The sequence below is a fragment of the Colius striatus genome, chromosome 1 (assembly GCF_028858725.1).
Source record: "Colius striatus isolate bColStr4 chromosome 1, bColStr4.1.hap1, whole genome shotgun sequence".
Taxonomy (NCBI): domain Eukaryota; kingdom Metazoa; phylum Chordata; class Aves; order Coliiformes; family Coliidae; genus Colius; species Colius striatus.
Window position 1 is genome coordinate 127797199 of NC_084759.1, and position 144179 is coordinate 127941377.

Below are 144179 nucleotides of genomic sequence, written 5' to 3' on the forward strand. Positions count from 1 at the left end.
TCATTCAAATGTGGGTTTTTTTCCCTTTTTGTACAATAACTTCATGGACCAACCACTTAAAGCCTAAGCCATTCCTTTCACTGTGAGGTTTTCTGTTTTGTTTGCTTGAAGTACTCCAAACTTTTCCTGTCGTTGCTCTAAGAAGTCACAGGCAAATATGATGGCGATGTCAAAGCCCCAGAAGTTTCTGGCATTTGTTCAGATACTGGGCTTGCAATCTTCTCTTTTGTGTTTTTCCTTCCTCTCCCTCTTTTGCTACTTAGGTGATGAGCTAGCTGCAGTGGTTTCTCATATCTACACATATTAGGACTTACATTTCGGAGATGACCAGTGTACATAAAAACTCTGTAAATCTGAATTGCATTTTTGATTATACAGTCAATTGCTTTCTAGCTATACAGTAAATAAGCAATGAAAGAATCACTTCAAATTCATTAGAGAGATCTGTACCACAGTTGCTGTTACTGACTTCTGTGACAGAAATATTTCAAATTCCTGGCCATAGACCAAGGAAATGGAAGTTTCGAAAATGGCTCATCGCTCCATGCAAAAACCCAAGTGTAATGATTCTTACACTTAGTCCTTGCTAAGTGTAAGAATCATTAGTTGTTTGGGGTCATTTATCCTGGAATTAATGTGGCTCCTTTCCTCCTGAAATTTCTTCCCTGCACTTTCTGCTTGCCTCTGTGCATACTGAGGACAGGCATTGCTTGTGCCATCATTAGTGTATAGTATCATTCTTTCCTTTTTGACATGGCCTACTATTTGCTGAGGAGGTAAAAGCTGTGGAAATCTTCTGCCTTTGAAGAACTACTTCAGATGAAATGGTTCTGAAGTGCATTTAAGGGTGTTTACTTTAGGTACTTTATTTTTTTTTCTTTATTTTTATTCCTATTGGAATTGGCTAATGTTATTCATTAAACTAACAATTTCTCCCCTGCCTGTTCTTAAGTGTGACTTGTGACCTTGCAATCTGTGTATTTTGTCATCACAATGTGTTACCATGGAACTGATTTTGATGTCATGAATAAGGGTATTGTGAGTTTCCACGTTCCCAAGCATATTTGAGACACAAGTTTGGAAACAAAAATGACTTCATCAGTTAAATATTGTTAGATCCTATAGTATATCAAAGGTAAGAACACTTGTGCCCTATATTCCTTTACATAGAATAATCTAAGGTTAGGAATTTCAAAGCAGGTATATACAAGAATGACACTACAAATAGCATTTCACAAGATTAAATATTTTGTGAGAGCATTGAACTCTAACCCCTTTATGTTACTGTAGACAAAAATCTTTCATATTGTTCACGGAGACGTCTCAGACTGTCTAATACAGAGCCTATATAAAGAGGAAGAAACTCAGTGTGCATAATAGCACTGGGATGTTGCTGGGACTTAACTCCTTCAAGACAATAGTGCTTGAAGGGAATTTTCCGCCTGAGATCGCTCACAGGCAGGCAGAGGGCAATGTAACATTGCTGGTTTTGAAGCTGAGAATAATATTTGGGCATTTTTTCAGAAGCCTTACACAATGAACAAAGGAAAAGTATACTTTTGTTGTGCAGCAGAGTGCATGTATTGCGTGCCTTAAATTAAAAAAAAAAAAAAAAGGCAAGTTCCCTCAGTGATTTCCTTACCAATATAAGGTTAAAAGCCTTCAATTGAATTTCTTGTCAAGCTGCTCCCCAGAGTGTTTAATTCATCACAGGTTGATAAGATTCTGTAATAATGAAAAAGTTTGAAAAGCCTCAAGTGAGGCTGAAATCCCAAGTTGCATAAAAACTGCTAGTGTAGCAGTGACCTCAGATCCATTTCTGTTTATTTGCTCTACTATTTCATTTTCCAGATGAGACTTACCCATCCTTTGCATTTTACACACTAGCTCAGTGATGTTTTGCTCCTGGCACCAGGCAAATACGTCCTCATTAAATAAAATTTATGCTAATACCATTCTAATTAGCCAGCAGTCATTGATATTCACTCTCATTAGCTAAACTGGCTCACTGGAAGACATCCCACTGAGGATTTTTTTCTTTTTTCTGTTTTAAGTGGAATATAAAATGTATGGATTTGTAGAGATGAGAGATGATAATTATACCCTGTGTTTACTCAGGTATTTTTTATCCTAAAGGCTCCCAAAGTACTCTGCACCATTTACATGTGCAAGGAGAGAGAAGATTTTTTTTCTTCTTATAAGAAAGAGCCTCTATCAGAAATATTGAGGCCATTCTGGTTTTGCTGTTGTTAGGACAGATTGCACAAAGGAATCTTCCATTCTTAATTCAGGAGCACTTTTTAATGAGATAGAATGCAGGTCACTTCATCAGAAATCTAGCTGGGAAATAAACTCAATTCATGAAATAATGGGACTTACTTTCTACATACAATCTTTTTGGAGTGACCTCGCAACTCTGACTTAACATCTCTGGGAGTTTTTCCTACAATAATATTGTGAAGTTGGCCTCAGTATGAACTTTTCACCAAAATTACAAGGATTCTGTCAGATCACCCTTACACATCTTGTTTCAGAGGGTTGATAATTTCATCTGAGAATTTTATGTTTTTCTTATGTTAAAACATATGATTAATTCAAGCCATGGTTTAATACAGTCTGGTACGATGCTGTGATGAATTATCATCCATTTTCTGTTACCTCTATTAAAGTGCTCTTGTTATGCAGGTATGACCAAGTTATGAAGCTGATACTGTCAAGGTGTGATAATCTTGTAATTAACACTATTAGGACTGAGAATGTGTTTCTTTGGATCACAGCCTCCGTTCCAAGTGCAAGATGGAATGCAGTGGTCTTAATGCCTTACAGTCTTACTTATCATTTTTTTTTAAATCCCAGTAGTTGTCTGTCTCTATATTCAGGAGTATATTTTCTTTAGAAGCTCTGCCTCTATATTCTGGTAAAGCTATTTCCCTTTAAATATTGGTACTGATTATACTCTGTTGTCTTTGAAGAGGAAAAACATTTCTCTGGTGCATTCAATGTTTGACATTTCTAGGAGGATTATAAACAAAGATATGTCTTTGTGCTAATTTTTTACCTTTTGAATCTGTAATCAATACTATTTCAGTCTGCCAAGCAGCAAGCAGATGGCAGTGACCACTGACCATTGGTAACGGCAAGATGGGAAACACTGGCCTACAATGACCTTCGATTGGGCTTGAAATTCCTCAGCTTGTCTTTGAATCCCTGTCTGAATAGTTCACATCACTCCTGTGCAATAATTGCAATGTTTTCACATGTGGTCTTCCGTTTCAAACTGTCTCACTCTAATATTGATCTAATGTTTTCTCAGTAATCAAAACCAATTTCACATCCAAAAGATGCTTTGGAGAGGAGATCTGTATGGAAAGGAGATCTGTAACCATGAACAGTAATGTTAAACCACCCAGATGCTGATAAATTGCCATTCTCCCTCACTGCACAGAGAAATTGTGCCCTAATAGTATGGCAATTACTTTGTTTCCATGGTGATGTGTGTGCATGAGAGAGAGCTATAAATAATGTCTGATGTTTATAAACAACTCAGTTTATACAGAATTCTAGATACTATTTGTATGCTAATACCTGGGATGCACCTCTATTTGTTTGACAGCAATAGAACAGCAGAGAAAGTTTGAGCAACTCTGCAGCGAACTATGCAATTTTAGGGGGTTTTTTTCTTCATTCATGTCCAAAGGTAAAACATGACCTGAGTTGATTTTCTTGTTGTAATGTATACATTTAATAAATGAAAATAAAGTAGTAGAAATAAAACCTCATAAAGATTTTTTTTTGCTACTCATCATCAATATTATGCCAGGATCTTTTCTCAGAAAATAAGCATTTAGTTTGCAATGCAGTAAACTCTCTCTGTGCATTATTATTTTTAAGCCTGAAAACTGATAAAACATTTCATGTTTTAAAATTACTTTTTTCCCTCAGTTATTGTGAGCAAAATATTTTCTATGCTTTTGTTTTGGCACTGAATTTTCACGAATACTGCAAAACTAACAAAGAGATGTCAGCATTTGCTTGAATAAGGTAAAAAAACCACTTCAGTAGAACCTTGTTTGCTAGTCACAGGTAATTGTCAGGGGAAGAAAACTAAAGCTATTACTACCATTTAACATGGTTGCAAGAATAGTTGTGAAGACAAATTTTAGTAACACACAAGTGAATATCCACTGGCAGGTAGAAACACATGGACAGGGGTATAGCTCTAAAATGAAGGATTCCTGTCGACAGCAACATGTTAGAGGCACAAAGGGAATCTCTCATTCTTCCTCCTCCATGGCTGGGGAAACACAGTTCACTTCTGCAGCTCCTTGGCCACCAGCCAGTACGATTAAAACGCTGCACCCTACCTCAGCATGCTTTAATTGCTGCCTACACACTTTGCAAGCAGTGTTTGTACTTGTTTAGCTTGGGACCTTTGATAGGCTTAGCAGCCAGGCTGGAAGAGGGAAGCAAACACAAGTGAACAAATTTATGTTAACAGACTGTAAGTGTTCGTACTGCATAACACCTGTGGGCAGACACGTAGACAGTGGTGGGTATGCCATTTAAACAGCAAGAGAGAGCCATTTACCCATTGTTTAGGAGTAAATGAAATACATTGCATTAAATTTGTTTCTTGGCAGTCATCCCAGTCAAACTGCCATGCTGGTTAGCTGTGGACGTCCCTGTATTTACATTAAAATAGTTTGGAAAATTTTGTCTTTATTCATGCCCTGAGTATGCAAACATGATCTGCTCAGCACAAGCTGCAGGCGACAGGGTGAGATGTGCTGAAAGCTGGGCTTACGCCTCTACAGCTCCCTGATCTGCACCATGGCTGTTTGCTGGCAGCAGGACAGCTTCCCAAGGGAGCAATCCCAGATGGATGGGGTCCCCTGTGCCTTTGATTTCCTAAACACATGCCACTGCCAAAATGACACAATTTGAATGTTTATGGAATATTTGCTGTATCAAATGGGGGGGTGTGTGTGTGTGTGTGTGTGTGTGTGTGTGCACCTCATCCACACTTGGAGTGACTCTGTAACCTGTATTGAATATAACAACACACTCCCCTGACAGCTTGTTTATTTTGCACTGTTTTGTCACTGATGTTGAAAAAAAAAGACACATGCTGCCAACTTTAGGGAAAACACCAAGAAAACAAATATGACCCAAGGCTTTCCAAATAATAACGACTAAATATTGCGGGATTCAGTATGGATCTGTCAACATTAGGGAAGGGCTGCAATGTCACTTGAGATTAATTCTGAGCTTGGGCACCAACTGCATCTCACTCTTCTTGCAAATAATTTCTTTATCACTGGCCACCGAATGCTCTCCTGAGCTGGCACTAGAATAAGCAGAAATGACTGCGCTGATGACAGAGCACTGGTTTTCTAGCAGTTCACCCGTAGCTCCCAAGATCTGGAGAGGGACTTTTTGCAAGGGCATGTAGAGATAGGGCAAAGGGTAATGATTTTAAACTGAAGTAGGTGTAAGTTAGATATTAGGAAGAAGTTCTTTTCTGTGAGGATGATAAGGCACTGGAACAGGCTGCCCAGAGAGGCTGTGGTTACTCCATCCCTGGCAGTGTTCAAGGCCAGACTGGATGAGGCTTTGAGCAAGCTGATCTAGTGGAAGGTGTCACTGCCCATAGCAGAGGTGATGGAAATAAATGCTCTTTAAACTCTCTTCCAACCCAAACTGTTCTATGATTTTATGAAAATCAAGCCTTGGAGACTTGCCTTTCTCTCTCTTCACCGTAAGAGGATACAGAAGCAGTCACCACATGGCAGTGCAGAGAAGTTGAGCACTTTCCATGGCTGAAAATAACTAACCATGAATTGCCTATGGTATTCCTCTTGCTATGAGCATTTTTGTGTTTTGCAAATGACTGTGGTGACATTATAAAAGCCACACTAGTCTGTGCATTGCCATACCTGGCACATGTTCCCTGGCTCCCCAGGTTTCATTAGTTCTCCCTGAAGTGTCCTCTGCTACACTTGACCTCAGGATTAAGTTCTATCAGCATTTTCTGAATGAAGGAAAAGGGGAAAAGTATCTAATAATTGAGTAATATTTCACAAATGAGATCGCAAGTCTGATCATTAAGCGCTTATATGATCACTTATGTTTATTTTAAAACTGTGAGAGTATATGACAGATGGGCTTTGATTTAATATTAGGATTCTACTATTTAAATGTTGTTTTCTGTGCTTCTTCTCTTTCTTAATATTCCCATTATCTTTAAAAAAGTACTCTTAACATCTCTTGGCTTTATATATTTATCTAAGAGGAAGATGACAGTATATTCCAATTTTATGTGCTTCAGCTGTCTGAATTTGGAAGAATGACATTTTCAAATATGTAGTATATAGCTGAGAAGGCTTAGAGAGAAGAAAAAGAAGGAACATGTTTTTAATAAAAATATGAAACTCGACCACTGTCATGTGGTCCAATTTTTACCAAAGTAGGAGATAAGAAATATTATGGGGTCTATTTGAACAGAAATGTACAAAAAATAAAGTATACTTCTTAAGCTAGGAGTAAAATTATTTTCTCAACACACACACATGTACAAAAAGAGTCCTGAATCTTTCCAAACAAGCACAAAAATGTATACTTTCTTGGACCTAAGACAGGGTCTAATTTGGACAAGCTTATTTAAGTCTGATAATTGTGAAATCTTTCTGTACCTTGTTCCTTCTCTTTTTCAAGCTTTTAGCTTAAATATATTAAAATTTATAATTAAATCTGAACCTGCTCTAAAATGTTTCTTACGTACTGGTCTCCAATTTTTATGATCAATTTAAGAGATGTATCTCACACAGAATAGTAGGGGTTGGAAGGGACTTCTAGAGATCATCCAGTCCAACCTCCTGCTAAAGCAGGTCTTCCTAGATCAGGTCACATAGGAACACATCCAGACAGGTTTGAAAACCTCCAGAGAAGGAGACTTCACACCCTCCCTGGGCAGCCTGTGCCAGGGCTCCCTCACCCTCACAGGCAAGAAGTTTCTCCTTTCGTTCAAGTGGAATTTCCTGTATTCCAGCTTGTGCCCATTACCTCTTGTCCAGTCACTGGGTGCTACAGAAAAAAGACTTGCCCCATCCTCTTGACACTCACAGGTTAGATATTTGTAAGTGTTCATTAGATCTCCTCTCAGTCTTCTCTAGGCTAAATCCCAACTCTATTTTTGTCTCTTTTTTCACCAAAGAAAGTTTTATACAAAGTTTTCTCACAGGTTTGCAGATTTTTTTTTTCCGAACCAAGGTAAGTGTGTGAATGTATTATAGGACAGATGAATGTGGGCAACCATGCCAGCCTCATAACAGTTGCAATTATAAACTGTGCGTGATCTGGGCTAACATTACCGTTCTACATAGATCCTATCTTTTCAGTTTTTAATCTTCATGTGACTACTTTTATGATTTTTTTTCTTTCTTTCTGGAGCTTCTGCTGAATGTGTGATACTATCTCCAAAAATACTTTGTTGAGAGGTCTTTTTCAGAGAGCTGAAATACTGAAGGGTAGTAAATCATGGGAATTAGGTTAAAAAAAAGCTTTAAAACAAAAAGTTTTCAAAATGGAGATGGGATATTTAGGATGAGGTGTTCAAAAGTCAGAGTCAGAGGGATTTAATCACATTTAAAAACAGAAAATCCTCTCATTTAGTTCACAACATCCTCTATTATGGCTTTACTAGACATAGACTCAGAGCTGAATTTGATGAAAACCATCACTTTTGACAAGATTCAGGTAGGGAGAGGGACCTGATTTAACTTATTTCTCCTTGAACTGATGCAACTTACCTTGCAGTCATCCATCATTGAAGGGTAAGCTCAATAAGCTCCTCTTTCAGGTGGAGACAACGGGAGCAGGCAAACACTTCACCGTTCTGAAGTGCCAGCAGAAAGGCTTTTGGGACTGTGGCCAACACCCTCTACAAGTACTTTTTGGATTTGTCTCAGCTTCAGTAGAGATATTTGAACTGGCATCAGATTGTGAGGGAGTGTACCTAACTAAAAAGCTGAAGTGGAGAAAGCTCAGGTGAACTCATCTGGAGAAAAAAGATATTTCTTGAATGCAAAAGGCTTTAAACAGGAAACTGAGGGTACTCTTAAAGAAAAGCAAATGGAGGTCCTCGAAAAAACTTCCATTTGACTGTTTTTTAAAAACTTTATTTGTGTTTGTTCTCATTGCAGATAGGTAGGTAGGCATGCAGAGAAAATTTCAGGAATACCTGCCTGAATGCAAAAATTGATAGCACAGGTACTTTCACTAAAGGTATTTTACATTTTCATAAGTTGGTCCTACAAGATCAAAGACTACAAAAACAGTTCAACTATTAGTAGGGGGCATTTGACATTAAATCTTAATCTTCCCTTCAGGAAGCAAAGAGGATGACCTCTTATTATCTGCTCCTTATTATCATAAAAATGCATTTGATGAAAATGAATATTGTCCCTCATTTTAAAAAATAATATGATGTGAAAAATACATACTAATTAAAAATAAACATTTGCCATATACATATAATCATTTTAATATAAAGTTTGTAAATCACACAGTAGCACTACCACAGAGTGCTTATGGATCATTTCTTCTTACTTCAAATCTTTGGGACTGAAAGTTGGGATTTACAGCTACCTCTAAAATGAAGATACCTCTAGATAAGTTGTTGGGAACATTACATGCACTCGTGAGTTTCTCATTTATAAACCTGAAGACTAGAGAACCTGAGTGTGAATAAAGTTGTTGGGAACAAGGAAATTTGATGTTCTGACTAGATGTCTATGTCTTTTCACTATTACTTTTTCCTTTTATAAAATTATTTTTATATTTTTATTGGATATCACAGGGATGACTTCTATTTCATGGAAAATTTTCAGCACAGAATATATTGGCTGTTTGAAGATGAACAATGCTAGGGGTAAAATTAGTGAAAATTAGTATGGGTGAAAAACATCCAGGATATTCAGCTTCTGTAAAAAGACTTTCCACTAGAATAAAAGAATCTTGTTCAGAGGCTTATACCAGGAATAAAATGTATTATTAATGCTTAGGAGTGACTCTGTTTGACTAAGAAAATGCCATTATAACCAAGTATTTATGACTAAACACACTTGAATAGAAAACGTGCAGACAAAACTCTTGTTAGTTCATTTGTCAAAAGCTAACTGAACTGTAGGCTTGTAATAATTATGTACTGGATATCACAGGCAGAGAAGCTGGTGACCGCAAACTGACTTCCTCATTCCTTCTCCTTCCTCCAGGAGTGGTTTGGATTAGGTAGTCAGATGAAACTTCCAAAGCACGTACTTTCTTACTATGCTACTGCAACCCATCTCCAGGTATTTCTTGCTTAGATTCCCATTAACTGCACTTTCCCCCCCCATTTTGTACATGAAATGAAAAGTTTATTAACACATTGAATTGACAAGTCCCCCTGCATGTACACACACACACAAATGCACAGCAAGGGAAGCAATACATGCACTGAAAAAGGAGAGAACTGGGCACTGCTGAATATAATCCAACAACTCTCTGGTTCCTTGTCCTGAACAACAGATATTCTGTATCACCTAATATTAACAAACAAAAGACTTTTTCCCACGCCATTATCTATTTACATTAGCCTACTGTTCAAGCTTGGCATGTTGGCTTCCTAAGACTATTTGATTCCAGAGTCAGCTCTGTGCCAGAATTGCTGGAACAAAATGCAGTGGGTGGACAAACCTGTCCTGCTGCATTACTTCTAGCCTTTTAAAAACAGAAAACATTTATCTGACTCATTACTGTAAATGTACTAACAGAGCATACCCATGATGATTTTCTGACTGAAAGTGCCTGCATCTGCTCAAAAGGTTAACACGGGTGCAAAGTAAGTGCATATCATGACACTTTTGTTGATACTAGCCAAGGGCAAATATTAAGTAGCTTATCTTTTAAGGAGAGAGATAAGGAAGAAGAGTTGTGAGGTGCTTGCCAATAAATGTATATTCATCACAACTGACACTCCCATGAATTGCAGTAACCACAGGCAGGGCTCCTAATTGGAGCCTGGGACTAAAAAACAGGATATCTGAGCTGTAGCCCTAATTCTTGAGTCTTGTTGTGGCCTTTGGCAAGTGATTTAGAGCTAAATTATGGTGCTTTCTCTTCCTGAATTGGTGAAGGGGGCAGGGAGGTGGTCACACATCTCTACTTTCTCCAACTGCAAAATGCTTTTATTTGATACCTACAAACAAAAAGACCTACAAATGAAAGAAAGATTACCTGATTACCATAATAACTTATGATGCTGATGACACGGTATATCTGGAAGGAAATGCTGAAAATTTGTAACCCTGTATTTCAGTAAGGGGCCCCAAAATCCACTTGCCTTGAAAAGGGAAAAACTGGAAAAGGATCTTACAGAAATTACTCTGAATGTTTGCAGTGAATACTTTTCAAATATACACATTTATATTAATTTTTCTATCTTTACATATATTTTAATGTATAATACATACATGAAATATTTGTATGTTGTGTGTGCAGTTTAGACTTTTTATTTGAAATATATGACACTATGAGGAGTGCCTTTTTTCCTCTCTCTGGGTATACTAGTTGTATTAAGTACTGTTATCTATGTATTTCTTTGTTTTTAAAGGATATAATGCCTCAGTAAGGTATTGAGACAGTTAGTCATATTCTGTGTGATGACTAGCACTACTGAAAATATGCAGCTGTTAAGTTTCACTGTCTTTTTAGCAAGCCTAGACTCTAGGCCTCTAGGCTGAACTCAACTTCAGTGGCAGAGTACCATTCCTGGAGGTATTTGGGATGCAGTTGTTGTGACAGCCTGTTGCCATAGCCTGATGTGCTCTGATTAAGTAACCAGGAGAACATTGCAATGCACATCCATTGGGATCCTTCACAATCAGTATCATAACATTATTAAATGATCATTTCCTGGGTTCAAGTTCTTTGCACAGTGAATATATTAAGAAGAAATAAAAATAATAAATAAGCCACTTGGTAGGAAATCGCTTCATCAAATCACTGGATGATAGTTTGACTTTTATACTTGTCTTTGAAATAATTTCTGAGGGAAATAGTTTATGCGTAAAAATCAGAAGTTGGAAGACACAGCAGTAGTAAAAAGGAAAATTAAAGCCAATTTCACTGACATAATAGAGTGTCCATTCCACAACATGTAAAATAATAAACTTTGCAGTTAACAAAAAAAAAAGAAGAAGAGGAAGAAGAAGAAGGAAATATAATTAATGCCCAAGAGCACTCGAGGCAAACAGTAGAGAGGAAATTCATTCACATGACACAATTTTTTGTGCTTAATTTCAGTGGATGAATTATCTGGCATGTCTCCCTAGAGTTTTTCTCTGGTTGAGGAGGAGGAGAGGTTCTGTCAAAGCTTTACTAACACCTCCCTTGGAGCAAGTTTTGTCTCCCTATTGTAGAGGAAGTCCAGAGAGGCTGTCAGCTCACTTAGCCGTCTTTCAATCTTTTAAGTTGAGTAGTGTGAATAACCTTCAAAATGCCTTTGAGTTTCCCTTTACTCAACGATTGAGGGAATGCTCCTTTTCATTCTCAGCCACAGGAATTAAACAATAAGATCAAAATCCTGTAATCTCCTTGGGAATTCCTTTTAGTTGTATGGGATCTAAAGTGCTGGTTTCCCCCTAAATTGCCGGGCAAAGGAAGACAGAGGCTAATCATACAGCTGTCTTTCAATGCAAACATTTCCAATGTCTGTTGCAGTGCCATTTGTTTGGGATTGCCTATGAAACAAATAGCATTTTTAATATGTATGCACAAGTTTAAATGTCATTAAGCAGGTGGTCTGTTTACAGTAAGAATAAGAGGACCTGGAACCAAAGTAAACTTCATTATTCCCATTTTTTCATCCTTTCATAGTAACAACTTAGGAAAAGGACCACCCTATAAAACAGAATTGTACTAGGGTCTCCAAACAGGTGATATTTTGTGTATTGCTTTCAGTAAAAACAGCAAAGCTAAATATTTTTAATTTACAGCAGTATTATTCCCCCTGCCTCAGCGCTCTGTGGAACATATTACAAACAACAACCATTTATTATGTGAAAATTGCCATCTTTATTCTTCACCAAACAAGTCTTTTAAACCACATATATCTGTACTGTAGGAAAGTGCAGGAGGAAAAAAAAACCCTAGATCTCTATTTCAAAAATGAGATGCAGCTTTGAAATTTACAACTATGTGTCCCCTGTAAGAAAATTATCCCCTACAGTTTTCTAATAGCAGCTAAAATACCAAAACAAGAATACTTGCCAGTCTTTGGGCATGCTTGTTCTCCAATGAAACAAACTGAATGTGTAGAAATGCAGTTGAGGACTTTGAATTCGAGGGGGAAAAAATTGTGGGTGATGTTCAGCCTACCATGCGGTTTGTTTTGTGTACAGGAGGTTTCCTACAATATCAGTATCACAAACTGAAGTTGCTTACAACTTCCCCTGCCATTCCAACTTTGATGTTTTTTTCCCTTAGACATAGTTTTAGTTGTGTATATCCCACATCTTCTTGTGGCTGGCACTCAGAGAGAAGAATGTTGGATATTTACTGTACCAGTTACTGCACCGCCTTCACTGCGGGAACTGTCATTGCAACAAAAGGTCTGAAGGACTGGAAGGGAAACATGCAGTCATTCTGTCCAGTTATGAAAATTACTATGAATGTAAATTATCTCTAGCTTTATAGAAAGCCTTTACTGTTGAATGCCAGTTGTGCCTTCAGTAGTGAAAGGCATATTGAATTATTCACATGGAAAATCTGGTATAAGGAAAGTTCTTGATTTCTTATGTTTAGTATCACTTTAGGGTATTAACCTTAAACAAAAAAAAATCGATCCATGAAAGTATGTTTGAAGCTTTAAATGACCTACCCACAATATGCTTGAGATTTGTAAAAATATTTGCAAATGAGTTTCATCTACTTTCCAGATGTCATCATAGAAAAAAATGTAGTATTACCATTTGCTATAAAAACTTCCTGCAGCTCTATTAACAAGTTTCCCATGATGTAATTAGAAAGAAGGTGCAGTGTTTTCTTTGGCATCTATGGGTAAAATACTGTGCATGCTTATGCTGCTATAAACCCAAGGCAACTCAGTTAATTTTAATGAAGTTGTTTTGGACTTAGTTCATGTCAAATTTCGCTATACCTTTATCTACACTTTGATATCTTTCCCAAGGGGCAAATACAATAAAGATTCTACATTTTCTTTAGATTTCTTGTAAGAAAACACTATTCTCGGTATCAAGGATATTGCTACTATTCTGACCAAGGTAAGTCCTGTAAAATCTTTTAAGTTCAGATTCAGATAGGGTTTTCAAATGTGTCCATTACTTGCTTGAATAAACTCGAGCATGTGCAAGTCATGGCCTTCAAGTCTCTCCTTTACACCTCTTATTCCTCTCTGTTTGCGATCTGTTACATAAAGTTCATGGTCAAGAACTGTTTTGGAGTTGAATGCCACTGTTCTATCACAAAAAATTATTTACTACTCATTTGAGCCCACTGAAGTTCCTGAAGCACACAAGCAAGACTGCTGCTTGTTCCCGTTACTCTAGACCACTGATGTAGGTAAATGACTTTAGTATGTGATAACAAACACAGGCACGTTCACTACCGTTTCTCAGAAAACACAAAAAATGCTTTGGACTTGGAATCTGCCTATCATTTCTTATCTAGAGAAGTCTGTACACAAATGACCTTTGCATAAGGTCTTATTGCCCTATTTCTTTTTTTTTAAATGAATAAGAAACAAAAGGAAAGGTAACTAGAAGGGGGAAAAAATTACGTTTTAATGGAAATACAGTTCATCTTTAGTTTTCTGCTTGCCATAAAAACGTTAACATAGTAATCAAATTGATTTTTGCTCTTAAAATCTTTAATAACATACATGGCTACGTTGTGTTGCTGGTCACATTCAAACCTCTATTGTCACAGTTCTTTAACATCAAACTACATTTTTTAAAATAAAAGTTCTGTGTAACCCACTTCTGTTCACAAACACCTTCATTAAAAGGTCATCATTTTGAGGGGATGTTTCAGTACATTAGTGGTAATGGTGTTTTCTGACCAAAACTGCTAACTTCTTGGGATATACTTCAAAGTCCATACATTCCCAAAGTGGTCAGCCCCTACTTTGTGCCATACAGTATCTTTCTGAATGCTGCACCCCTACACGAGCAAAATCTTTTTAGGATTCTCTGAAATGTTATATTCTAGATAGTTAATCCAATCAATAGGACTGTTACCACGGTGTTACAGTAGCTGACAGGGCTATTTAAAATAGGGGTATGTAAAAAAAAGAGAGAAAGTGTCACTTTGGTCCACTTTTCAGTGTGGTTGATGTTATAATATATAACCTTTTTTTTTTTTCTTTTTTTAACTCAGTGTAGTTCACAATAATTTAAAATACTCTATAGACATTTAAACGATGTACAATAATATAACTTAATTGGATTCCTCAGTTGTACTTAACAAATACTATTCTAACATATTTACAGTACCTAGTACCATAAGACTGTGCATTACTGTGCTTGGGAGCTTTATTTGCTTCCTGTCAAGAATGTAGTGAAAATACAGGATATCACTATTATTCAACAACAATACCCAAGAATCAATGGAACTTTATTTGGAATGACCCTAGCATTATTGGGGACCCCTGTGGACTTCTGCAGAGTTGCACTCATTCATACCAAGGCTGGTATTTCAAAACCAACTGCAATAACTTCAAAAAATGAACTCTTCAGTTTTGGACTGCTCCATGGGAGATTTGTTAAAGAGATTTGATTTTCAGAGAGTAAATGCTGGGATCAGAAAGGTAGATACTCATGATTGTTCAGATGAAGGTCCCCAAGTGACTAGCTACTTTTGATAACACAGGTCCATAAATTTCAGAGGTAATGCTGACTCATTCACATGTCCAGCATGGGACCTGATGGAGAGGTAGCTCCACCTGCCCCTTGCCCCAGGAGCACATTGTGTGGTGTGGTAAGAGCTCCCATGCAAGGTGAGAAGGGCTCATGGCTGTGTAGCTCCTGAATAAAAGTAATACAATGAAACAAAAGATAGAAATGCAAAGGCAAATTTTAATCCAGGCTTTCAGAAAATCAGTTAGGGACCTTTGCTACAAGAAAACATTTATGTGATTAAATGTGCTGTTTTATAAGTGGTCATTTCTTCCTCTTGGGATTAAAACCACTAGATTTTACAATAGCAAAATATCTAAGGATTTTTTTCAAAATCTCTCATAGGGCAAAGACATGTGAGTTGAAATTGAGTTCTGTTGTAAAAAGTCAGTTTCTTTCTTAACATTTATATATTTACCAGGGGGTATTTTTTTGCCAACAACGACACAGACTAACCCAAGTTTTAGCTTTCTTGTGTTCACAAAGCCACGTAGCTCACAGGTTGCAGCAACCTACAGCTCAACTATGGTATTTTTATTAATGTCTCAGTTCATAGTGACTGTAAGTTATTTAAAACTATTAGTAATATTGACTTTCAACCATTAAAGGCAAAATGCAATGCTTGGAAGTTCCTGACAGTGCATTTGATGTCAAAGCAAAACCTTTGATATTTGTCGAAGCATGTTTTTGTATCCTAAAACTCTCTTAAGAGAATCTGAGAGTAGATGCTCCATGCCTCAAGCCTGAGTCTAAAAAAAGTCATTCTTATTCAGGAGGCAAGTGGGAAAAGTCTTTATCAAGCATTCGTAACCACAGTTTCGCATGATCTTTTTGCTCAGTTCTGGTAATTGCTTAAAGCCTACAGTAATTGAACTCTCTAATAGTGGAGTGACAACAGATCAGTAGCATTGAAGAGCTTAGGGAGAACCAAATACAAAAATCATAAAGTCAGAATTCCAATAAGTTTACATTTAGTACAGAATTAAGACATAGCTACCCGTTAGTGCTTAGAATTTTTTTGATACTATTAAAAACATAAATAATTATTTTTAATGTTCATTCAAAGAGTTCCAGTGTCACTGGCAGCTGATGTAATTTTATGAATGTTCCTTTTTTTCCAAAATGATAGTGGAGTGTTTCTGCCACAGATTTAATCTCCTTACCAGTTGTATTCTCTCTACTTACTGTCTTAGAAATTTAGGGTTTTGCAGAAAGACTACTGTGTTCTAGTCAGTGAAGATTTAATTTCCTTTAAAAAAAGTCTTTATTTGCACAGGGCTTGGTGGTTTTTTTGTAAAATAGGAGAGTGTCCTTTTAAATGTTATGGGAGCTGCAATGCAATCAGCTTCTCTGATATGTATAACTTAAAACACTAGAAGAATTCTACAAGACCCATATTGTATTTTAAAAAAAAAAAAAAGAGAGAGAAAGTTTCATGTGGTTATCAACATCACCTTAATCCTGTTGCCTTTGTTTCCAAAGCAGTTACAACAGCCAGCCAGACAAAATGCACCATCCTTAGTAGTGGGAAGGGAGTGGTTGTTGTGATGTTGATTGAGTGGGTTATTTTCCCAAAGAAGATTAGATGTGCAAAATGATGCTGTCGTTGTTTGTTGTACTCCACTTTCTTCACTCATGGTGATTTGCTATGTTCGTTTGCACGTGATGCCATTATTTGCAAGTGAACACCTCTGTCCGCTCACTACACGTGTTACACTTCACAAAGCAGCACCAGTGGAATTTGCAATTACATTGCCACACCTTGGTGTACTGGTGTGTGTTGTACCCTCTTCCACAGCACATCATGTCACACCCATCTGCATTGGGAGAGGTACGGTTGCAGAGTCGTCCCTGGGTACCGACACTCCCCGTGGAAGCATCTTCCTCACAGTAGTTGGGTGACTTCTCAATATACACTAAATCCGTTTCCATGGGTTTCTGGTAACTCTTAATCTGCTTGATCTTCAGGAAAGTTGGCTGTCTGAGTCTACTGGCTCGTACCACCTCCACTTGCACCGCAGCATTATATTTCTCTTTCAAAATATATCCAATCTCTCTGAATTTAGGAAGCGTGGTCCAGCAGGTCTTTGTTGTACAGGAACCTGAAACTCCATGACACTTGCACTCCAATTTCATTCTCTCTTCAAGAACCTATGTATACAGACATTTGCATATTGTTACTGCAGGAAAACAGTATTGCAAGATTGTCTAAATCCCATTCTGTTTAGCCCATGTGAATATTCATTACTGATGGCTGAATTTTTTTTCAAATGAATGCTTATAAATCTTCTTACTTCCCAATTGAATGCTTGTGAACACTTTTTGTTTTATATGGCGCCTGAGCAGAAACACTGTTTTGTCATATTATTAGAAAATACTTGCATTCTGTCTCCCAATATTGGAGAATATTTACTTTAATGTCACAAGACACATCTTTAGAGCCAAAGTAATTCATGGGACTCCACTGACTAAAAAAAAAATTCAAACAATTTTCATTTTTAAAAAAGAAAAAAATGAATTTATTATAAAGTATTCTAATATTCAGGATATTTTATCTTAATTACTTTTTTATATACAATGTGACTAAACAGGCATTAAAGCTCTCTGCATAATTAAAAATTTTGCCTACACTGGCAGTGGTAATACCAGAATACTTATTAACTATTCAACTCATAGAGGATACTATGTCCTTTAAAAGCAGAAGTCCTTGCAGTATCTAGACCAACTCTAAAGCAAATGTTCATCCACAAATAGACTTTTCACACCCAGGCTATGATTTCACAATGACAGAGGACATAAAATCCACTGAAGTGTCCTGCTTGGCTGTGGCACAAAGAGAAATGGGAGCATTTATTACTGGTTTTGCTAGAGGAAGTTAATCTAGGGGAGATTAATCCAGTAACAAATGGTCCCTAGAAGGGACCCAAACTGGTGGGCACTAAGGCTCGTGCTCTGCTTGTGACCTCCAGCCTGTGCTGCAGCTGAGCTGTGCCACAACTGACACATCCCTCCTTCCCCATGCATAGATGCATGCTGTGGAGAGAAGGCAAGCAGATGCCCGCCTGCTCCCTGTGCATGGTGGAGGGGAAACCAACCCCACAGAAGTGCCTGTCTGTTTTTATGCCCTCTTGCTACCACTTAAGTCTGACCACAATTACACCCATAGTCATCATTAGCTTATGAAAATCAAGGCCTAAGAACAAAGCAAACTGATCTTTCCCCTTTGCAATGGGATGCTAACAAAGAAATACGAGCTACTGAGCTTGTCTTAAAGCATTACTGATGCTGCAGACCATCTCCTGTAGTGGTTTTGTTCCAGATCCCAGAACATGACTGAAATGGGCAAAGGATAAAAGAGCCGAAATCTGAGTACAATGGCATAATGAAGTAGAAGGGAAGTAAAAAATGCTTACTGCTTAAGAAACTGGCCTTAAAATAAAAGCCGTACACATCTGGTTATCCCTGCAAATAGAGGGCACCCTCCTGAGTTGTTTGAGTTTCACTTAAATTGTATGGTTTGTTTTTTCCTGAATTTTTGGGGTTTCAGTATTAAAGAGAATATTTGGTTTTGATTCTCCCTTGCCAATATACAGTAGCAAGTACAAGATAGCAGAGCATTCTATTCAAAAAATGCCTTAGACCTTCTGGAATCACAGGCTTTCCCCAAGTCAAGGTTAAGTTAGCCTGTGAGAGACAGAAAAGGTGATTTAAGGGAAGGTTTATTGCGTTAGGAAGGAAGTTCCTGTGCCTGTGACTACTCTAGAAGAGAAAATCAGCAAGGCTGTGATGAGTTGTTTTTTGTGTATACTCGAAAGGCCACTGATAAACTATATCACCTTCCTGTCTTCCGTACAGAAAAAAAGAAAACTTCTGCTTCAGCAACATTTCAGTGGCAGTGAGTAGAGGAGTGCCTTATGAAATACTCCAGGGTCTTTCAGGTGTCTCTAGTGTTTCTTCTGCCTCTTCTTTGTGCCTCTGTAGAACAACATGGTTTTTCAAAGACCCTCTCAAACAAGATTCCAGTCTTGTTCCACAAATCTGGGTTAAAATAAGCTACTAGTATTTAGATGTGCATGCAGATATGCATAAAGGTGCTTACAAGTTTTACTTTATATTTTTTAAATATCTTTAATTAAAAAAAAAAAAAAAACAAAACCTAGCCAGTTTCTACAGCCTTCTCATTCACTGGTCAACAAACTGTTACAGCCACTGTGACAAAAGGTGGATGAATGTACTCTTCTCTACACCTTCACTGGAAGAGCACTAAAATCTTCCAGGAAAGCAATACCAGTGGGATGGATCTGCCACCTCTGATTCATGCTTCACTTCTCCCTAAGTAGTAAATCTTGGTGAAGAGTACACATTCTGTCATGTTCTGTTATGGTTTCTGATGTCTGGTTTTTGGTTGAAAAGGCCAAGTAGGCAACTTGCTCAGAGAGTAGAGGGACATGAAGTTTGTGAGGTTTCTTTTTCTTGTGTGTGCTCAACTCTCTGGACACTATTCCAAAGAGCCTCTGTCTCTGTCATTCATGTGCTTCCCTCATACAACATAAAATGTCTTGTTCCTGAAAAACAAAGACATCAACCCTTCTGGTGTTCTAAGCGTTATCTTTGTGTAAATATATATTTGTATATTTATGTGTATGTGTATATATACATTTGCCTGTGTATATGTGTTTGATTGAGATGCTGCCTGGCACCTTCTGTAGCACAATCTCCAGCAATTTATCCTAGATCTTGGTTTCTTTTTTTGTTGTTGTCTTCCTGAAGGTCCAGTTTCTTAAGTCATTTGCTGTACAGAAACCTGATTTCATTGGTTTATTTTTTCAAAGATTCCCACTGTTTATGATGGTGGAACAACTTGCAAATGCAAGCCACATAGGCTCACAAAAAAAAAGCATAAGTTTCAAAAAGTATTAATCCATCATCCTGAAACCAATCTTGCAGGTTTTTTTTTTTTTTTTGGAGGCTTCTCTCATGAATGTGGAATGTTTGGGGTTACAACACTGAGCGTAGGCTCAATCATCAGGTAGTTAAATTCCTGAATGCTATAATTTGTGTGCCCACAGTCAGCTGTGGGTATAAAATTGTGCCCAAAACTTGGAGGTCAGGGAATCTAAGGCCCAAACTAAGCAGATTCTGAGCAACATTTTTTTTCCTCTTTCAACCCAGATGCTGCAGAGTGTTCCTCTTTGCTGATGAGCCAGCATGCTTCAGCTTTCCAAGAGGTATGTCTGTGTGCGTGGTATCTCAAGCAGCTTCCCACTTGCCAGCAAGGTGCCACTAGACCTGGCAAAAGTGGTAGGATTGGATGCTGTTAGCTCAATGTTATGAATGAAGAGGGGCTAACATTTTTCTTCCTAAATGCCCTTCCAGCTCATTTTTCTCCAGCAAAATTCCCATCAAAGCTTTGACCCTGAGCCTTAAAGGTATTTATTTACTCAAATCTAATACATTATGCCATGCTAGGTTCCTGATTAAAGATTGAAAATCATTAGCTCATATGACCCACTCTCTCAGTAGTTTCATTTGTCATATGTCGGAGCCTCGTATCTAATCTTGAACAGTTTAGAGCAAGATCTACCTCCCAGAGCAAATTCCCATCATTGGACTTTGCTGCCTCAGACTAATCATAGGAACATTCCTTAGGTCCCTTTTCCACATACAGGCCCACTCCCACCCCAGTATAATGTTGCCAAGTAAAATTTTCTGACTACTGCTACTTTGTTAAATGAATTGTGAAATATAATGTTAAAGCATTCTTACCCCACATATTTTTATACCTACATAAATCATACACTGAAAATACAATTTGAGGGTTGTCCACTGACAGTGAAGTTGAAAAAGACTTGTGAAGATTGAAAGAAAACAATACGATATGCATGAAAAGAAATTCATTTTTTCAAGTTCCATATCTAGACCCAACTGCATAACATCAGATACAGTTTCTGTACATATTAAAAATCCTATCTGGATAAAATATGTAAAAACAATAGTAACATTTTGTGTGTGTTTGTTTTGGCTCGCCTTTTCTGGTTTGTGTTTTCCTTAGTGGAAATGCACATTTCTGGACCAGATGTTGAATGTAACAAAATCCATATTACTTTTTGACTGCAGTATCAAAAAGAAATAGAAGGCTTCAAGAATCATTCCCCATCAGATATGCAAGTGATGAACTTTTGTTTTGGATAATAACAGTACCAAAAGAGAAAGATTCTGGTTCCAAGATGTCACTACCTTTTTGATACTTGTACAGATGCAGCCACAAGAGCCAATGGCTTGCCCATGATGTGTGGGCACTGGCTAACGTTAATGCAAACTGGAGTCCACCACTGCCGACACAATGTTGATCTCATGGACCCATCTGGGAAACAAAGTTGGGTTTGTTTGGAGCTGTTTTTTAAACTTGGATAGCCAGGGGTGTAACTGACATTAGCAGGGTGTAATGCTACTCCTTGAATACAAATACAATGAAAATAGTCTTCATTAATAGGTCACAGAGCCCAGAACTGAGCAGTTCATGTCATATCTCCTTGAGTTGTGCCTAGCCCTCTGAAGAGAAAACTGGGAGCCAGCATGAAGAGGAATAAGAGTGCTTCAGCTGCATATCTTTCATTCTGCATCTCTGTGAGGCTGTTCCATTGAGCACAAAAACAGTATTTATACTCTGTGGGATGGGAGATGAGAAACTGAATTACTGTGCTTTCTCCTTCTTTTGTAACATCCCTATTTTTCTTATTGTTCACTTTGATGGGAACAGGAAACTTCTGCTTTGCAGCAGGTTGGTATCCAGTCACAGCCTGAGATGTTTTTTCCCTAGCACTCGCCAGAGCTCAGTAGGGCTGTGGATCCTCTAAGGCGCCAAGGGGCACTAGTCCACCTCCTTCTTCCTTTCACTTGCCTTGCTAGGTAAGACACCCTCTCCCGTGGATTTAAAATAAATTAGTTAAAAAAACTGAAGAGGATTCTCTTTAGCTGGGTTCTCTTTAGTCAAATTCTCCTCTGGGATGGTAGGAAAATAAGCATGGGAATTTTGGAATCTACTGCCCATCAGATGAAAGCCCCTATTATTATGAGGATAGGTTATAGAACCTAACCCATCTGTGTCTCTTCCCTCCCTTCTAGAATAGAAAATAGCTGCTAAATTTGAGAAAAAACATGCTGCAATTGTTTAAACTTTCTATATTTTATTTTTACAGTTAAATGTTGCAAAAAGCAAAAATCTTTAGAAGCACACCTCAAATCACCCCCCAACCAAGTGTGCTTGCAGCATTTCACTATCTTTTCTATGGAATTTGCTGTAAAGCTTGAAGGTACATTTTTTAAATATCATCTTAAACGATTAAAAATATTTCACTGCTGTTTTTATTTTGTCAGGAAGTATAGAGGTGGTAGTTTCGAGGAAGTGCAGTAATACTTTACTAGATGGATGATATCTGTCTTGTATACATTGTCTGGTATGCATGGGCATGCTCATTTGTAGAATAAAATCATTTAGTAAGTCCTAAAATGTTTGGCTGTTCTCCCCTTTTAATTTTAAAACAAAGTGTTCAAAAATCAGGATAGTACCAGATGTAGCTTCTGGCAGTCAATGTTAAGGGTGTGTTTCTGGAATAAAAAAGTAGGCTAGTAAATCCAGCTCAACTGGAAGCAGGAGAACTATCCTCATGAGATTTTGAGCCAAAGCTTGCATATTCAGGACATATGGATAAGCATTAGTTATCCATCTAACCCACCCAAGCTGTAACACCAAACTTTTTGAAATTGGATTTATATCTGCCTGCAAATCAGTTAAAGTTGGAAAGAGGAAAGTATGCTATGAAGCACAACTATCAAAAGCTTTTCTTTCACGAGTGTTCTCACAAAGGATGTGCAGTGAAATAGTTTGTCTCTTTTAAAGAAAGAAACTTTCAGCAAATGATGGACTCGGGGCTGTAAAACCTGGAAAGTCACATTCTTTAAATTGCTGAAATGACTTAGGAAACAAAGTCACATTTTAAAGAATATTTTAGGCTTATAAGAGCATAAAATTAGTTGGCTTTCATGTTTGAAACTGAGATTCAGCCACCACTGTAAATTCAGAATATTTAATCCAGAGTCTTTTTCTGGGCATTGCTTCTAATCCTTATGTCCTGTTAGGTGACAGCAGGGGCAGTCTGCAAATATAAGGGCATATTGTGCATCTTGCAGAAGTGAGCTTATTAATTCAAATGTTTTATGTGAGGTGAAGAGGGCTAACACTTTCTTATATATTTTATGCATAGACAACACACATAAATATGTATGAACATCTGTAATTACATACACACACACACACTGTACATATATATGTGTGTGTATATATGTGTATATATAGAATGAATGGTGACCAACAAATCACCTCTTTAGCTGTTCTACAGCCAAAGCACGTCAGCAAAAAAGCCCTTCCCAGTACCAGAGTCCTGTGGCGCCAGGAACTGTGAGAATGAGCAACAGCTTAGATGGAAATGTTGTCCCAAGTAATTAAGTAATCTCTTCTGAAGAGAGTCAAAATTATCTTTTTTTTTTTTTTATCCCCACAGTCTTATTGTTACAAATGTAAAATAAGATGTCATCATCCAAGCATTCTGAAAAAACAATCAGAAAAACCCATTGACATTGCAAAGGAATAAATATTGGGACGGTACCAGGCTGAGTTGCTGGCAGTCAGTGTGATGGGTGTGTTTCTGGAAGAGAAAGAAGTAGGCTAGCTTTTCCTTCACAGAACCACAGTCATTGTCTATCATAATAGCCTAATTGATTGATAAACTGTTAAAAACATTTATTTTCTTCCTTTTGGTAAAAGCTGTGATCTGCTACCAATTTGTCAGCTTGCTCTTTTAGCTTCCCTCTTAAAAACAAATAGACAGAAAACCCCATTTTTATAATTGTGATTCCCCATGAGAGATGGTCATTGTTTTGAAGCTTTCAACAAAAATATTAAGAGTAATAGCAGACATTCCCAGATGTTACTCTTTCTGAGTCCGTTTATCCCAGAATAGAGATACTTGTTTCTAAAAATACATGGTAGAAAGATGTCTCATAAAACAGCATCAAAGCTTTACTTGGTTTTGTTGGTATTTAATTTTTCATTACTCTATCAAAGTTTGCCCACAGATCTCTCTGTAATCATTCAGATTTGCAACAAGACATTCTTTCAGTAACATTTGCATTAGACTTACACTAGTCTTTCGTTGAGGGCTTGTTTTCATTTACCACACTTGTACTTTCCATCTCAAATCATTGTGGCTGTTTAAAAACTGATGGTGAAGTTAGCTACTTCACTGCTTTACACAGCACGGCGCTGTTTTGCCACAAAGCATAAATCTTCCATCACTGCTGTCTCATGTCACCAGGAATCGTTAAGCATTTATTTCTTCCAAATGACACTGATGGCAAGTTTATTATTGTGTCACCAGTGCTATTCATTAAACACTTATTAGAAACTTCACAAACTTGATTAGCTGAAACAATTCTTAGAAATGCAATATGGAGCCATTAAGGGGCAAGTAGGGGATTCGTTATTTCCAGAGCCATCAAAAATTCCCTGAAAAGCCCAACTACCATATCTGTTATAAAGAAGCACTTTGTCAGAGAATTGTGCTGAGCATCTCAGTACCAGACTCAAGTTAAAGAGCCCCCAGAACTACTCTGTCCCTCATTTGATTGCAAAGTTTGTGCAATTATTTATGCAATGTGCTTTTTTTCCTTATAGAGAAATTCCTCAGGACTCTTATTTTTAACAACAGTGAAATACCAGCAACCAGCTTTTGAGAACACTCTATAAGAGCAAAACATTATAGTTACTGCTATAGTTAACAAATGCCTCTGATTCCCAGGCATGTCTGAGACAAGTGCTGGGAGAGATTGAGGATGGACAAGAATCCTGCCCCAGTACATGAAAAAATCCATGTGATGGTATAAGTGAATACCCATTTTTTCTGGGGGCAAAACTGGTGGTCAGAGTTCTAGATAATGATCCTAGCAATGATTGATCTTGGCCATCTGATAGAGCTCTAGTGAGGCCATCAAGGGTCTTTCACTGACTTCAGAGCAAGCTGAAAATAACTAAAAGTGGGGTTGGGAGCTCTTTGCATCATTTTTTATTCTTCATGTTTCTGTTTTAGGAGGCTTTGGGATTTAAAGCAAAAACTAAAATGAAGACAGTAGATTTATCAGCTAAATATAATTGTTCTCATCTACCTCAAAAAGCCAGTTTGGTATGACTGAATAACAACTGTGGACTTTACCATTACAGATGTAAATGTATATGTTTTAAATAGTGAAAGTGTTGTGAAGTCTCTGTAGGAAGCTATAAAAGCATATATATCCTTTCCTGTCTTGGCATTTTCATGCTACAGTTGAAAAGATTATTTGAAACTTTCTGAAGCAGCAAAGTAAAGAATAATCTGAGTTGCCTGTAGTCTCTTACTTACCTTTTATTCTATTCCTATAAAAAGGGAAAAATATCCCTACTTTGGTCCCTAATAATAGCAGTCATGAACCAAAATCTTGGCTCCAATCTGTTTCCAAATTTTAAGATAAGTCACAGCACGTGAGCAAGATGGTACTGATAGTCTTACTCAGAGAGGTACAAGCTTTTCCCAGTTGTTTTGTGAGATTTTTTGAAGGGAAAAGGAGGCAAATGGAGGTCCAGGATTGTACTTCAACAAATATCCAGAAAGCAGTTATTTCTGATTTCTATGTCAATAAAAACTGCATGGAGCATGTTGGAATAGTATCCAAACATAAGAAAAATCTCCTACTTTCAGATTTTGGATCATGCTCATAATCCAATCCAGATTTACCCAGGACCTCCAAAACGGACAAACTTCAGGTGAATGTAGGTCAGATTTAAAGTTTGCCTGGATTCTCAGAAGGAATTTGTGATTTCATGTTGAAACTGCAGAAAGCTGTGTCTGTTTTTGTAAAAGTCCAACTCAGAAACAAAGAAAACATATGCTAGTTTCCAGAGTTTTGTTCTAACCTTAAGTTTCATTCAGTCTTGAATTCAGGATGTCTAATTTATACAAACAGCAGATGATATCAGATGAATAAAAATCACTAAGTAATATGTACTGTAAAACTTCTCGTATTCATTTCACAGGAATGTGTGTCACAACACCAACATCATTTCTAAACATCACCCTAAAACTATCCTTTATATTAGCACATTCCTCAGGATTTGATGGATTGTAGTTAAAAATAAAAACAAAAAGCTAAACCAAATCCTTTCAGTCATCCTTAGCTTTTGAAAGCAACATGATGCAAAAAAACAACAAAAAAAAAGTTATTAAATTCCAGAATATTATTTATTAAAAAAAGTCAAATTGGGGGAAAAAAATCCTATATTGTCAGTATTTGTGAGCCTTTTTATTCCTGTCTCAAAAATATGAAAGTGAGCGTTATCTTTTTTACAAGAACATTTGCAAAAAATTACATTTTTAGAAATGTTAAAAGAAGTGCATTTTCATGAACATTGCTACCAGAAATATCTGTAAAAACACACACTTCTTGGTTTTGCTTATTTCCCCCTACTTATGAAATTCTGATGAAGAGTAAAAATGTAATTTGCTTAATAAGAATCAGCAATGTGGTCTAATGGTTACTGGGTTATATTTAGTACTGGGATGATTTGGGATCAGTGCCTGGCTCAGATATCGAGCCGCCTTCTATTGATGGGCAAGGCACAACTGAAATGCACAGGCTGAGAGAAATGATCAGACCTGGAGCTGGTTTTACAAGCACTCTTACACCCATGACAGAAAGTTTTGGGAACAAAAGATTGTGCCTCTCATAAAGATGCTCTTCTGTCTGTCTCTTCAGTTAGCTGTCTCCTTCACATCTGGAGACTTCAGTGTCAATCGTCATTTGAATATTGATCCTGTCTCTACAGTTGGGATTATGGCCGATGACTGGTCTCTTTCACCATGTTGAATTTATACAGAATTTATACGTTATATTTCACCATATTGAATTTATACTTTTACCTCAATACATAACTGCCCATACACCACTTTTGGTTTCAGTGTACAGCCAGCTGCAATCCCCAGGAGTTTTTGTTGCATATACTGAGTGTTCACATGCAAAATACAAGTAGCCAAATAATTATATGGCTTTTGATACCACCAATTCAGACATCTCTGCCCACCTCAACAGCTAGTGCTTGTGTAGGACCAAAAGCACACATTGTCTTAGAGAAGAAAAATTTTTTCTAACTTTGGGGGCTAGATGTGGAGCAGTGGTATATTGGAGACTCTTACAACACTGTAAGGTAAAAGCAGCACCTCTTTTTTTAACCAGCAGAAAACATTTTGAAGGGTACAGTAAAATCTCTTCTGAGGTAGGTATACATTGCGCAGAAAGATTTGCTATGCTTTTTAAAGAGTGTATGAGAACTGTTTTTTCCTACTTTGAGAGACAATTTACATAAATCGCTGTAGCTCCATGATATTTATTGTTTCCATTGCAAGCAACTCAGTCCTGGTTGTTGACCTGTAACTGTTTCTTCTTTCAAAGTGACACTTCTGCAGCTGTTTGTAGCCTACCAGTGAGAAACAGACAGCTGTATATATTTGCTATGAAGTGTCTATTTCATTAGAGCTGTGGTCAAATAAGTGTTTTGGGTTTGTATGAAATAAAAATATGCAAGTGCTAGGGGAGTTCAGCAATGCAGACACTCAGTCCTGCCCCATTACAAGCCCTGATATCTCTTGTTAGATTTTTAAAAAGGAGATGAAAAGCAAAGATTTCTTGTTATGCCAAATACATCTAGCAAAATCCTTTGTTTCAATGGGACTGGAAAGAAGGTTTAGGAAGCAGAAACATTTAGAGGAACGTCTATGATACATGCCCACCACTGAATAAAAAGAAAAAGCAACGACAAACATTAGATGCCATCAGGTAAGCTGATGTGGGTGTGGGATAACAGCAGATAGAGGGATAAATTCTTGGGGAATGCCTCCTGCCACCAAGCCATCCTCCCCCCGTCCTCCATATACATTTCCCCATGTCTTGTCCTTTCTGGAATACCTTTCTTCCAGCCTCATTGTTGTGCAAGTTCATCAGCCTCCGTGCATTCTTTTTGATTTCTCGGGCATCAACAAACCTCCGGGAGAACTCAATGCCGTATCTGATATCCGCAGAGCAGCCTCCCCACTTCCAGCCCTCCTCCTGGTTGTAGTAGCCCTGTTTCTCTCGGTCACAGCCACAATTGCTGAGGTTACCCTGGCTGCAGGCGGCCGTGACAGCGTGTGCAACCCCGGCAGCAGTAATGGCATAGGTGAACGCAGCTTCCCTGCTCCCTGTGGAGAGAAGCCAAAAGCTGATGGGTTGGCAGAAAGGCAGCACTTCCTAAAGAAAGTACACACATTATCCACAGTAAAGGTGTCAGGCAGTAATGCAAGGAGGGCATTACTACTAAGTGTGTATTTCTCACTCTTAAAGAATCACACATATTAAAATGCTAGGCTCAGTTGGGGTGTATTAACCCAGGTAAGCACCAACCATACACTAGTACCACCTAAACCCCTTTACCATAGTGGAATTTGGCAATGAATCTGAACAGTGTTGAGGTGAGGCAACGGGATTTGTTTTTACACTGTCTTTCCAGGTTTGGAACCTGAACTTTATCTATTTCAGATGTATAATAAGCAAGTCACTAGTGGTGATGCTTACTGGAAAACAATAGTTACCTCCAACTGTTGGCACTGAATGGAAATGGTATTCAGACAATGTAAAAAACACCAGACCCTCTCAGATGTGTGAGGGCCAGGACACAAGTGAGGAAGATAATTAATCCAACTTTATAAGTGCTCCAGTAGCAGCCGTTAGTGATCATGAGTGTAAAGTATTGCAAGAGAAGCCTATAGAGACAAGGACTATCTATGTTTTGTTTTCTTTGAAGGTAAAGTAGAGGCTACACCTTTCTCTTGCTGGCTTCTCTTGTGCACTATTCTTTCTCCACTCCTATTCTGACTCATACCTCTGGATTACCTTGGCTACTGAGCATACAAGTGGTATGGAAATGTTGTGACTATTATTTTCTCTCCAAGAGAGATACTGTCATGGAAGCATAGTTTTAATTATTAAAAAATCTTCTAAATAAAAGTGGGTTTTTTTCTATAATGCCACTACTTACCAAGGTTCCTCATTCACAATTTCCTGTTATAGCTCTTGATTTTGAGTATATGAAGAGAGGTAAATAAGCCCCCTTTCTTCACAAGACACTGTTTGATGGAGTTGCCTATGGAGTGCACATAAGCAAAGAGATACAGGGGCAGAACAATTGAAAGGGATAATACAGCCCATTTCAGCTCTCATTTGAGACTGGACTCTGTCACTGTCTTAGTGAAGGGTTGGATCATGACCCTTGGCATTTTGTTGTTCTTATAATGTTTTCCTTCAAGTTCCCATCCTCTGTGTGTTTATCTGATGATAAACAGACAATCTTGTAATACTGCAGCCAAAGAATAACGGCAAAGAATTTGTAGAAAGTTGCTGAAATGTTTTAATGACCACACACAGAGCATTAATATCATTAATGGATTTGGCAAGAAAAAAAAAAAACACCAAACAAACTGTCCTGAGAAGAAAAAAAACCCAAAAAATTAGAAGTTATTTTTTTTATTTTAGAATTTATAGGTATCATAACTATTTGAACTGACCAGTGCAAGCACAGGGGGGTTATTTGTTGTATTTCTTTTTTCCATAGATATCTTCCTGAACAGTTATACCACTGTCAGATATAGGAAAGCTCCTACAAGAAACAATCATAAATGTTTTTTTGGCATCATTTACTTGTTTCTCCAGAGTAATAAAAAAGAAACCTAGGAGAAAAAGAAAACAGTGCTATGTTCTTCAGGTACCAAGAAGATTGAATTGACTTGTGTATTATTTGAGTACATTGCACAATATAAGGACTGACTTTCAGACACAGAAGTGTTTTGTTGGGGTGTACGATGTGTGTAGTCTGGTTCAGTGGTTCCCAAATCATGGTCCACAGAACACTGGTGGTCCAGGAGACCACAGTAAAGGGTTCACAGCTAATCCACAGAGCTATATTAAACACTGTTTTTAATAGTGTTTTCAATTAAAAGTTTGATGATAATGATGCCTGGTGGTCTGCAAGACATTCTGAGGGTTGATAGCAATCCAAAAAAAGTTTGGGAACCAGTGTTCTACTTCCTAGTGTGTTCTCTAAAAATACATGTTGATATTCCCTCCTCTCTTCTGCACCTCCCAGCTGAAGTCAAATCAGGGACCCATGTTTTAAAATGTCTGCTATTGACTTGCAGAGTTTCTTTCTCAATCTTCTTTTTAAAAATATATATTCTTAACCTACAAATTGATAGATTGGAAATATAAGATGTAATAGAAACTATATCAGCAGGCACATTTTTGTTTTCTTCAGAATGAGAGTAAATGAGAATGCAAAATGAGACCAGGAAGTTTTTTTGTTCAGACACCTTTGACGGAAGTGTACAAATGCTTGCAAAGAAGAAGAAACATATTGCAATCTGGAAACATAGCAGCTGTGAGCTACAGTTTGGGGTGGATTTACTCAGAGGTTAGCAGAGAGAGATTGCTTTATGTTTTATATTTAAACTCAATGTATTCCAAATGTATCCAGAGTAGAAGTTAAGCCATTTTATTAAGGCCACCGTGCCTGTGATTTTTCCGTGAGTTTTCACACATTACTTCCCCTGACCAGTTTTCTAAAACTAAAGAATACTCTTTCTTTATCTTCCTTTCACTTCCCCTCTTTTCCATTGTACCCTTGATTACCTTCAGGAATAGAGGAAAACATCTTTCCTTCACCCACTTGAGAGCTACAGTAGTGATGGAATTATCTCAAGTCATGGGATAATACCAAAAGGACACCATATTTACTCTGAAGAGACCACTCTTCTGTCTCAAAGCCACTCTAAAATAAGGACTCAAGAAAAAGATCTAGCTTGAAAATGGGATTCTTTTAGTGAGTTAAGTTGTCCTACTAAGAATTAAGGGGTATTTTTGGTTTTAGGATTTTTTAACTAGAGGATGTTCCAAAACTTCCCTTGAACTTCAGTGTAAGCATTACCTCAGCAGTTCTCTAAAGTCCTAGGATCAGTAGAGTCTATCAGAAAATGCTGATGGGAGAGGGATGGGAACCTCTGTGCTCAAATAATGTGTCTGTTGTACACAAAGCTTTCCACTAGTATGTCATCACTTATAATCAGTTCTAAACAAGTCTTTGTTTGGCAACTAAAAATATTTAAGTAAGGATTGCTGTGATACATGAATAGTGAACAATAATCTCATTTTCTGGAATTTTCTGAGATTTAAAAAAATATCCTTGTTCTGCAATAGAGACAAATCTTTCCAGATTTTTTCTTGAAATGAAGAAATATTTATAAATAGCAGCAGATTACAGATTTTACCCAAATTTGAAGCTAGATTTTTCTTTTTCCTGTGAATATCCTGGTCACCTGATTATTTAGCATTGTATATCACAAAACCACAGAATCTTGAGGTTTGGAAGGTACTTTGAAAGATCAGTATCTGTATCTCAGAAGAAAAATTATTGTTTGACTTCTTAAAGTCAAACAGAGAACAAGGTAATTCTGCCAAGATTTTATTTTGGTGGAAAATACACTTTTTTTGCAACTTTCAGATTTATCCATTTCTCTCTTAGAAAATGCCCGCTTTGGTGTCAAAGAGGACAGCTTTGATTTAATTCCCAAAACACAGAATGGATATTCTCATGAGTAACATATTACTCTATCTGATTTGATAACTTTTTGATCTAATGACTCCAATAGGAGATGACCACCAATACTAATTGAAATGAAGACTTTTGTCTCTCTTTAAGGTGCTGAAGGTTCACTTCTTGCAATCTGCCAGGCCTTGAGAGAAGTCTCACCTATAGTCTGCCAGTGTGAGTTACTGTCATTTGCTTGAGTTCATTTGCATTCTGTGAGCTGTATTCTAAAAGTGCTGCAATACTCAGCAATGCAGACAGTTGCTACTCAGATAGACACAGATCATCACTTGCTTTCATGAGTGACTTCTGGCAGATAGAGTGACAGGAGTCTATTTATCCATTGTTAGAGTTATGGAGAAGCCTATATTTAACCCCTAATTTCAATGACATCTCTGACTAAAGTTTTAGGCTACTAAGAGAGCACTAAACTTAGTACAGTCTGATGTGGAAATTATTACAAGTTCCATAATTGCTGTAGATTACTACACTTGAACACAAATATATTCAGTAGCATATCTTCAGCATGAAACCACAATCAGTTGAGAATCGTGTATGCTAAATATGTATTTTGGTCATTCACTTGTGAGTGCAGGGTTAAAGATTTAACTAATTCATAGTTATTAGCAAGGCATCTATTTTTCTGAGTAACTAGATGCGAATATTGCTATTCCATGTGCCACTCTGAAATGTCTTATGTCAGCAGCTAGATGAATGACTGCCACTGAATGCCTGTTATTAGAACCGTAATTTAACTTGAAATATTAATCTGTAGAATATACACTGTTTAGTCAGTAATTTGTAGGAAAAAAAATACAGAAAAAAATACTACATCCTGCTGTTAAACAAAATAAATTCCTCATGTACTTACATAGGGCACCAAATTGATTATATGACACAGTACAGTATAGGTCAGTGACAAGAAGAAATGAACCAGATCAGAAGTTTAATTTTTTTGCTAAACCTGTCCTTTTCAATGTTTTCTTTTGTGAGTGAAAGCTGAGGACACATGGAGTAGTTTTTTATGAGCAAAAGATAATAGATACATATAGAGTAGTAAAGTAAATCTCAAACAACACCCTAAGCAGAGTTGGAGGAAGACTTTTACAAACAAGTTTAGTTCATTTGTAATTTTATCCATTCAACACATTCATTAGCAATTGTCAAGGAAAATAATACAGACTCTTCTCTTTGAGTTCAATTTGGGGGCAAAACAAGTCAGTGAGAATTTTCTCACTATCTGAAGCAGATCCTTTATTTTCACTTTCAGTGTAATTAATTTGGGGCTTCTAATCGAAAAGTAGAGATTGGTTTAGTTTCTCTATCCCTTTACTTTACTATACCCGGTACTATGTATCAGAACAATAGACCACTGAAATCAATTTGTAAAAGTAGAAAAAATGCCACAGAAAAGCAAAGGTGGCAGTAACTTCAGGAGGGTCTCTGGTCTGATCCTCAAAACTAACATAGGCTAATAACACTGGTGTCCTTTAATAATAATAACATAGGTCTCCACAGCCTTTCTTTTATTCTGTTCTTAAAGATCTTCATCAGTGGAGGTTCTGCAGTCCAGTGCCTCAGGACCCCAATTGTACATAATTTAATAATATTAACCTGCAACTGAAACTGTCTTTCTGAACACAAACTCACTGCTTCTTTCTCTACAGATGCTTCCTTCTAGCAGTAGCCTTTAAATATGTACTCTTCCTAGATGTATTCTATTCTGTCCTTGCAGAGCACTTACAAGTGTTCTGCTCTCTCTGTGCCTTGCATTGCAATACTACTGGAGATGCAATAGGGTTCTCAAGATGAGATTTTGCCTGCTTGGAGTGAGAGCAGAAGTATCTCACATACTACACTCCTGTTTACTCATGCCAGCATGGTGTTTTCACATCAGCAGGACACTTTTGACTTGTACACAGTTTGCAGTCATTTTCTGTGCAGCTGCTATCACACCAGATGTTTCCCATCTTGCAGATTATTATTCCCACATACAGATCTTTGTATTTGTCTTTCTGATTTGTCCTTTTCTTTTCTTTTCTTTTCTTTTCTTTTCTTTTCTTTTCTTTTCTTTTCTTTTCTTTTCTTTTCTTTTCTTTTCTTTTCTTTTCTTTTCTTTTCTTTTCTTTTCTTTTCTTTTCTTTTCTTTTCTTTTCTTTTCTTTTCTTTTCTTTTCTTTTCTTTTCTTTTCTTTTCTTTTCTTTCCTTTCCTTTCCTTTCCTTTCCTTTCCTTTCCTTGTCTTGTCTTGTCTTTTCTTGTCTTTTCTTGTCTTGTCTTTTCTTGTCTTGTCTTGTCTTGTCTTTTCTTGTCTTGTCTTTTCTTGTCTTGTCTTTTCTTGTCTTGTCTTGTCTTGTCTTTTCTTGTCTTGTCTTTTCTTGTCTTTCTTTTTCTTTTCCCAACCATTTCTCCATGACTATTTTCAATTTTGAACCTAACTTCCTCCAACTACCTTGCAATCCTTCCCATCCTGACGTTTGTAAACTCAATGTGCACAGCTTATTCCCTTGGCCAAATCAAGAGTATAATACTGACCAGTACTGGATCCAGCACAGATCACATGGAAATCTATTTAGCACATCTTTCCATTTTGATAACTACCTTCCAAGTACCAGATGGTACATACCCATTTGGTGTTTCCTTAGTTTTCTTATGAGAATCTTATATAAAGCAGTGTCAAAAGCTTCATTAAAATCCAAGATATATGGTATAAACTATGTCTTCTCTGTCTCTGAGGCGCTGGGTGGCAAAAGAAGGAAATTAGATTGGCTTAATATGAGTAGTTCTTGACAGATCCTTGTTGACTGTTACTCATCTCCTTGTTCTCAGTTGCAAGCTTACAAATGGGATTTTATTCCCATATTTTTTCATTTACTGAAGTTACACTGATTGGCCCCACAATTCCTTTTCCTTTTTTTTTTATTTAGACAAAGGCAAAACATTTGTCTTTTCAATTCTTCTTAATTAGAGTTCTCAGCAAGTTTTCAGCACTAATGGTTCTCAGGACTAACAGCTCTAAAATGACTTCATTAAATGTTCTGAGATGAGGGGCAGCTAACTGGGAAGCATTCAACATGGACAAATAGTTCCTTCTGTCTAACACTGAGATGCTATTCCTTTGTCAATGTTATTAGTTCTATAAACATCTGCTCACCATTGACTTTTTAAGTGAAGGCTAATGCAAGAAGTCCTTGGCCTTCCTGATATTATCCTTGGTTTACACTCTTCTTAGAGGTCCACTCCACTGAGTAGTAGACCAAGTTTTTTCTTGATCTTATGCTCATTGATAAAGCACTGACTGAATGATTAATATGTAGCCTGTTGTTAAAAAAACCCACATATAGCCATCTATGGTCATGAGGTTCCTCTTTTTAGTAGTTCATAGAATCATAGAATGGTAGGGGTTGAAAGGGACCTTTAGAGTGCATCTCATCCAACCTGCCAAAGCAGGTCCACCTAGATCAGGTCTCACGGGAACACATCCAGGCAGGTCTAGAAGACCTCCAAGGAAGGAGACTGTGCCAGGGCTTCCTCACCCTCACAGTAAAATAGTCTTTCCTTATATTTGAATGGAACTGCTCCAGCTTCATGCCACTACCCCTTGTCCTGTTGCTAGATACCATAGAAAAAAGGGATGCCCCAGCCTCCTGACATTCACCATTTATATACTTATAAATATTATTGAGATCTCCCTGCAGTTTCCTCTGTAGTTGTGCTCAGATGTGTTCTTGAATGATGAATCTGATGCAGATTGAATATCTGTTACTCTGGCAGGACTTTCTGGTCAGATCTGATGGAGTCTTTTGATGCTCTCTTTACAACATTTATCTGGTTCTCATTTCCTCTCTAAAACCTTTATTTTCTGATGCATTCTAATTAAAACAGTCTAGTTTAATTTTATTTCATCCAGATAGGTCTGTTTAGTTTGACTAGAGCCTGAACAGGAGTTGCACATGATTTCAGAGCTTCTCTCTGGACTGCTCTCATGATATCTATTTCCAATTACAAGTGGTTGGGATAGAAAACATTGGAGATATCAAAGCTGCAAATACACAGTGATGTTATATAATGCTTTATTTACAGATTCTTCTCTTATTCAGCATTTTTCATCTCTAGATTCCCACTAAGATTTAAGGCTGGAGATGCCAGAATTTCAACCTTCAGTCTAGAATCACTCGGTGAACTGAATTGTTTTCTGTTTCTCATGAGGGTTTGTCAAATTTTCTTTAGAATGAGCTGTACACGAGCCAGATTTATTTCACACTTGCCTTTTTGCAGCTCCTTACTGTCACTGTTGATATACTTTTGGAAGTATATCTACTAAAAAGAACTATTTGCCATGCCTCTCCTTTTCACATTTTTTTCAAGCATTTTTACAATTTCATGGTTATTTCCTAAAGACTTGGTGGTACTTTCCACAGTGATTTCTACAATAAGGCTTCCAATACTTTACAAGGGTTTTTACTTAATTTACTCCTTAAACATATTCAGTTTATTCCTGGCAACCATAAACAACAGTCAGCATTTCTCTTATGAAGTGAGCATAGAATCATAGCATAGTTCTGTTGTGTTTTTTACTGTCTTTTGGCAACACGTCTGTTGGTAAAGTTTTCTGGGACAGCTGCTGTGAGGTTAGTAAGTTAGCCATGATTTTTCAAAGGATGTTTTGCAGTGCCCAGAGAAATATGGAATTTTGGGGCTCTCCTCTGTTAAACTATATTTCTTGTAGCAAATATTTCTTGCTAACTCAGCCCTAACAAACAGTCTGTGTCTTATTTTTACAGAAAATGGGGAAAATTAGTTTTGATCCAAAAGCACTACTGATTGTTTTTGTCAAGGTTTAACCAGAAAATACTGCTAAGCACTCATTTAAGCAATGCACAAGAGCATGGCTTGAGGAATACACAGTGCACAAAGCATGAGGGGGCAGCTCCCAGTTACACTGTGCCATTGAGAAAAGCCTGTGCAGTGTCACAGCCGGCTGTGTTTTCACAATGCTACTGCTAATACTGTCAAAGTAGTATGTGGGAAGCAATAGCTGGAGCAGAGAGATTGTCTCCTGCCTGTGTTCTTTTCTGGACCCATTGACACCCCATTGTGGGACTTAATTAGTCCTTGCTGAATGTTTGGTGCCTTTTCTTTTCACTGATGACTACTGGTTTGATATATCATAATATGGGAAAGCTCAGCTGGAGACGACTTGCAGCACACTGGAATTTAAAAAAATTCTTTGCACTCCTTGTCAGAAAGCATAGGCTCCTGAGGGCATCTCAGAGAAACTGGGTCCTAAAGCCTGCTAACATCCTTAAATTAAATGGAACTACAGGGAACCATATGTTGTTACATATTCTACTCTGTTTTATTCTATCCTAATAGTTCAACCATCAGTTCCCATGTGTAGGATTTGCCAATGCATTATCATCTCCTTTTTTCAAACACATTTTACAGGGAGAAATATAAGCAACATTTAAGAGAAAGGAAAGGGAATCTATAGTTATGTGGGCATATATTTTTCTGGTTTTTTAAGGTTTGCTCTCAATAATGCTCTTTTACTACAACATGGCCTGATAAAAGTTTCTGAGATACCTATATGGTGCTCAGCAAGGGAAATGTCCACTCTGATTTGAGAAACAGAACATATGCTTGCCACATCACCCACAAAAACAAACAAAAAACCAAACCAAAACAACAACAACAGCAAAACCCACTACAAATAAACAGACCAAAAAAAAAAAAAAACCAATCAAAACCGAGCAGAAAAGAAATCTCCAGTCTGAATCTGTCAGGGAAATAGAAGGCAGTACTAACATATTTTTAAAGTAAATTTGTTTGCAAGTCAACTTCATGCTCAATTTGATAGGATACAACAATAAGGTAAATTGCTACCAAATCGTTTGAGTCACTGAGGTTCTAATGTGCATGGATTTTATAAGCTTGAACCTTTACTGAGTGACTCAGTTAAGAATGGACATGGTCCTTGGTTTTCAATAGGGGTTCCTTCCAATATAAATCATTCTGTGAGTATATTTTACTTTACTATGGATCCAATTTCACAAATACTCTGTCATCCCTGCTACCATGCTCACGAATGTTACGATTTCATCATCTTGCAGAATCAGACCTTCTCAGTGGACATTCTGATGGCTCAGTATTTCAATTAAATCCTTTCAATAATTTCAGTGGTCTGACAGAAATATACTGTATTGAAGATCTCTTTAAAAATAAAACTGCAATGCCATTTGCATGAAGTCATCTTCTCCTGTATTATCTTATGTCACTTCTAACCTAGATAACAAATCCCTGAGGGCAGTGGTCTTGTCTGTATTTTTTTGTAAATTACTGTGCACACCTGTGTTTTGCTGTAGGAACATGTTAAATAATGACACCTTTTAAAGGGTTCACTGAATTACGAGTTGTTGTAAGCACTAAGCTCCTATACCTGGGCATGCCAGAGTGTCTGTGGGTGGGTGTCTGTGTGTGTGAATGTCTGTGTACATTGCAGATGACATTTCAGCTTTTGCTTCAGAATTTCTTGAGGTCATTTAGTTAAATCATAAGTGCCACCTCAACATTTTGTGTGCAATCTGTTAGTGGGCCAGTACCTCTTTGCCATAAATATTGAATTGCAGATACACATATATCCAACTGAAATTAGTGTTAGACATAAATTTGTTTATGTAAGAGGTAGCCCTTGTCGTAATAATCTGTGTCTTTCAGATGGAGAGAGCAGCAGAAGAGGCATGCTATTACCTCTGTTTTACAGAGACACAAGGAGGTTAAAGGAGAAGGACCTGTAAAAGAATAGTTTGTCCTGTTGCTGCATTCTCTTTGTGGGGAGACCACAGAAGAATTCAGCTATAAACTGCTCAAGCAACCACTGGAACACAAGCATGACCCTGTTTCTAGGGAGGATGTCTATGCAGCTGCATGGTGGGACAGGAGATCTCCAAGAAAACAGCAGCAACTCCTGCAATTGGGACTTGTCTGCTCTGCTGTTTCAGACACTGTTGTGCTGTTCTAACACAGAATTGAACTGCTCACCTACTGCCAGAGCCTTAAAGGGATTTGGACACAGAATCACCGTGCTTTCCAGAGAACCACACAAAGAGTCCAGTACTAACATTCTATACTCACACCTCCTCAAGTGCCATGACTACATAGCATTAGATTCATAACCTTTCTTCTCTTTTAATTTGAAAAAAACCCAAAAAAAACACCCAAACCTAATGGAAGTACCTTGCCAGAAGATTTGCTGAGGTTGTATTTGCCTTTGTTCCAGAGAGGTGTTAAATGTTTTCACGTTACCATGTACCACTTGTACATGTCCAGCATTAAGTAAGATCTTAAAAGCTGGCATCTTCTATTTGTCAGCATAGACTGTTTTTCTTGTACTCACTTCTTATGTTAGCCAACACAATTGTTTGAGACAGATGTATATGTATTAATTTAGAAACCCCCTTCTGGAAATGCATACAAAGCAAAAGCAATAGTAAGCAAGCCCAAGATATTTAGCAGGTATGAGGTCCTGTTTTCAGAATAGATGTCAATGTTTACAGGATACAAAATTAATTAGGTCTATAGGCACATGGAGCTAAATCTGCAAAAGGATGTTGGCTTTTAAAGACTGTCGTTTAGATGTCCTTCCACCTAGTATTTTCCATGTGGCCAGAATCAGAATCCAGCCTGACCAAACACTGAGAGAGTGAGACACCAAAATAAACAAGAATTCAAGAAGTTATCAAGTTGCATAGAGAAAGCCCAAAATGGGAGCAGAAAATGCAAAGAAAGGGTAAGAGTCTAAACTTATCCCATCAGAGAGTTAAGCCATATTTCCCCGCACAGCAAGCCTTTCCAACTATGCTGGCAGTAGTCATCCAAGTGTAATTTCTGAGGGTATATGGTGGTTTTAGAAAAGGAGATCCTATCCTTAAAATATTCCCCTGTCAGTCCATTACCCTGTTTTATATTCTGACTGGGGAAAAAATATTTCATTATACTAAAATCTCAGAAGATTACTTATTGGTTTCACTGATTGTGATAGATAATATATGACATAGTATAACTTCTTCCAGTGCATCTTTCTAGGTTTTTTTCTTTGTATTACTTAAATTAATTCTATCAAGTACAGAGTTAGGATGATTTTATTTAAAATAAAATTCTACACAGTCATGACATTCTTAAAATAAAATTTACGAAAAACAGTAGTATCTTTTATTAAACTGAATTCTATACACTAGACAATGACTTGTTCTAGACCAAGTAAATAAATAAATATTTAATTAAATTATTTGTTAGACTTCCAATCTAAATCTATAGGGATATCATAAAATGGCACAACAATCCATCATGCTGTATCTTTCACTGCAATAACAAAGACTATGAAATAATGACACCTAGAAATACCCTGATCTACATACCCATTTGTGGTAATAGAAATTAATCTGGAGGAAGTACTACCCAAGCTCAGAAGCAATGACAACTGGGCTGGGGGACATGAAAAGCATTTCAGACTGCTGGAGAAGCATCTCCTATGTGCCTGGGATTGCACTTTTCAGGCACAATAATTGTTATGCTTTAATCTTGTCTAATGACTCTGCTGTTCAAGGTGTTCCTCAAAACTGTATAGTCCTAGATAAAAGACTATTTTCTATGCTTGACAAAAAAGGAAAAATAAATTTATCAAACAATGTACCAGAATGTTACCTTTTTCTGCACAGGAACGTAGCAGAGAGGTTATTGTTGCATTTGCTAGGAATTGCTGTTGGATTGTCTCCTGAAGGATAATTCTGCATATTGTTTATGCAGATTTTCCTACAAATATGTTGCTCACAGAAATTCCTGCCATGGCTTCTAATGTCTGTCAGGACACTTTAGAGGACCAACTCAATATTTTCAATTTCATAAGCAAATCTATAACGTGAGCACTGTCATTGGTGACTCAGCACTCATTCTTTAAGTGTGGAGGCTTTAAGTGTTTCTCTGCTGCATTTTTGAAAAGTTAGGGTTTACACAGGTGAGACACAATGAGTCTTGATGTGGCTGTTTAGAACATTACTACTGCCTTAATATCTTCAGTGGTACCAGAAGGATGGTGGCTAATTGGCATTACCTTGCATTAGCTCAGAGTCAAAACCAAACCAGTCCTTCCTTGGTGGCTGCAGCAGGCAGATTGGATTTGGAGATCATCAGTATGAGCCTGCTCTCTGCTCTGATAATTCCACTGCAGACATCACATCTTCCAGGTGTAGGGCAAATAGCTGGGTAGTAACCCCATTAGTCACTGGCATCTCCTGTCAGAGCTCAGATTTTGTGGAAATCAGATAGGATTCTGGTGAAAAGGCTGGGTTGAAAGTTGCTTTTTAGTTTGCTTAAGTTTGTTCAAAATGCTCTTACACTCGTTCTGTGGCTGCATTCACATTTCTGACACATTTTACTTACCTGACAGTCTTTCTGGGAGGAGAGCTAGCTTCAAGTAATGATCTCTATGCTTCTTGGTGTTTAAAGAGTCTTTGCCCGGTAGTCAAGTTTGTAACCCCAGTGAACAAGACACGGCACAAATCACACATATGAAAGAGATTTAAAAGAGTAAAGAGCTCAGAGGGTTTTGGATAAATACACAAAGCTTAGATTCTGGTCCAAACCTCTCTGGTTTGCAAAATGAGTCTGGAAGCATCAAAAGAGCAAAGTCAATTCACATAAACAAGGAAGAATTACATAAACCTTCTCAGGACTCATAAGAGATATTGAATCAGTGTTTAATTTGAATCTGTCTGGCTAACCCTACTAATCAAGTTATCTTATCGAGCAGACTAGTGGTTACTGTTTATTATTTGTCTTGTGTTAAGCTTGTGTTTAGCTAGGTATTGAGTAAGCTTACCCTAAAATGCTGATCCACACCTACAAGAGTTTGGCAAATGGGCAGATGCCAGCCCTGTGAGTTAGCTGTTCTTTCAGGTGAAAAAAAAAAAAAAAGAATATTATTAGGATAAAATCATCAAATTTCTAGCCCACAAAGAGCTTCCATTGTTTTTAAGTGTGATACGATAGAACTGAAGGATGAGTTTTAAACAAAGATCTGTAGGTTTTTTAGATACTCCAGCTTCAAACCAGGAACCAGATTTTGTGACCAGGAAAGGAGGGACAAACTCCTTTCTGCAGTATAAATGAAAGAGTATTTAAATAGATAGTTTGGTATTAACACCAGTCTTCAATATGTCACTTGTGTAATAGTACTTTTTAAAAATGCTGGCAAGTGTCTCTACTGCAAATCTACCATTAAAATGAGATATGGGTCTCATTAAATAATCTTTACAGGACCCCACTTTGTAGCAGCCCATTTCCAGATCTGAACTTTGAAGCTGACCCTTGTCTTTGTGATGGGCCAAACCAAAAGCCAGATCTGAACACCACTGAACTCTGGGAAAGTTCAAATCTATCGTTTGTGGTTGAGCTCTAATTAAAACAGACCAGTTAGAAAGGCAAATGTCTTAAAACCAAAACAAAACAAATGTTTCACGTGAAAAGTCTTGGATTAAGGATATATGGTACAAAGTAGTGTTTTTGTCTATCACATGATGTCATGTTCTTCTGGCTAATACAAACTGACAGCACACACATGTTGCTATGTGAGATGTTCCTTGCAGACACTATGCATTTAACTTTGAGCAGGACATGGTATTCATGGAAATACTTCATAATGTGCAAAAACCCATCAGCAATCTTACTGACACTCATTTTTAAGGCTAATCTACCACCTTTCAAATTTTCCATACCCATGTCTAGTAGCACTGTAGGCCAGGATGTTTAAAAATCAGTTTCTTGCCTTCTTTGAATGAAGTCTACAGCTCATTATGTCAGTAGTATGTGGAATATTGTTGCTAATCCCTGAAAATAAACAAGAAAGTGATGTTGCAGAAACTTTGATTGTGTAAGAGGACAGGGAAATTCCAGCCACCTCTCTTCCTAAAAGCCTCTGTTTATACTGTAGTTAATACTACAGTGTCTCTGATAAAGCAACACAATTGATCAATGGACAAGGAAAAAGCAAACAAGAATGAAGGAACTTGCTTTCAGTATTAATGACCTGCTGAAGTGAAAAAAAATGGGAGACATAGAGAAGAAAAAAGAATGGGAAGGGGGGAAAAGTGTTCAAGCCCTATCGCTGGTGTTAGGAAGTCACTGTGCACCCTTACCTAGAAAAAGAAGGTCTCAAACAGAAAGATTTACTGGAAGAATCAGAGCACATATATGGCAAGCACAGAGTAAGTAGATAGCAGTTACTGACACTATAGGCTTTATTCCGAACATTTATTTTCTCTTTCTGAAATTTTAGGTTAGACTCTCTGTGGACAATGGCCTAAAGTTTCCAAGCTGCCTTCTTATGCAAACTAACCTAGTAATCTTGAGATTTTTTGGTATGGTCATTTTTCAGGCCTGGACTCGCTTTCTAGAAGACCAAGTCCATCCATGACATTTCTGTCCTTTGTTTCCTGTTTGGATAAGACTTTAACAGCAATTATTTTTGTTTGAGTGTACTTCACAAATGTTTGAGTGGAGGTCAGTCCACATTAACTAAGCCTTTCAGTTCTCCACTGAAATTAGTCATCTTTAGTCTCCAGACAACGAGGTATGAAGTGACTTACCCAAGATCACAAGAAAAGTATATGGCACATCTGGGAATAGAGTTCAACTCCATTATCTCCTGGTCCATGCTTTAACCATAAAATGATAGTTCTGACATTGAACTAGGAGCCACAGGGTATGTGAAAAATGATAGGAAGGGAATTGTATTGAGCTTCTTGAGGTGACGCGTTCCTCTCAGCTTGGACACAGAGTATGAAAAAGTTATTTTATCCATTCTTTAACTTGAGTTAAAGTATATATGTTCACTTTTTGCTTAAAGGAAATTTTGAGTTTAGATATTTCTTTACTGGTCAAAAACAACCTTTCTAGTTAATAATTTTCTAGTAATATATTAAATTATGTATGTCATCCTTTAAAACATACTGAAGCAACAAAAAGCAGGAAAAGGCATGTTTCTTTGAAGGAATGACAGACTCAACAGTATCTTCTGCATCAAATTTGTATTGTTCATGGAAGAGGATTACCAGGAACCTAGATACTACTCTAGAATTTCCTTTGACAAAATTTTGTCTTCTCTGACATTGTGAGAAATATGACAGAAAATATATCCTTATTGTTTTATTCTCTGAGTATGAGGTACTACAAGTGCTTAGAAATGAGAAGTGGATAGAGATGAAAAATCACTTTGCTGTTTAGAAAAGTTCACCACATTCGCTATGCAGTTAATAAAATACTCCATCTGGTTTTGCCTGGGATATTGGCGCTGGCAGTTTTCCAAAATACTGACTTAGACATCAAGATTATCCCTCAGAAATGCAGTGACCTGAACCTTCTCCCAGCTACCTATCATTAATAGCCAGAACCAGCCCAACTTAATCAAACAGCAATATTCAGATGCTCTGTGCTGACCACTTCTGATTTTGGAGCCTGCTCATTGCCTTTATCAATATTTCATGTTCCTGACCCATCTCCTTTTCTTTCCTTCTCTCTTTACATGCATTTGTAAGATCTGCTACGCATTTTTCCTCATCTCCAAGTTGAAAGGTTTCCATGACAGAGATTGAAAACATACTCTACATTAAATGTAACAGAATAGTACGACTGGCAGGTCCATGCTTCAAACACATTTAATTTATATCACAGCTGAGAATAAACAGCAGAGGAAGCCACTTGATGGTTTGCTGGAGGCTGTGGCTACTCTTTCTTGTGGAACATGTCTCTGTCACTTGCTAAATAGGTGCACCATCTGGTGGTAATTTTGGACTCCCACTTGTTCTTAAATTTCTAAATAGCAGTGGTGGAGTTACGCCTGTGGTTACAGCTTTTCTTTTTTTTCTCTTTTCTGTGCCAGTATCTGTCTGAAAGTCATCAGCTAAGACAACTTCTGCAGGTACTACTGGTGAATTAGTACCAAGAATAGCAAAGATTTTAAATAAAGATCAGGTTTCCATGTCTGCTACATGAGACAAGCAGGTATGATTTTATGAGAGAACCACATACTCCCTTGAGAAACATACACGGAAAGGTAGAAAAATTTCACAGACAAACAAAAATTAGGTACTAGCAAGCTTGATACCTAATTAGGGAGTGTAAGCTTCAAGGATAGTCAACAGGGACAGTCATGCAGTCAAATTAAGATCCAAATAACCCTCTGGAAGTGCTTCTCTCTCTTCTTTGACCATACAAGGAATACAGGCTGACTAGATTCCTATCTTGGACATCTTGTCTAAATGCCTAGAGCTATATGTTACGGAACTAAGCCAAAGGAAAGAAGTGAGGAAGGGGCTCCCTGTTGTTCTGTCTTTATTCTCTGAAGGTCTTTAATTCAGCAACATAGAGAGAAATCACTGCTACTTCTTGACCCATTCCCCTCAGAAACTTTAAGGTTGCACTGACGATGTCAGATGAGACTTTCCGTGGAGACCTCTTCTGAACAGGATGAGTGGAAGCTGAATCAGACAGAAAATAATTTTCCATGTTGTCATGAGGAAATAAGTTGACAGGTAAAAATAAACCATGATCTATTAGTAACTTTTTTCATTTCATCAACTTGTATAGAGCTTTCCAGCAATTCAGTCTATGTCTGCTGAGCTCCTGTCTAGAAATAGAAATGTCTTCTCCCAGTGCACGAGTGAGCTTTCTCTAGGGACAGCACACTAAAAGTCTCCTTAGCAACCCAAGCCCACTTTTTACACTGAAACTGGTTAAGTTTAGGAATCATCTTATTTTCACAATCCCAGAAACTGAAGATTGATCCTCTCTGTTGGAGAAAGCATTATAGATAGTGACAGATTACACCTGTGGCTAAAAAATGTCTCCGAAGGCTGAATCTGATCAAAACTGGACAGGTGTGCCAGTTTTTACATCAGCTCAGTCTCACACGTTGGCTTTCACTATGACTTATGTATTCTGCAAACCACTTGGACATGCATTGAACATGAAACACTTTTAAACACTCTTCGATAGGATTTAAAATGAAGAGTTTAAAGTTACAAACATATTGGGTAAACAGAGAACCACTAAAGTTGTTGGCCAATTTGAAGCCTGAAAGAACAGCTACCTTAGCAGTACCATGCTAGATTAATATTTTCAAGCCTGCAAATGCTAGAAGATATAATCCTCTTTCTTGCTTGCTTTATTTAATTCAGTTTAATTTGACTATATATCAGTTATAATAATATTATACTTCACAGTTATGGACAAACATCAGTAGGAAATAAACTACAGTCATGGGCAATTTAATCCGAAGTCATGCATGACACTGAAGAAGGAAATTTTGTCAATTAGAAAATAAGGTACTTGTCAGATTAAATATTTTGGAATGCACCAAACATTAGAAAAATAAATTGTTCATGACAGGAGTCAAGACAGCAAACTACAAGGATTGGTAATCTAAGTCTGAATATGAAAATATTTGTTTGCAAAACAACACCTATAGATCAACAAGTGCTGTGGTTTTTTGTCATGTCTGTAAATGCCTCTCTGTGCATTGCAAGCTTTTTCAATTTAGGAACACATGGTTTACCAAACAGGACATATCCCAAAAACAGAGGAGGAAAGGGAGGGATGCTGCTACACATGTAACTCTGAAGTCTAACGTTATGTTTAGCCTGTCCTGCTTGATGTAGAGGTTGAACTAGATGACCAAACCTATCATCTGTAATTCTAGGGAAGAGATTTTGACAACATAGTTGACCACAGTCGTAAAGCTCAAGGAATCTCAAAGTCATTAGAATCTCAAGTTGTTACAGGATTGCACAGCGGCAGGTTAGCTGCCATCCTGTGTTACCCATCATCTTATGTAAAGGACCCTCCTTACAGTGGCAATATTTGGCAGCATCTGCCTGTTTGCAAAATCACTCTGTACTTAAAAAATCAGATATTACATAGCAATTTCCATTTCACTAATTAGGTTTTATCTGAGTCCCTGCTATGAAATTCAGTTCCACCTTGAACTTCTGTTCATGCTCAAAACCCACGAGCCTTTCCAGTGTCTGTAAAATTCCAGTCGTAGTGAATGCAGTGGTAAAACCTCTACTGACAGCACTAAGACCAGAGTTTGGGCCCTGTCACTTTGGATTAAGCCCAGCACTATGGTATTGAACTTTGAATGTCATTCACCTCTCTGTTTTAAGCATGCATTACATTGTAAGTCATTGATGAATAGGAATGGGATACTGGGAGTAACTAATTGAGTCAGCATGCTATGGATCATTTGTAGCCAGCAATTTTATTACAAAGTGATATGAAAAAAAAATGACATTAAATAAACATTAACATTCCAAGTGAGGTACTTGGAAGTAAGGAAATGCCAAACTTAATGTTGCTACACAAGGTTAGTCCCGTTGTGTCCAAATTTTGGTACAGTATTCAATTAAATGATAGGCTAGAATTTTCATACTATCTTTTCCACAGGATCCCCAACTCACTTACCCCAAGGCAGATCAGAAAAGTACCTTGAGCAGCTAAAGACAAAGTTAAAAGGAGGACTTCTGTTCTGGCCAATGCCAAGCAGGAGATGATCAGAGTTACAAGTCACTACAGACCCTGCTTGTATACATAACAGGAACCCTTTCCACTACAGCTAATTGCATATTTATTAGCATGATCAGAGAATACCAAAACCCATAAGTATCCATCCCTCTCCAAAAAGATATTTCTTTTTCATACCGACACTTAAATCAAGGTATTCTATTTAATAGCAAGTGCATCCATTTAGTTTTGAACTAATGAAACAAAGTATTAAACTGTATCTCCATGCCAGTCTGTTGTTTTCTGAGAGATCTGAGGTTTAAGGTCACAGGAAGACAATGTGTCATTCTATGTGATGTCTCAGCAAGCTGTGCAGTGTGTCATGGAACCATATAGCTTAGAATACAGATGGAAGCACATAAGAGCAGAGCTCATGATACAGAGACTCTATTCTCCCCAGTAACAGTTCCTTGAACTAATTTACGTCAATTAACTTAACTAATTTTAAATTAAGTGCACTAACAAACCCAAATGGAGTTGTTCAGAATCAGGTATATCAGAGGATTTTAGTTTGAAAATGTCTACAGAAAAACATTCATTCCAGGAAAATCTTCATTTTTATATGTAAAAGTGAAATGAAGCAGAAGTTTTAAAAGTTAGCACTTCCCTCAGGATGGAAATTCCAGATTTCATTAAAGTGAACATCTACCATTTCTCATCCAGTTGTAAGCCACACAGAGGTTATAAAGTAATTGTATTAACATATTAATGCTATGCATAGAATAAGAATGTCTACTTTTTAAAAGAAGCCTGCTGTCAAAGAGGTAAATATTAAATGGCAACAATTGTATTTAATTTAAGAGAACTTTCACTTTTCTTCAAACTCATGACCTTTGAAGAAAAAGAAATCACAACTTAGTTACATCAGAAATAGATAATACTACCTTATAAAAAGACTAGTGAGTAGAGAAAAACATTGCCTATTCATGGTAGGAAATTAGTGAGTAGAGAAAAACATTGCCTATTCATGGTAGGAAATTAGTATATACTACAAATTATGTTCTCTACACATTTATAGGGAGACAAAGAAATAGAGATTATAGAATTAATGTAGCAAAATGGCTTTTTCTTCTATTAAAATAAAACAAAATTTATTACTGTTAACTAATTTACAAATGTTATTGTCCATTCACATTTTCATCTATGATTAACAATGTGTTTTCAACACACAGATCATCATGAGGCTCTGCACAGAGAAACTATCACCTGCAAATTTTCAAATTGATTCACTAAACTGGGAATCCACCATCCTCTTAAAGTAAGATGTTTCTTTAATATAACAGTACTTCCCTGGAATAGAAAGATATTTCCATTTTCCTAAAGACTTCCAAGTGTAAAGAGTCTGAACCTATTATTCACAATAGACTGGCTCCTCAGTTAAAATAATATAAATTCTTAGCACAGTAGTTGTTTCATAACTTTTTTACCAATCCTTCCCAACCTCAGCTACCACCTACTGGGAGATTTATTTTCTTATTCTGGTTTGGGTTACTGTCTTGCCTTGCTACTTCTCATAGTTAAAAGCTTATGCACGCTTTTACAGTCAGAAAGTATGAACTCTTTGAATCAGCTCCTTAATTTCCTCCTAAGATGATAATGCAGACTAAAATAGCGCTCTCACTTTGCCTTGTAACTACTAGATTATCACAGCTTTTTCTACACTGCTTAGCTTTCCATCAAGATGAATTGCACTGAAAAGAATTCTCCCCATAAGGTAGCTTGTAAAGTGTATGGGTCTTTAGGTGGAATAGCTCAGCTTCATTCCTGCATAGACTTTCTAACTTTGTGAGACAACTCGTGGGATAATCACTGACATAACTAGAATCCTTCTGCAATAATATATATCTAATAAGCTAGGACAAATATACTGTATATCCTTAAGGTTAAGGATATTTTTGTTTCTCCTTCCAGAAACAACATGTCAATTGTGAAATGCACTGTTTGAGAACTTTTAAGAGAAGGCTTTGTAATGAGCATGTGCAGTGTGATAAATCTTCCCTGCAAAATGAGCACACTGAGGACATTCTCAGCTTTGGGGGATTTTTTTCCCTCTTTACCAGCTGCCTCCACCTGCCTGCCAGTTACCCAGCTGGTATGAGTGGTGTTCCACTATTAGTGTATTTTTTTTAATTCAGCCTAATAATGAGAAAGCTCTTGTCAGAAACCACTCTGTTTCTATTAAAAACTGTCCTTGAATAAGCCACAGCTCATTAAATTTGCCATGATATTTATAGGATCCACTAGTTTAACTAAACCACACTTGCAAATGTAACAGCTCCATGTGACATTTTGTGAAATGGACATTGACAGTCACTCAAAAGTAGCCATGTGAATAGTAAAGGCTCAGTTTATATTGGTCCTACATCGCCTTTTGGAAGTTGCACTTAGTCCTCGTACAGATTTCAGCTGATTGGATGCATCCTGCGCACCTTCCTGATGTCCCAGGCAGCCTGCTGCACTAGTTGAAAGCTGATGCCATCTCCTGAGAAGCCACCTCTCACACTGAAATTTTTTTTACTGTCCCAGCACCAACCCAGACATCCAGTTCAAATTACTGAAAACAAGTTTCTTTCTAAACAGTAGCTTTAGCACTCAAAGGATATTGTTGTTTGGGATCATGCTATATGACAATAACAAAAACCAGGATTTTTTCCACATTAGGTCCAAAAGCCACTGTGCAATTGAGGTTCATAATAACTGACAAATGCCTAAAACAATCATAGCACCTACTACTATGACAAAGATAATTACTGCCTTTCCTCCAGTGAAGTGTGTACCCTGCTCTGTATCATATTTAAAATAATCTAATTCCAACTCATTTTCCCCCTCAAAATTGTTTCCATCTGCATGATTCCTTTCTTCCCCCCATATTGTTTTTATTGGATATAACGCAAGTCCGTAAAGATAGATTTTCCCATAATAAACACACAGATGTTGGAATAATAAACATACAGTCAACCTGATATATGAATTTTACTAAGCATTAATAAATATATAACTAACGACATAAATCTATTAAAAATTTGGAAAATGAGAACATAAAGTAACAAAGGAAAGAAAGGCAAAAAGTGAGGTAGAAATGTACTTACTTTAAGCAAACTGTCTGGATTCATTTATGATTCCCTTTATTGATCTGCTGATAGCATTAAAGCACAAGTATGGTTGTAAAGCATTCCTAAGAATGCTGCCTGTCTTCATGTACTGCAAGTTTTCTGCTCATACTGAAAGTCAGGCTTTCCAAGTTGGCCAACTCATACCATACTAGACACTACTGTGCTAGATTAATGTATCTTCTTGGATGTAAATTTCCATTTTTGGAGAACAATGAGCCTCTGTACTCCTCCCATTTTTGGTAGGAAGTTTTTATGAACATTTGGCATCTCGGTTAAACCACCATCGTTGCCCAGAATAAAAATTACTGGATTCATATGTGAGTCTAAATCTAAATTTAATTAAGCCTATATATGGCCTGAACCAAGAAAAATTTATTGACTGACACCCCCTCAGCATGTAAGATAAGATGCCAACCATTTCTCCATGACACCATCACTTACATATCACTTACATGCCTAATTCCCATGTACTGTCGGGCATGCAGCTAAAACACTGACATCCAATGTGGACTTAGTTACCTATTTCCAGTATAAATATAGAAAGAATTACCTTGGGATTTTTTAGTAGTATCTTTCTTTTAGAAGATGTTTCCTTCCCTTTCTCAGTCTTCTGTTTGAAATTACGCTTTCTTCTTAGCAGTTTATGTGTGCATGTATACAAATTCATGTGTGTGTCATTCAATTTTATTTTCTGCTTATGTTTCTCAAAATAACTTGTAAAGTCTTCTTCACCTGTGATTTAATAAAATCCATGCACAGATTTTTTTAGTCTTTAAAACTGTAACTTTCTCTCATGCCTCCTCCTCCCTGCCTGGAGAGTGGATAAAAGTTGAGCACACGTGTGGCAACAGGAAGCTTCTTAACCTATTATTCTTCTCTTAAACCTTCCATGGCAGACAGGGCTTCAACCTCACCTCAGACGCATCGTCTTAACATGTCAGAAAACTACAGATCAATGCAAAAGGCCAGAGATTGTTTTTTAAAACTTGAGAACTCCCTTGTTTTTGGCCTATTTCTTGATTCTTCCCTGTCAGGTGTCCATTTCAATGATTTACCAAATCATTGTATCAATGATACAGGCAAACAAGTATGAATAAATCATTATAGTTTTCCACATCATGAGTCTGATCAAGGAGATATCTACAGATTACTTTTGATATCTTTACAGCTATATTTTTTAAAAACACCTCAGTTTTGCTAACACTGATAAGAGCAGTATATTTATAAGTACTTCAATCTAGAGAATTTCAGCAGAAATATTCAATACACAAATAATTGGCCAGAATAATCCACTTTCAAAGAACAGTAGTAGGTTTCACTTCTATTATTGATTCTGGATCCATAATTCAGAGGCTGTATTGCTTACTTTTTACTTGGAGTTATTTGCCTTTAACTGTTACTAAAAATCTGTAACTTTTAGAGTTAACTACATGGTAGGTTGCTCCAACCATCATTTAGGGTAATAGAGACCAGTCCCTAGTGCTGGAGCTCTTTTACATCAAGAGTGTGACAGGATCAGAGGCCTTACTCTTCCAGATCAGAGTCCATGCCTTCAAAAAGTTAGTAGGGCAATTATCTTTCAGCAATGGTTACCAATAATAACAATTGATGTATCATTAACCAATTATTTTTTTTTAATTAATGTGTTAAAGAGGTAATCTTTCAAGATATTCTTTGTTAAAGAGGCTTACAAAGAGAAACAAGTGGAGAGGATGACATTACACAAGAAGCTGAAATGAAAACTAGAGATAAGTGTAGGAAGGTGATAAATACATGTGCAGTAACAGGATAGGTAAGGTGAGTGTAGTAGTGACTTTTCTCTGGGAAAGGCATGAGTACAGAAAAGTTCTCAGCTATAAATACACGAAAAAAAAAAAAAAGCTATATACAATGCTGGGCTAATTCATCCCGTGACGCATCCTTTGTTCATGCTACTAATTTGGATCTCTCCGTCACTTTTTATTTCTAGCTACTATAAATCTTTCACACCAACATGAATGGCCCATGCCTAACATAATTTCTGAAGTTGTTATTCTGCCCTCTGAACTATTTCAATTGGTTTTGATACAAACTCCTGTGTATTACAAAGGTGGTACAGCCCTCAATCACTGAGGTATCTCTTTGCAAAAATATCTCAGCTCTGATCCAGCTTAGACAACTTACTGGGGATTTCCCTGGCACACTAGGATCCCTAGAAGTCACAAGGGTGGACATTTGATCTTGTGTCATTCCTTCTGGCTGTTGCTTGCTTGTGGCTAGAAGACACGCATAGCTGGAGCATAGTGACACCCAAAACGTGGCATTGGCAACAGATGCACAGCTGTTGGAGAAATCTCATGTAGGGTAAGCTTGGGGATTTGCTTTGACTTTTGAGAGGGAAGTGTTGCATCAGGATATGAATTAGAATAACCATAAACCTGTCTTCTCAGTGCTACTGGTAGAGCCTTGGCCCAGTGGTTAAAGACTAACATTAGCTCTTTCCTGTACACATAAAGAACAATTAGTATCACACTATCATAGCTTACTCGCCCTTCCCTCCCTATGACCTGAAAATTTTGCCTTGATTGTTTATCTCCCTATGTGATTCTGGGAAAAAGCTAGATGATCTTCTTTTGAGTTAAAGCACTTCAGTACTTTTTTTAAATCTTTATCCATTCTTTAGTCTGTTCAGTGGAATAAAATGCCTGTTTTTTTGTTTCTGTGTGTCAGACAAAGATGTGTTATGTTACATATGTGAATATTTATGCTTACAAGTATTTTGTACCTTTAAACTTGTGGAGGTTTTTTAGCTTTGTCCTTTTTCACTTTTTTTTTCCCCTCAGTAGTGTAGTAGTCCTCTCACCACTTCCTAAACCCTATCCTTTTCCTAAATACTGACCACATTGTCTCTGGGTGCTACTCCACTAATAAAACAAATAAAAACATGTGGATTATGGGATCCTTTATAGACCTGCATGGAAATCATCTGGCTTAGCTGGCAGGGGTCACGTAAACCTTCTCCATCCGTTACAGTTTGTGTGGTTTCACACCCAACGAATGTCAAAGCAGAACTCAGCTGCAACTGCCAAGTTTGATCTGTGTTTGGGTTAAGCTATAAAAGAACCCACCAAATTCCACAACACTCATTTCAGAGTTGCAAGAAACCACCCAGGTTCAGTGAAGAGGTCAAAAATTTGGTGAACATTTTGGCAAATATGGCCTGAACAGTGACCCAGGAAAATCCTAGTTTTTTCAGACTGTGTAGTCTGACCAACCTGAAAGCCAGTCCAGATGCCATACCATTTTTGGTCCCTGTAGCTCTTTTTTTGTATAGAATTGTTAAGAATGAAAGCACAGACACAACTTGTAGACTTCTTTAGGCATTTGAATTGCATCTACTTGCAAGGTTTCTGAGGATGAAAGGAGTCTTTTGGTAGCTAAGAGGGTTAATACTTAGCAGCTCAAAGAGAGATGCTGAGGTGTCACAAAATTCCTAACGTGAAGACTAAAGCAGAAGTGGTGAAACCTTTTTCACCAGGAAGCTTAGCTATAACTCTGGTACAATCCCCTAGAATGTGCCTCTTCAAGTGGTTTCAAAGAAGTTCAGAGGACTTACAAGTAATTAGAAAGTCATTAGAAATATCTTAGGACAAATGTGGGAAGACACAGTGATAAGCAAATTCCTCACTACCAATTTTCAGTGTCAAAACCAAATTCTAACAAACTTTTTTTTAAGTTCACAGAGTTCAAACTTTTCTTTCGCCATTAATTTGGTTTAGCAGGTCTTTTTATTATTAGATTTAGCCCTCTCTACTTCTGTGATTTGATGTGGAGTAATGTTTAAAGAGCATGACCCCTGACGCCAATGGATTTATTCCATTACAGCGTTACACCTGAGCCCAGTGCCCTTAAAAAGCCCAGATCTCAGCCAGACTCTCAGACTCGTGTATTCTTTGAAAAAATATTCAGTTCCATCATTGACTTCAGCACACCTCAACTTTTCAAATCCATTTCACAAAGGCTGTGGAAAAAGAAAAAACCCAGAGTCTTGATCTCCAGTAATAACTAAAGCACCATGTAATTAATTTCCTCTTTGCACGGGTGAGACAAAATGTTTTTTCACAGTTTTGACAAAGCCTCGTGTCTGATCACATTCAGTTGTGTTGAGGGCACAAGAGTCACTCAAACCACTGAATTCAAGAAAGAGATGTCACCCAAAGAAGAATCAGACACAAGAAAAGCTACAGTCTCACTGAGAAGCTGAATGGTATCACCCTGAACAGCCTTGTGAGAGACCCACATTGCAACATGTCATCCCAACACTGAGTAGCATACAGTATTGGGGCTGGTAAGTGGACAGTCCTTGAGGGAGAAAGGAAAGACCAGGAATACTCTATGGTTACTCAGCTGGGTGGCAAGGAAAATAATGATCTCAGTGCTGGAAAAAAAATGCGTAATGTCCCCTAAGAAATAATTTCAGACATAGGATAAATGGAAAGTAATCAATTTAACTTCTGTCAGCTAACAGCTTGTCAGGCCAAGGTCCTGTATTTTTTTTTTTTTAATAGGCTTCCTGGCTCAAATCACTTTCAGTATTTTCTTTACAGTATGATAGCAACACTAACATGGATGTGTATCACTGCCATGTATTGGAAGGCCGGTGTTTGTATGCACTATATTTCCACGAGCTAATTGGGACTTTCCCATTACTTTAGCTTTTGAGAAAGCTGCAGAAGGATCTTTTGGAAATGATTTTAGTTCCCTTTTATTTAGAACTGTTTTAGTTCCCTATAATATGTACCACAGTTATCATGGCAACCTTTAATGGGAAGACACTAGGAAATATATTTTCCTGGAGTGTGATGTCTGTGTCCTTGGATGCCTATTCAGGCATTTGGGTCATTGCTGGGTACAACGTTGCATAGATATGAATGACTTCATCTAGACATCATTAGAGATTTCATGTCTCTTGCCAGATACTTTTCAATGAGTGAAAACTGACAGACCACAGTTGTTCTGGCAGCATCACTGTTGAACTCCAATAAGCAAATATCAGAAGGTTATAAATCTTTGCAAGACCACAGTGAGAAAGCTAAAAGAAAACCATCCCCAATAGATCACTTCAGGACCATATTAGAGACACCCTTACCTACTCGAAGCTCTTGTCCAAAGACTGTTTTCTCTCCCAACGCAGAGCAGTTCCATCTCCCATACCGAAACTGGTACTGGCACTCATTGATTCCCATTTGTGCCCCTTCCCCAATCACAATGATGGCATCAGGGCGGCTCTGGCAGATTGCTCGTTGCCGAGGGGCCAGGCCTGGGATTTTGTTGCAGATTATATTAGCTCCTAAAGCCACTACAGATGACAAAGCTCTGAAGGAAGAAAAAAAAAAAAAAAGGCAGAAAGACACATTATAATCAAATTGAGGCCATTAGTTTATTTTGCCACATGGCAGGCAAGGCATTGGTCAAAAGGAGAAAGGCTGGAAGTTGGATTACTGTAATTATGCCAACTTATCCCAAACTCTCTGGTCTAGTGAAAGCAATTTGAAATCTTGCAGTAATTCCTTATTTGACTTGTGCCAGAAACAACAAAGAAATGTATTTTTGGCACTTTTGCTTCAGGACCTACACAGTGCCATCAGCTCATGAAATGTGGAAAGCAAGACACATTTAAAAGCAAAAAATGGTGGTAATTTTCTGTGAATCTCATGTCTGCTTTGAATGGCCTACACAGATTCAGTCTTAGTGTTTTAGTTACTGCAGCCAGTTCATTCATCCCTCATTTGAAACTATTCAGCACAATTTAGAGAATGACTTGATACTACCAACCCTCTTGCCCATTATTACACTCAGAGTATTGAGTGATTAATGAAAGTTCACCAACATAACTGTGCTTTTAGATCTGGCCAATATCATGAAGGACATAGGAGTAACCCTTAATATGTGCCATTCAGACTAGAAACATTTGTAGTTCTCATTCTTCAAGTGTATTTCCAGAATTTGTTATAAAGGTTGCATACAACTCACATCTGCCATATGTTTTCACTTTAGGGCATTTATTTTTCATTTTTTAGATCATTTTTCAACATCTTTACTGGCTTGTTTTTCAACATCTTTAAAGGCATCATTTTAAGTGGCCATATTTTGAAAAAATAAGACAACGTAGGTATAGGTTCAGACATGCTTCAGGTCATATCTACTGAGTACTAGCAAGGACCATGTCAGAATGCTTCAACTGGCTCAGGACAACTTAGCAAGAGCAAAGGGAGAAGTACAGCTGCATTAGCAAAATGGGCCTTAGTTTGATGTGATGAATCCTGAGACAGATACACAATCAAAGCTTGGAAAAGCCTCTACCACGCTGACCAGATGACTGTCCTGCTCCTTGACTGGCAAACTAGGGTGCTGAGAGCATTATTGCTTCTCATCACCTGCAAGCAGGTATCTCCACAAATCTCTCTCCACTTTCTAACATGTCCCAGTCTGGTATTGGATCATAATGGTGATTTCACTTTCCTATCAACTGCAGTTGCTGGCTGTCTCTGTGATATAAAGATGCTTGCCCAGATCATGTGGCAGGACCTTGGGTTTTAGTGGAGTTTCACAGTTAACAGAAGTCACCACATATAAATAGGTTAGTAACAGGATACAGACTAACTTCCCCAGTACCTTCTTCTTCATCTTGAACACCAACTTAAGCCATTCTTCTTAGTGATAAATTTTCCAACTGGAAATGCTCCTTTTGGAAAATATTGACTAAACAAAATTGAAGAATTTTATAGGAATTTATCAACTTCATCACAAAAGTAACTGTGAAATTATGTAAAAGTTGCATTTCAACAAAACCAGTGTTTCATTTTGCCATTTCAATAAACTACAGTAAAGCCAGAGCAAAAAAGGTGAAGCAAAGAACTCTTCCCTGAACAAAATGAAATACCATTTTTAATGTGGAATGGAAATTTCATGATAATTTAATCTGCCTTTAATAGATATTTGTGCATATTTTCTAAAGTTAACAGTCCGTGAAAAATTTGCCAGTTGGGGTATCTTGTTTATGGCTTGGGTGGGTTTTATAGGCGTAGAGACAAGGTATTGCAAACAGAGAGCATACATGCCATGCGACACTACCTATTAAAAGACAGTATGAACAAAATGTAGTTGTAGCTATGACCACTCATAGTGTTTGGAGCAGGAGTACTCAGGCCTATGTTCCTCCAAGTACTGAGCAACAAAGCTGAACCATCAATTAGAACCAGCGAGTCCCCAAGATTCTTGAGTTAGTATTTTGCTTCTGGGCCACCTCTGCTTAAACAAATGAATCAAATATTTAAATTATGATGTCTTTAAATCAGGACTTTCTGAGAGATATGATAAGCTTAAAAAAAACATTGTGAGTTTTATGTAGAGATAATAAGATTCACCGACCTTTACAATGGCACTTTATATATTATCTTATGACTTCAGAAATCACAGGAGAGAGTATCAATGTTTATTTTTTTAAAAAGGAAATATTTCTCAATACTGAAAAGTAAAAGCATTGTTTTCTTTCATAGCTCAGGAAACTTTTATCTCTCTGACTTCAGCAATTTTCCACTTCAAGTAGGATTTATATTCTGAAAGTGTTGCAGTAAAACAGAAAGAAAAGTATTTTTCCTTTATAGTAGATGTGTTCTATTCTGAAATGTATACTCTTTGATGACTTCTGAATTCCAGAAACCTCTCTCAAATTCTATGAGGATCTGGGTCTGTCCCTTTCATGGTTTTGAAGTTATGACAAGGGACAGAGATCTGCTACAGAGTAAAAAACCTGAATATGCCAGAAATACAGAGAACTCTGCCATTACAGCTTACTCTGTGGTTCTTCTCCTGAAGGGAACCTATGTCAAATATTTGCTTTCTGCCAGGACACATAGGCAGTAGGTCAGCTGAGTAAAGGGTGAATTTCTACAGCCATTCTTCAGAGCAGATCAACAGCCAGGGCTCCTTGCAGCACCACCTTCCTGACTTGGCATATGCAGCAGCTCTCCAAGTGCCTTCCAAACTGTACTCCATCTGTGCCCCATCCCTACCCCACCCTTTCCACCTGGCTTTGCCCCATTCTCCAGGACAACATAGGTGCCCAAGCATCCTGCTAGACCTCCCCAGCTAGTAACCCATTTCCCTTGCAGCAGGAGCTGCTTCAGACACTGACCCTCCTAGGAAAATCTAATCCTGAAGGAATCCAGTGTTGGGTTCCAAGAAAGAGACATGCATAAGCATTCAAAATTCAAGTTGATGTTCGATACATGTGTACAAGACAGGTTGTTCTAATCCCCTGGCTGCTTAATGGTCGTCAACTTACTGTCAACACAAGAACAACTTACTGGTAAATATATATATATAAGAATTATTTGTATATTACATTATTTTTTTTTAAATAAAAAATAAGAATACTATTCAAAGCCACAAGGCAACTTTCTTTTTTTTATTCTGAGCCCAAGCAATTTCCACTTTTATCTTGATAACTTAGAGGACTTCCAAAACAATGGAAAGCAAGAAAGAGTTGGCTACAGTATCTACCACATGTATCATTTTCACTTTAGTTACTTCCTCCATACACATTGCTACTGTCTCATAATTAGGTTGAAGAGTGGATTCTTTAGTCTCCCATTACTTTTGGAATAGGCCTTGGCCAAAGTACTTTAACGCAGTGGGTCAGTTCATTCAGAAAATTAGAATGGTTATATCTACCTCAGAAGGTATTGTGAGGATATTATAATTATTACAGGTTTGTAAATTGCTCTAAGACATTCCTTATTAAAAGAATTAAATTTCAATTATCGAGGGCGGAGGAGGTCTTCTTAGTTTTTGTATTATTACTTCCAGGAACTTCCCCCTCTCTGGCCTGAACTTACCAGTATATTCCCTCAGACTTGTTTAGCCTAGTTTTAAACTGTTACTATAATTTTGGTGCCAAAAGAAATGCTGAATCATGAAATGGAGGTTTTGAAAACTTTTTTTTTGTATTAAAGAAATGTACCCAACAGCATTTCAAGCTTCTTTTCCACTATTTCTTCTGGCATCCCTCAGTTTGTGCTTCTGCCACACATTCAGGAGATTTGTGACTTGCTCCTTGCAGGTTGAAGGCTACATAGGGTTTTTTTTACAAGATGAAGAATGTTTCACAATATAAGTGTTAAATGTAGATCCCGTGACACATTTTGACATCTTCTCCCATCTAATCTTTCTCTGCAGTGCAAACTTCTTTGATTCTTATCACAGGGAAATCCCGATTGCAGCACTTTGTTAAGAATTCTGGAACAGTTTATGGTAATTGTAACCATCCTGCACCACAATAGCTTGCTCATGCTTTGGAGCTTTGTGTTGGGTTATCCAATTAAACCTGATCCACACAGGTTAGTCAACTAAACAGCATTAGTGGAATAATGCCACTTTTCTTAAGCAATTAACAACAGTGGCTGGCATATGGAGAACATTCACCTTTCTTCATCACTTAGTCATTAATCCAACGGAAACACCAGCATTGAAACTGGGGCTGTTTAGTCTAGGAAATAGGAGACTGAGGGGAGATCTTATTAACAAATATCTAAATGATGGGTGTCAGGAGGTTGGGACATCTCTTTTTTCTATAGTAGCTAGCAACAGGACAAGAGGTAATGGGATGAAGCTGGAATACAAAAAGTTCCACTTAAATATAAGAAAAAACTATTTCACTGTGAGGGTGAGGGAGCAGTGGCACAGGCTGCCCAGAGGGGTTGTGGAGTCTCCTTCATGGAGGTCTTCAAGACCTGCCTGGACATGTTCCTATGTAACCTGATCTAGGTGGACCTGCTTCTGCAGGGTGGTTGGACTAGATGATCTCTAAAGGTGTGTTCCCCGCCACCATTCTAAAAAAACCAAATTTTTAAAAATATGAGTAGCAGTTATAAACAGAGTTACATCCAAATTAAAAAAAAAAAAAAAAAAAAAAAAACACACACCAAAAAAACCCAAGAAACACTGATCTGGATTTGGGTAGAAACTTGCAGTTGAAGGTTCCAACAAGATAAACGTGGGAAGCAATGTTTTGGAAGGCCTGGTTTCTTCATCGGAATCCTGAAATACCAAATCTTCCATTCTTTGAAAAAATAACTGTGATTGCAGTCATAGCAAGCAAAAGTTTGTAGCAGTGGGAGACAAGTTTCATTTTTTTTTCTGAAATAGTTCTTGTTTAATTATGCAAAAACAAACGACTACTGTTGAAAAAAAATCCCTCTAAATGTGTCTCCTATTATGGTTGTCATCTCTCTGGGACCCAAACAACTTTGGCTTTCCCTTTCATAAAGTCATGTGGAAAAACTGAAACAACAAAACCATGACAATTACTATATATTCCAAGCAATTAATAAAGTAAAGGGTTTAATAAACACTTCAGAAATTAAACAGTAAAGCCTGAAATCACGTGAGTTTTAAGAACATAAAATGTAACACAATACTGCTCGTCAGAAGAGAAATGTACTCCTCATTTATAATTCCTTATAAGAATTGTACAACTACATGTGCTACATGAGGAAAATTATTATTTTTATTGTTAAAAATATCCAAATTTTTACAAAATTATTAAATAGAACTGCCTACATAAACAGGTAGTAATAACCACTCTTCAGATTTGTCTCTAAGCTCTTATACAGGTAAGTATGTGTACTGAGATTTCTCCAAGAAGCTTAAAATTCAGTTCTGGCAAATACATGTAAAATAGAAAGATTAAACCAATAAAAAATTTCATACAGTTTAAGCACTTAACTAAGTTGATATTAATCTGTTTAATGGGAAAAAAACGAAACAAAACAAAACAAAATACTGATCTAAAAATTCTCCTCTAGTCATCATTGGCCTGGTCAAATAGCATCTTATTGCAGACCAAGGGTGGCTTCAGAAACTACACCTTCTCCTCCAACATCCTTGCTCATTTGTATTCCTGACTTCATAGCAGCACAGTGCACATTTTCCCCGCAAGCTGCTGAGCTAGTCTGACTGTAAGCACTTTTGAACAGACACTGATAGGGTCACCGTGATCTCACCCCCAAACCTGCAACTCAATATTTACCTAAAGCTGCTGTTGGGCAGGGGGGTTATTTTCAGCAAGGAATGAAGGGATTTAGCCACACAAATCCCATTAACAGCAGAGGAGCTGTACAACTTAAACCTCGGCACATTGTAGTGAAAACTTACCCCAATCGCCTCTGATAAAAATCCCCATAATGGATTCTTTGTTAGAAAGAACCACCGAGATATTTTGTGGTGACACTGCAACTCATCTGAAACACTACACCACTACCAAATGGTTTACTTAATTAAGAATTCCTAAGTAAATATTTTGAGCATACATCAGTTGCAGAAATTGGCAGGAGCATCCTGGGCTCTGAATGCCATCTGCATATGTTTAGGCTTTCGATTTTCAGCATACATGTTATTGAAGTGGAGATCAAACAGGGCTGTGTGGTACTGTCCTGAGGTGCATTTGTCTGTGCTGGAGTTCCAAGTTGAGCCTTCAGACCTGGGGGCTATGGACAGCAATGTGGTTGCTCCCATTAAATGAAAGGCAAAGATTTCTCTGAGGAGGTCAATCAGAAAAAGAGACCCCTAGATTATACAGTGTGATTGCAGGCATGATGGAGACTGAAAGTGGTGGGACAGGTAAGCTTGAGGGGTGACTCACACAAGTGTGGGGTGTGCCTTGGGCTAAATGTCTGCTTTAGAGAGGAGTGGGAACAAGGACCCCATACTTGTATACAGTAGCAATGAGAGGAATACTTGGATTCATGCCCTCCCTTACGTGTCAACTGGGAGGCACAGGATGGCTGCCAATAAGCTGGCAGCAAACTTCAGGATGAAGGAGAGGAAGGATAGTGCCTAGCAGAGAGATGTCTGCAGGTCACAGCACCAGTATGACAGTCGCCCTCATGCTGCCTCTAGGACCCAAGCTCACAGGCTACACCACAGCAGCAAGCACCCCAACAAGAGGTGTCCTCAAGGCACACATGTTTTCAGCTCTTTGGAGGTTATACCTTTATGTTGTCATAGAATCATAGAATCATAGAATGGTAGTCCCTGATGAAGTGCCATTTACCCCACTAGTTTATGCCAAAAAAAAAGCTTACACCAAGTATCAGAAGCAGCAGCACAGGTGTGAACATATGTTTCCTGAGAATTACCCTCAAAATAGCAATCCAATTTGATTGTAAGGTGATCCATTGTTTGCTGCTTGACTGATCCACTGTAATAATTTTTATTCATCAGACAGTAGGACAACACTTGATATGCAATAAGATATCTTGAAGACCTGTTATGTCTCTAGCTTACTTATATTTAATTTTTTTACAGTAAGGAAAGTCTCATATTTGCTGTTTTCACAGTGGAAATTTAGACATTTAAATTTACATTGGACATTTACTGTCTGAGAGTAGGCATTCTGGAGTCACATGGCAAACTAATTATATAACAAGCTTTTTATTTCTTGTCTCAAATCACATTAATCTAAGGGCATCTTTTTATATGGTGGAAAACATTCACATCTTGTATATACAAAAATCAATAAAATAGGATCTCAAAAATATCTGAAGTATGGGAAACATTGGCTCCAAAGCAATTTGGAGTTCAAGAAGTGTTTGTTATGCTAAACTGATAGGTCTGTATTGGGAGCTTCAGGAAGACAACAGCTCTCCTGGCACGCATGATGAAATCCATTAAAAGGCTGGAATATTCCTGCTTTGGTCGTGCCAGTAATGAAGGTGGTGACACACATAGCATAATTGAGCTTATCTGAGTAAGTTTAATGAAAAAGGATGTTGTTACAAAATGATTTGTTTTCTTAAAAAAAAAAAACAGGATCTTATCAGATTTAGAAATCAAACTGGAAGACTTCTGTTTCATGTTTTTTTCTTTTTAATGGCTGTGTAAACACAGTTAATAGGATCTATCATTTCAGTTCTTCAAGTATCCATACACCCGTATTATGCCCTGCAAAGTACCAAGCAGTTTCCACCGTCACTAACAAAACCAACCATTCCTGAATGCCAAGATCCCTGTTGCACATTTGTAGTTGGTGTTGATGTCTAACGATATGATTTGCTTTCACAGAATCACTTTTCTGTTTTCCTTTAGCACCAGAAAGAGTCATGCTGATATCTAACAGAAAGTTAGAGTTGTTTACTTTGTAATGATTTACCACAGTGGAAAGCAAAATTACCTTGCAGAGTAAGTGTGGTGAAATATTGCAGTTCCTCTGTGGGGGAATACAACTTTGAAATACCAACATGGTTGGAAGACATAAGCTGCAGGTTTTCTGTGTCTACAGAAAAATATTATTATGGAGAAATAAAAATGTCACGCTTCCAGATGTAAAATCCATGCTTTCGATATGCTTTTCATATAGCAAAACAGAATAAATAAACTCTTTCCATCACATGGGGCACATGCATAGATGGATTGCATATTTTGGTTTTGTCCAAGATTTACCAGTCTGCTCTCTCTTGTGAAAAGGTTAAAAGGGGAAGAGAAAGATTAAGTCCTTCAGGTAAAGACCAAGACTTAACCAAGTCCCAACCAAGACCCTGCTTAACTTGTGAGACCTGATGAAAGTGTGTCACAGACACATGGCTCTGCAACCATGGTAGAACAATTCTCATGCACAGAAGCATACATTCATTGGTTATCTCACTCTAAAATATCAGTCAGTTAATAACAGGTAAGCATTGTGGGTTTAAAATCTTAAAGATACACTGTTGCTGGAATATATTTTAAAATATGTGCTTTGTTTTATTTTCCATTTAACCATGACCTACGTTAATTTTTTGGCTTTGCATGCGCAGGGCTTCCATGGCTAGGATACAAAAATTTGAAAGAGGAAAGCATGTAATAGTGAGTCTACAGGAAATCACCTGGCTTTACTACTATGGTGGTTCAGGTTGGAACTCATTTTTGTTAGATAAGATCTGAGAAGTAAATGAGAATAAATTCTGAAAATCTTTTAATGAGTCATTATGTTGGAAAATTTAATATTTTGTGTTAATTTTAAGACTACACTGCAGTGGCTGTTAATCATGAGGATGAAAATATATATGTGGCTTTAAGCTACACATGAAGAGCCATACAAAGTAGCCTCAGAGGCCTTTATAAGTAAAGGTGACAGAGATGCCATATTGACCCCATACACAATGTGCAATTTGGACTAAATGACCACTGGAGGTTGCTATTTGTGCACAGATATAAGACCACAAATCAAGCTGTCTGACTGGTCTCACATTAGTAGCAAAAGACAACTTTATCAGTGACATTGAATTTTTATACACCAAATACAGTGATTTGTGTATATCCAAGTCATGATTTACTACTTCTTTTCTCACTGCTATTTTCATAGTGGTAAATTTTTGTTAAGGCCATGAGATATCAGGATATGAAATTAAATAACATCCACAAACAAAACTAAAATTGAAAACCGACAGGCCTGATGCTGTCAGATTTATTCACTGGCCAGTTTCTACGTTTAGAATGAGTGTATTGTTTAAACTAGTGACAGTGCTTCTTGTTTCTATCTGTTCTCATTGTCCCATTGAAGACAAGACCATTGTCTGCCAACACAGAAGATGAAGACCGTAAAGTCTTCTCTTGATTATGAAGCTTTAGGATGCCACATTATCAGGGGTAGGACTGTGTCTCCTGCACAGGTGTGTAGGAGATAAGAAAGTCACTATCAGGACTGGGAGCATCCTTGGCAGCACCCAAGTGTACCAGACAGATTGTTGCCTCCTTGACATATTCCTAGTTCAGTTGCAGAGCCTAGAGCCCTAGACTTTTTTCTCCTCAATGGTCCACTTTTACCTTTATCTCAAATTACACTAGTTTTCAGAGCAACTAATTACATCACAATTTCTCTCAGGTTATCTGCCTTTGTAATGAAGATATTTTGACTCTTCTAATATTTTTTCTATTGATTTAGAGGCCCCACACCCTTTCTATGGGTAGTACTGTCATGTTGCTACCAGTAAGCAAAATTCCATGTCACATTACTCGGTGACATTAGACAGATACAAGCTAATGGAAGCATCAGAGTGACATTTGTTCAATTTCAGGTTACATAGCAGATAGAACTTCCCTACTGTCACTGGTATTGGAAATGCAAACTAGCTGAACAGTTAGTTCACCTCTCAGACCAGGGTACTTCTGCACCATTGCCTTGCTATGAGCTCAGCCTCCTGCAGAAATATTCAGACTAGCTTTAGGTGAACTGTCAGAAGTTGCAGTGTAAGAACAAAAGACCTGAGATTGCCTGGATATTTGTCCTGCTGCTGGGACAAGTTTGGCAACCAGGAGGTTACTCATTAGGGTGACTGCAACATTAACATGCTCCTCAAACAGAAATGTCCTGAAAGTCCCCTTCAGCTCAGAGTAGATCTTGCAAAGCCTTGATTTAAAGAAGGAAAATGCTGTTAAGACCAGCATATTAAATACAAGTGACCTACCACTTGTTTCAGTATACTAGATGCACAGTTGATAGCCTTGATTCTGTCCTGATCATAGAATCATAGAATGGTAGAGTTGGAAGGGACCTTTAGAGATCATCTAGTCCAACCCCCCTGCAGAAGCAGGTTCACCTAGATCAGGTTGCATAGGAACATGTCCAGTTGGGTCTTGAAGACATCCAAGGAAGGAGACTCCACAGCCTCTCTGGGCAGTCTGTTCTACTGTCATGTTGCTTCCATGGGAAATTTTCTATTAAGCTCCAAGTCAGCCTAAGTATTACAGTATGTGCCTGCATGAAGAATTCGTAGTAAATACCAAATCCCAAAATGAATCAAAGAGGTAGAAGCTTTGCACTAAGGCAGGTACCTAAGAAATACAGAGTAGATAAATGCTGCATTTGGGTTTTTTTATATACTTTTAAAAAATACTTGTCTAAAAGTGAAAGGAGAAAAAAAAAGCAGCATATTTTTGAGCAAATACGAAACTGAACTGCTCTTGTAAAAACATTTTCTTAATAGCTTATTAGTTTATTAACTAACCATACTTTTTCACTTCAGAGTCCATTTGGTGACCTTTATTTCCCAATTAGAAAATTATTTCCACCCTTTCTGCATCATCGTATCCAACTGTAAGCAAAACTGCTTGCCACTTTTATGGAGCAGGCCCGCATTCCTTGCACTCAGTGAAACACACTCCGTCTCCTGATAATCATGCAAGGAGAAATCCTGATCCATTGGATAGATAATTTATACTTAACTTCCTTACATGAATTATCCTATTGAAGTTTGCTGACATGAGGTTATTTACATTAGTAAGAGAAAGAAACAGGGTTTGGTTGTTACTGCATTACAAGATTCATCAGACTTTCCGATCTGTTACCAGAAGCTGGACATTACTATAAAATGGCTACAGTCTGAGAAAGACTTGAAGGTAAAAAAAAGCTGATATACTCTAGAAACTGTAGAATATTAAAATATATATATTTTCTTTTCCTATGCAGACCGTCAAGCATCTGAAACACTATTGTACTCAGTATGTGGGCCTTCTGTGAACAAGAACACTGTGTTTTATAATCTGAACTGTCAACACTGGTGCAAAACAATGTAACACCCAACAGAGCTATCCATGAATCTCTAAACTTTCTTTCAGTTCCTTATTTAAATATTTAAATTTTGAGTGATGTAAGAGCCATTGTAAACCACTTCTAGTTGCCTGGTTTGTTGAGCTTATTCCAGGTGTTCAGAAGGATTAGCAAAAGCCATTTTAAGTTGTTTTTCCAGAGGGAGTTTCTAAATTTGGTAGGCTGCCATAAAAGTTGTGCATCTGTGTTATTATCCCAGTGGCCCGTGTTGGGTGTGTCTCTGGCTTTTTGCAAATCGCTACAAGCTTGTGAAAGTAATTGGAATACTTCTCCTTCTAAAATCTTTTATCAAAAGATCACACATACACACTGACAGTCATGCACAGGCAAGCATTCCCCTGCATTTTCGTTAAGTTGTATATTGACCCCAATTTAGCTTCTTGCCTTCAAACTGAAGATGCTGTTGGCTATGAGCATCTTGCATGCCTTTTTCCTCCAGTTCTCTTTCTAAATCTAATAATTTGAAGAAGTCTCTTTATGGCCATATAATCCAAAGAAGGAACATATTTAAAGATGTGAGTGATAATAAACGTTTGGGATTCACAGCTGAGCCAGCAGAGGTGATACTAAAACAGCTACTTAAAAATGAGGTGTATGAAATCTGTTGTATATATAGACAGATGGTGTGGTCTATGCAGTGTCAGTCAGTGAGCACTCAGGGCAGGTTAATTATGGTTTAACAGCTATATCTGAGTCACACTCTAGTCTTCATCTTCTGCCAGACTCACGCACACAGATAAATCTTCCTTCACTGCTAGCAAATACTTGCTCTGTTCTTTTCCCAATGCAGTCATTTTTTGCCACTGATTTTTTAACCATAAGTGCAATAGAAATTGATAGAGAAGCGTAACCTTTCTATCTGAATTGCACTTAAACATTCTAGACGAGAAAAACTTAAGTAACAACAGCATCATCGACTATAACTGAATATGAAACTATCAAAAACCTACAACTTAAATATCATTGAGCTCTATGATGCTTACCCACTACTTTGAAGGTGAGGGTTGAAAACAGTTGCAACTGTAGCCAAATGTAGCTGTGGACATGCTCCAAGATGTGAAACCTGCAACCTGCATCCTTAGCTTCTCCCAGTGGTTACCCAGATGATGTGACATGCCCTCGTATATGATGTTAAGCCAAACCTGGCAGAACAAGGTATGTGGCTGTCTTTACGCCTACCAGTGGAACGCATGCATGAAAGGATCTGTAAGTACATGCCAAAACATTTTGTTGACTGGTGTCTGCATGCACAGCAATCTGCAGAGTTGGCCACTGTATGATTACGTTGAAAGGCTCCCATTAGGATATTACAAGACCACAAACACTGGAGACTGAAAGAGCTGCATTCCCCCGGGAGAGTTTTGTGAGAAAGCAATGTGGTAATCACTTCTGTCTGAATGGTGATAGGACAGTGTTAACAACAGTAGGGAGTAACGAGGACAGAAAGTGACCTTGAGGAGATGGTAGTCCATCCACCTTCACTGAGGCAGGATCAACTACACCTTTCTCACTCCTAACAGATACTTAGTACTATTTGTAAAAACACCCTAACCTTATTTCCCCTGAATTTCTACACTTAAAGTACAGTGCTTCTTCTTTAATACTCAATGGAAATAACATTTTGTCCCCAGAGATCTTGTACTGTCTTTTACGTTTTTAGAAATCTCCTGCACATCAAAAAAGTCCTCATTCACTTTTCTTCTCAGGCATGAGACCTCTTGATCATATCTATCACTCTTTTCAGTGTTCCCTCCCACTGATCCATGTTTTTCCGCACAAGATAAACTGAATATAATGACTGGTTCTGAAGGAAATAGACTCCCACAGGGAGTGTGCCCTTCAGGGATATAACAATAAGGTTTTGCTACCGCACACATTTAGTGCCAATCTGGATGCTGCCTGTTGCCTACTGATACTGGGCTGACCTTAACTCTAATTTGGATCATACTTCAATACAGCTGTGATCAGTGGGCACCTTCTATATCATGCCCTTACCCCTTCTTGCTTAGCAATACTATGTCCCAATACTATGTCTCCAAAGTGTCCCTCTTTCCTTCACATCACAGTCTGAAAAGGCACATAGGAAAAAAGGCAAGAGTGCTGCTCCTCTCAGGTTTTGTCTAGCGTAGAGATGTCCTGTGTGAGAGGGACAACTGACTCCGCTGACTTAACTATGAACCAGAAACCTCAAGCCATCTGCAACACCAAGGATCCCTGTCTAATGTATGTTGAATTAACCACAACACACTCTGGGATAGCTGTAGGTAAGGGAGAATTAGCTGATTTGAGAAATTATTGGGATCATATTGAGAATGAAAATTAATTATAGTAAGTTTATAAAAACAAAACACTGCCAAACCTGAAAATGAGTACATGTGGAGGGAGAAGAGAAACAGAGTTGAAACCTGAAGTGACTATATAGTCCTCATTTTACAATGAATTTCCATTGCCCATAATTTCTTCAGTTACTGCATGGGTCCAGTGTTAAAGTTACCTTGCAGCTGTGTCAAATAGGCCCTGCAAGGATATTTTGACTTCTTGAACTTATGTCTCACTCCCTCATTAGTGGAGCAGTAGCAGTTGTGCAATTAGTGTGCAGTTAACATTAGTCCTTTGATTTGCAAATAAGGGGAGTTGCAGCATCTGACTTTGAAAACATGGGGCAGATGGAGGGGAAGTACAATAAAAAGTGTAAAAACACAATTTGCATAGATTATGCTTGATATCTGCATTAAGTTTTGGTGTCTGAGACAGCAAAAACTGTCAAACTCTGACAAGTAACAGTATCCTCACTAAATACTTAAAATACAAAAAGATTGTGTTTTAAAAACACCTATTTTAAGAGTCTTTAAAATATTGTATGTGTTGGCTCCCATCAATTCATAGTCTGAATAAGTCTAAACCAAGTTTTGGTGCAGTATTGAGTGGAGTTATGGCAGAGGAAATTAGTTTCACAGCAAACTACAGCCAAAGTAGGCTTGACCTGTTGTGGTTTCATTGCACTTCTGAGAATCGGAATTGCACATGAGAATTGCTCTAACCGGAGATCTGTGAACTGACTAGGAGAAATGAGGTGGAATTGCTTCCAGCCTTACTGGGACATTCTCTCATGTCTCCAAACAAAGCAAAAGAAATTTTTGTTGTAAGGAATGACATGTGTGGGTGAAAAAGTGTCTTTCTGTTGCAGACTGAAATTCAGTCTCTCTTTGTTTAATTTCTAGGCCTAAGGGGCCCTAGGAGTTAAGATTAAGAGTCCAAATAGTTAGATATTTCTGAATTTGCATAACTCATTGATTTTTCTATAGAATATGGTACAGATTTCAATCTTTTTTAATAAACAGCTTTAGAATTAAGCCAATATTTTAATGTTTTGTTTCAACTTCTGGACATTTCATCCCTAGTAAAAATTAAAGTGCTTGATTTTATTTTATTACTGTTGCATTATGCCATCAAAGTGAATCCTTCAACTTGTTTACCTAGCTCACACATACAGAATTTACGTCATATCCTCAAGTTTTCCTAGCTTAGCCTATACTAGATCCAGGATGAAAATTTACTGTCACAGCAAAACAAATGTTAGCCCAGGAAAAACACCACTGTAATACAAAATTTTGTGGAAGCTGAAAGCCCAAAGTAACTTTGAGAGATGGAGTTTGGTTTCTTTGGATCTCTAATCCCCAGAATGACTTGATTTTTTTGTCCAAATTGTTCACCCAGGTCTAATGACCATTGAACAGTCTAGCAGGCATTACACATGAGATAGGATTAGGAGGTCATAGGTTCAGGCTGTAAGTAGGACCGCTCACCCCTGTCACAAATCTACTCAGTTGACAGACAATTCTTTGTGATGAGCTGGCCACCCATTTGGAGGGTCAACAGAAATCTTGCTTATTTTGAAAATTTGACCATGAGACACAAACTGCCTTTCTGTGTGGGGAAGTCCAGCCTACAGACTTCCAGGGAAAAAAAAAAAGAAACCAAGGTTCATGTTGTTCAAAATCCATCTTCTCTAGGCTCTTCCTGTGGTGGCTGGTGTTGTCCAAGCTGAGCACTTTTGTTCTGACTTCTGATGTGTGCTAAAATATATTTACAGAATGTGGTCAAAATCTCTACATTAAAGGAAAAACTATTTGCAGTGAGTCAACACCATACTTATTTGTTCAGTTACTTTAATAAAGACAACATTTTGAAGGCTTTCACCAAAAAAGGTATTATAAAAGCATAACTTAATGTTATGTCTTAAAGTATACATTACACCTCTCATAAGCATCTTGTTTGCTATGCTCAAAACTTGCTGTCATCAGAAAGAAAAAAAAAAAAATCCACAGCATTCTTTCTGTCTTTCAGAAGTACAAGAGTAAGAAAATCACCCCTTTGGGGTTTTTTTGTTTAGCGTTTGGAAAACTAGAGCTTCATGAAGGATCTGATAACTAACCCATATGGGGCATGATCCCGATAATACAATCCAAACATCACAAACCAACTCCCAAAAGCTAACAAGAATCAGCGTATTTGTTGTAGAACAAAACAATGTGATCTTATGCTAACTCAAAATCCAGTTCCTCTGGAGATACCAAATGCTTAATTCACAAAGAAAATAGATGGTGATACATGATGACGCATATCCTACAGTTTGATGTTGCCTCTCAGAGATTAAATAAAGGGCTTGATCTCTTGTGGTGTGAAAAACTCTCTGGCATTTTTTGGAATCAGAGAACTGATGGAAAATCAGATAATTATACTTTCCTATGTAAAATTCCTGTAAGTATTAATGAAAAATTGTATTCTCCTCTTTCTGTTTAAACAGTTTTTCTGCATTTGGTCTGTACAACTACCACCTTCGCTTTTTTCTGTTAAAGCTGGGAGTAAGAAATCTGTTGATTACGTAAGTGTGATACCATTTCCTGCTGAAAGGCTGATATTTTTCAGTTCTGAATTAAATTATTCTACCTAGGAATTTAGACATAGTTTTGTATTTAACTCTGTGGCCCAGTGGGACAACCCAGTGAATATCCCTTCAGTAGTGACAGAAATACCATACATTCGTGACTTAGTTATAGACAACACATACAAAGCATGGGTGCACGTGTCTCTGACTCATAAAAGTTGTATGATTTTGTGTGTTTGTTAGGATGCTTTCTGAACACAGAAATGAAGTGATGTCAGGATGGATTTTGGCTATGTGCTACCACAGAGGAATCATGGGTGGCTTACAGTATGGCCAGACTTACTAAACAGGCTTGCTACATTTCAACTTAAATCGAGAATTTCGAAGATATCAAGACTTTCTAGAAATGGCAATGAATGGATCCACACTGCACAGAAGAGAGTGATCATCCTTCTTGTTTTGTTGCTAGAAGAAAGTATGATTCACAGAACTGCAGCTTTCAAACAAGATCTTTGACATTGTAGTAATTTTTATACCATAAACAGTTTTTGAACCATAATTACCATGATCAATTCTAGTCAGTTTTGTTATTTAGTTCAAAACTACCCTTGTGGTATTTCATTGAAAGACATAACACGGACGGTTTCTTTGTGAAGGGATTATTCTCAGCTCCACCAAATGTTCAGCACAGTGTATCTTCCCTCTCTACACAGTATCATTGCATAAGACAGAATCACAGAATCCCAGAGAATCGCAGATTTGTAGGGGTTGGAAGGGACCTTTAGAGATCACCTAGTCCAACTCCCCTGCTCAAGCAGGTCCACCTAGATCAGGTCACACAGGAACACATCCAGGCAGGTTTTGAAAACCTCCAGAGAAGGAGACTCCACACCCTCCCTGGGCAACCTGTGCCAGTACTCCCTCACCCTCACAGTGAAATAGTTTTTCCTTATGTTTAAATAGAACTCTTAACACAGAGAAAACTCCATCAAGAATAAAATTGTTTTCCATGACAAAAAAAAAACTAGTCACTCAGAAGACAAAATAAACACAAAAGAGAAACATAACAGTTTGTGGTAGAGGGACCTAATAAATTGCAGCCTACTAAGGTCACTTTACCTGACTAAACTCTACAGCAAGACCTGGCTGAAACGCTAAGGATTTCCGGGAATGTGATTGGAAAAACCAGAGAAAATCAGAAATCTTGGGAAGAGGTTGGAATGGATGATCTCTATAGGTCCCTTCCAACTCCTATCATTCTGTGATTCTGTGTGAAAGAGATCTCATAGACCAAACCTGTTGCCATCCATTGTTGCAGTGCCATTTATGTCCATAATGTGGTCACGCGAAAAAAATCTTGACACATTTCTTCTGATAAGTTTCTAGAAGCAGATGTACTTCCTCATTTCCTTCTATACACCTGATAATTGCAGTAATTAATACTGAACCGGAAAAAAAGGTGAAAAGGTAATTCCTTTTCTATAACCTTTCACTCTTTAAATTTTGGGGAGAAACTGTCAATAAGGCAATTGCGGAAAATGGTAGCTGTGGTGTTCTGGCCTGCTGAAAATTATCCCTAGGTTGGTCAAACTCATGTCATTCAAAACTACTAGTTTCATCATGATCTGAATCAACAGTGTGAAAATTAAAAGTTGTATTATATTTCCCTGCAGCAACTTGTCTGCTTGGTTGCTTTGTACTGCCCTTATATCTTCATGGGTTTAAATTCTGCACTGAACACTGAGGATTCCATCACTATCACCTGCACTTCACTTAATACTGTAAACTCACACAGAAGTTAGCTAATAATTTTTAACTGTTGTTACTTCAAGACAGAGGGGATGGAATTAAATATCCCTTACTCTGAAGCATGGTAAACTTTCGGGTGGCTTTTATTTTCTTCTTATTGACAGACTGTCTTCCTAGTGTCTGAGATCCTTGATATTGATTGCAAGCTGCTGACTTGCAAGCTTACAGCTGTCCTGGCCTGTATTAAGTCATAAGGAAAGTCGTGTAGAAAGCAGCCAAATTGTAACCTGACACTGGTATAGATTAGTAAAAAGAAAATATGAAGAAGCAGGTCCCTGTAAAGATCTTACGAGTTACTGCAGCTGGGAATCAAAGCTGGACTTCTGTGAATTCTGTACAGCAAAGTTATCAAGGAATTAAATGTTGCTACAACAACTCTACACTTGCTACAGTGAGTTAGTTTCCATTATATTTTCTTAGTTGGCATCAGCTGTCAATGGGATCTAACACGTTCTGAACCTTCTTCTGAGCACGGTGAGACAATATACAGGCAAACCATATCATTTTTAAACCTCTGCTGTGTGAAATAAAGAAAAGCCTAGGATTTTAAAAAATCAGGGATTGAAAAGTCCTAGCAATAGGTACTGTTAGAAATTTTAATACTCAGGAACAGATCTAAGCAAAATCCTGTTTGGTTTGAATTTGAATGTAGCAATTAATCTGCTTCACAAAGTACCAAATGAATTTTATTGGAAAAGCTGGAGAAGATTATCTTAAAAGGCTCCATACAATCTTAACTTAGTGAAACATTTCACTTGAACTATCTTTGACAAGCAAACTCTTACTCAGTTCTTCATAGCTTATTGAAACTTGCAGAACTGCCTGTTCCCTTTTGGGGTTGAGTGATTCCAACAGTTACAATACAATGTAAAGGGAAAGGATAAAAACCCCACACAGGAGTTCTTAGAAAATTGTTAGTAATAGTTTCCAACAGATGTACACCTCTATAGAGGATCAAAACCAAGCAGTTATTGGACACTAGCTTAAGTTTTGTTGGTTTTAGTTGTCTGCCTCAACATCCTCCACATTCTGAACGTTTACGGCTTCTAAATGTCATGGGAAGCCTCCCTGACATATACTTAGTGCAGTATTTCCCCACATTTATTTATCTTTCTATTGTCTTTCTGAATGAGAGACCTTAGCACTATGTCAGATCAGCTTCAATGTCCTTTCCTTTCTCTCTTGCTGCACGTCTCCCTTGGTCTAGAGGAGCTGAGCTCCTATCAACAAACTGAAGCCACCAGACTGTGTCTTGACTAGTGTAACTGCAGGACACCCATACCTGAGCTGCCTCTCACTCCTCCAACCTTGGAGGAATGAAGTAGCTGCATGCTGCTGTCTAAAACTATAACATCACCCAAGCCCTCTTTTGACCCCTAAAGAGGTCACAAATTACTCATCTGAGAAACCTAGAACTACAGCACCTGCCCAAAAGGATCCAGACTCCACGTGAATGCTTTTCAAAGCCCATCACTCCTCTTGTGGCTTGTTGTGACCCGTAGGAGAGCTGCTGTCAAGACACAACATTAATTTTCTCAACCACACAGCAGCTATGTTGTGTTGATATCTTCCAACTAATGCTGCTCTAGACAGAATTTGGGCTGATCACTGTGAAGCTGGAAGATCTTTGTTCCATGAGCTTTGTTCAGCTTCAGATCACCACTCTTCTGTTCAGATATTTTCTGTGACATCTTGCTTCAACTACCATCCTTCTTCATTTACCCTGGCCTAACACAGACTGACTTGCAGGTTGCACATTTTCCATGTTGTTGTGGGTTTTTTTCTTTAAAAAACAAAGCAAAACTAGAAATTGACAGGGTTGTGTTTTCTTTCAACTGATAGTAAACTCCTCCTTTGGTACAGATACCTGCACACATGCACACATACCTATGCTCACACCCAGCCATTCACCTTACTTTCCTTCTCTTGTGAAGTGTAATCAGCCATACAAATTACAGTGTGTTCTAATATCTTTATCTAAAAATACACCTTATTTTAATAAGAGATGGAGTATAAGGATGGATTTAACCAAGAGGTTATAAGTAATGTGTAGTCTTTAGCAAACTGATGCGTGAAATTATCACTTACCAGTTTTTCATCGGCTGTGTGGCAAAGTTTTAATTTGCCCTGTGAATGCTTCTGTTTCTTTGACAAGGCACAAAGTAGTTCTAGAGTTTTTTCCCTGCAAAGGCATACAAATACGTCTCTCCATTTACTGAGTTGTTGACACAAAGGAGTCCAGTGTAATAGGTCAAACTGATGTATCTCTTCATTGTGAGTAAGGCTAGCAGGATTAACCTTCCAAAATGATAATGGTGCAATAAGTGAAATACCAAAATCATTAGACTAATATGAGGGATGAATTTGAGCAATGCCTTTAAAATCTCAAACTGTTAAATTCTAGGATATAACAGGCTTCAATTAAATTGTTAATTTAAAAATGAGTGAACCAATATATTATGATATCATATAGGAAGCCTCAGAAAATCGAATATGGAAAGACTTATTCATGTCCTAGCTAATTCTTTCAGTTCCCATTTAAACCACTTCAAGTATATATACTATTAACTGATAGAAAGCAACTCTAGACTAACATTTTAAGGTTGTGAGGTCAAGTATTTGTAAGTTAGAAAAAGTCAGAATGAGGACTGACAATGAAATGTTAATTCATCCATCTTCTGTGTATGCACAGTGATACAGCCTACAGTTCAATGTTTCTTCCACAAGACCCTCTTCTCCGCATAGTGCACAGGGTAGATCCATTCTCTTGATAAGGAATCACTCTGACTTGCTTTCTCCCTGTTCATCAAGCACACCTCAGGCTTTATTAGCACTTCAGACTTTATTTTATTGATGAATTCTAGCTTGACCTTGTCTTTTGTGTACTGATGATCAATGTGATGTGTGAGAATTGCATAAAAATAATTTCATGATACTCCTTTGAGGAGAAGACACATGATTACTTCCATCTTAAAAATGTAGCAAGATTTAGCTATGAAATATTCACCAACTCAAGGAACTGAGCTTGACAGCTCTCTTTTTTTCTTTTCTTTTTTTGACTGAAATACTGCTCCTTCTGACTACTGCTGCAGCTGGGATTGCTCCGTATTTCAGCAAGTCACATCCAGGGAACCCAAATCCAGCAATCAAATACAGGGAGCAACTACCAATAACTTTAAAGAAAAGAAAAAGAAATGAAGAGAAAGAAGTGTAAATGACTCAGCTAGTAATACACAAGCCATTGGAGTAGAGGAAGGGACAGGACATGGTTCCTAATGGCAACACTCAAATCCTTGACCCACAGCACCCTCCTATTCCCCTCCAGGAAGCCGGTGCTCAATCACAGCTCCTGGAGGAAAGCCTGTGACCACAAGCTACTCTAAATAAATACCCTAGACAGTGTGCTCCTGCAGTAGGGATCCTGTAGAAAAATGAGACTGTGAATTAAAGACCACATACTAATGCACATTTAGGTGTGAGCCATACTCAGGATCCATTGGCAGTTCTCAGAAAATAAAGAATTAACTACTTAAACTGAAATTTTAACTCAAACTTGGAGATTTCAAATGTCAAGTTCAGACACAACTCCAATAGTAATTGCAAACTCCTGTTCAAGAAGACTCTGGAGGTTATGAGAGAAACACTCATGAAGGTCAGGGCAGTATCTTTTTCTTGTAGCCTCTAAGAGTCTTCTGAACTGTCTTTTCAGAAATTACTGAGGTAGCCACATAACAGAAAAAGCCTCAACATAAAATTAAATGCATAAAAATCCCTCCTATAATTTCAGGTTAAAATTCTCCCTGTCTGCCTTGGTTTGTATATGTAGGTCTAACTTAGATCAGCTGTGTACTGGTTTCACACCCTTATATCCATCCTCAATACTGCTCAAATTAACCCGTAGATGCAACCACCTGAGAAGGTTTAGAGTCTAACATTAACTATTATATTTGAAATTCACTGCAACCTCTCCTCTAGAAAAGGAAAAAAAAACCCAAAAGTTACTTCTGCTGTTGTGAAAGTCCAAAATTTAGGCTTTATTTTAATAACACGCTAAAAGACTCAAAGAAAACTGTGTATTTCCCTAGGCTTTTTACTGCTGTCTTGCCTTCAAAGAGGTATTTCTATTTTTCCCCATCTTTTTTGTTATTAAAATCAAAAAAACTATGTAAGATTTTTGCAGTCTTTATCATTTTCTTCACCCCTCAGCACACGATCCAAAGAAAGAAGTGAATCATTGACCCCATAGGGCAGACCTTTGTGAGAGATAATGTCAAGTAAAAGTAGTAAATGGTGACCTCTGCATTGACAGATTTCCCTAGAAGCAACCTAGGAAGTTATTGAAAAAAACCCACCAGAATAAGATGGGGGTTTGTTGTATTTTTCATGCATTCTAGCACCCTTTTAATAAGAAATAATTGGGAAAAACAACACACCACCTTTCTGGAAAATACAATGATCTGATCTTGTTGTCCATGCCACATAATTGCTGCTAATCCATATTCCATTGTTGTACTCCACAATACCCCTTTCCTTGCTTTCACAGTCCTGTTATCACTTTTTCTTCCACTTACATCTTCTTCTCTGGTCCTTCTAATCCCAGGAAATAGTTTTCATTTACTACTTTCTGAGAGTTCATGGTTGATAAAGTCTCTGGTATTTATGATAAATATTAGTATCTATAGGATTCAATTGACTCACACAGCAGCCCTCTGATCTATAATGGTATTTGCTTTCCACCCACATTCTCTGCCTTCCCAGATTTGAGCTCACTTCTCTTTCTCTCTCTCTCTCTCTCCCTCCCTGTGACTCACTCCTGCTGCCTGGAAGTCCCAAGCATACTTGGCAGCTCTAGAGACTGTCTTATCTCTCCCCAAAATGCTGCTGAACTCCTTACTTGAATTAGAAAACAGGTTTTCTCTGGCTCCTCTTCAACTGTACATTAACCATGGCACTGATAACCTGTAACAAAGGCTGAGAAACTGTTTTTCTTCAGGAACCATAGTATGTTGCTGTGAGTCTTCACCATCCCACCATCAAAGAAATGTTGCTTTCTATCATTGCCATCACTCTACTGGATCCAATGGCCTAAACAAGGATGTCACTGCTGTAGCACCTTAGGACTATTTTAATTTATAACCAGCTTTTACAGGTCTCATTCATAAATCTGAAAATCCATGCAGCACAAAGACTGCCAATGCTCCATTTTTCCTTAACACACTGCTGTGACCCATGCATATCATGGAATCATGGACACAGAACAAAGTTTGGTCCTCTGACTCTTTAGCATCCATCCCATTTGCTCACTCTAACTTGCACTTCTCACTTCTTGCATCTCAGCATTCACAAAGCCAGGATAGGTCTAATTCATTTTAATAGGAATTAATCAAAGATATTTGATAGACTTCTCTGGGCCCCATTTTCTGTGCTTCTCACACTACCGTCAGAGGTTCCTGAATTAGGCAACCAGATGCCCCAGGTTCTCATTACCATCGAGGAGTCAGCCACCTCCCAGGATGATTCAGAGCAGAGGTGGATTGAATTACCCCATGGACCTGCCTGTTTTGCCCATAACTATAGGAGGCACCTAAGGAGATCTGACCTGAGAGCCTCTCCTCATTGCCTAAATCTGGTTCTATGAATCCACCTCTACGTGTTGCTGCAGATAAACATTCAAATGGATTGCAACATGCTGCTGCCTTTCACAGCTCCTTTTCTTCTTTTCTTTGTCTGCCTCTTATCATGGAGAAATTGTGGTTTCTGCATATTGAATTTTTCAAAGGAAAAATCCTACACACAAATATGTATTCAAGTTGACTTTGAAAACAACTCCAGATATTTTCTGCCACTCTGCAGCGAGTCATCCCTGATGAGCCTCTCTCATGAGCCTCGGCTTTAACAGAGGCTGTTGAATATGAGCAGAAACTGTGATATCTGCCATCCTTTTGAGCCCCATGTTAGTGTTGAATGTTCATCATCAGCCACTCCTGTGCTTGATCTAATGCCTATTGAAAACAGCAGGACATCTTTCCACTAGATTAATTGGATGAGGAAGTGAGTTCTCATGTCAAAAAGAGTATTTTGCATATTCATTGGCATATTATAGACAGATGAGTGTCAGACATTTCATGAGAACGCAATCTGAGCTGTGACCGGACTGTAGTGTCTGTTCACCAAAGACCAGGGGCCATTTGAGTCCACTGTTACAGTTTCTAGTAGCTATAATTTTAATGCTGCTGGTGGTGCACTACATTTCTTAGGCTGGGAATGACTTGTCATAACACATAGCAGTATAACAAGTGAAGATAAAAGCCTTTCTAACACTAAGTTCTTCTATATCTGCTTCATGTAGTATTCTGTGTTTGAATAACAGGGCTGCCAATGATATCATGTATATCATGTATAATCTTAGATTTGCACTACCATTTATAGCTCAGCTTTTGACTTTCATACAATTAGCAGAAGTGGTAGAATTTCTTTGCTTTCAAACACTATTCCCTCTTTCTCCCTCACACTGCAGCCTCCCCACCCTCTTCTTCAATCAGCTGTGTCTCAAACTAGGAGGGAACTGGAGTAATTTTACTCACTCCATTAAAGCAAATGATTGTATCAAACAAAGGTGGCCTGAGCCAAAGTCCATTTAAGTCTAGAGGTGTCTCTGGGGGCTCCAGATAAATCATTGTTCTCAATGGCAATATGTATATAAGAAATCATGGCCAATTTCAGCACTCGGTATTGTTGCTTAGTGCTGTTGTCCTGCACATGACCTTGTCTGTGCATATATTTTTCCCTTTCCTTCCCTGCTAGACCAGGTGATGGGGGGGTAGATGACAAAGTCCACTTGTGCTGATAATGAGCCCTCTAGAAGCTGCTTTATATGGGCACCTGAAAAGCAAAGGCTCAGCTTAAAATAATTAAATAAATAACAACTGTTAGAATTGCAATGAATGGGAAAGGACAATGCTGGAGTGGGAGCGACCATTCCTAGAGCTGATATTGAGAAGATTCAATATAAAAGGTGATGCCATATCTCTTTGTGTGGGGTGGTGAAGCAGTTAGGGATGCAGCTCTGTGAGAAGAGGCACAGGGAAGACAGACAGTGCTACGTGCATAGGCAGGGAATGCTTACATCTTCAGCTGGATGTAGGGGCAATCACACACACACGAGTGAATGACTGTTCTCCAGGCTTTCAGGGAAGGTGTTTACTTCCAGGAAGCTTTTAACAGTGCTAGAGATGACAGCGTAGATAGATAATTAAAAGGAAATCTGTCCAGTACCCAGATTTTCCAATTAGTTGAAAGCCAGAGTTCCAGCACAGGAGCAGTCTGATTTCCTAAAGAGCTCATATCTTCTTTAGGCATCTACATGATGTTACACATTCATCATGTTCCATATGCAGATTTGGCCCATTTGATTTTGATGATTGCAGGCAGATTTCACAAAGAGGTCTCAGCTCATGCTAATATTAAAGGCAGCTTTGTAAAAACCGATGCAAACTGTCCAAGCAAAGGTCTGAGAGCAAAGGGACAAACTAAACAACCCTGGTCAGGACAAAAATGTAACTGAAAACAGTCTGGTGAAGCAACCACCCACCCAAGGGAGCGTGCTGTGACCGAAGCACACACGTCACCAGTGGCTGCTGATGACACTCAGCCTTTCAATGTTCGTCCCATGGAGCACACTGGCTGTGGGCTTTAGATGTGCTCTTAAGAACATGTGGAAAGTTTTATATAAGCATATGTTCCCACTGAGTTCAAACCAGAGCCAGTGGGATACTCCCAGGCTTAAGTACTTTGGTGAAATTAGGCCACAAAATGTCAGCCTCTTGCTGAACTGAGCTAGGCGGGAGCCCAATACAACAGATTGCTTTGTTCAGCACATACCTTGATATCACTTACATTGTGGTGATATCGGCTGGTAAGCTGTGGAAATGCCTCCTAAGTTACTTATTCTGCACCTCTTGTACTCCTAGTCCATTAACCCAGGCTTGCTGGAGCCTTCTCTGAAGCTGCAAACCTAAGCAGCAGTTATAAAACCACTAGCACATAAACAAATATATTTACCCCTAAAATTGGTATTTCCTACATCAGAGATGCAACAGTCAGCCTTGGATGATTGACGAACTTCACCGGAAAGGAGTGAGCTGTACCACCAAAGAGATAGGAGTTATCTTCTGTCCATTTCTAGGCCTTGCAGGATCACACTTACTGACTCTGGGGTAATCCACAACTGTAGGTAGACAGTGGCCTCAGGTTGCCTAAAAAAGCGTTTTGATTAAGACATGTTCTCATTCACCCTGTGGTCTGTAAAGTAGGAAGCATTTTACACTTGCAAAGCTACAATTGCATTTTCTCTTGGCTGCAAATACCTAAACTAAACAATAAAATATCCCATCCAGCATTGGGACCAAAGGGAGAGGATATGATGCTGAACTTTAGTTTCCAGACCTACAGCAACTGCCAAGTCATTAGGGCAGTGTCAGCTGAAGAGATTTTGCACAACTGGACACTTTCACAATTCTACAATGCTAGTGCTGCATTACAGACAAGTCCCTGAATTCAGTATTAAAAACACCTGGCTTTGGGGGGATATAGGCATTACCAGTAGTAAAAATAATGTTTTCACAGAATCACACAGAATGGTCGAGATTGGAAAGGAACTCTAAAGATCATTCAGTCCAACCGCCTGCTAAAGCAGGTCCATCTAGATCAAGGTCATCCAGAAACACATCCAGGCAGATTTTTAAAACCTCCACAACCTTTCCTGGACAGCCTGTGCCAGGGCTCCCTCACCCTCACAGGCAAGAAGCTTCTCCTCATGTTCAAGTGGAACTTCCTATGTTCCAGCTTGTGCCAGAACCTCTTGTTCTGTCACTAGGCACTACAGAAAAAAAGACTCACCCCATCATCTTGACACCCGCTCTTTAGGTATTTATAAGTGTTGATAAAGTCTTTCCTTAGTCTTCTCCAGTTTTATAACTCTCTTTGGTATTTCTAGGATAAATCACTTTTCTGTTCAGGTCATCACATAGGAACATCAAAGACAGGTATTGCCAGGCATCATACAGGAGCACCCACAGGGTCCACTTGTGCCACATGTGGGGCTCAAGGAAAGCTATCCCTGGACTACATGATGACAGAGGCAATGAGGCTTTGCTGGAAGAAGTTTACCCATACCCAGCAACACTTTGCACATACACCAGCAGGATCTCAAACAGACAATGTGGGGCTAACTATATTAACACAGCCTCACTCACTGTTTGGAAGCTGCAACACAATTACGATCCTGTTTTCTTAAGTGCCTTTGTCCTTCAACAAGAAACCTTGCTGTTGCCCTCAGTTTGCAAGGAAGCTGAAACAATACCTCTGAGAGAAACACAAGCTGCACAGTTCATGCTACAAATCCTTCCTTTTCCTTCCTGAAAACTGGCAAAAATGGCAAATAGTGTGTTTAACCATTTCATTCCTAATAATGTAACCAAAAGCTTTTAGGGATGTGCTCAGGGATTATGTTTGGCTGAAGTAGCAGCTAAAAAGGTTGCAGCACAGAGAAGTTTCTTCAGAGCCATTGTTGGTTGTAGGGCTTAAGGAAGGAATGCAAAGGTGCAGAAAATCTCTGAACCTTTGCATAACAGCCCCTCTCCACCTCCTGTCTAGGAGACACTTTGAGGGTTCAAGACACCAAAAATCCTTCCAGAGGAAGCTTCCAAAGCTCCAGAAGTGTCAGCTCCCAGATTCTTGTGTCTAAATCTCTACTTCTCCTCTGATAACCTCTTGCATTAAGGAGGCATAGTGTAAGGATTAATATTAAATAACTACAATCTGGAGCAACAAAAACACCATGTATTTTATGTTAGAATATATTACTGCACAAATCGAGTCTTTTAACAGCACGAGAGGTCATGCCCAACCATATGTCTCACGTGACTTCAGAGGTATAATTTAACTGCAATGTTACTGTGACACATTTTGTTGGTGCAGGTATAAGCTAGATGAGTGTAGCGCCACTTATTTCTCTCCTATAAAATTCAAACTTGTTTCCAAAGTCCCAGATCTAGTACACTGTAGATTTTGATGAAGAACTGTGTTCAGGTTAGTCCTTGAATGTAGTCCAGCTCCAGAGGTGCTACAGTACAAAGGAGAGTAAGCAGACATAAAAATACTAATGAGAATGCATGTAGGATCTTAAAGAAGAGACGTAGGTAGGTATCAGTCTGACACTAGCTTTCCACTTATGCTCTGCAGGACAGTTAGTAGGAAAGTCCAGCATTTTTTTAATCAGGTCTGAAAAGTGCCAGCACAGTGCTATACAATTTTTGTGAAATCTCTGCTCTTCAGTAGTTAAATTTCATCCTTTGCAATTTTCAGATTTCTGACAGAACTGCTGGTGACAGTTGTAATAATATTCTGTAAAATGTTGTGGTGGTGATTCTTTGAATGCCTTTGTGGTTTGCTGTCCAGAGTTATAATAACCTATGTTTGCTCAGATATGTGTTCTCAACTTGGAAGTGCTGGAGCTAGCATTTACTATTCTGCCCGGGTGCCTGCACGTATGTGCCAGCATGTGTTACTGAACATGTGAGTGAGTCTCCCTTGACATGTCTGTCAAGTGTTTCCTGGTTCCTGGGAAGCTTATTTTGGGGTTCACAGCCCAGATAAAGAGGGTGACTTGAGGTTTATTCCGAAGAGCAGAATTTAACAATGGAGATAATACATGGTTTCTGAGTCTCCTTTCAGTTTCACGTGTTTCTTTATCAGTTATCTCCTCTCTTAATCATTTTATTTTCAAAATAATAATAATGGAGGGAATGGGGGAGAGGGAGAAAAAGAAAAATACAGCTCTCTGATTGTATGACAAGACTGAAACCAGCATAGCTACACTGAGATTAGTTTTAATAAGATAGTTTACTTCAGATGACAATCTTGCTCTGTTTGTCTCAAGGAGTTTAATTTGAGCTCCTCAGAAGGGAGAGATACAGTAGCCAGCTTACATGCATATTTGCCTGGTTTTAGATCTGTGCATATATGTCCTGAGTGAAAACTGCTGAGTGAAACTTTGAGAATCAGGCTGTGGGACAGATTGAAATTATATATGTGTGTATGAGGCACCAATTTCAACTAAAACGGTGTGTAACTTTGGAATGAGTTACTCTGAACAAAGCTAGAAAGAAGGTCTCAAAACTACTCACAGTCAGTCACAAAGAATCTTCTCCAAAGTCTTTCTATATCTTATAAACCCTTCATATATGTATTTTTGTCCATGAAGAAAATAACAGAAGATAGACATGTGAAATATGCATGGCACTGGACTTAGTTTTATCTAAACAAAAATACATCACAAAAGGACTTTACAAAGTAATAAATTAGACCCTTGTAGTGCATCGATGTTATAAAAGTCAAGGTCTCTGTTACGTACCAAGAAATAGCTGATATATATACTTTAATAATTGGATCTCAGTCAGTCAAATTATTTAAGAGTTAGCTCTAGGGACAAGAAGAAAAGAGCTCAGAAGAAAATCCTTCATGGTTTGGCTTCACACAAACAATGCTATACTCCCTGAAAGCTTGGCTTTTTAAATTAATTCATGCTCTAGAAGAAAGAAAACCTGAGCATACCCTTGGTAGGGACTTGCTCAGTTCAGCCTTGCACACTGGCATTACACAGCTTTCGCTGTGACTGAAGAATTGTCATGCTATGTATTTCCATTATGCACACCAGTTGTGGACTCTCAACCCAAAGAGTACACTTATTCCAATACTCACAAATTAAATCCTGTAAAGAGAGCCTTTAATCTATGTCCTTTTTAACCATCAGCATTACAGCATTTCTGAATCTCTAAACTTAAATGTATACTTAAATGTGCACCTGCATAAGGCTTTAGGTTTCATGAATAGTAGCATACTGGGATGCTGAATACTAAAATTATCCTTAAGAGTTCAAGAGACTCATCAGAGACCCCAAAATCCTGCAAATGCAGACCTAAGCACAATTTATGTGGAGCAGCCATGCAGAAAATCTTCTCCCAAAGCCAAATTCTCTTACTGCTGTAAAATGCGCTTTGTCTCTCACCTCTTTTACATTCAGTCTCCCACACTCTCTCCCCAGCACCTCCTCAAAAGGAGGATCATCCTCTGCTAGCTGAAATTAGCCATCTATGAGTGGTGCTCTGTCCTTTGTTGTCTCTCTTTCTGACCAGTGATGGTCAGTCACATCCTTTCTGGGGACAAATAAGCCTCAGCAGCACTGTGGGTGTCTCTAGGCTGAGATCGGTTTCCTGAGCTGCTCTGTTTACGCTTTCTGATCATACTTCCTGATTCCACACTTGCCTCCTGGTTCCAGGATATGCTTCTCTCCAGACTGTGGATCTCATCCTGAGTTGCAAAAAAGTTGCTTTCAGGTGGTTAAATTTCTGATCAACTGATGGGACCATGACTTAGACAGGTTGAATGGTGAGTAAGGGAAATATTGAACCTCCAAAGAACTGCCTCTTCTGGCAATCATCCTAAAGCCTGTTTCATTCTCCAGGTCCATCTTTTCTGTTTCCCATGCTTCCCTGACTTCTCACTTTCCTCTTAACAGCTGCTGAGCTCTCTCCCCTTTTCCTGGTTCACCCACTCTCTCCATTGGGCTTTTCACCCTGCATTTCTCTCCACTCCCTTCTCCCTGGGGAAGACATAGGCCCTGCCCTGATTGTCCTTCCCTTTCTATGTGTCACTTCCCACCACCTTTCATCTCAGAACCTTCTGAGACAGTGAGTTTGGTCCTCATATACAGCCAACAAACTGAAAGGAAAAATCTGATTTATGTAATCTCATATATCCCAAACTGAGATTTCACTAACATGCTGACATTCAATGTTTTCAGATCACTTTTCACAGGTTTGCTAGTGAAAAAGTAAAATTGAGACCTTTGACCTGAATTTAGAACTCGTATTAGGAAAGAGTTAAGTGTATCTTGGAATCCCTTTGTACTCAGAGAACATACAAGGCACTGTATATGTCTTGAGTTTTCTACATTTGGGATGTGGCCTGCTGAAATATATGCATGTAACTACAAGCTCCCTTAAGCCAGCAAGCTTACATTTCTCCATGCGTTTCCTTGAATTTAAGCCTCAGCTGCTATTGAAAGAGAAGCTTCCATTCTGAAAAGAGAAACTATACAAAAAAGGGCTCCAAATAAGCAGAGAAACTTTTAGAAAGAGAGCTTTGTAGTGATGTATTTATTTTTTTAAGAATTAAAGAATTACAATGTCTATACATATCTATAGTAGTGCATATAATCTTTCAAACACAGGGGGGTTTTCCCTACTTTTTCCATCTTCTTCTGTTTCTCTTAACAGAACAAATTTTTCACAGTGGAAGGATATAATGAATAAAGTAAATTTTTGTTTATTATTTTAAACAAAATAAAAAGAAAACCAAAATATAAGATGCTCCTGCCATCTTTTATGTGTGATAAAAAGTAGATTCTACCACAACCTCATAATACCATCAACTTAATGCCATTAGTTTTTCCTCTGTTGTTTCTGAACATCCAGAGCTGTAACGGATCTGCTCGGAACCTTCTATCATCTTAACAGTCACTCCTTTGAGATCACAGCTTGCTTCACTTCCATGTGCATCAGAGCAGGTAGATGACTCACTGTTCCAGTGAACTAATGTAAGCAAAGTAGTGTTTTCATGCTACTGTAAATATAAATTACCTCCAAGAAAGGAAAACTCATTCCCTTCTTAAGATTGGCTTTGACTCAATGGAGAGCTGATAGCAATATTAGACATCTTTGATTATCCAAGGATGGCGAGAAAGACATTCTTTCTGCATGCTGACAATGTGCTTCTCATCCTAGGCATTCTCTGAGACTGGTTCTCTTCTGGGGAAGAGATACAGCCACAGGAAGCAATATTATTCATTGCCAACCAAAGTAAGAATTTCATCTGGCCCTAGCTCCACTCTCAGATGTGCTGAATAGAAGGACTACTAATGATTTGGGGGCTAAGCTGAGGTCAGGAAAACTCCATGCCAGTTCCCTGTCCTGCTGAGCTGTGTGATTTGAGTCAAATGATTTAGTCTCTTCCTCTTGCAGTTCTGCAGCTTCTAAGTGTCATGTCCCAACATCATGGAGTGCTAGTAGGCCTACATGAAATGTTTGTGGTGGTTTTAGCAAGGACCACCGACAATATAATTAGCTGCTGGAAGAGCTACCAGCAAAGATAGTTGTTGCCACAGATATGACGCAGATATCTAGGTATCTCTAAACAAGAGTAAAGGAAGCGACAGGAACTTTTTCAGTTTAATGGCAGTTTCCCTGCTGAGTGACTAAGTGATAAGTTTAAAGGTGTAAGATCAGTTTGAGGTAAAAATATAATGCCAACTGAGGTACCAGAGCATGTAAACACTATTTCTGAGAGCTCATTTTGAGTCACACTCCGTGAATCTGCCACCTTCCAAAATCTTTCCCAGCATCTGAATCCTCCACAATCAAGTAATGAAAACATTGCACTTTAAGTGGCCAATATGTACACTAAATAACAGTAGATCAAAATAGAATCTAGGACAATAAATAATATTTTCCTTCTTTAAAAAATTATTCTGGGAAACTGTATGGCTCAGGGGATTGGTATGGGGATATGGAGCCTTTCATCACTGATCCAAACATGACCCAAGTCAGTAGTGACCAAAAAAATGGTTACCGTTTGGCAGATGCTTTGTGGCCTAGAGTATTTGAAATGAGTTGATGGTCTTAATCCAGTTCCCAGTGGACAACTATCCACATCACATAAACCACCACCACAATTGGCACCCTTATTGGCAGCTTCAGCAGGTTGGCTGAGGATTAAATAAGTACAGAGACTGAGCCACCCGCTTACGCCTAGCTAGAAGTTGCCCCTCTAGGTCATGGATGAGATACAAGGATGGGGTGGAGTGGGGAAGCTCACACACCCTCTGCCTGTGCTGTGCTGGTTTTGTGGTTAAGGACAGGAATTCATTTTCCAGGGCTGTGATTCAGACACCCTTCATAAACAGTATGTTCATGTACATGCATATAAACATGAATTCTAAAAGGAGTGAGAAACAGACAGAATGTTGGGATTTACTTTAAAAAAAAAAAAGTCATGATATTGATTTTTGGGGAATTTGTCAAATCAGGATAATTATAGCAAGGCTGCATTTAATAAAAGGCATACAAGCAACCTGCAAAGCAGCTCTACTTTGAGAAACATTCCTTTTGCTCTGCTATGTTGTCAATCATCACTTTAATTATCTCACAAGATGTCTTAGGGTGAACATAATCCATGCCAGCTATTGTCAGAAAGCTAAAGCTGATTTCTAGTTAGGTATACAATGGCAACTATCACATAAGCAAAGATCTGATACACCTCAAAAAACATATCTGTGCAATCTGAAGAAAAGCAGGACTTTTGTTAGCACTGAAAGTGTTTTTCATTTTTGGAGAGGTAAAATACACTGCTCCCTCTTTCCAATAAACAGCACTATCCTAACAAAATACCATGAGCTGAATCCTGCAGTTATTCAGGTAACATTTGGATGGAGGTAAAATTTTAAACTTAAACTTTAAACTAGACAGCATTTAGGCTGCCTGGGAGAATGGCAAATAGCACAACTTTTGCCCATGCTTTTGTGTTTGAAGGCTTGGAGAGATTGTCCATCACTTGCAACCCAAGCAAACAACACTGGAAGAGGAACCACAGCACACAGGCAGGAAAGGTTTCCCTAAAGTCACACCAAGATCTTGTCAGCATTTGAAGCCAATTCTGTGCTGTTTCATTTTGTACCTCTTACAGTATCGCAGCAGACATGGCATGCAATGACAGCTCTGCCCAAGTAAAGACATGGGAAGCAAATTCTGCAAGTAGCTGGAGGCCCAGCTTTCCTGTTCACTTCTGTGACAGTCAGAGCCTCATTGTCCATTGGCCCTTATTACACCAAGTCTTTAATAAGAAGGTAGGAACTTGTGCAGGTATGATTGGTATTTTTCACTAACAGAATGAATTGACACCTAGCTTCCATATCTATAGTTAAGACTGAAATGCAAGCCAGCAGGGCATTTTCTACCTACAGCAGGGAACTGTCATTTGACCTTTGCTGTGCTATGTCCCTCATATGTTTTAGTTTCTCCAGTACTTATTGCAAAATGGAAATCCCAGGAAGCAAAAGTGGCAAAGATTCCTTGTCTGTGACACATGGGAAACACAGTGTCTTGTTCCAGGGGGGTGCTTCCATTTGCCTTGTTGACTCCTGTATTAATGCTCAGATTAGTGAGTCTTTACGACTGGAAGGTTCAGGTTTGAAGATAAGCAGCAAACAAAGTGGAGAGGAATAGGATCTCTTCGCTATTAGTTGCAGGAACACCACTCGGCATGTTGCCTGACCCTGGACATCCATATGCTCCCACCATGACAAAACACGTTAGATGTGAAAAGTGCCCTAATAGAAGTATTTGACCTAAACTTAACAAATTTCCTAATTGCAGTAAAACAACACTTGAGGGTGTGCTTACCACAGAAAATCACATCCATGGACAGATTAGGAGCACCTGGCTGCACCTCATGCCTGCTAATGTCCCAGGGGCATGATTATCTCATGAGGTGCCACCTGCCAAGTCTTGTTGTTGAGGAGCTGGCTTTGGCACACTGCACAGCTGAGGTGGGGAGAGGAGCACACAGGGACAGGTACACGTGCCTGTCTCGAGTGCATTCCTTAAAAGTGAGTATTTACACCTAGACAGTGCCTCGGTTCTGCATGGAAGCCTGTCTGCATTTGGGGGTTGCAAAGGAGTGAGCTGTTGTTTCTAAATCCTGTCTGGCACCCCCACATCCTCAGCATAACTTGCGTTGTGTGTTACAAGTTAATGGACATTCATGAACTTGCCACTCTCCAGTCACAGCTTTTCGAGACACTCAGTGCAGCCTACAAGAGACCCAAACAGATGGATGAGCCTGGAAAATTGCTTGGCTGGCAGTTTCATAACGTTTTGCCCTTTTTCTCCCAAAAGAGGACAAAGCCAAAGTGAGACCCGGGTTTTATGACTTCCAAAGTGCTCTGACCATGAAAACAGTATGCTAACTTCAAAGTAGATAGCATGTGTCCAGGTGAGGTTATGCTGTGTACATTGCCTCTACATGCAAGTCCTTCTCATCTCTCCTCTTTCATCCCCAGTTCAAGATGTGAAGACTAACCCCCACACAGCAATTAGTGGATCATGGCCCAGCAACAGAAGACAGACCAAACCTCTTGGATCTGCCAGAGCTGTTGATCTCCTCTGGAACAACAAAGATCATAAACCACAAGACAAAGCTCTGAGCCCAGAGGTAAGTTACTCTCGGTCGAAAGGATCTGTCTGGGGAACAAACTTTTAGAGATTAGACTAATCCAGAGTCTGATGACCTTTAGGTCATAGTGCAAGAACTTCCTCTTTGATACATCTTTTACAACATAACCAGAGTGACATTAACAACAATTACCTGACCCCATCTCTCCCCTCAGAAGCACCTACCCTGGGCAGAGCTCCTCAGAGACAGAGAAGGGAAGAACAAAAGACTCCGGGAAGCTGGCTAGGGATGTGCCAATCTAATTACTGTGGGCAGTTCTCTGATACTGTGATGAGAGGTGCCAATAAAAGAAAACAACCAAAAACTGCAAAGCTAGATGATGTACTCTTTAGGCCATGGGAGTGGAGAAAAAGGAATTTACTGTGAAGCCATATTTATTTGCACTCCCACCTTTAGCCCTTCTGATAGCATCAAAGTGCACTGGATTTGAAGCTACCCTCACAGATTTAGCAGTAGTTCACAGCAGTAGGGAATGGATTTAAGTCGCATCTTTTACTCCTTGCTCACTCTGCTGTACAGCAGTGCTGTTCTCTATCTAGCAAAATCTTTCCCTCCTTTAAGGCTCAGCACAACAGGTCTGATTCAGAAATGTTCCCCTTCCTCTTCTTTCCCTTTGAATTTCTCACCCTGAGTCATCGGACTACAATATAACTTTAATGTGGAAAGTTTTGTGGGTACGTTTTGTTTTCTTTTAACTTCAGAAAAGAAAAGGTACAACCAGAGGGGGAAAAAAAGTGTCTCATGGTTGAGAGGGCTCTTTTAACCAAGGAGTCACATGGCTGCCTGGCAAGCAGCCAAAGGAGTCATGAGAGATGCTGCCATTTCCCTCAGCACACCCTTAACTGTGTCCTGCCTGCTACCCAGTCTGCCATCCGCCACCTCACACCCCAAGGACAGCATCTCTCTTCAGCCAAGCTTTGCTCCACTGTGCCCACAGTGGATATCTGGTTCTCATGGGAGGGGGAGGCACTGTCAGAATTGATGCTTGTGGCTTTGTTAAGCGGTGCTTTGCCCCTGCCCTCTCCCCAAGGCCACACTGGACAGGATGGTGAAACAGGCAATAGTGATGCCATGCCTCAGATGAGACACAGTCATGCTGTCTCTGTTTGTGGTCTGAAAAGAGTCACTGAAAGTGACGACAAGCACTTACACCATGTTTTCCGTTTTCAGAGTGCTGTGGCAGCTTTTGCTCTCATGCCCCTCCCTTACCTTCAAGCCATGCCAGCATTCTTATTGCCCTATTAAAGCTGTGGGAAACTGAGGCAGGCAGAAGTTGGGATACTGCTATTCAGCATCCCAGGCATTGGTCCAGTCTTGTACTATGCCTGACTTCACTGCAGAGCAAATCCCCACATGGAAGAGCATAATCTTTAGAGGGGCTATTCCACTGGCCTGGCCAGAGTCCAGATCAATTAGACAGACACTTGGGCTTTTTCAGAGGCTTTCTTGCCTTGCTGCCAGGGATGTTAGTACCGTTGCTGGTCCTGCGTGTCCATACAGCTCTTCTGGGTGCTACATAGCAGCTGCTGCATTCCACCCCAGAGGTAAGTGAAATGATCCTTGCCCAGTTCACCTGACTACTGTGAGGATTCATTCACTTATGATCCTTGAATGAAAGAAACTATTTTTAAATAGTAGTCATATTTCACAACTATATCTCACTTCAGCCAGATGAGGAGGGTGGATATGATATCCAGCCCCAGTACTGCAGCACTTAAACAATTTTAAATTTAATACACCTAAAACTGGATTTCAGGCCCTAATTGTAGGCAGAGAGTGGTTTACATCTTTACATCTTATGCTCACTTCCAGCTTTGTAAGCTAGGCTGTCCCTCAATGCCTTGCACATAACAAGTAAATGCCACAGTACTTTTGAAGTGTTTCTCCCCTCGAAAAATAAATAACGTTTTGTTTTTATGTCAGCTCTTCCTGGCACCAGAGGCCATAATGATTCTTTCAATAGCTCATAGAACTGATTTTGGGTTTTTTCTGACATTGCCTCCTATTAATATTGCCTTCACTGTATGTTCCTGGGAAATATGGCCACATTCCCTTTAAGTTGTGTAATATGGCAGGCTGTGCCAAAGCTGTACTCAAATGGATACTGGAAGAACAAGGCCTGTGCTAACTTTCTGTTTGATTCTCTTCTTACTTGCACCAGAGTCACACCGTTGACTGCAGCAGGGTCACTCCTGCTTTATTAACTTACTCAGCTGCGAATGTAAGCCCAGGGAAGAAAAGACAAGATATCAGAGCTTCCCAAAATGTTGCACAGATCTATACCTATGGCCGTCCAGAAGAAAATATCTTTGAATGACTTCATTGTGCATTCCAGATACGTGATAGTGGAATAAGCAAGTCATCAGCATTATCTTCGTACCACAAATCTGCCAGTAAAGTCCGTGGAGTTCAAGTAGATTTTAAAGTGGTGCCACTGATCAGCAACAGAGTGGCTCTACTTCAAATAAAAAACTGGGACACATACTACAGTGATCAGTTTACTGGGTGTCACCTCATGGGGAAAAATTCTTCTGTCGCATGTGAAATATCTAAGGCTAGCTTCTGGCTTCATTTGCACACTTGCTATGCCACTGGATGTCTTTTTTTTCATATTACTCAGGAACTCAGGGTGAAATCTGATCTTGGACAAAGGGCTGAAACAAAGACTATGTCACCATGATGATTAAGTGGGATTTTTGCATAAAAGTGAATTTTATCCTTTGTGAGTTCCTGCCATGAGGGATATCTGACCCACAAGCATAGGCTGAAAAGAAAATAAATTTTCAAAACCGTAACTACAACATGGATACAAATTGTATGCACTATTAAAATTATTTCCAGGAAAACATACAGTAACTCTCTAATTTAGCCTGTCTTCACATTTTCTAAAGAAGGCATGATTTGCTGTAAAGTAACTAACAGGTGATAATCCTCTTGCTTACATATCCTAGTGGAAGAGATTCTTTTAACGGCAAGAGCAACTATTTGGCCTTAAGTATCCCAACTTTAGGCTGGCTGCCTGTTCTCCCTTAGAACTGAATGAAACAGATAACTTTCATCTCCATTGCACTTTCAAAAAAATTGTGTTTGAGAAAGAAAGCCCAAGAGGAAAATTTGGGAAAGACAACTCAATGCTTTATCTAAAAGTTTGTCTTAACTATGTTTAGGCAGTAACAGAAGAGAGAAGTCCTAGAAAAATATTGCACACACTGGGAAAATAAGTCTCGGTAGCTAGAATTTCTTCACATTTACTGTAGTTGGGTATTTGCAATGCTGCTTATGCATGTGTTGTAGCAAAAGCAAATACATAGGAGTTGTCCTGAGAAGCAGTAGAAAACAAGTCCTATGTAGCTCTCCACAATGGAGGGAAAAACGTATCCTTTTACCTCTAGGGGGAGGATAGAAGGGACATTAAAGGAGAAGAAGAAGATGCTAATAACCATTAAAGAACTGAAGGATGTTCTCCAAAAATCTGCCTTCCTTGCCTTTTCTTCCAGATCACTCCTATGCCTGAGCTCCTGGTCTTCCTTAGCCTCTCAAGTAATTCTAGGCTTGTAAACCTGCAGCTTTCAGTGACAAGCTTGTTCAGCTCATTTGCCAGCATATTCACATGTGCAAGGCACAATCTCATGACCCAAAAGTCACAGAGATTTTGCTTTTGTGTACAGACATTTTGATCACTATTCTCATGACTTGAGGCCTAGCTGGTTCCCATATGATTCTTCCACGTAGCATACTACTGTATACTATATGTTATACAGGAGTATAACATATATATAACATGGTACAGGAGAGCAGTGAAGCATCAAGGAAAGAGCAGAAATAATGAGAAGATTCAATCAGATGTACCTGGAGTTGCAAAAAAAGCCATCTGTCAGGTGGTTAGAAGGTGGAGGTGGTCTGACAGTATGCATGAAAGACACTGGTGAGAGTCCCGAGAGGGTGAAATGACATGTGAAGCTTACGGGCTGAAGAAATTGGGCTTGCAACATTAACCAGTTCTGTAATGCATGGTGTCAGCATGCCTGCCAGACTCCTTTGATCTATAACTGGTTCCAGCTTTCTATTTCTTGTGGTAACTTCTGAGGACTACTGTGTTAAAATGTATTTGGGGGGTTAGGAGTCTCTCTCTGACAGTATTTCAGTCCAGATTACACGGTTCTGTGCACTCAGAAACACTTGGCATCATTTTACCTTTAGCATGCCATATCAACAGGTATACATGGTACATTTTTTCCATTGCATAAAATGTGTATGTCAGTCTATGTGTATAATTGCAGCTCATTTTGTTTAGCTCCTCAATACCTCCTTTGAAAGATTGTCTCTAAGGGATTAGCCTTGTTCTTTGTTTAATATGCAAGCATATCTGCGTTTAATCTTACCTACTCATCTGAATATGTCATGTAGCTTTATACCCCCTTGTTATGTTAGCAATGCAACATATGTAATAATTCCACGTTGTCATCCTAGGTGTACTAGATGTCTAATTCCCAGGATCTGCTTGCCACAAAGGATTGAGAGAGGTGCCTACATCCAAATGCATTTGGATTCAAGGATATTCAGAACTTGGGTGCTTGGCCTAAGGCCAAGGCAGAGAGAGGGGTAGCCAGTCACAGATTTGCCAAAGCTGGGTGGTTTTAGACAGGAATTTTAGTCTGGGTCTCTCAGAGAAATGGTGGACTTCATCTTCTAGAGTTACCAGGAAGTCACATCACAATCACTGTCTCATCTTTATGTGACAGCTTCAGTACATGGAAATAACCTGTATCAAGCAGGTAAGCCAAGCTCATGGTGATTATGGCAGCCCAGCACGCAAATATTCTCATGTCTGCTTTAACTGATCCTGAAAGCACTTGACACCCTTCAGAGGTTCACCTGTTCTGTCTCTAAGCCAATACATCTCTGGGTGACAGTAAAGTTGAAATATTATTCCAAAATCCTCTTATCGATGACTATTATTACAGTACCATGTAGAAGGAGTATCTAAGAATCTCGGTAGAGCTCTCTTCGAGCACCGGACACTGCACAAATAGAGATCAAGAGAGCAAGCTTGCCCTGAGGAGTTGCATGATCCCAGTTATAACATGAGTAAGGCACAAAACCAGGGAAATGACAGATTTACACATCAGTCGGGTGACTGAGCCTGGGACAATCCTCTTCCCACAGCAGCCAGTTTTATCACAGAAGTCAATACAGGCCTGACCTAATCAGGATGCAAAGAGTGGCCCAAACTTCATAGCCCTGGTCTGTATTAGTCAATGTGAGAGCATCAGTCATGTCAATTGAGATTAAGGGTGAAGCCATGCCTGCCATACCCTTGAAGGCTCTGCACCAGAGAGCAGGTTGGCTGTTCTCTGCTTGCACATCTCTCTCCCTCATTGCATAGATTAAGATCCAAGCTACAGCAATTGTCTCCAGCAGTCCTAATCTTTAGGAATTAGGCATAAGTATGCATGTGAAAAATACGTGTTCCTTCTAACCTGCTTCCCACAATTGTGGAGAAACCCTGTAGTAAAGGATGTGGAATTGTAAGGATGTGGGAGCATGAGTAGAACAGATGCAAACCATGTAGAGGATTTTTCTCCCTCAACATTTTGTAACCTGACAGTAATATCTACTCACTAATATAAATTATTTACTGGATTATGATATTATAATATGTAACTGCTTTGAAGATTTAAACTGTTGTTACCACATACACACACTCTCCCTTATGAGTTATTCCCCGTCACTTTATAGCAAATAACTGAATTAACTCTGTCTATGTACTAGCAGATAATCCCTGAAATAAGCTTCTTAAGGACCAGTTCTTATGTTGATGGTGAATGCATCCAACTCTAAAGAAGATGAACAGGGAAAGGAGTACACAAATAAAAAGTTAGACTAGCATGGTCCTCTTTAAAAGAAGCTAAATGCATATATGTGTACAGAGACATGCACACTCAAAGCACTTCAAGAAACAGTGCCAGACAGTATTATATATAATCCTGTTTTTTAGACATTTATACTAATTACATTGATATTATTAAATGTCGGCTTTATATTTTAAATATGTAATTGGATTACCAAAATATGTCCAGAGCATTAAAATGCATCAATCATCCTACTACCAGCTATTCTAGATTCAGTCAGTTTTCTTTTTTGGAAAGTCAGACACTAATTGCTTCTGGTTGTAAAAATGTTTACAGCATCTCGGAGGACCAAAGGTTAGTAGGCAAGCACATCGGAGAAGATTGCTTTATCTGATGGCATACTTACAACATAGAAATCAATTTTACGAAGGACTAGGTCCTTTAAACTAATTTTTAATGTAGTCTACCATAACTATACTTTCTTTTCGATTAGTGCACACAATAGAGGCCTCAGTGCTTTTTTTTTTTTCATTCTGAAAATGAAATTTCATTTCAGCATTGTCTTTTTTCCATTCTGAAAACCCCCCTTCATAACGATGTGACTTTTGCTTTACAGCTTCTCTAGCAGAATAACCGAGCTACATCGCGCCGCCTCTGTGGCCCCCGTGCCTTACCCGGACTCACATGCAGCAGCACGGACACCCTGCCCTCGGTTTACTCATCTGCTACAAATTGCCACTGGTAGTTTCATCTTTATCTCTGAAGGACCAGTAACTCCGAAGCAGAGGAGTTGTTCACACAGCCAAAAGATGATAGAGATCTCGGGGAAAATTAACGTAACCATGGACAGTCCGTGAGAGTGCACTAAATAGCAGCTAGGGAAGCATCCTCCCCTACAGAGAGCGAGGGTAGCAAAAACAGACACCAGAAGATAATGCTCGAACAGGCTCTACTATGCTTTAATCTTCAAAAGCTACCATTAGTAAGCCAGAGAAGTATATTTACCCACAAGATAAACACCACAAGTTCACTAGGCTACTATCCATTAAGCACTGAAATAACTCCTCTTGCTTTTGACTTTTCAAATGGGAGCGAGGCGAAGCATCGCAGTGTGCCCGAGTCTCCCCGCCGCTGCTCCTGGCTGCCCAGGGGCGAAGCGAGGGGCACGACCGAGGGGTAGCAAGCCGGGCCGGGGGCTGGAGCCGTGGGTGGCACGGAGGGAGAGTGAGGAGAGGAGGGGGGTGGAGGGCGCGGGGTCGGCAGCCTCTCCCCGCCGGTCCTGGGCGCTTTGCTGTCACCCCGGGGAGGCAGCCGGCTCCGTTCCTCTGGAGTGATAGATGGAGGAAAGTGCGCGTTGGTTTGGGGCTCCGCTTTGTTGGGTTTCACCTCCTGATCCCTTTCCCTTCTGCTCTGCTGGACTGCAATAGCCCCCTCAGCTCAGGCTCCGCGGGCCCAGCTCCTGGTGACCTGCCACTGGGGGGGTGAACTGGGGATGGCCCAGGGAAAGGCGAGGGAGCATTATTTACCCGCAACAACTTTTTATTGTCGCGGGGGAGTGCTCAAAAGATCTCCGAGCAGTTCGCTCTAAATAAAGCAGGCACCGCTTCCCTTGTATTTCCCCTCAGCAGTCGCCTTAGTATTATTATTATACTTCTATAGCTTTTGCTTTCGGACCTTATAATTATGTCACACAGCAAGGGAAACCGCTAGCATCCCAGCATCTGGTGTGCGGTTTAAAACTTTTGTTTCAAGATTTGAACTATTTATAGAAGGAAAACTTTGTAGGATAGTAATTTCCTACGGTTTTGAGAGAAATATGGCTACGCTTATATTAAAAGGGTGTGTTTATTTATTTATTTATTACGATTCCTTTCCCCTGTTTTAAAAGAAAAAACAAAGATAGCAATGCAATTTTTTTTACAAGCTCTTGGTCACCTACCAGCATACATTCCCTGCCTGTAAACAGAAATAGCCAGCTCTTGCTATTTGGTTTAATCAATAGCATCCAACTGAATGAAACCCAACATGCTTCCGTAAATCAAGAGCCCTTAAAAATCGGTAGCCAAAGCACATGCAGTTCATTAAGAACTAGTAATGCAAAAATAGACCTTTAGTTTCTTTTTATGGATGTGTTTATTCCTACTTTCCTTCCATAGCGCTAGGTTATATTTTCCCATAGCCCACAGAAAACACAAACACACACAGGCAAACACGCGCACACGTGCTTGTGTTGTGTGCATCTGCTCCCATGCATGCATACAGGGGGAAACAAATATATTACATACAGATATATAAATCCACATACAGTTCAGAGGCAGAAGCTCAGGTTTTACACCCGTAGGGGCGCAAAAATATCTGAGCTCGGCACGGGGGTGAGAGAGAAGGAAATCCTGACAGCCGAGCTGAATGCGATGCCGGGAATACCCAGGCGGGTCTTCCCCATCATAGAGCAGAGCGAACCCGAGTCGAGGCGAGCCCCATTGCCGCTGCCCCCGAGGCCGCCTGGGAGGGATTCGAACCAGCCTTTAGGCTTCCTGGAGCTCCTCTGGGCCCAATTCCCGAGCCTCGGCACGGAGAGACACGCCATGTCCCGGAGGCTAGGGAGATGCCCACGAGAAGGAGAAGTGTCCCGATTTTGAACCTGTTCCGCCGGCCGGGGGACCTGCCGCCCCCAGGGCCCTCCTCTCTCCTACTTCTGTCACCAAAGTGTGGTCAACTCTCTCCCGGAGTGCGGGAAAGCAGAAACCCTTGACAGTTCCTCCGGCAATACCTCTGGGCTCTGGCGTCCAGACCCGGCCGGGTCCGGCTCCTCTCGGCACCGCGGCTGGCCGGCGCCGAGACCCTGGATCGGCACCCCGGGAACCCCTAACCCGACGTCCGTCGGGGACAGAGACCTGCCAGGGGACCCGCAGAAGCACGACGGCCGACGCTCTCCGCAGTCCACATGGACTAGCCCAGCCGCTACTTATCCACCGCAACGTTAGATACAGATATAGATATTAAAAAAAAGAGACCGAAACTCCTTGCAGTCCCACCCACCGACTCTCATTTCCCCCACCCCTACCTCCACCCCCTTCCTCACAAGGAAAAGGTCCTGGAGCCAGCTCTAACTGCGCGGGACTGGAGATCTCTCCGGAGCAAAAGCAGCCGGCTAGCAAGCGCCTCGGCTCTGGGGACTCTCCCCGAGCTGCTGGGCTGGGCGCTCGCCGCCGGCTGCCGCAGCCCCGAGCTCCTCGGGATCGCCCCGCGGCGACACCCTTTCCCCACCGAGCGCGAAGCGATGCCCGTCTCCGGTTTGGCAGGAGGAGGAGGAGCCGGAGTCCTCAGGGGAGCCGCCGGCCGCTCCGTGCCCCGTTGCCCCGCCGCCCTCCAAGGTGCGCCGCCCCCGCTGCGGACACGCCGGGCACCGGCCCCGCCGGCGGGGCAGCCCCAGGAGTGAGTTACCTGGCGGTGTGTACCTTCCCCCGGCAGCATCCGAGCAGCAGCGCCAGCACCGCCACCAGCACAGCACCTCCGCCACCGCCGCCGCCACCACCGCCACCACCATCCTCGCCACCACGCGCTGCACGGCGCTGCCGCCCGTGCCGGCTTCTCCCGGCTCCCCTCTGCTCGCTCTGCGCATTGCCCCTAGGTAGCTGCTTAGCGGGGTCATTTCAAACAGTATTTGGAAAAAAAAAAAATCTGGATCACTTACAGGTAACTCCCACTGGTAAGGATGAGGAAAATCTGAGGGTAATACACTGAGAGTAACACACTGCGAGATGAAAAAAGGATCATGGCTGAATCCCGTTTACACTCTTGGAGTTCGCTTCCTTGGTTATTCCTTTCTGGCCCCCCCTGGTCGCAATTCCCCACCCTTTTTGGTGTCAGCTGTGGCTTGAATCTGAGTTGGAATCCAGTCCCTTGGGCTTGGGGGGGCTTTGTCTGTTTGTTTGTTTGTTTGTTTGTATTGTTGTGCCTAGTATTCCCCTGGTGCTAATGCTGCTCCCTGTGCAGAGTATGTGCTGCTGCTGCTGTTCTCGCTGCTGCTGCTGCTGCCTCTGGGCTCCTGCCTGTCATGTCTCAGTGGTTGGAAGTTGTAACAGTGGGTTCTCGTGTTGGAATGAGGATGGTTTAAGGGATTTGGATGGCAGAAAGTGCCTCTCTCTCTCTCTCTCCCTCTCTAACTCTCCTGAGACTCGAGGCTGCCATTGGGCAGTCAGTCACTGCAATCCGCCTACTTTTTTCTCCCTCTCCCTTTTTTTTTTTTTTTTAAAAGGGGAGGATGACAATGGAGAGACACTGATCTAGCCCGGGCTGCAATGAATCCGCGTTCCCTGGCTGAGCCCTCTCAGCAAGCCGCGCTCCACAAACGCCCCTCACCCTTTTCTCAGGGAGTTTTCGAAACTCTCCCTGGGCGCTGGGTGGGCGGCTGGCTCCCTGCGGCTGCCGTGGCACCCTTTCAGCTCGCCCTAGGGGAGATCCTGAAGGAGCTGGCAGCTCCCAGCTCGGCTCTCAGTTAATTGCTTTATTATGGGCGGCTGCCCCAGTTCCCCCGAAGGGCTCCGTCGCGTCCCTCCATCCTTGGCAGGGGTTTGGCTTTTCTCGTCCCCGGTGTTGGAAATGAAGCTCCGGTTTCAGTGGGATCTTTCAAAAAAACCAAACCACCACAAAAAACACCAAAAAAGGTATATGTTATCGTAGCCCGCCTGAATGAGAAATAAAGACGTGCACATCCCTAACTTCCCGGCAAGACTGGATTTCACCTGAGAGCAGGAGTGGGAAAGGGCTGATGTGAAGCAGCCATTGTAGGGGTGCGAACGTCTACAGGCTGCTCCCGGGTCCCCGCACCCCTTGCCGCTCCCACAGGAAGAACTGTCGTCTCCTCTCTTCCCTCTCCCTCTCTCCTTCCTGAGAAGATGCCGCTCCAAAGAGAAGTTTCCCGGCAGGTTAGTTGCTTCTCCTCCGCGCCGGGCGCCTCCTGCCCCCTCGGCACCGCCGAGCACCGGGGCGAGGGGATGCTCGACCCTTCCCCGCTGAGGCAGACAGGAGCCCTTCGCCCCTTGTAGCCCCCACTGTGCAGGAGAGTCGCTCTGCCTCGTTGGGCGTCTGTCCTTTATTTTCGGATGATTTTTTTTTAATAAAATAAAATAATTTTTAAGAGATGTTTTAGTAGTAGGAGAGATGGTAGAAAGACATAAGCCGCAGATGCCAGCGTTAGGGTTTGAAAATGAGCTCTGAAACAGAAACGTCCATCGCAGATCATTTAACAAAAATCCAGCAGAAATAAGCAAGAACCAGGCTTCGAAGCCTCCTCCATCCGTCGGATTTGTCAATGTTCGTCTCGGTTTAGTTGCCTAATGACTGAAGGAGTTTTCTTGGCCAAGAGCTCATCCAAACACGCCGGGAACACCTCCTCCAGCTCACCAGCCACAGCACATGGGTGCAGCTCCCTCAGTGACACAACGAAATTTTCCTTCAGAGGGAACAGGAATTGCAGAATTGGTGGCAAAACGTTGTCTGCTGCCTAACATGAGATAAAAATCTTCTCGGGGTTAGGTTTCATTTAACCATTTTCACCTATAAGTTCAGTGCAGCCACTGGGTCAGCCAGGGTCCCTTTGAGAAACGCTAATCTCGATTAACAAGGGATGGAACCTTAAGCCTTTCAACGATTTTTTACACCCCAGAATAGTCTTATTTATAATTCTCTAATATTCTAAAGTCATCGTGTTTATACTTCTGCACGTGTTGTGTGGGCGTATGTGTATACATATCTATAGACACACAGATGTGTATCTCCTGTAATGTTCTCCCTCTCAGATGTGCAGGCTGTCTGAGGCAGCTGTGCTGAACGGGAACTGGGAGAACGGGTAGTCACTTGTGATGATTAGCATTTGATCGACTTCGGATATATTTTCATATGGCATCTGCATTTTAAAGATGTGCCGGGGGAAAGAAGTATTCCTAAAAAAAAGATTAAAACCTTCGAAGTGATGTTGGCAGAGTTTGACCCAGTCCAGCCGAAACGAACAGGTTTTACCAATCTCTGCAGTTTGCGGACCGAAGCTAGTTTTAACCACAGTTTAGCTGAGTTGTGGGAGGAAATTTGAATAAAATAAACCAAAACGCACTGTTTCTTTTCGGGAAATTCTACTCTGAAAACATCGACTGGTTATTACGTCGGGTAAAAATGATGATTATGATGATAAGAACAACCTGATAAATTCTATCCAAATGACTTCTGTATGTATGACAGCCAAGGGTAACGAGAATTGCACTTGTTTTGTTGATTGAAGACGAATACGTTCCCATCAATAAAACAATATGGCACTGGAGGAGAGAATACCATCGCTAACACATAATATGGGGCAATTCCGCATCTGTCGCTCTTTTTTCCTCAAACACGTGTATTTTAGCGGTATAATAGCGGTAGAATGGCACCGAACTAGTTGCTTCGGACAGATGAAGCAGAGCAGGCATGAATAAAGTGGTTTGGAGATCTTTTTAAACGGTTTTTATCTGTCTATCCCTAACTGCGGTTTTCTTCTTTACCCCAGACCTGAAGGGTGTCCAGCACAAGGGCACATTGGAAGCCAGTGAGAGCTGTGAAGGTATGCCCAGTAGGCAACACTCTGGACCCGTTTGTGGTTGGAACCGCGCACTTCTTATGCCACATCGAGCTGCAAGTCAGGAGAAAGACGGGGACGGGGAAGGGGAATGATAAGCCCCTTAAAATGAGCGGATGCCTGGTTGACAGGGAAGGCGAGGAGCTACGGCGGCAGCAGCAAAACAGAGGATGCTCGGGGACGGGCTGAAGAGCGTGTGGTCCCGGGCCGCAGCCGCACCGTCCGGGGCTCGGAGAGTAAATCACGCGGGTCCCCTCCTGGAGGTTCTCCGTGTCGCCCACCGTCGAGGCTGCTCCCCGGACAGCCCCAAGCATGGGCGAGAGGGACTGGGATTTCGTTGGTGTTTGCTGCAAACGCCGTAAAAACAGGGCGGGCGAGGTCGGATATTCCGTTCCCAGTCGCAGAATCTCTGCGAGGGAGCGGCTTGTTTAGGCCTCCCCGGGAGCGGAGCCCCCACCTCACAGCCCTTCGCTTCCCCAATTCCTCTTGGCTTTACCACAGAGACACGAGGGAAGCATCCTCGCAGCATCCCGAAAGGCAGTGTCGCGCTTGTCCTTGCTCCTCCCGCCTGTATCCCTCGAACCGTGCCTTGACCTCCTCCCCGCGGGAGGGAGGTTGTACTCCCCGCTCCCCTTGGTGTTGCCTCGGCTACCCTTCTTCCCTACAGGAAAAGATAAGGAAGGAAAGGGTGGGAGTTGCTTCTAGAGCCCTGATTGTGGCACCGCCCGTGGTTCCATATTCCCGAAGTTCCCATCACTCTTCCCCAGAGCATCCACTGCGATTTGCATCTGCGGTTTAGCTGTGATTTTTAACTTCCGACATATTTATTAAATACATTTGAGTCGAGTGTTCTCCGATCTTCGCAGGAAATATTTCTGTTTCAATCCTGCTGCTAGCCGAGGTCAGTATTTGATGTGACCTATTTCCGCCAGAGGATTCACGGAGGCAGTGGGACTGCAGGTGCTTTATGCTTCGGTGCCTGGACGGAAACGTCATCGACAGAAATATCAGCGGATGCTTCACCTCACGCCTTTCTCTCCAGCAAACTCAGGGATAAGAAACGAAGATGGGAACAACAGGAATTCCCTTTGGAAGAGGCAGGCAGGGCTACCTGAGTGGGATCATGCTCTGTCCCTCTAACTGGATATAGAGATGTCTTTATGGCCCTCTGCCACGTCAAGCCATGGGACACCCTCCGCCTCTTCCAACAGTTGTGTAAATATTGATGTGTTGCATTGTTTTCTCTCACTACAGTCTCATGTTTACCACTGAAAGTGAAGTTTTTCTTACATTTTATTAAGACGTGGCACTTGTTACTCAGCAAAACAAAACAAAACAAAACAGCGTGACTTCATATCGCTGACTCAAGGGCTGTCTCTCTCACACTGCAAAATAAACTTCATGCACTGGAAAACAAACTATGTTTTATCAGACTTCATCTTTCACCCTTTTTCTATGCAAAAATCTCACTAGAAAAGGCATCATTACACTCAAAGGATACGGTTTCAACAAAATGGTAGTTCCAGTGGCTGATGAAAGAGGGAATAATTGCATCCCACATGCCTAGCCTAGAAGTAGCCTTGAATCTCACAGCAAATTTATCTCCTATTGTTCAGAGAAAGTGAAGTATCCTCATCGCCTTACAGGCATGGTGATGGATCTGATGAGGTTTCTGTAAGGGCTTTTACTGCTTCTGCTGTCCACTCAGTTTTGCTCGCAGGCTCAGACTAACAGCATTCTTGTGATTTTTCCTCCGAATCCCCTTCAAAATCAGCCACAATCAATTTCGCAAAGAAATCTGCCTTCCAGACTGCAACATGTGCCCAATATTCTGTTCCCTTTAAAAATAAAACCGCAGTGAAAGCGAATAGTGAAATCATTACCCTTGTTTTGCAAAGCGTTTACTTTGAGATTGCCTGACTCTCTGTAAGGGAGGTGTTGTACCAAGTCCTCCTACTATTGAAGTAGCTGGAGTGCCCTCGTCATCACTTCATTCATGGATACACAATCTCACGAAATTCCCTTCTCATCGAAATCCCTGACAATCTAAGCCTGCAGGACGACAGAACTCAGCACTGCCCACCGCAGCAACGACGAAAGGCAGTGCAGGTATTTCGCCCTGCAAAGGTTAGAGCACTGAAAACGCCCTCCTGTCTCCAGTGAGCAGGATTTGGGGCTATGTGAGCCCGTCAGGGTAGGGCTGGACGGGGGCTTCTCACGGGGACAGGGCAGGGGGCAGCGCCGGGGGAGACTCACTCCCTCTCCTCGTCCGCGCATCCTCCGCGGGTCGCCTGCGGGGCAGCGCCGCGCTCCACCGGCCCCCGCAGCGGCACCTGTGGCTTGTGGGGGCGGGCCGAGAGACGTGCCAAAAATAAATAAAGAAGCAAACACACAGAAGGATGCAACCCGGCTTGGTGCCCGCCCGGCAACCTGCTGGGGACCCTCCGCAAGGCAGCCCGCTGTATTCGCTCTGCAAACGAGGCAGCTCTGCCCTCGCTGCGGGCAGCGAGGGTGGGAGCGGGTAGGAGTGCTACCGGAGGAGTGGGCACCAATCCCGCTTTGGGAAGCGATGCTTCCTTTCTCATCCCCGAGGAGCCTGATTTAATTCCTCCCCCCGTCGGGTGTGTAACCTTAATCCGCGGTTCTGGCATGCTCCCTCTTGCCTTCCCCCTCCAGCCCCCTCCTCCTTGCTGCTGCCCGGGCTGCTAACAAGGAGGGACGGGGCTGTCCCCCATCGTGCAGGGTCGGCGGGGCAGGCGGGAGGGGCTGAGAGGTGGACAGGGTGCGCCGCCCCTGCTGGTCCCGGCGGCGGGCCGGGCCGGACTGGGCCGGGTAGCTCCGCGCTTGTCACTGAGCGGCTGCCCTCCCGGGACGAGACGGGACGGCACGAGACGGGACGGGGTGCTGCTGCATGCAGCCGACCAGCTGCCCATCCCACCGGGGAATTGCCCCCGCTCTCCCACCTTCGGGGCTGCCCTTTGGCTTCCCCCCTCTTTCACTGTATTGATTTCAAGGCGGGAAGCAAGCGTTTTTGGATTGTAACTCACCTTATGCATTCTTGATCATTTAGGAAAAAAAATCCCGCAGCTATGCAAAGGCAGAATCTTTAAAGAGTTTGTAGCTCGACAGGTAAGGACTCGGCTAGGGCTCAGGAATGTGGAAATTCAACTCAAGGCAGCCTACTGCGACGAGTAATATTAATAAGGGCATACAGGTACGGGGGGGGGGAGAGGAGGAGGGAAGCTGGAGAAACTTGGCAACTGAAATAACTAAGTGATCTCGATCAAATACTGAGGAGCAAACCGCAGGCTTCCCGGAGCCCCCGCTGTCAACCGGCCTGCGGGCCCCAAGCCGGTCCCGTCGCTGGAGCCCGTTCGGCTTCCCGGACGCTGCAGCGCGGAGGTGGCCGGACTAGTTGTCAAGTTAATTTCAACACGTCCGTGTGATGGATAGAAACGCAAATTGTGTCTAGGCCTGCATAAAACAAATCCCTGAGTGCAGGTTCAGAGCAGGGATTCCCCTCCTCCCGCCCCTTTCTCCTTTTTAATACCTAATCTCTGCTCTATTGTCCCAGCAGCAGTGGCTGAGTTAACTCTGCCAGGCTTTTTTTTTTTTTTCTCCCAAGGGTAGTGTACGCCAGAGATAATATTTAAGTTCGCTTAAGCAGTACAAAATAAAAGGATCCGTCATCATCCGCCACCGGTTCCCTCCAGGCTCGGCGGGGCTGGAGCGCCCGCAGCCAGTATCGCCTCACACCCGGGCATGGCCCCGCCGCGCTGCCCCGGGGCCGGGGAGAAACGCGGGCGTGTTCTGGGGGCTGCCACCGCTTGGGCACCCGGGGGAGCGGGGCGGGGAGAGAGAGAAATTAATCATCTTTTTTTTTTTCTTGTTCTTTTCTTTTTTTTTTTTTTTTTCCATTTGCAACAGTTTGTTCACAATTCTGTAATAACGTGACCCAAAAGCCAAGGAGATTTGTCGTGCACAAGGACTTACCCTAGTTTGACATAGATGACTCCAAAGCATAGAAACACGTAGAAAATCCACTTCCGAAAGTTTCTGTGCATGATCTAGAAAATGGACTGAGCCATAAAAAATTGCACAAAAAGTCGAACTGATCTTGTCGATTAAATCCCAGTCAAGAGCATTGCTGAAGCTACCCAGGAACAAAACTGGCCGAACTGTAAAAAATCAACACCGTGCAGATAAGAAGCTCTTCTCAGAGCCATGGTGACCGAAATCGGTTCCAGTAATAAAGCTAAAGAGGGGGAAAAAATAGAAAGAGCTGCTCAAAACGCTTAAACAAAAACCCAAGACAGATAGGCTGAGGGAGAAAATGAGCAAGCACTGATCTTGATCAACTGCCTCATAGAGCCCTGAAGTTCAATGTGTTTTTACTTGTTCTGACTTCCCCAGGTAACACTACGTATCTTGCAATCTATGGCTCCAGGTAGGAGGATCTCTCCCTCTCTCTCTCTCTCTCTCTCTCTCCCCCTCTCTCTCCCCTCTGCTCTTCCCCCCACCCCTCATGTGTCACGATCTAATACATATCTTATCTGTCTGTGTGCGTGTGCGAGTCCTGCGTGTGTTTGTGCTTCAGAAGGCATGTCCTTAAAGTCGGAGTGTTGGGGAAAACACATGAAATGTATCCAATAAGGGAAATAAAGGACTCGTCTCCTCAAACCGAAGCATTTTTTCATTTCCTCTTGTATGGTAACGCGGCTGGATTTGCAATAAATGGATCGCGCAAAAGAGATTGTTAAATCTTTTCTTTTCTTTTCTTTTCTTTTCTTTTCTTTTCTTTTCTTTTCTTTTCTTTTCTTTTCTTTTCTTTTCTTTTCTTTTCTTTTCTTTTCTTTTCTTTTCTTTTCTTTTCTTTTCTTTTCTTTTCTTTTTTCTTCCTCCTTCTGATAAAAAGAGGCAGGAGTTAATCCCCGTTTGCTTACAGCCCCATATCCTTAAAGAAGGGGTGTGTGTTTGTCTGTGTGTGTGCAGACTATTTCTTTCGGGCCATATGAGCCTGCTGTACACAAATTCCTGTCACTAAATTTAACTTAATTTTCCACAGTAGAAAAATATTCTTCCTCCTTTAAGAAACAGATATACTTGGCTTTTAACACAAGTTTAGAGTATTCAGTTTGCTGCTCCTAGGGAGATTAATCGTCGAGACAAAACCTCACTTTGTGTTCAGACACTAACAGTCACGCAAGGCTTCCTTTTCTTTCTGTCTTTTCTCTCTCGCTGTCTTTTATTTCTTGATCTGTATTTCTCACTGATTTCTAAGCTGCTCGGTTTATTCCTGCATTCTGTAGAATTATCTATTGCAGTCTACTACCCAACGTGTGTGTGTCTGTCTGGAGGCATATATCTGCATGCATATGCACGCTTAAATAGCACACAAATACAAGTCTGTGGGCTGTGGTAAGTTGTATAGATATGGCTAAACCCGTGTACCTATGCCCACTTATACATATACATATATATACATGTAGGAACAATAAACACAGATAGCTCTAGGCATCCCTCAAAGAGAATCGGCTAAACACCAGTAAAGGCTGAAAGGAGAGCAGGCAGTGACAAGCAAGCAAAAGAGGCTGAACATAGAACCTCATCGTAACTATCCTGACGGAGAAAACAAAGGCTTTTTTAAAGCCCAGCCAGGCTGCCTTGGTTGAAGAGACACAGTGTGAAATTGCAGGTCATTTTCAGATGACTCCCACCGTCAACGCGGTCCGCTCCGTGTCATCACCCACCCAGCTCCTGAAAACAGGGTCCCCTTGGGGTACGGCTTAGAGATCCCAAGCCGCTCCCCGCGAAGGGGCAGCAGAAGCGAAGCGGAAAGCAAAGGGCCGTGCTGCGGCTGACTCACGCCGAGCAGCCCAGGACGGACAGAGGCGGCTGACTGCCGCACCGCCGCCCCTCCTTCGCCGCCCCCCGGTAGTTCTCTCTGACGATCAGTTTCTTTCTCCCTTTCCTCACGTTTTATTTTTAATAATCAATGCTCCAGCTCTTGCAGGCAGATGGCCCTCCTCCAGACCGCTTCTGATACATTTTTCCTAATACTTAACTATGACCAATTCGTCCTTGTAAAACGCCGAGTCTTCACACTCTTTCCCCGTATTTAAATGTCCTTTATTTTTTTTTTCCCTGACCCAATACCACTTTTTTTTTCTAATCCTTACTGGGTTTCTTAAAGGATTTTTTAGGTAAGACGAGGCCATTTTTACCTTTTGCAAAACCATTTCTTTACGAGCCTCATAACTCTATCCAGAGCTGCCATCTGATACCCCACAGGGCATTCAAGATTCGGCCTTCCCCCCCCTTCACTCTTCCCTCTTTACGCTTCGTAAAGCCTTTGAAGGAACGCTCCTCAGAGCCCCGGACGGAGGGGCCGAGCCCCTGGCGCTACCCGCGGCCGAGGCTGCGGTGGGATGTGCGGGGGACGCAAAGGCCTTTCCCTCCGGTGCTGGCGGGAGGAGGCGCAGCGGCCGAGCCGTGACCGCAGGCGGCGGCAGCGGGCGGTGCTGGGGTGCCTCAGTCCCGGGCCCCAGGCCCCGACGCCCTGCCCTGCCGTGTCGCAGAGAGCAGGCCCGGGGCGGCTGCCTCCCGCGGGGTAACATCGCCACCAAGGGGCAGCGGGCGGCGGCGCCGACGAGGGCCAAGCCGAGCCGAAGCGCGCCTGGGCGTCTCGGATCGGGGCGGCTTTGGGGACTAGTTGGGGTGGAGGGTGGGAGGAGGGAGGTGACGGACTCTCTGTTTTCGCTGGGTTGTGATGGCCGAGCAGCTGGATCTCCGCCGCGGCCGTCGTCTTTTCGGTGCGCAAAATCTTTGTGTTGCCTGTGGGCCGTCCCCTCTTTCCTCTGCACCCTGACACCCCCGCACACATCCAGGCATGGGTCTGAAACCAGTGTGAAGCGGAATGCGTCCTCCCGCTATGAAGGTGTGCCGGTTTGTATACAGAGAGATCAAGAAAGAGTGCGGGGCTCAACAACACAGCTAGCTGTTAATTCCCACGTTGCTTCTCTAAAGATACAGGCTGGTTTGGGTTTTTCCTCACAAAACACATGGAAGTAGGACTCCAGTTCAGACTGCCTCCTTCTCCACAGTGACTGTATGCTAGCCATCTTGCTTGCTTCTCTGTACTCATGAGTAATATTCCATGCAAACCCAGTAAGTTTCAACAAAAGAAGTTAAAGTGGATTGTGTCTAAATTAGCTTGGAGACAGTACCGTTTAGAGGGCAAAATCTGTTTGCATTTTTGACCCTTAGTCCACTGCTATCTTCAGCTAATTGATTTGAAGATGCTGGATGGGGGGGGAAATGACAGATTTTCTTTCCTTCAAATATTGGTTTAACTGTAGCTGAAAGCTTAGTCGGAGGATAAGAAGATTTCATGAAGCTTAATAATTCTGTGATTTAAGAAAAGAACCCTGTAGAATACTAAAATAGGTAATTCTTACATTAGCATACAGAAATTCACATAGGTTACTTTATATGCAAACTATGTAAAGCTCATTGAACTACTTTAAATGACTACCACCTCAGTAATGCCAAAAGACTTTCTGAAAATCAGGTAGTATTCATAAATATAAAAATACTGATAGATGTGGGTAGAAAACATTTACTGAATGTTCTTTTGGAACATAGTCATTATTTCTTACTCATCCAAATTAATTGGTGTGGCAGGTTATATAGTTGATTGAAAATCCAGTAGTTCATTTTTCCACCCATCAACCTTCTGCTGACAAAGCTTAACATGCACTCCTCTAAACCTGCAGAGGGAAAGGTCATCTATACCACACTGCTCTCTGGTCCCCATACCTTCCCATGGTCTTTTGGTAAAATGGCCTGTTGGACTTTATCTTTCACAATCTATCACAAATGTATTTATCTCTGCTTCTTCAACTGGAGTGGCTTTTCTGGTACCTAGGGAGGAGATCCCATGTAACCTTCAGAATGCACCAGCCAGGCTGTGACAACTTAGTCAACAGAAGGTAACTGTTCAAGGGTAACTTGGGTGTCAGTCTCTTAAATAAGGATGGGAACAGGATTCACTGGATAAAGCACATCTCATTTTATTCCAGTGCACATCACCCATACTCCCTGCTGCAAGGACCACAGTGCTGTTTTAGTTTGACCTGGGCTACTATGGCTTGTAGCGCTTTGGAAACAGAGGACTATGTCCTAACCACAGAAACAATCCTCACAGTATGAAGAGGGAAAAGTCTTCTGTGAAACTTTGTAAATGGAACAATGAGCAGTGGTGAAGGAGAAAGGAAACTTTAAACTGTTGTTCACAGCTCACATCATCTTCCCTAGTGCTTATTTCCAAACACAGAGTTCAAAATCGGAAAAAAATCCCATGACATTTCTGTGGAATGCAAACAACGGGAATAATTCCTCTGTTACAGGCTGCTTTACGTGCCTTTTTCTTCTTTCTGTACTGCTCAGATCAGTCACAGGTAAACAGTCTGCTTGTTACAGGTTCCAAAGGCTTAACTACAAGGAAAATCCAGTTGCATTTATCTCAGTCAGCCACTGCCTGGCACTGTTGCTCCACGCAATTGTAGATGAAGGCCTTTACCCCATCTACCACCAAGAAAATAAAAGCTGAAGATCTTCCTCGGGGAAAATATACAGAGTATATGTGATTGAAAAAAGAGAGGAAAAAAAATCGAAAGGAAAATTGAAAATAAGAAGCATACAAAGAGAGGTATCTTATAGCTGACCAGGATCTTACACACAATTTTCATGTGTTCTTAACAAACACGTGTGTGTGAAATACATGCACTTACTACTAGTCTTTAATATTTTGTAGGGGTGTTACCTGGCCTTTGCACATTAAATCTTTTCTTAAATTATTCTCTCTTATTTACCTAACTGCTCCCTAGGTCTAATATGTCCATTTTTTTCTACCAAGTCCACTGTCTGCTTATAGAGCTTTTTTTTAAGATCTGGGATGTCCTTCAGTGAGCTTCTGATGCAAAGTCCTATCATCTGATCTTTGAGCTTTGATTCAGCAAAAGGGTATGAAACTCAACACCTTTCATTACCACTGGTTTTCATTTCAATTCCTTCCCGGTTTTCCATTCCCTGTTCCTCTCTCTTGTCCCTTTTACATCTCATTACCTGGAACATGTTTTCCTTCTCAGAGCATGTGTCTTCCTGTAATTCCCAAGCCTGCTAACATTTCAACAGCTTCACAGACATCAAATTAGATTAGTAAGTAATATAGGTGTCTGCACTCAGTTGCTTCATGCGTTTCACATTTTCAGTTTAATCCTGGTTTGAAAAGTTTTGTTTACTTTTTAGTTTGACAATGCCAAGAGACATTGTCCAAGCCACAGAAATGTAGAATTAGATATACGTCTCTGGAGTACAAGCATGAAATGGAACTAACAGACTTTCTCACTCCTCCCTTAACTAAACGGATCTTTATTGGCTTTGTCGCACTGGAATGAATATAATTTTAGTTTCTTTCTTCTGTTCTTCATTAACTGGTTTCTTACTCCATTGACTATGTTAGTCTGAAAGATTCTCTGCATCTGAAGAAGGTTCAGCAGTTAAAAGGGAATGTGAGTCAGGAATATCATACAGTTGAAAAAAAGCTAAAAATGTAAATAAACTGGCATGTTTTAAGTGAACTAATCCTTTTACTCTGCAGCAGTAGGAAGCAGAGACTGATGGATGAACTGTGTCTTCTGGGCAGCATACCTCAAGAATGATATAGATCAACTGGAGGTGAGCCAGAGGTGAACAATAGGAAGATGCATAGAAGACATGATCCATGAAGAAAAGCTGAGTCAGATGTGCTTGTTTATTATACAGAAAAATGGACTGAGCAGAGAAAATAATAGTCTTCAAATGTGCAAAAACATGTTGCAAAGATGCCAAGTAGAGGGATTGTACACAGACACAGGTGACAAATGGATTTGAGCATCATTTAGACAAAATTAGTTTAAGAATTAGGGAAAATCTTCCCAAGATTTAATATCAGGTTAAGTAAACATCTACAGAAATTTAGTATTGCAGGATCCTACTGTAGGCTATGAACATCTCTTTTAGACATGTCATGGTTTGGCCCAGTTAGCAGAGCAGCACCATGACAGTCTCTCGCTTGGTGCCCCCATTCACCTCCACCCTCTTTAGGATGGCAGAGGCCTCAGCAAAATGGGAGTAAAAAGATAAGCAAGGTTGTTGTGGAGTCTAAGATCAATGCAATGATACAAATACTTGCCCTGCATACTCATCCAGCCTCCAACTGACTCCATTCAGAAATCAAAGATATTTTCTAACCTCTGTATTTTCTATTGAGTAATTTCAACTCTATTTGGTATCCTGTAGTTCTCATACTGGAAAAAAACAGTGAACTAACAACCCCTCTTTATCTTCTTTATTCCACTGTCATGGTTTGGCCCAGCTAGTACAGCAGCACCACGACAGTCTCTCACTCGGTGCCCCCATTCACCCCCCACCCTCATTAGAATGGCAGAGGCCCTAGCAAAATGGGAGGAAAAAGATGAGCAAGGTTGTTGTGGATTAAGACAAGGGCAGGGAGGGCACACTGCCAATTACGGTTCTGGGCAAAACAGACTCCAGTACTCGACTTAGAGAGGAAAGTAGGAAAGTTTATTCTACAAGAAACAGAATGGAATAAAAGCAAAAAGGGAGTAGGATGATGAGAAAATTACAACCAGCACTTTAAGATCTCCCTCCCCCATCCCTCCTTTCTTCCCCGGTCCAGCTCACTGCTCCTGATATCTCTACCTCCTCCCTCCTCAACGGCTCAGGGAGGAAGGGAATGGGGGATGTGGTCAGTCTCTCACAGATGGGCTCTGCTGATTCTCTCTGCTCAGATGAGGACGACTCCTGGCATTCTTCCCCTGCTCCAACACAGGGTTACTCCCCAGGACACGGCCCTTAATGAACTCCTCTGGTGTGGGTTGCTCCCAGCAGCTGTGGCTTCTGCCCATACAAGGTCCATCACACAGGACACAGTCCTTGGTGAATATCTCTGGCCTGGATTCCTCACCATGGTTGCAGTTTCTGCAGTTATAGGGTCCCTCCCTCAGGACACAACCTCTTCTGGCCATAGTTTTAAAGAAGATAATCACTGCCCCTGGCTCAGGGTCTGTAGTGAAGTGATTGGATCCCTCCCACAGGACACGGCCTCCTCCAGCCATAGTCACTGTCCCTGGCTCGGGGCCTTTAATGAAGTGAATCGCTGCCCCTGGTCTGGGGTTCTTAGCAGAATGAGTCGCTGCTGCCCCTGGTCTGGGGTCATTATCAACATGAGTCTCTACCACTGATGCAGAGTCTTTAAAATAATGAACATAAATCTCATCTTCACCAGTCCTCTCTGTAGAATGCAGGGGAGTCTCTGCTCCAGCACACCTCCTCCTCTCTTTCATCACTGATCTTGGTGTCCGCATCTTTGTTTCTCTCACTGTTCCTACTCCTTGCACCACCACCAGCCAGAAGAAGAAGGGACAGAAGAAGGAAGAAACAGGAAAAAGGAGGAAGAAGCCTCCTCTTCCAGCTGCTCCAGTGGTGTGTCTGGCTCAGAGCTGGGGAGAGTTGTGAGCAAATTCTTACAGGAGCCATCTTTACAGCTCCTTCACCCTTTCCAGAAAAGGCTGTCATGTCAAACCATGACAAGACACAGTGCCTATGATTCTGTGACTCTGCTTTCAAACACTGTCCTGTGAAAAATCTGTTATCCTCCACAGAGCACAGTGTGATACAAAATAAACCTTCCCAACTTTCTCTGAAATAGTTCCAGAAAGCATCTAGCTTGACCAGACTTTCAGAAAGCATCTAGCTTTCCACCACTGCATCTGTTCCTTTATACAATGTTAGCTTCATCCCTGCTATGTGTAGCTAGATTGTGAGCCTAGAATTGCAGTGCCTCTTAATTTCATCTTCAAAAAGTCAGGGGGTATAGCTCAGTGGTAGAGCATTTGACTGCAGATCAAGAGGTCCCTGGTTCAACTCCAGGTGCCCCCTCTTTAGCTCCTTTTGCAGGGTTGGACTACTTGAGCTCTAAGGGTCCCTGAAAACCCTTACCAGGCTATGAAACCTTTTGCAGAGGTGCTTTTCATTCTAAGAAACTGAGGCACTTGATAAGAATCATCAGAAGTCTACATTAGGAATACTCAAGCAAGAAATAGAAAAACAAAAAAGCATTCTTGGCAAAGCAGCGGTACAATGCTTCTGTCCTCCAACAGTCAGACATCAACTTTTCAAGCTCTAAGGTCTAGTGAGGTTTCCATTTCCAATTCGACTAATGTGGACATTACCGATTTACCATTGGCTTGGCCACAACATGGATGAGCTTACCTCATTTTTTTCTTTTATCAGTATATCACTGGTAAAACAGCTTAATCATGTGAATCTTCTTTAGCACTTGGTCTTCTTGTTACTCGTAATCTCTCAGACAAACCATTACATGCACTTCTGTCATCAGAAGAAACACACGCCTCTGTGGGATTATCATCAGACCAGTAAATCATCACTACATTTAAGCATTCAAAACTATTGTAATTCCCCAAATCGCAAATAAACACCTAAAAAACCCTGCTGCTTTTTTTTTTTATGATTTCTAAAATATATTTCCCAGAAATCTCAAGTGCACGTCTCTTACTATAACAGCCCTAGCTATCAGGTGCAGTCTCCTGGAAGAGAAACATCCAGAAAAGCATTCAGTTAGTGCAGAAAAACATATAATAGCATCTTTATTTTTTTTCCTCTCATATCAAGAAAATATTCAACAGATTTCAGCGACCAGTAAGAAACTTTATAATAGCAGCCATAGATTTGGGTCATGTTCTGTATCTTGTAATGGAGCTTTTAAACATTCCTTTTTTTCCTAAGAACAACTCATTAAAGGCCATGATAACCATCTCTGCATTAAAATACACTTTATAGGCTTTATTCATATTGAAATTATCAATTTGTTTTATTACATGCTGCTTACTATTTTGAGATAAATCTGTATGATGTGTGCCCTCATGCTTGGAATAAAAGTATCATTTCTCAATTTTTTTGTCTGCTGTTTTTAAAAATGACTCAATCCATATTTATATACACTTGACAGAGCATCATTGCCAGATTTCAAAAGCTAATTGCATGCCTCTAATACTTGATGGTTTTAAGTGAAGAGGTGAGAACCTCTGCATTTTTTTCCATACATATGAGATGCCAAGAAAAACTCCTACATGCGACTTTTTCCCCCTCTTCCTAGAAACTATGGCCTTCTAAGAAAAGAAAACACATCTAGAATTGCTATTTTTTTTAGAAAAAGCCCTTATTTTTTAAGTAAATCTAATAATGTGAGTGAGGAGAAGGAAAGTCCAGGCATTAATTTTGAAAGCACGGGATTAATTATACTAATGTTGCCAACCTAAACATGAAAACAGTGGTTTGTTAGCTTCCTGTCTCTTCCACATAGACATCATCAAGGACAATCTACTGCTCTTACCTAGGAGGGACTGCATTTCATTTAAAGCTACAGTAATTACAGTGCTGAGATAGATGTCCATTCATTAGCCTACTTCTTAAGAGTTCCATCTATTTTAGCATCTTAAATCTAAAAAAAAAGTGCCATTAAAGACATTTTTAGGTGAAGATGATGCCTAGTGAGTAGTTTTATGAGTCTGTGTCCAACTAAGTCTACCCTTCATTCACTCCTCATCTATTTTTCAAAACATTTGTCTTTTTTACACTGACATTTTAATCATTGCCACAACATATCAGGTTTTCACTAACCTAGCTTTGTTGTTGCACTGCAGTTTTATGTTATGATTATATTGGATATGTTAACTTAGTTATACAGAAATAGATGGATTTTTTAAATAATCTAGAAAGGTTTGCCACTCTTCCTGATACAGTTTTCAACGATTCATCAAATAATGTTGTTTGTGTCATGTCCTCCCCCAGGTCACTGAGTTATAATGATCACTTATCTACAAATCTTTCCTACATTTTCTTTATATTACAATCAGCCTCTCTTTCATCAGGGTTATCAGCAAAAGCTGCAGGATATTTTATCTGGCTGCAATTCAGCTTCATGTAGGGGTGCTCACATGCACCCTGTGGTATTTTGTACAGTTATAAGCAATTTATGAGATGTTTAAAAGTGCATACTTTACTTTTCAGGTTTAACTCTTTGCTTGAATCCAATGTCTGATTCATCTCAGTACACAATTTCTGTGGAGACCAGGGTCTAAATCTTCAGCAGTGTTGACTGCCTTTATTCTTCATCACCTTCATTGGAGCTGAAGGTTCTCAGCATTTTTTTGGATGCAATCCTAGCATATTTTACATGCATTATAAAAGATGTTAAATTTCTTTCCAAACCAAGCACAGGCTTACTGAGAAAGGGCCCAAAAGGGCAGTAGGTTCCCCATTGTGCCTTCCTGGTACACCACCTGCATTCCTGAACTGGGGGTAGCCCAATGTAAAGCATGGAGCAGAAATCAGTTATTTAATGATTTCAGCAAACAAAGTCTCCCTGCCTTAGTATAAAGTCTTTGTTCCTCTGTGGCCTCTAGAATCAGTTTAGATTTCTGCTCTTTTCTTCTTTAAAGAAGTAAGGAAATAAGTATAGGTGCCACAGTACTTGTACCTGTCCACCCATACCTGTGCCTCCAGAAAACTGAAGAATCAGAGGGGTTGTTAGAGAAAGTATAAACAGTTCCTGTAGAATGGACAGGTTTCACACCAGGGTATAAATCAAGTTCTTCCAGTTCTCTTTGTCTGCGGAAAATTACTTTTTTCCTACATGTTCCTAGAAGGGTTAATAAACGGAAGACTAACTTTGTGACCTTTACATGACACTGTTACAAAAACACTGAAAATGAATGCTGCTTGTGCTAGTAGGAAGTAAAGGGACAATATCATCTGTCCATGGAGATTTTTTATATTAAAAAGAGTAGCTGCAAAGTAGCTGTGTTTACTCACAGAGTACTAAACAAAGAAAATACATACTTCTCACCAGGAAATGTTTTTAAATGATCTTTGTATATATGACAATGCATGTATGCCAATGACAATTCTTTCTTGATGGTTGTGTATTGTCTGATCTAGCTAGCAAACAAAACCAGTCAAGAATCTAGGAATCCTGACTGCTAGATCTCCTCTTGTTTCTTCCATTAACCTATTAAGATAACCTCTTCCTCCTCCTCAAACTAGCACCACAACACAGAATTGCTGATTACCAAGCAAAATGATTATTGGTGTCCTGGTGACAGAGGATGCAGAGAAGGCAGAGCTACTGAATGACCTCTTTGTCTCAGTCTTCACTGCCAAGGCCAGCCTTTGAGAAGCCCAGTCCTTTGAGAATAGTAGAATAGTCTGGAGAAAGGAAGACCTTGTCTTGGTGGACGAGGATGAGGTTAGAGACCTGTTAGGTGAGCTTAACACCCATAAATCTATGAGATCTGACAGGATGCACCCACGAGTGTTGAGGGAGCTGGCTGATGTTATTGCTAAGCTGCTCTCCATCATTTTTGAACAATCATGGAGGACGGGCAAGCTGCCTGAGGACTGGAGGAAGGCCAATGTCATGCCAGTCTTCAAAAAGGGCAAAAAGAATGATCTAGGAAACTACAGGCCACTCAGCCTTACCTTCATCCCTGGAAAGGAGATGGAACAACTTACCCTGGATGCCATCTCAAAACACATGAAGGAAAATATGATTATCACGAGGACTTAATGCGAATTCACCAAGGGGAAATCCTGCTTCACCAACCTGATAGCCTTCTATGATGGCATGACTGGCTGGCTAATGAGGGGATAGCAATGGATGTCATCTACCTTGACTTCAGCAAGGCTTTTGACACTGTCTCCCATGATGTCCTCATAGGAAAGCTCAGATAGCATGAGCTGGATTAGTGGATGGTGAGATGGATTGAGAATTGGCTGAATGACAGAGCCCAGAGAGTGGTCATCAACAGAGTCAAGTCAAGTTAGAGATCTGTGGCCCGTGGCGTTCCACAGGGGTCAATTCTGGGGTCAGTGTGATTCAACATCTTCATCAATGACCTTGATGAGGGGACAGAGTATACCCTCAGCAAGTTCCTTGGTGACACTGAACTGGGGGGACTGGCTGAATCATGAGAAGGCTGTGCTGCCATTCAGCGGGTTCTCGACCGTCTTGACAGTTGGGCAGAGAGGAACCTTAAGAGATGCAGCAATGACAAGTGCAGAGTCCTGTACTTGGGGAGGAACAACCCCAAGCACCAGTACAGGCTGGGAGAGACCTGCTGAAGAGCAGCTCTGTGGAGAGGGACCTGGGAGTCCTGGTTGATAACAAACTAACCATGAGCCAGCAATGTGCCCTCGTGATCAAGAAGGCCAATGGCATCCTGGGATGCATCAGGAAGAGTGTGGCCAGCAGGTTAAGGGAGGTTCTTCTTGCCCTCTACTCTGCTCTGGTGAGGCCTCATCTGGAATCCTGTGTCCAGTTCTGGGCTTCCCAGCTCAAGAGGTACAGGGAACTTCTAGAGAGTCCAGTGCAGGGATCACCAAGATGATCAGGGGTTGGAGTGTCTTCCTTCTGAGGAAAGGCTGTGGGATCTGGGGCTGTTCAGTCTGGAGGAGATTGAGGGGCGACCTTATTACTACTTAGAAGTATTTGAAAGGTGCATGTCAAGAGGATGGGGCAACACTTTTTTTTTGTAGTGCAGTAGTGTAGGGGTAATGGAGAAAAGCTGGAACACAAAAAGTTCCACTTAAGGAAAAACTCCTTTACTGTGAGGGTGAAGGAGCCCTGGAACAGGCTGCTCAAGGAGGTTGTGGAGTCTCCTTCTCTGGAGGTTTTCATAACCTCCCTGGACACATTCCTTTGCCACCTGATCTAGGCAGACGTGCTTGAGCAGGGGGGTTGAAGTAGATGATCTCTAGAGGTCCCTTCCAACCCTACCATTCTGTGATTCTGTCATTAGTCCCCAACATCCTTCCAAACCTAGAGTCTCAAAATCTAATACCAGTCTGTGGGATGTTCCTCACCACTGAATATTTTGTCTCCAGGATCTCTGGATGAAAGGAAGTTAAATGCTGAGTAACTTGTTCCGTCTAAAGTAGTAGAAACCTTTATTCACTTAATAATTTTGGGCTAGTTCAGCTGCATGCCAGAGCTCATACAGTCTTTTGACTTGCTCTTTGATTGGTATAACAGGGATCTTTCAAACTATAGTTGATTGTTACATTGTTGTCTACTGAGTCTCCATGAGCAGTAAACTGAGAATGTATTTATTGCTTTTACCGGCCCAAGACTCTTGTATAAATGTCTCCTTATTATATTTTTATATTCCTTTTTATTCTTCTTTTACAAAGTCATAACTTGATTTGATTCTAAAGGCAGCATCCAACTTTGCCCACAGACGATGTCTTTCACAATCAATGGGGCATAAAGGTAAGGGGAAAAACGTTATTTTGGCAGCTGTAAGTGTCCATTTACTTTTGGAAATTAAGGAAAAAAGTTAAAAAGAAAGAAAATAAAAGACATAAGTCTCTTTTCAACTTAGTGCAATTAGTGGAATTACAATAATTTTGAATGCTTAAATGTAGTGATGATTTACTGGTCTAGTGATAATCCCACAGAGGCGTGTGTTTCTTCTGATGACAGAAGTGCATGTAATGGTTTGTCTGAGAGATTACGAGTAACAAGAAGACCAAGTGCTAAAGAAGATTCACATGATTAAGCTGTTTTAAAAGTGATATATTGATAAAAGAAAAAAATGAGGTAAGCTCATCCATGTTGTGGCCAAGCCAATGGTAAATCGGTAATGTCCACATTAGTCAAACTGGAAATGGAAACCTCACTAGACCTTAGAGCTAGACCAGAAGCATCGTACCGCTTTCTTTGCCAAGAATGCTTTTTTGTTTTTCTATTTCTTGCTTGAGTATTCCTAATGTAGACTTCTGATGATTCTTATCAAGTGCCTCAGTTTCTTAGAATGAAAAGCACCTCTGCAAAAGGTTTCATAGCCTGGTAAGGGTTTTCAGGGACCCTTAGAGCTCATGTAGTCCAACCCTGCAAAAGGAGCTAAAGAGGGGGCACCTGGAGTTGAACCAGGGACCTCTTGATCTGCAGTCAAATGCTCTACCACTGAGCTATACCCCCTGCCTTCTTGAAGATGAAATTAAGAGGCCCTGCAATTCTAGACTCATAGTCTTTGTGTGCTTTGCCTTCCTAATGTCAAAATTAAATCTTAATTGTTTGTCATTCCTTAGAACTGCATTGCATTAGCTCTTTTAAGATTGACCTATTAAATAAAGCTTCTTGGTGTCTGTAGTGGTTTTGCCTGGGCGAGGTTTTGGTAGTGATGGGGCTACAGGTGTGGCTTCTTTAAACAAAGAGCTTCCAGAATCTTCCCCTGTAGCTGATAGGGCCAGTCATTGCCAGTCAATTTTAAGATGGACCCACAGCTGACTCAGGCCTGGCCAATTACTGATTGAGGCAACACCTCTGTAAATAACATATTTGAGAAGGGGAAGAAGTTGCTGCACAATTGCTAAATTACAGCAGCAACAGGGAGTGAGAATGTGAAAACACCTCCACAGACATCAAGGTCAGTGGAGGAGGGGGAGGAAGGTATTTAGGCCCTGAAAGAAATATTCCCCTGTGAACTGTGATGAAGACCATTGTGAGGCAACTGTGTCCCTGCAGTTCATGGAGCAGAGATCTACCTGCAGCCTGTGGAGGATAATGGGGGAGCAGAGATCCACCTGCAGCCTGTGGAAGACCCAACATCAGAGCAAGTGGATGGCTGAAGGAGGTTGTGACCCTGTGGAAGTAAGTTCATGGCAGGACCTGGGAGCCCATGGGGAGAGAGGAGCCCACACCAGAGCAGGTTTGCTGTCAGGACATGTGATCCTGTGAGGGACCCAGGCTGGAGCACTCTGTCCTTGAAGGACTGTTCTCCCCATGAATGACCCACGTTGGTGTGGGGAGCTGCCCCTGTGGGAGGCCCCACACTGGAGCAGTTCCTGAAGAAATGTAGCCCAGGGGCAGGACCCATGTTGGAGAAGTTCATGAGGTACTGTATCCCGTGGGAGGGACCCAACACTTTAGCAGTGGGAAGTGTGATGAGGCCTCGCCCTGAGAAGAAGCATCGGCAAAGTCCATCTGTAATGAACTGACCACAACCCCCATCCCCTGTGCCGCTTGAGGGGGGGAAGGAGAGGGAGTCCTGGAAAGAGGGAAGGGTGGGGGGAAGTGTTTTATGATTTGGTTTTATTTCTCATCTCCCTGTTCTGTTTTGATTGTTCATTAATAAATCAAAACTTTTCTCCCCATGTTGTCTGTTTTGCCTGTGATGCTAATTTCCGAGTGTCCTTATCTTGACTTATGGACCTCGTTATATTTCTCTCTCCCCTGTCCAGTTTAGACGGGAGTGTGACAGAATGACTTGGTGGGTGTATGGCACCCAACCAGAGCTAAACCACTCCAGCGTCATAATACAGAACAACCTGTTTTCTATATGTAGCCCAAGTGTATGCTTTGGAATAAACTGATATAGGACAACAAGCATTCAAAGGGCTTTAAGAGGGGCTATTATACCTACTTACACATTAAAAAAAAAAAGATAGTAAGAAAATGTAAAGTAGTAATTTCCATAAAAATTGGAAAAGAATGGTGACATAAGAAAAAAGTGTTATGCAGAAGAGAATCATCACGTAGTGAAAAAAGGAGAGACATGTTAATTGGAGTAGGAAGGAAGGAAGAAAAATTTTGGGATCAAACTGAAGAGAAGCACTTCAGTAAAATGAACCATTGTATTAAAAATATACAGAAAATATAACATTTCTTTGGTGTTTCTAATAATTTTGTTTGTCAGACGACAACTATATTTTGAAAATTAAAATTCAAGCTAGGCTCAAGATGGCAAATGGAGTATTTCTGTAATCCACAAGATTGTAAGCTGCAATCTGTTCCCTCTCCTTCAGACTGGTGTGGCTTTTCTGATGGTCTTCTTTATAGATGCTGACAACTCAACTGAGTTCCAGTTGTTTTAAGTGTATTACAATGTTTGTTTGCTAAGGCATCCTGCTGATAATGTAGTAAAACACAACTCTTATCCGTGGAAATGAAACTACTGGCAAATGGGCACTTTCTGCTTTTTTATCCTTTGTCACAGGTTACTTCAGCTATTCATTGTTTATGTAGTTTGTTGTGACACTAAGGAAATTTGAGTATACCGAATTTGATATGCCTAGTGTCATTTCTATCACTGGCCTAATGAATGACTTTGTGAGTCATTTCCTCCTGCCTCAGTGAGGAGATGGGGACACTCATGCTAGTTCCTTCTCTACTTTGCTATCTACTCATAAATAGTGCTATGAAAGACAACAGTGGTATTATTAGTGAGGCAAAACGTAAAATAGATAGCAGAGTGATACAAAAGAACCAGTAACAAACCCAAAGGTTATAAATATACTACCATCTTTGGATGTTTGAGCCAGTTTGCTGAATGGCAAATGCCAAACCTGTGGTCTAGACCTTTGTATTAATGGCTCGCAAAAAGCAACAGGAATGTTTTGGTATAATTACTGACTAGACTGTTTTACACTTTCCCATATAAAGGGCAAGGTATTGGCTACTCTTGCAAGATTTGTACCAAAGACACTTCTTCAAAAGTCATCTGTAGATGCTAGTAACCACATCCGTTGCTGCTGGTATTCTTACCTAAGAGGCCTTCCTTTCTTTATCTGCCTGATTACTGATATAGATGAAAAAGGGAAGAACTACCATTTTCTCACTGGGACAGAAACAAGTAAGGAGATCAGGCTGTCTTGTTGAAGACACCACATAAAACTTGTGAGAAATACTGATACTCCCTGAATCACTTGTAGCTTATTTGGGGAATTTTGTGGAAGTACAAGACCTCTTCTTTCAGTGGCCATTTCTATTCCCTTCATAAACACTGGATGCTAAAATAATGATTTATCTATCTCTCTTAGGAGCACTGAAGCTTCCAGAGATGCAATCTTATTACTTCTCAGTATGCAAACAGTCCACATGAGAAAATACTTTATTTTCCAGTTACTTACAGAAAATGGAAGAGTAGATTGAGTCAGACTCAATTCAACCAAGATAATGGTAACACTAGTATGTAGATATACCTAAGACAACACAATACAGGATGATAAAGGCATACTGTTGATGCAGAAAGAATTTTTACACTTCATGCACTAAGGATGAAATATTTAATAGATATCTCTACACTAAACAAGTTTCCTTGGATATAGAGAGAATCCCTCGTTTTACTGAGGGCTCAACTCCAAATCACTGCTTTATGAGTAAACCATTATTCAGAGGTAATAGCATGGGAATGGATAAACAGTGTCAAAACACACTCCAAATTTATGCACCATTCTATGTTTTGATGTTGCTTTTTTTTTTTAATTTGAGCATGATTCATTGAATAAAAACTTCACACACACTAAGAATTCTCATGACATAAGACAAATCTCCAGCCATGTAAACCTCAAGAACTCATTTAAAAGAGCTCACTTGTATTCTTTTGACAGGTCTACAACTTTCATCTTTCTCCAGTTGTTATTGTTTCAACTCTCTTTGTTCTGCATCTAGGTTTACAAGATGTTACTGACCACACAAACCAAATTTAATATCCTTTATTTGGATTCCTACCAAACTGCAAAACCATATATCCTACTACTTTTTTTTTTCTAATTTTTTTCCAGTCGTTCATTTTTTCTTTTATGTAATTCTCAATCACATAAGAACAAGCCTAACTCTCTCTGCGGTGTGGCATTAATGTAACTGAAATTCAGATTTACCCCTTAGAAATTGAAACTCAGTTTCTTCTGTTGATACCAATAATACTTTTCCCATAGACTTCCTCATTCTCCCACTATTGTTTTATGTTACAGTAGAATATTATTATAATTAAATCATTTTTCAACCAATCTAATACAGCCCAAAAGTGGATTAGCCAGCAGGCACTAGTAGACTACACATCCATCAGTTGACAGCTACAAAATCAATGGATAATTAAATCCAGACAGAGATCCAGAAAGGGAAGGAACAATTTATTTGTCTCCTACTTCTCCATCTGTTGCTGCTTACTCCACACAATTGAAGATCAGCTCCTTCTTCCCACCACCCAAAGCTGGAAGTGGCTTCCACCCCTGGGGCAGGAGGAACAATACTTTGAGAAACTGAATGAGACATGAAGGAGAAGAAGAGATGTCTGATCTCCCCACCCTTTTTGTCACTAGGCAGGAAGTTTCTTTGGAAGTCACATCAATACTGCAGAATCTACAAAGTGATTTTCACCATGATGGCTACGTTGCTGTAACTACAGCACAGCATGCAATCCTATGGCTTGCAAGTCCTGAGTGTGAGCGTCCCGTAAACAGAAAAGGAGGACAATATATGATACCTTACTATTATAGTGAAGTACATAGTCATAATTCCATTATTAAGTGCTGATAGTGTTCTGCTTTGTGTCCATTTTTATGATGAGCTTCTTCATGGTTCTTTATGTTTCGACAAAATAGAGGCATGAATCAGATTTTTTTGTAAGCCTAATTTTTTTTTCTCTATCTCTCACCTCCTTTCCTATCTCAAGTAAATGTCACCAGGAGACGCAAGCATGGAGGTTCTCTAGTCATGATTCCCTTTAATCTTGTTCTGTTTCTAAGCAGTTTTTCTTAGACTGCGGAAGTTATCTTCAGAACAAAGAATGAGCTTGAACTTGTATGTTCTGTTCATAACAGGATGTCTTCCTTCAAGCTGGCTGAAAAATACTGTGCTAATACTGATTACTATGAGCATTAATACTTCTCAATGAATACTTTCTCAATGAATATTGAGAAAGCTCCTTACTATTTGCAAACAGTAAATTTATATTTACTGTAAGTATTTTTTAGATAATTTCCTAGATAATTAATTGCATTATGATGTTCAGCTAAGTGAACACGACTGGTTATAACATAAGTAGATGTTTCCCTGCTGCACCGGTATCCTCCATGCTGTCTTTTCCTTCTACGGCTGTCAGAACTGCCACGCTGTAAATGCGCCTTAATCACCACTTGTCAGTGAACTAAAAGAAACCTCAACTTCAAGGGAAATAAGAAGTCCATTTCTCCTTTTGGATAGCTGCCAACAGATTAGTCGGTGAGGGAAAGGTGGTTAGGGTTTGGGTTTTCCTTTTCCTGCTTTAAGGAGTGGCTGTTGAGGGTGGCTTGAGGAAGCTACTTTGGTGGGGAGAAGCTAAAAGGTTTTGTTAGCTGCTTCATGTACAGATGACCCAGAACATTTTTATCAGTCTGAAAGAAAGAAAAAAAAAAACAACCCAGCTCTTTTTCATGGTGTGGACTCCTCCCTGCTGCCCAGAGGGTGTCTTAAACAACTGGAGTGAAAGAGGAATTCGGGGGGGGGGGGGGGGGGGGGGGGGGGGGAAGGAGATAAAACAGTCACGAGGCCTCCAAAAGGACTCGAGGCTGGAGGACGCAAATCTCCAAAGCTCGTCCTAATGTTTAAAAATAATCCTCTGGTATTTATAATAAACCTCATTTTCCTCTCCTTGGACCACATATAAAGTAACACTACTTCTTAACTCTTCAGATCCAGCTCTTTTAAGAGAGGCACACAAAAACCCCCTGACTCCAAAAAGCCATCTTGCAAGACATGGCTTTATTTCTTTGATGGATTGAAGGAACTCATGATTTAGCAGTATCCAAAAAAGGCCAGTCTACAAACCCTGACTTTCTAACTCACTGCATCTTAAAGCCAGGAGCACCAAAAGAGCTTGTAAGCCACCCTTGAAACAGGCACCAGCCACCTCTCCACCACCCTACACAAAATGGTGGCACAGGTGACCTGGGGCAACACACTGTCAGCCTAGCAGAGCTCCACTGCTTTCTGTCCAGAGCCTTGTTATTTTCAGGGACTTAAGCTCAGCTCCACATTCAAATATTTTAGTCTGAAGGGTCAGGAGGTCTTTCATAAGAAATGATAGTTATACTGGAATAAGTCATACTAAAGACACAACGACACTAGTTTATCTGGAAACTAGTATAACCATCAGCTTTAAATAAGGGATTGCTAATTGAAGTACCTAAGTGTGATTACAGCTGCAATTTTTTTTTGAGATGTAAACAGCGCCCACTGTCGCTGCTATTTTGTGGTACTTAGGACAGCATCATTTATTAAATGATACAGTGCAGCGTTTACTTACAGAAGTTGAGCTTCTCCATGTTTTGGTCTGCCAGCACTAGACTTGTGTGCTTTGGCACCCAAACCAAGACACTTAACACCATTTCAGGCAGTAGCACTAGCAAAATGGGAACAGGGCAGATAAAGTGACGTGACACTGTGTAATGAATGCAACGCCTTCCTGGAGGAGATAGATCCCTGAAAGCACCGGGTTGCACCCTTGAGAGGATAGCCCAGCTTTACAATATGATGGAATTAGGGGCCCCTTGCTCTGAGGTCACTCTTCCCTACCTGAAATAGCCTCTGGCCTCCCCACTTCTTCACAGCACATGCTGCAGTATGTCTCTTCCTACACATCGCTGCAACAGGAAGGGGACAATGAGCACTCAATCCTGATGGAAGATATCCTTCTGTCTTGCAAGACAGTGACTTGTGGCAGCTGACTTGTGACCATGGACTGCCATCCTCAGCTTACACGAGACACAAATTAATCCGCACTCTTTTTTACTTACATGAAATCCCAAACCACTAGCACCTCTTACAACAGCCGGCTTTCGGTGCATGAACACGGTGTCAGCAACGCTAATCTTTGCTTTTTAAACGTAAACTTGCAATAAAATCTTGATTACCTGCATAATTAATCCCCGTTCACAGGAATTTGCATGCCTGAGTAATTAACGAATTAGAGCCTAAAAAATGAAAAGTGAGCAAAGCCTGCATTTTTGTACTTGAAAAGCTTCAGTAGCAATCATGATAGTTCGCAGCACATAAATAATTCAAACCAAGCTTCCTCGTCTTTTTTTCTTGCAGAAATCCTCTTAGCGCTTCCTAATTAAATGAAAATATTTTATAAGCCATCATTTCGTGACATCACAAGAATATTTTAAACTCTGGATTAGACAAGCTAAATTTACATTTCCAGTATTTGCGATCTGGTATCAGAAGCCGTTTAATGGAACTATAAACCACCACAAAGGGGTGATAAAACAGGCACATACTTTTAAAAGTGAAAGGGGGGGGGGGAATCTACGTTGTGCTCATAATGCTCATCAGCTGAGTTTGAACTCGACTTTTAATTTTTTACTCTGCAACGCAGCACTTTTGCCTTAAAAACGCTTCAGGATGCAAAGGTGGAAAAATCGTGACAAAAATTAGTACCAACTGCAGTGGTGGACGGGGGGATGGGGTGGGGGTGTGGAGTGTATACACTGTAGGATGCCGAACTGGCTTTGAAAGAGGATTGTTTTCCTTACGAACTTATTGAATTTCCCATTTTTAAGGGCAGGCATTTCTCTCTCCTTACCCGGTGCCCCCGAGGGTAACACCGCGACCGGGGCTCTCACCACTCCGTGAGGCTTCCCCGGGGTGGGGCGGTTCGGCGGCAGCAGAGGGCGCCCTCCGCCCGGCGCAGGCGGTGCCGCTGTGTCAGTCGGTGCCGCGCAGAACGTTCTGGAAGGGACCGTTTCCGTCCTCCGCCGGCTGCTGGGGATGGCCAGCCGGTGGCACCGTTCCCAGGGCACCCTGCCGCCTGCACGGCCTCGGACGCGTCACCATGTCCGGCCGTTCTGAGCGCCGGCTGCGGAGGCGGAGCAGGCACCGGCCCGGGGAAGCTGGAAGCGGCGGGAGGGGTACTACGAGCCTGCGTGGACTAACAGCTTCCCGTTAGGCGGCCGCGGGCAGCACAGGCTGCGGGTGGGGAAGGCGGCTCGCTCGTTCTCTCTGCCTTTGGCAGGAAGCTCGGGTCGCTCCGATGCCAGCCCGGCCTCCGGTCCGCCTTCGCAGGCGGGAAAGAAAGACTTCACCGCTCCACTCGCCCGGAGCCCCGCTCCAAGGCTGCCCCGCCCCTGCGTGCCGCCCCGAAGCTGCCGAGCGCTGGCGCAGTCGCCTCCACTCTACCAGGCCCCAGCAGCAGCCGGCCCTCTTCCCGCCTTCCTCCATTTTCTCTCTCCGCCCGTTGCCGTGCTGAGCCTCCCTCGCTGTCCCCGCCCCCCGCCGCGCTGTGCCTGCCGGCCAGCGCCGCCGCCCGGAGGCAGATGTCCCCGTCTCCCGCCTTTCCGCGGCCGCACGCACGCACGGACGGCCAGGACGCGGCCGCGCCGAGGCCGCCCTGTTCCTGCGGGCCGGCGAGCTGGGCCCGCGGGCTGTTAGGTCCTGGGGCTGCCGCGGGAGGGCGACCGGACCCGCCAGGTGCCGGCCGGCGGGACCTCAGGCTGGCGAGGCGGAGGCTCGCCGCCCCGCTGCGCCTCCGCCATAGGAACCCGACGGCGACACGCAGACATCTTTATTTTCTATCCTCCCCTCTCCGCCGAGCAGTGTGACTACCTTATTTTTTATTGGCGGGCCCTGCCTGAAAGTGCAGACTGGAAGGGGTTGCGAATCTCTTTTTTTCCCCCTTTTCCCTCTTTTCTTTTTTTTTAACTTTCCGTCTCTTTGACCGTGCAGCGCTCTCGCAGCACGGGCGCGGCGCGTCAGGCCGAAGCACGGCGATACACTCCCTTCTCTTCCCCCGGCTCCCCTCGCCAAACTGCGGTAACCCCGCAGGCAGGACCGCCCCCCCCCCCCCCCCCCCCGCCTCCTCCCTTTGGCCGGGGGAAAGTGGGGGCAGCGCGGAGGGATCACTGCGTTTCCTGGGAGGTTAGCCGACTTCTTCGCAACCCCCGAATTAACGCTTTGAATTACCGATTGATGCAATCCCGTCCTCCACTGTCCGCTTTAATACAGAGGAAGCGGGGACTTCGCGGTGATTATTTAAAATGGCGAGAATGTTTGCGTGCTGCTCGAGTGTAGTGACTGTCGCTTCCTGCTTCTGGTCTCCTGTCGTTTTGCGCTGCATTATTTCTTTAAAAAAAGAATTAAAAAATCTCCATCCACATCTCATCTCTCTGACCATCCAGAGTGCCTCGGTCTGCCCTTTGCCTCCCAAGTAGCTGAACACGTAATATTCAGGGTCCCCGAAGTGTATTTTATAGACGAGGTTGCTGAAGTCATACATTTTTTTTTACTCACACGGTTTATTTACAAACGTAGGCATTGCTACTGTGTCACGATTTTTTAATGAGAGTTTGTCGCTACGCCATCTGAACTGTGTGCGAAGAGGAAGGTCAGCCCTGGGGTTTGAAACTTTCCCCGAGTTAGATGGTTCGTTTTATTTCTGGCATCCAGCCCCACCGTCGTCAGTCACGAGCAGAGGTAATAACCGGGGAATGTACCATGATAAAATAATGCGGAAGTATTATATAGAGAATGGTACGGTCATCTTTTATCCCTGTGGTTTATCGCACTGCTTAGATTCACCGAGGGATCGTTCTGTTTAATCCATTTTACTAAGCACTGTCTAAACCAGACACGAAGACAATGCTTGTCTCGAAAAGCTGCTTCTGTTACTGCCTTTGCATTACCTCGAGTCTAATTTGTTCCCGATATATTTAAAGATGCAGGACAGATTTTTTTAAATATATATATATATAATAAATGTCAATTAGAATATCTCCATCTTGGGTATAGCCTTTATTGAACACTGCATTGGTTTAGGATGTTGTACAAGGCCTAGCACAGAGAGACGAGGCTGCAGAAGAGACAAAGAGACATTGTAGGGAAAAAAGCCCCAAGGTTTATTCTCTCCGTGGTGGAGGCGTCGGCGACGAAAATGCATGCAACAGTTCAGTCATCATAAACATGCTGTGCTGTGCTGCTGACTGCCCTTCCTAAGCTTATCTTTAGGGTGGATTTTTTATGGTTCGATTTTGTTTTATTTTCCTTTGCTTTACAGAGATCTCATCACTGGTTTGAGCTTAGGTCTGCGGTAATTCTTTTCACTGTTTCTGTTGCTAATTTAGCGCTAGGGGAAGGAAGTGGTGCGGGCCCGATTCCACAGCCCTGCCCAGCCCCACCGGCGGGGAGTCCCGGCTGCTGCCCGCCTCACTCTTTTCCTGACGCGCGTTCCTCGCTTCCCGCGTGGGCTTAATCTGTCACACCGCATCCCAAACTTGCAACTTAAGCGCAGAGCTAGACTGGAGATACATCATGGTTAAATTTAGGGAACCGAGGGGTTTTGGGGGGGATACGCCCCCGTTTCGGAGCAAAAATCTGATCAGTTGCAAGGGCCAGACCCGGACGAAAAGAAGGAGGCGGGCGGCATTACTTGGTTCTCATCCCCCGGCAGTTTTGCGACAGGGTTATTAGTCGGCAGCCCTTGTTCTGTGAATCCCCACTCGACGGGCCGGGGCCACGGCCGTGGGGATCTTCTTATTAGGAGAGCGGTAGGAACGGGCTGGTTTGCAGAGGAGATGAACGAGTTCGCAGATCGTGCTCGATAGTGCTGCTGTCCCTATGCTAACATCCCCTAAAATAATTCCTCGTTTATGACAGCCTTTTTTTTTTTTTTTTTTTGGCTTTAACTTTCGCACACTGTTTCTGCACTACTGACATCTGTTTATGTCATATTTGGAGTGTGGTACGGTGAACTGGGGAGTGAACTGAAGCCGTAAGTTTTCTTGTTTGTTAATGTAGGTGCTTGAAGTTCTGCTATTTAAATCCGTAGTTAGGCCTTTATTGAAAGGTGGCCCATTTTTTTCTAAGCCTTCCGTACCCGGCACCTGACAGAGAGATCCAAAGGAATAGTGAATGCTTAGCAAGTGGAAAAATACTTTTACTTGTATTAAAAATGGAGCTAGGAGCATGCTAGTATTAGGCTGGCAATCGTGGGACTGTGGTTTTCTATTTGAGAGCTCACTCATTTTCTTCCAGTAGTGCATGTTATACCCACGGTAAGCAGAGAATGACTGGAAATTACAATGAAGTTTCGAATAAATCGTAACTTTCATGGAGCATCGGTGATTAAATAACATGGATCATTAAAAGCGTTAATGGGTCGTTAATAAAATAATTTCTTCGAAACGTGAATGAAAGCAGAATATTGCAAGGTAATGGATGACTCGGTTTAAACCCCCTTCGCTTCGCATTTGAGAAGCCCCGGGTTTGTTTCTGCTGCGTGGGAATACTCGGTTAGTGAGAAGCGAGAAACTGGGAGACGGCTAACACGTCTGTCGGTCGGTCAGTCGGTCTTGCTGTCCGCAGATCCTGCTCCGGCTCTCTGCAAACCGAAGAGGCAGCTGCTGACAGCAGGCATCTGTCTCGCGTGTCCCCTTTCCTCTCCCCACGGCCGCGTACGGCAGGGATGCTGGTATGGAAGGCGGAGAGGGATGTCGAGGAGCTTGCGGGCAGCGCTCCTCCCCGCTGGGTCAGCCCCAACCTGGGAAGGTGCAGGCGGCTCCAGCCCCCCGGCAGTGTACCTACGTGGGAGAACTAGGCAATATGTATTCGGCCTCCATCTCTTCTCGCACGACTGAAGTGTGACAGGAAAATAAACCTATCTCCTGCCCAGGGGACACCCCTCAGTAATGGCCTCATTGTCTCCCCAAATCAGGCGGTAGAAGTTTGGTCTTTCACTTTATTAAAGAGATGTAGTCAGGCCCTCCTCATCACCTGGAAGATCTTACTTATGGTAAAAACCATGGACACAAAGTGGGAAATACGCCCCCTCCTCCCCCCCAAAAAAGACCTAAACTAGTAAGACTCCGAATTAAAAAGAAAACAACAACAACAACCCAACAAGCAAAAATTCTAAATTCATATTTTGTGAAATCTCTGTTGTAAAATGAATTAATTCAAAATCATTTGTTTCTAATCAGGGAAAATGAATAGCTATCATAGTCCTTTCACCTAAAATGCGTTCTTCTTCACCTGCTAAGGTCATATTTTACATGTTCCCTACTTCTGTAATAAAGTGTCACTGAGAGATCTTTTACATGTACGGTTTTAGCCAATATTTTACCTACAAAAATAACAATTAGGTGATCAGAATTTTTAGAAACGTATTGTATGCTTTCTTCTAAGCAGTGGGACAGTGATTCATCCTCCATCCTATTTTTTTTTTTTCGGGAATGGTATGTTACTTTCCATCCATTTCCAGATGAACTCCGGTGTGGTCTCATAATTACTTCCCTTATTTATATGCTTAGGATTTCAAACTAATTGGGCGAAGTAGACCTTGATAGTTGAACGTTTACAATCCATAATTCTGAACAGGGACCTGTCGGCTGTATTCGTACTCCCTTCCCCCACCCCATTTTGCTACTACTTCCAAAGAATCTCGTACCTTTCCAGCAGAAAAAAAAAAACAACAACAACCAAAAAACAACAAAACGAGACAGCTTCTTTTAAAATGTTATTTAACGCAAAGCAACGAGGCGTTCGAGCATTCACAAAGTACCATTTCCCAGTGTCTGTCCTCGATTCATTACCCCGAAAATCATCTCACGTTGCCTTCTAGGCAGACGTTTGCTCTCTCGGCTCTTCCTGTGTCCTAATAATAGGACAAATCCGTCTGCATATGACCCTTCGGCCACAGTTTTATTTTACTTTTGGATGTCTAAAAACTGTGTCCTTTAATTTTTTTTTTTTTTTTAAGAAGAAAGGTATCTACATTTTTCTTTTTAAAGCACTTCAGCGGGGAGCTTAAGGTGGAAGAGTCGCATGCGTACATGTCTAGGTTAGGCGCGGAGCGTCGCCCGTACCTTGCCAAGAGAATTCTGATGGCTTTTATTAAATAACTTGTGTTTAGTTTTGTTTATTTGGATTGTTTTGGTTTGGGTTTTTTGTTTTTCTTATTGCCTCAAGGAAATATGTTTCTGTTGGTATGCAAAAAGCAGAACGGCCGTCAGGGACTTGCCGTTTATTTCCCCGAATTCTCAGTCGTGTTCAGAGCAGGAGGTGCAAGTGTGCGTTTAAAACAAACAAACAAACAAACAACCCCAAACAACACGCAACACCAAAGCACCCCAAGCCTTTTTTTTTTCTTGTTTTTCGCCTTTTTTAAAAGCCTCCTTAAGAAATAAAATAAAACAAACAACAATAAAAAAAAGCAAATCACGCGTCATTATTTTTTTTTTTAAGGTAAATTTATCCTTAGCTGTGGAAGAAACACAGACTCTGCTGCCTCTGTGGAAAGGATGCCGAGAGAAAGAGATGTGGACAAAAGCGAGCTAAAAATAAGCCGTTAACATCACCTCTGTAACCAGGTACCAACTGGGAATCTCCGCCCTTCTCCCCTTCTCTCTAAAAGCGGTACCTGCAGTTTGTCAGGTCTCCAGATGGGCTGGAGGATGCATTTGCTGTAAGATGGGCCATTTTGGCAGGTATTGGGAGTGAAAAAGAAACAGCTGGTAAAAATGAGCTGGGAAGCTGCCTCCACCAATTTCCCGCAAATCCCCCCCCTTCCTTTTTTTTCTTTTAGGGGTTAAAAAACAGAGTGGTTCCCCAGCAAGTACCTAAAGGAATAACCCAGCGGTTTGCTCTCCTATTTTGAGCTGTTGGCCCCTTTTCGTTTATAGGTAGGCTTGTGCGCGTGTGTCTTTCGGCGTTTTGTTTCTCGAAAATAGCTACAAGTTACTTGTTATTTATTTTAAAGATGTAAAACCTCTGAATTTTGGCGATTTTTGAGAGTGAACGCTCCCCTCTCTCCTGGCAATTAAAATAGGTTATGGATTTGACTTGGGCAGCGTGTTTCAATTTTAAGGGAGAGGTGCCTGAAATCAAGAATGCCTTTGTAATTATTTTTATTTTTATTTAATTTTTTAAAGACTTTAATATTTTAGTATTAAAGTCATGTAGGAAGAAGACCTTTCTCCTCCGTGCTCGTTTATGCTGTAGCCTTCCCTTGGCAACTCCAAACCGGAGGGAAACAGGCGTGGGGGCTTTTTTTTTGCTTTTTTTTTTTTTTTTTTTGAGGGATGTTTGTCACGGTACAACCATTATTCCAAGGAGCCGGCGATGTTTTCATTCACCGCCCTGTTTTCAAGGCTTCTTTTCTTCATATTGCAGCCAGCTTAACTTGGGACTCCGGAGCAGAAATAAGGAAGGGGAGGTGGAGGGTGGGTGTGGGGTGGCCGGGGGGGGGGGGGGGGGGGGGGGCGGGGTGTGGAGGAAATCAAGATAAAATAATAGTAAAAAATAAAGTAACCTTTTTCCTTCCATCCCCATTACTCTCGAACTAAGCTGCTCCCCAAGCAAGGCTCCACTTGTCCTGCCTAGTTGCTGGGGGGAAACTATCCCTTGTCCCGTCGACACGTTTAAGAATCATTTTAATCTGTAGGAACTTTGAAACAAAGCTGGTTTCCAGAGGAAATTTCCACTCTTGCTGCCGCCTCGCACCAGAGGGCGCCGGGGGCCTTCCCGGGCTGCTGCTGGAAATTAACTCCTCGGGGTCTCTTCTTAAAGTCTTTTTTAATCTAACCTTTTCTTTTAAAATGTACACGATTTTGTTTGTCTGTTTATTTTTAACTGTAAAATGCAGGTTTTCTTTTTGTGTTATTTTGAGTTTGTGGTGGGTTTTTTTGTCTTTTTAAACTTTTTTTTTTTTTTTTTTTTTTTTACCGCCCTTCTGTTGCCCTTTCCCAGCTCTGCAACGGCTTCACCCTCCCGCAACAGCCCCCTGAGGAGTCTCAAGAGATTTACAGCTTCTCCCTGTCTCTGCTAACTTACTTCTAATTAAGTTACTGAATCACGTTTGCGTGACATTACCATGTTTTCCCTCGTAATTGTCTGGGATAAAAGTTTGTTTGGCGGTGTTTAAGTCTAAAGGGTCACTTAGGGCTCTTCAAGTAGAATAAGACTGAGGCATGGCAGCGGAGGAGAGCGAGTAAAAGGCTCGAACCGATTCCACTTTAACACCTGGAGCATTTAGCTTTGTGCGGAAGGGTTGTGAAGCCAACTCCCATCCCACCTTCCAAGTGTGCTAAGCCAATTCTGCCCCCCCCCCCCCCCCGTCCAGTATTAATGCTATAAGAGCAAAGTTTTTTTACACTGAGACCTAAGGAAATTCCAGTTTAGGTTTCCCATGGCAACTGTCCCAGGGGCACATAGCAAAGACATCATTTTTATGCCTGATGTGTTTCTATGTCTTAATGACTGTCTGTTGCTGTTGTTATATCCTTACTTTTTGGACCTATAAACTGGCATATGCACAACTGCACACGGAAAAGATTGCTTGGTGTCTCGTATGGAGTACCTCCCTGTTTTTAAATTGATGAGAAGGAAGTATCACGCTAGTGAAGTTTGCCACAGTTCCAAGAGTAGCACAAGAACAAGCAACCTCAGCCCAAACAGCAAATACTTCAGGAAATCATATAAGTCTTTACCAGTAACAGGGGATTATAAACCCTAAACTTCAGCGAGAACATTTCTTATGTTTATCTGTATATGTAAATATTGTTGCTCACCTACTGAGACACAGTTTTCATGGTAATGTAGTTTGATTATTCATAGAAAAAATAAAAAATTCGGGAAGGCAATCTGGAAGGTTTGTTTCAGTGTAGCTTGTTTTATGTGTACATCGTAAGTGTGTATATATCCATATTTATATAAAAGTACCAACAGAAGTTATAACAAAGAGCAGGTGGGCAAATCTTTATTACTTTATTTTTTTTATAGCAGTCTGTTTCCAAACATAATACTCCAGATTCCTATGAGCAGTTGACTCCTCCAGTATTCATTTCTGCTCTAATATTTAGGAAACAATTTAGCTGGTTATACTATACACCTTCCCCTTACTTGCTGAAATAGGCTCATCTGAAAACTGCAATGCAAGTATTTCAGAAAGTGCTTGCTACTTCAATAGCAAAGAGAAATGAAGATGCAAGCTTGAATGTTGATATTGTGTGATGCCTGTTCCAATATGATGCATGCTAGCTATCACATTAAAAATGCTCAGAGCTTTTAATATAACTTTAGGAAGAATATAAAGATGTTTTCTCCATGATCAACATATTTATGCTACATTTAGCAATAGCAAGCTTGATAAGAAGCCATCTATGTGGGCTCTGGACATATGCACAAAATGTTGCTTCCAACGAAGCTTATAATTATCAATAAAAGGTCAGGAAAAAAAAAAGAAAGCTGAAGAACTTATTACTGTTATTATTTCCATCTGAAATTTGGGAGAAAATAGTTTTTATACTAGCCAATGCTTAAGTTTCTACAAAAGTATTTGCTCAAGGAAGCAACTGAAAAATCACCTTTGTCCTAGCTCAGTGGTTTCATTGCTAGTCTACTTTTCCTTTAGTTTTCTTTAAATATATGAAACTACAGAATAAGTGAAAAATTTTATTTTTATTATTCCATTTTTTTCTTCCTCTCAGCTTTTAGATATGCTATTTGAAAACTATCTGTTTGAAATGTTTGTGGCCAGATAAATCCAGTGGATACAGATCAAAAGATGGGTAAATAAGAAGTTTGCCTGGTTTGTAATTATTCGTTTTGTCTTCACTGGTGTCCTGATGGAGTTGTTATTTTAAGGAGTGTCAAACAAGCTTTTTTGGAAAACATGACACTAAGAAATACAGTGAAGGATACTTCAGAGAAAATCCATATTAACATATTCAGGATGTAGAAATATCTAAAAGATAGAAGAGAAAAATAAAAAACCCAACCCCATAAAATAGAAGAAGGAAGGATAAATATTAGAATGTGGGATTTCTGTGTTTCCTATAAACTTTTATCAGGAAGGTAAATATGGTTTTGCTACTCATATATCATTTGAGTTTCAATAGACATACAAAATACAATCTACAATCCCTTTTGTTTAAAAAGAAAAAACATATACTATAAAAAACAACAAAGAAAAACATTTTAATTTTGGAGACTAGTGGAAAACTTCATCTGAAGAGAAATAGTGTTTAACCATTTAAATTTAAACAAGGATTTAAAAAATGTAGGGGACTGTTTCTGTGTTTATCTCATTTAATTTGACATTTGTCAATCATTAAAAAAAAAGGACCACAGGCTTCTGAGTTTACTCACACTCACATCCCTTTAAAGGATCAGGTTTTATGACTTACTAGTTCACATTGAGTTTTATCTTTGAAGTGTGTACGTAAGGTAAGAATCTTTGTCTCAAAGCAAACGTGTCAGTGGTATGGATATTGTGAGAAAGGTTCCTAAAAGGCATGAGAAGCTTTCCCATAATAACCTTAGATATGTTTCTCTTGCTCAATGTGCTGAATATCTTGGAACTCTGTTATTCAGAGCCTACTTAATGCTACCTGTGCAAAGGTCTCCATGGATATTAGTCTCTCTCCATGACACAGACAGATACTTGCTAACTTGCTTGATTTTTTTTAAATTTTTTTTTTTTTTTGAGGGATAAGGGGGCCCTTGGAGAAACTTCTGGACTCTCACAACAAAATAAAGGAAAAAAATAAATTAGAATGCCTCTTGGCTCTTATGCTATTTCCATTGAAGCTGGCGGTAAAAATTCTCTTTGAGTTTACTGGGAACAGAACTGAGTCATTTTAAATGCTGTGCTGTAATATAAATCTTTTAAGTCTTAAATATTTCCATACAGTGAAGCAAAGAAGCCTCAAACGTCATCAGAAAGACTGCTTCTTGTTAGGCTGTTACAATGTGCTATTTCTGTTCAAATAACATTTACTAATATGAGAGACAAATAGATTTATACAATTTGGAAGTCTGACACTACAGTTGTGTGTTCACAGCTTTTCTACATTATGGTATTTATGAAAATAATTTTGACTTTTCAGTTGTATAAAACAAAGCACAGATGTTTCCCAGAAGCATTTCCTCATTGGGCCTTTTAGCTTAGTCTTACTGGTGTGTAGTGGAGGATTTGGTTACAGTTAAGTTAAAATCAAAATATTCCATGACTACGGAGGCACTGCACAACAAGGAGGGGGTAAGAAGAGGGAGGAGAGATGTAGAAGGAAGAAACAGTCTTCTTCTCCAGCTATCTCAAATCTTCCACCTGTGGGACCTCAGAGAACTGTAAGTTCTCGTATTTGACTCTCTTTCCTTCCTTGGTGGTGGCTTTAAAAATGTTTAAGTGAGAGAACAGTTGCAGAAAAAGCCCTTAAAATATCATAGTCTGGGAAGGTCGAGGAGGTTTCTTTGTCTAGATAAAGAGAGGGGCCAGAGTTCAAAACTAAATCCCTCTCTGCTCCTGAGTTGCTGTGATATCCTGCCCATCGCCCTGTCTTTTCATCCAGGGACACGTTGATGGAAACATAATTTCCATGAATTAGTAGTTTTTTTGTTTGCTTTCCTCTGGATTTAGTTTGGCTGGATAAGCATAATTGAACAGCATTTATATAGTCATTTGGTTCTCACCAGTGATGTTCTAACAGGAGAGCATTGTTCAAGTGGCAATTTACCCTATGTCTTGCCAAATATCACCCCAGGTTTCTTTTCTTTCTTTATGTTATTTCTAACTGTGGTCAATTGTCAATCATATGCTCTCAGGAGAGGAACTGTCAGTATAGCTGGTGTCTCTACACCATCTTGTGTATTGGCCCAGGATTACAAACAGTGTTCTTAAACTGTCCTCATCTGAGGAGACAGGCCAGTCTTTCCAAATCTGTATTTCCAAGCAGATGATGATTAGCAAAGAGAGAGAAAAACAAACCAACAAGGGAAAGCAGAAAAGTGAGAGAGTGCAATATACATCTTGATGGGGAAGAAGACTTAACATTGTGTTTATGCTTTCATTGCCTCAGGAAATATCTGATGCTCTTTCTAAGAAGTGTATATCCTAAAAATATTTAAAGCTGATATAAGGGAAACCAAAGCCAAAAAGGTCAAACTGAATGAAGGATATCTTTCTGTGAGTTTAAACTGAGGCCTTTTCTATGAAAAAAGAAACAAAGCCATGATGAAAGCAGAGGAACCAGAAAATACTCCTGTAATGGAACTTGTCTATTTAATAGCAGTTGAGTAACCTTTTCTTGTGCTTTGGGCCTGATCTGAAGAACATCTTAACCAGATATCTCTTAGGACTGTAGTGGAGCTGTATAGATCACAGTTTCATGTGTTGTGGGTCAAAAGTGGTCTGAACTGTTAAAGGATAACAATCAACAGAAGATGTAAGTCAATGGCAGCTTGCTTCCTCCAGTAACAAGAGTGAAAATGCTCTATAATTACATCTTGAAAGTGTTTACTGATATTTATCTTCAGTCACTGAAAGCAGTTCAGTCTTTCTTAGGAGAAGAGCGAGCTTAAACGTTTACAGCTAAGGATTGCAGCCAGTTGTGCCTTCTGTGCCTTTGGGCTCTGAACTGCTGCTGATTCAGAGACTAGCATGAAGATACGAAAACTGAGCTTCCCATCAAAATGCTTGGAAAATACAGAGATTAATATGATGAATAGCAAAATAGTTTATAGGATTATAGATCTGCATGTAAATGCAAGCATAAAAATGTCCATATTTTTACCAACAGAGCTCTTTGTCTAACTGCATTTGGAAGAAATATTGTATTTATTATTTAAATTAGTGAAACATTTAGACTCTAATATTTTCCTTGAAAAGAAAAGGGATTATTTTTGTGCTTATTAGATGGAGTGGGATGGAAGTGAGATTTTTGAGTAGGGAATCAATGCAAGACTGAGCCTATACACGTGCACTGACATCAGCTGAGTCTCTCTTTTGATGTTGCTTTTCTTCAGTACCTCACCTAACCATGTTCATATCTGTAACTGGAACCCCGAAGCACTGTCAGGTAACAAAATTGTAATAGGAGCAACGATTCAAAAAATTATCATATACTTTTTTTTTTTTTCTTTTCACCTAATATACATCTGAAGCTAAAACTGCTAAAATATTCCTCTTTCCATTACTTCAGCTGCAAATTCCACTCCTTTACCTTAATGTCAGCCTTGTATTTCTTTTGGTTGTTGGTTTACAGCATCTTTATTTTAGATGGAATTTATGAGCACAAGTACCACTATTTAACAATATTCTTCTATCCTCATTTGTGCTACTTTCCAATGCATCTCAGTAGAGCAAAACGAAAAGAAGCATGGTAAAACAGCCTCCTATTTTGCTGAAAAATTGCAAGCACTTACAACATAATTAACCAGCAAGGGAATAAAAATTAAGCGCCCTGTTCTTGAGGTGATGCATATCCCACATTAGGACAAAATTTTTTAGAAGTTATACACCAAAACATTTTCCAATAGACCTCTATCACATAACATTCACAAAATTTTGTATTCAACCACATTGTTTCCTCAAATCTTCTGGAATGCAACAAGAGGACTGCGATCGAGAGGAGAATACACAAATAAAAAGTTATGCTTCATCAGTGGGAAAGCTTAGAGTAAACTTTAAGAATTCTAGAGTACGTTTTTTTTCTGACCTGATTTTACCTGAATGATATAACTATAAAGTCATTATTTTCTATAGTGCTGAGAAAGTAGTATTTTTGCTATGTATATCTATAACTGACTATTTGTAAGTTTTGATACAGTAGTAACTACCTATCCAATGAATACCATTTTAAAAATCTTTTTTAATCTCTCAAACAAGCATGTTTATAGGAAAAAATCCATTTTATTCAGAATCATTTAGAATTATTTAGATAGGAAGTAACTTTGGAGGTCTTCTCATTCAACCTCCTATTCAAACAGATCTAATTTACTAAGCTGAGTTTGGTGGGTTTTTTTTTATTTAGTTTATATTAGTAGTGTTTTTTGGGGTTTTTTGTTTGTTTGGGGTTTTTTTTTCTATTTCAATAACAGTACTTTATAACAATAACTCTTGCTGAAGAGCTTGTTCCAAACCAACTTCCATTTAATAGATTTCCCTTTTTGTCTTCTCTGCTATGAATATAACCTTTGGTATCAACAATCCCTGTTCTTCTTCTAACAGCTCAAGTTCACAATTTATTCTGTTCTTGCCTCTTGCATTCAAAATGGAAGAGAATGGAGACTAACCTGAAGACACAGGGTAAAATGCATTTTGGAAAATGTTGCTTTCTCCTGTGTCAGAGGGTTTATAATACCATATTCTGAAGTACAATCATATCTTCAAATCAAGATTATTGCTTTGAAGCTAAAGGTAATTAAATCATTCTTCCATCTTCAAGCCCAGAAGAAAATTACTTGTTTTTCCATATACTTCCAGAGATGATGAGTTGCTGATTTATGATCCTACTCAAGTTACAGGAGGGCTGAAGAAAATGTTAAATTGAAGGCCTAGCTTTTCTCTCAGCTCTTCTTGTATAATTCCAACTCACTTCCTCCAACATGGATGAAATTATTCCAGTTTTACATTTTTTTGACCAACTCAAGATTTATTTTATAGTCTGCATCAAAGAATTGGACTGTTTCCTTCTATTTTCAGTAGATGAGCTTTCTCTTTATTGGTCTGCTGTCTCTCTCGTATGCTTTTCCTATTTTATAATGATATATTTAAAAGAACAATAACAAACTACCTGAAAAAACTGTTACAATTTTGCACACTCTTGTTTTTTAAAAAGTCCTCTTAGACAATGAAAATGTGCACACTTAAGCAGTCTTGAACACATTTTATTTAGTTACTTAGATATTTATTTTTAAGCTTATACTGTAATTGATTTTATGGCTTTCTTTGTATTAGTTGTATAGATACATGCAGGCAAAAGAGTGAGATGCATTGAAACATTTGGAAACAGCTTTTGCAAAAGAATCCTTTAAACTTTGGAAGGATCCTGTGAAGGATTTGATCATGTTTAGAAACCATCCAAAGTAGCTATGACAACTTAATGTTCCAAGGCCAAGATCTTGTGCACATACCAAATCTCTGACACTATCCAAGATCGTTATCCAATGTGAAGAGGAAGCTGTAAAATTAGAATTGCCTAAAACAACCCCTAGAGAGTATTGCTGACTCTTGAGAAGGTTTGTTGTTTTTTGGTTTTTTTTTTTAATATATCTAAAAGACAGCTTTTTCTTAAAATTTCTAAACCAGAAAACTTGTAAAAGAAAAGAAAACCATGAAAATAATAAGGTGTCCATAAACGCTGGAAAAATAGGTTCCCAGCTAGGTTGCTTCTTTGTTACTTGCTGCAATTTCTTTAACCTTCTTTGGCCAGTTAAATGGACTTGGGCTGTTTTAGAAGCCTGTAAAACATACTAATATAATTTTCTTGGGTGTATATTTTAGATGAGAGTGGTATCTAATCTGTGTTTCAGCTCCGTCTAATCTGCATCAACTGGGATTAATTCTAAATGCAGTTGAGGAAGGAGTGCTCAGGGAGGCTGATCTCAGCAAAGGCTGATCTCAGCAAAGGCAGGTGGTTCTACCCCAGTCAATCACCATGTACCTGGTACAGGCAGTTCAGATGCTGATCATATTTTTTTCTTGTGTTACATATGGAAATGCAGCATTCTAACTGATAAAAATCTGCTTTACTATGCAATAAATGTGTTGGCTACAGTGCCCGCAAGCTGTGTTTTGTGGTAAAAGCTAGGCTCTCTATTAATTCTCTTTGTTATTAATTGTTAATATTGTTTCCGTTTTGTGTCCCTGCATATGCATAGTGATGAGATTTTTGGATCCTAGTGGCATTGATTGCTTTCTGTTTCTCTGGATG

At 40.3% G+C, this 144179-nt stretch overlaps 1 protein-coding gene, 1 long non-coding RNA gene and 2 other non-coding genes across 5 annotated transcripts; 2 read left to right on the plus strand and 2 right to left on the minus strand.

Moving 5' to 3' along the window:
* Positions 1-16453: 16453 nt before the first annotated feature.
* On the minus strand, positions 16454-107635 carry WNT7B (Wnt family member 7B). 2 transcript variants are annotated; one of them, XM_061988795.1, is made up of 4 exons: positions 107565-107635; positions 55568-55794; positions 28005-28276; positions 16454-17105 (listed from the first exon to the last, which is right to left on the minus strand). In XM_061988795.1, exons 1-4 carry the CDS (start codon positions 107633-107635, stop codon positions 16626-16628), a joined length of 1050 nt encoding a protein of 349 aa, XP_061844779.1. In that variant the 3' UTR covers positions 16454-16625. The 2 variants fall into 2 exon arrangements, with proteins under 2 accessions (XP_061844779.1, XP_061844778.1); XM_061988794.1 differs by lacking the exon at positions 107565-107635 and adding an exon at positions 100659-100741.
* A 7867-nt stretch (positions 107636-115502) lies between these two features.
* Positions 115503-115574, plus strand: TRNAC-GCA (transfer RNA cysteine (anticodon GCA)). The gene has a single exon. It is a non-coding gene; the product is annotated as a tRNA-Cys (tRNA).
* A 6049-nt stretch (positions 115575-121623) lies between these two features.
* Positions 121624-121695, minus strand: TRNAC-GCA (transfer RNA cysteine (anticodon GCA)). The gene has a single exon. It is a non-coding gene; the product is annotated as a tRNA-Cys (tRNA).
* Positions 121696-134761: 13066 nt separating this feature from the next.
* Positions 134762-136344, plus strand: LOC133625954 (uncharacterized). The gene is made up of 3 exons (XR_009819190.1): positions 134762-134837; positions 135053-135149; positions 136216-136344. It is a non-coding gene; the product is annotated as an uncharacterized LOC133625954 (long non-coding RNA).
* The last annotated feature ends 7835 nt before the right edge of the window (positions 136345-144179 follow it).

Bases quoted from the DNA above. Each gene is read 5' to 3' on its own strand.
- WNT7B (XM_061988794.1), bottom strand. From the start codon at position 100,741: ATGATCCTTTTTTCATCTCGCAGTGTGTTACTCTCAGTGTATTACCCT. The intron at 55,795-100,658 runs GTAAGTGATCCA...TTCTTCCTTCAG, and splicing joins CTTACCAGTGGGAGTTACCT to AGCTTTGTCATCTGTAGTGG. The intron at 28,277-55,567 runs GTAAGGGTGTCT...TTCTCTCCACAG, and splicing joins TGGACAAGAGCTTCGAGTAG to GGAGCAGGGAAGCTGCGTTC.